General features: G+C 45.0%; 1 protein-coding gene across 2 annotated transcripts; it reads left to right on the forward strand.

Moving 5' to 3' along the window:
* Window positions 1-896: 896 nt before the first annotated feature.
* On the forward strand, window positions 897-100,311 carry FGF1 (fibroblast growth factor 1). 2 transcript variants are annotated; one of them, XM_080805039.1, is made up of 6 exons: window positions 897-1,311; window positions 11,071-11,222; window positions 79,748-79,950; window positions 92,745-92,848; window positions 97,012-97,191; window positions 100,104-100,311. In XM_080805039.1, the coding sequence occupies exons 3-6, from the start codon at window positions 79,782-79,784 to the stop codon at window positions 100,119-100,121; spliced, it is 471 nt and encodes a 156-aa protein (XP_080661165.1). In that variant the 5' UTR covers window positions 897-1,311; window positions 11,071-11,222; window positions 79,748-79,781; the 3' UTR covers window positions 100,122-100,311. The 2 variants fall into 2 exon arrangements, with proteins under 2 accessions (XP_080661165.1, XP_080661166.1); XM_080805040.1 differs by lacking the exons at window positions 897-1,311; window positions 11,071-11,222; window positions 100,104-100,311 and adding an exon at window positions 70,619-70,730 and having other exon boundaries at window positions 97,012-97,603.
* Window positions 100,312-144,179: the final 43,868 nt, after the last annotated feature.

The raw sequence follows: 144,179 nt of genomic DNA on the forward strand, positions 1-144,179 counted from the left end.
AATTTATAGCTCAGCAGACAGTAAGCAAAGTGGCCAGAAACTCCTGCTCTGGAATCAGACAGAGGAGGGCCTAGCTCTCTCCTGGGCAAGCCCACTCTCCTAGCCTCTGCTTCTCGGGCTGTCCCATCGGAACCACTGTCCCTTCCACAGAGGTTGGCCATGAGGAGAAATGAGCCAGCGCAGGGAGGGCTCAGCATATGAATGGCATGTAACAAGAGCTTAATAAGTAACATTTGACGATGGTGAAGAGGATGATACAGCATTTGTCAGGCATGAGTGTTCCAAAACTTTCCATTCATGTCCGAAGATGAAATATCAGAGGTGAAAAACCAAGCCACTAAAAGGCTTCAAGATTCATAAGCCTTGGGGTTAGAAGCAGAAACAGCTGGATTGGGGGAGCAGGGAATCAGGGCTTCAATGTTACAGGCCCGCTCTGTTCCTGCGCCTCGCCCCTGGCTGCCTCCCAGGCCTGAAGTATCCACCCCGGGACTGATCAGAGGGTCTCTATGTCTAACATACTGTGTGTGTGCCGGCCATTTCTTCGCTGACCGTGTGACAGGTCCACGAGCCTGAGACAGAAAAGTAATGGCATTGCTCATTCTTTGCATCCTCTGTGAAAACTCAAAGGGTGGGGGTAAACTAGTTGACCTAAAGTTAGTAAGTGGGACTAATTGCTGGGATGTACGAAAAGTCAGGTCCAGAGCAAGACCCCCAGAGTTCTGCCTTATACAGGGAAAGGTGACAGGGACTAGTTCAGAGGGAGGCATGGAGACAAGTTGGGTAAGATATCGGTCCTTTCACCTGGCAGCTGTCCAGCCCCCAAATAGCTTTTGTGTCCAGTCCAAAAATAAGATCACGTGAGACGGGAGAAATAAAGACGCAAGTGCTCGTCCTTGGGCTTTCTGCGGGTACACCAGCATCAGCCACACTGGTGGGGGCCTGGAAAGAGCAGCCCCCCAGCACACCAGGCTTCCTCCCTCTTCGAGCTCTCCCAGGCTGGGAAAACAACCTGTATCAGGGTGGGTGTGGTGTGTGCTTTGCACTCAGCCCTTCTCTTAGGACGCACTGGAGCTCCATTCACACCAGAGAGGGAGCAAGAAAGAGAGCAAGCGGAACCAACAGCCTCAACTTCAGCGGAATGAGGGCATGGCCTCCTTTTGGTGAAGGACACGCCCTTCTGATGGAGAATGGGAACTCCCTTCCTCCCGCAGCCGCCTGCCTGCAGCGCTCCTTCTAGCTCCATGTGGACACTGTAGGCTGCTGCAGCTGCGTCACCCCGGAAAGAAAGTGCCTCAGAGCCCAAGCAAAGAGGTGAGTGCATCCCCTTCTCCAAGGGGCTCCTTACTACGGATGTTCTGCTTGGCTTCCTGCTCCTGTCCCGCACGAATTCTCTCCCCTGCCGTGCTTTTGCCCCTTCTCCTCCCTGACCTGGGACCCCAGCAGGCTGGAGTCTCCATGATGGATGCTAGCTTCAAATACCTGTACTCTCTTCTCTCATTTAAGGCCAATTTGCTTCCAGAAAGAACTGGCTAGGTCTAGTTCTTAGTGGGGGAAGCAGGAAATGATTCCCACCAAGTGAATTATCTCTGCTGAGATCCAAGAAGATTTTTTTCCAAGAAATCATTAGACAAATCCCATTATGGTAGAGTTAATGCTTAGTTTTAAAAAGCCCTGCATGAAACAGGAAATAAAAGGACATCAGCCCATTCCTTATTATTGGGAAAAAGGGAAAAAACACATAGGGGATGTGCAGAGCTTCCTCCCTCCTCACCCCTTCACACCTCGTCCTGACGTCCTAAACCCTGCGAAACAGACTTAACAGATCTAAGAACTCATTTCTTTGGTTGAGAACAAGAGGAATAAAATGGAGGGTTTGGGGAGAATTGCTCTGTAGGCAGAGTCATAGAACGAAGAAGACAAATTTTGGAGAGTCTTGGTTTCCCTTCCCAAGCACATGACAGTTACCTGTGCCCGTTGGGGGACGTATACAGATGTCACTATCACTTGCACACGCCTAACACTAACCCTGTTACAGAACCCCCTCCTTGACTATAGACCACAGATATCTATGCTAATGTAGGTGGGAGCAAGATAACGACTCCAATGAATCAGGATGCTTTTAGTGACAGTAGACTGGAAGCCAGTTTGAAGAGACTTGGGCCAAAACAAGGAAATTCGCTTCCTCGTGTAAGTGAAAAGGCTTTGGTGTGGCGGGATCCAGGTGCCCAGATGATGGCATCCTGCCTCTGTCTCTCTCCATTTCGTGGCTCTGCAGCTCTGGGTCATTCCACCCCAGGAAGACTCACTGATGGCAGTGGTGACATGGCCACCAGCAGCTCCAGGCTGACACCCTCCTGGCATAGCCATCTTGGAACAACAGGCAGTGCCCATTCCCAAGAGTCTGGAGTCTGAACCAATGTGGGCACCGTGCCCATCCCTGCCAGGGGGTATAGTCATCCCCGCCCAAAACCACATGGACTGAAAGCAATGAAGGGCTGGGTCCCCAGAGATAACCTGGGTGCTAGTCTTAGGAGAGGGGGCTGGACACAGAACAGCCACAGTCAATGCTGGCCACTCTAGGTTGCTCTTTTTGTGACGGTCTGGATTAAGAGGTCAAGCTCCCCCAGGATAACTCCTCCTCTTCTCTCTTATAGTCCACAAAAATTAGTGACAGCAAGTCTCATAATAAGGGTAATTATTAGAAGTGCCTAAAAGACCCCATGGCATTTCATTCCTAGAGACCCCACACCACGGAAAAGCAACTAGAAGGCTTGTTTCTGGCTCAGTCCCTGGACAATTCACCACACCTAGACCCACTCAGGCCCCCAACCCACCTGTGCACACACGGGTCTCCCCTTCCCCCTCACCCACTCCTGCTCACTTGAGGCCCCCTCTGCTCTGCTGATGTGAACCCATCTTCCCTTTCAAGGCCCTCTGAGGCCTTCCTGGGCCCGTCCAGCCTTTCTGCCATCTCCTACCCTGAATCTGGACAGCAATGACAGTCACTAGTACAGTTTACTGTATCTCACTTTCTCTCCTGGCTTGACTTTTACATTCCTGGGGGGAATCAGATTTCATCTCTAGCTCTCTCTGTGGTAATCTGACACCTAGCCGGTGCCCAATTAAGTGACCAATAGAAATCCAGCCTCCCTGAATACCTGAGAGAGGCTGGATTGATTACTTGAAGTCCTACATTTTTATTTTAAAAGTAATATAATAACTATAGCAGACATAGATTGAGTGAACTATGTGCTGCCTCATGGGCAACATCTCAGGAAACTCTCCCCATGACCCTATGAGACAATTGCCATTATCCCCATTTGACATTTGGGGAAACCGAGTCTCAGAGAACTGAGCCACTTGTCCCATATCATCCAGCTAGTAAGCGGTGACATGGGAGTTGGAACCCAGGCATGCTTGCCATCTCATTTCCTACTAAACTTGTCCCTGACATGCTTATCAGAGGAGCTTCCGGCTGCCTGATTTTAAAGACTGAGGAACACTGGTGGCTGGCCAAAGGGCATGAGTCAGCTTAGATATTTTGGACCCATCGTCTGCCAACAGGGCTCCCAGTGTCTCCATGGCGGCGGTGGGGGGGGGGTCCTTATTAGACTGTACCCAGGGCTGAAGAGACACTCAACTGCACCAAAGCCAAAAAGAAAGTCAGGGGCAGATGGATTTCCAAAAGCGAGATATCTCTGGGGCTTTGTACAGAGAGTGAGAGGTACTTTTTCTATTAAACGAAGGTAGAGTAGTCTTCCAGGAAATGTTAGCTGGCAAGTGGGCTTTAGAATTTAAGCTTGCCCTTCTGGCTGCCCATCATTACGTAGATGATCCTGACATTTCTACCTTCAGAGGGTAGCTTGCAGGATTTGGAAAGCAACCACATTCTGATCTCGAAGAAAACCAAAATCTTGAGAAAATGTGAGTATTTTTTGTAATGTCTGTGCCTCGAGCATCTGGCCACTGGCCTCTTGTCTGATGCTGTCACCTGTGGGCCCTATGAGGCCCTTGCTTTGAGGGTATGTGGTTTCCTTGATGAACCCTGACCTATTCATATGGGTTAGCATCTTCTCAAGAGCAGAGCCGCCTTGACTCTTGTCATCAATCCTCACCAGGTCCCGTGGGAGGATCGGAGAGCGAGATCTCTCACAGCTGAGGCACGAGAAGACTGAGTCAGGCCCCAGATAACACAGAGGCCAAGACTAGGCCTAGCAGAGCTCTGGGGTCTCAGTGACCAAGTCTGCTCACTTCTCAAGTTTGTTGTAGAAAACAGTTAAGAATCACATAGGCTAAATAAAATTCTCTGGCTGAGTCTTTAAGAGAAAAACCACAGTTAGACCCAACAGAAATGAAACCATAGGTTCGCACAAAAACTACACAGATCTGTACATGAAGGCTGATAGCAGCATTATTTGTCAAAGCCCAAACAGGGAAACAAGGCACACGGCCGCGAGCTGGGGAACTGATCCTCACAATGTGGCCTCTCCCGACAATGAAATACTACTCAGCAAGAACTAGGCATGAACTTCCAAGGCACGCACACTGTAACACCAATGAACCTCAAAGACATTGTGCTTTTGAAGGGAAAAAAGCCCACACCCTATGACTCCATTTCTACGAAATGGCCAGAACAGGCAATTCTGTGGAGACAGAAAGCAGACAAGTGGTTGCCTATGCCTGGCAGGAAGGGGGAATGGGGAGTGATTGGTACTGGGCATGGGGTTGCTTTTACGGGATGACAAAAATGTTCTAAAATTAGTGGTGATGGTTGCACAAGCATGTGAATACACTGAAACCATTTGACTGTTTACTTTAAATGGATGAACTGTACAGCATTTGAATTCTATCTCAGACTTTGTTTCAAAACTGAAATCATGGCTAATGAAATAATGAACCCAGTGACAGGGCTTCACTGCAGGATGTGGGCTCACCCACGGGCTCTGATAAGCTCAGGTCATCTCCTGCAGAGCTCGGCCACAGGCCACCCCGACAATCTGAGGAGTAGGAACGTAGGTGGAAAAGATGGTATCCCTCAATTTCTCCACAGAGACTCCAGGAGGAGGAGTTCTGACCCCGCCCCCCCTTCCCGTGTAGATTATTTACAGTTTTATGCAATTGATCTCACTATTCTCTTTTCACTTCTGGGTTTCAAGTCAGGCTTCAAAAAGCGTTCTCTGTTCTAAGATTACAAATCGTACAGAACTTAACTAATGTTTTTCTCTAAGGTTTGTCTTCTTCCATTTAAATACTCACCTGAGGATCCAGGTTGTTTTTGTTTGTTTTGCCTAATAGATAGCCAGTTATTAAATCAGGAGTTTTAAATTGGGAGTTACAATGGACTTGGGGTACCTTGTAATTTCCAGGAATTAAATATAAAAAAAAGTGAGTGTGTATGTGTGTGTATGTATGTGTGTTCATTTTTGGGGGGGGAGAGTTACAGATCGTGTCACATTCTCAGGGATTTTGTGACTCACAGAAAAACAACTAAACTCTCTACATTTCGTAGCCTGGGTCCAGGTTGACAGTGCATGTACGTCCCAGTGCACGAGGCCAAATCCAAGGCAAGAGGACAATTACTAAACAGTTACAGGGGAAGCCTGAGCGATTACTTCTGCGGAAAGTTCTCCATCACATGTCTAGGGAGCGCTGCACCACCTTTTGGTTTGACAGCAAACTGAGGCAGAGAACAAGAGTTGACTCTCACTGGCTCTCCCCGGGCCTGGAAAACTTTACATTTTATTCATCTGCTGACACATCGGTGGAGCTAAATCATTTTAGCTGACAAAACTTGGGGCCCTCTTGTCACAAAGAATTTGAGGAGACTTATGGCCCTCAATATAAATAAATGATAAATAAAGGGGAAATGCAACTGCCATGAGAGAAGGTGGCAGACCCTGGTGTGTGCATGTATATATTCATGTACTAAATATGTATGCGATGCCCTCTGTGTGCCAGGCATGGTCTAGACTGGGGTTCTCAAATTGTGGTTCCCCAGACCAGCAGTTTTACCATCACCTGGGTACTTGTTAGACATGCAAATTTCCAGGCCCACCCAGACCTGCTGAATTAAAAGCTTTGTCTGGCTCAGCAGTCTGTGTCTGAGCAAACCCTCCCAGTGATTCTGATGCACATCTACATTTCAGAACCACTGGTCTACAGACATGTAGTTTGTAATGGTAAAAGGATAGATGAAACCTCTGCTTTCTTCATGGAGTTGACATTCCAGTGTGTGTGGTAGGGGAGAGAGGAAACAAACAAGTAAACAAATAACTGAATATGATAATGTTTCAATGGTAGTAAGGTCTATGAAGGTAAAGAAAGCAAGGGGATATGAAGGACAGTGATGGGAGCTGATTTAGAGCCAGTGGCCAGGGAAGAGGCAATCTGAAGTGAGATAAGAATAATAAGCAAGAGCTGGCCGTAAAAGAGGGGCAGAAAATAAATGTGTACACATTAAGTAGAGGGAATAGCAGATGCAAAGGTTCTGAGGTAGGACTACGTTTGGCCTAGATGAAGAGTATGACTGGAACACAGGGAGCAAGGAGTTCGTAGGGGGTGGACCTAGGGAAGCAAGTGGTGGTAGCAAGCTTAGCTTTTGTTCTTAGAACAAGTCAAAGGCAACGCACAGTTTGGAACAAACAGGGACATGATCTGATTTACCTTTCAGCAGGATCCCTCTGGAATGAAATATAGAGGGTTGGGATTCTAGAAGCAGGAAAATCAGCTAGGCGCATATTCCAATAACCCAGGAATACTGGTGCTTGGATGGACTAGACCAATGTGCAAAGTTCTATTATTAAGGGGAAAACAAACAACAGTGTAGGACACTGTGCCTAGTAAATTATTTTTGTGCACATACACATTCAGATGGATGAAGCCAGTTTCCCCCAAAGGTTCCAGAAAAAAAAAAAAAGTTGGGACGCCTGGGTGGCTCAGTTGGTTAAGCAGCTGCCTTCGGCTCGGGTCATGATCCCAGCGTCTTGGGATCGAGTCCCACATCGGGCTCCTTGCTTGGCGGGGAAGCCTGCTTCTCCCTCTGCCTCTGCCTGCCATTCCACCTGCCTGTGCTCACTCCTTCGCTCTCTCTCACAAATAAATAAATAAAATCTTTAAAAAAAAAAAAAAAAAAGTTAATGATGGTTATCTCTGGGGAGAGGAGATTAATGAGGGTCCTTTTACAGCCTTCCATGTGTCATGCATTTTGTCACATGTGTGAAGCATTACTTTTACTTAAAATATTTTATTTTATTTTTTTAAAGATTTTATTTATTTATTTGACAGAGATCACAAGTAGGCAGAGAGGTAGGCAGAGAGAGAGAGAGGAGGAAGCAGGCTTCCTGTTGAGCAGAGAACCTGATGTGGGGCTCGATCCCAGGACCCTGGGATCATGACCTGAGCCGAAGGCAGGGGCTTTAACCCACTGAGCCACCCAGGCACCCCAAAGATAAAATATTTTAAGATAAAAATTGAAAAACTGAGATAAAGAAAAACATAGAATAGGTGATGGGTGATCAATATCAGAGAGAGGAAGCCCACCCCACATGTATTAGAGTCCTTTCCAAGCACAGGCTCCAGAAGTCCCTGGAGAGGCAGGGCACCCATGGCCTGGGCTGTTCTTGGGTTACCATGGGATTGGCTACTGCTCGCCTGAAAACCACTAGGCCCTGTTTCTGTCCTGCGGCTCTGGTGATGTTTGTGGCTTTCAGATCTCCTCGGGCAACTAATACAATTTCCTGTGAATGTCTGCTGCGTTTCTCTTTGCCCTGTTTGTCAAATCGCTCCCCCAACATCCTGGCATTTGGTTCACCATGAGGCCAGCATGCCCTTCATTTAATTGCATGATTTGGCATAAACAGAAGGAAATACTTTGCTAGGGGAGAGAGTATAATGCAGCATCTGATTTCTCCTGTCAGCTGATTAGGATTTGTTGTGTCCCCACAAGGTCAGATGAAATTAGAAAGAAAATGCAGTGTGCCTGGTGTGTGTTTCAAATAACTGCATCATTTCTGTAAGCAGGATGAACGAAGGGGGAAGTTTTAAAGCAAATATTGACGACCAGCCTCAAGATTCAAGGCACAAGAAACCACTCCTTCTAGGTTATGCCTGGAGAGGGATAGTATTTACTGGGGGGCATTTTGAATTCTGCTGATTCTGTCATGCTCTGGTTCTGCTGTCATGTTAGTGAAATTGCCCAGGGATGTCTGATTACAGAGCACTGAGCACAGAATAAGTAAACGCACAGCAGTGCCACCTTCCGCTTTTATCACCCTGCTACGGCCCTTTGAAGAGGTTTAGAGCCACTTCCTCTACCGGCAGCCGCTCAAGGGCTCCACTGTGAGTCAATCTCTTAGGATGCAGAAGGAAAAAATCTCACCTCCACAATCAGCCAAAACATTTTAGGTGTGGATGAATCTGGCCATGGCCACACCTCTGTGGATAAACCTACCAGGCTTCTCCCAGGGTTTCTGTTGGTCCTGCAAATCTGCTGTGTTCTTCTTTTCCCAGACCCATCCTCTGCACTGCTAGGAGGCCCGCACACAGGTTGTAGCCATCACAGAAATGGCTTTAAAAGTGGTCTGGGAGCTTTGGGGGAAGAGATGGGTTCTATTACATGGTCTGTAGAGGAGCCGGCATCTTGTGGATGCTTAATAAGCAGCCCTACCAGCTATTATTTGCCTGGACTATTTCCTGGCCCAGAGCTCGAGGGCTATTCTGAGGCCAGACTTCCAGGCGAGGCAACCCCCAAGTCCCTTCCCATGCTAAATAACAGGCCAGAAAGCATTAACTTGATTGTGTCTCCTGAGTCAAAACATCCGAATGTATATTATTTTAAAAGATTAATCGAGATGCTTGATGTGCAAGTTGAAGTGAACGTGGAATTTGGGGGATATTAAGGTGACATTCTTGAAAATTCGATATTGAGGGGCATTCTATTATAGTAAATACTTTAAGGAACAGAGGATTCGTTATTTCCCCACAGTTGGACAGTATCATTGCCGAGTACCAGATATGCAGTAAAGAAATTAGTTTATATCAGTAGCAAGGGATTATATTTGCCTAAAAGCTATGTAGGTTTTTGTTTTGTTTCGTTTTTAACAGCATTTCACAACTAGATATCATGGAAAAACAAAACTAAAATAGTGACTTACACATTCGTTACCGGTTTTCAAGGTGCTTTCACGCACTTCGGCATACTGGATCTCACGATATGGCTGTGGGCTTGCCGGGAAGATGCGGGTAGCAGAGTCTCCTTAATCTCCTGTGTGAAGGAGGGACAGGGGAGCCCCAAGGAGTTGAGCTGCCCAGGAAGGGCCAACCATGCCATGTAGGCAGGACCCTGAGCTAGGGATACTTGTTTTTAGTCACAGTGAGGGTTTTAGTTAGGGGTACAGACTTTGAGCTGCCTCTCTGTCCTCAAAATTTTTGGTCTGCTACTTAATGGGCTTAATTTCTTAACTGAGTGTTCTTTAACCTTAAAATCCATCATCCCACATGCTGGAGAGTTATCATGCACACTGGGTGCAGCATACTACTTCTTCAGTATTGAGAAGATGATTGTCTGCAATACTGTTATCTCTCTGGGCTTCAGAAGGCCCTTCGGGAATGAGCAGATCCTCAGGAAGATTATTATTTTGTAAAGCAAATTATGAGTGCCTATGAGTACGAAGACATGGCAGTTCACGGAGGTTCCAGTGAGTAAGATTTGATGAAATCAACTTTTTCTGTACTTTTCAAGCCCCTTTCAGGAGAGCTGCAGCTCATCCATGGTTGGAGTTAAGTGATGTTTGTGCTTCTAGGGTCTCTGGCTCAGAGGATGAGCTTCTCTGGATTCATCCCCTCAGAAGGCACAAAAATGGCTCCCCAGATGCTACCGCAGAACGCATTAGATGCTACACGATGCGCCTGGAGAACAGGCTCCCGCCTCCACCTTCCAAGGGGAAGTGGAGAACAGAGAGCCTATTTCTAGTTCTCACAGGTCAATCCGTACCTGTCTGTCTGAATCATCAGGTGGGTAGGCTTAGACAAACACAGACAAACAGAGGCTCAAATGCCTACCCAAGGAGGAGGGACTCTTCATCAATTATAGGAAACCATTAATCATGTTTCCATTTAGTCTCTTCAAAGATACCTCCTGATCTGTATCCTCTCAATCCAATTTCCAGCTTCACTCGCTACCTTCTAGCCAAAGAGCTTTTTGTACAGGCAGCTTCCTCCCTTCCTCATCCTGTCCTGGCCAGGGGCATAAAGATGATGCCCGAGGTCCTTTAATGAAATCCCCACCTCGGGAGCTGGGCTTACCTGAGGCTTCACTTGCCTAGCTCAGCAGTGACAGGCTCGACCACGGGTAAGGAATGACAGAAATGCTCACTCTGCAGCCCCTTCCAGCCCTAACCTGGATGGCCATTGCCTTGAATGGCTTTGCAACATGCCCTCTTTAAGACTTGGCTCTAGGAATGGCACAGACACGCGCACACACACACACACACACACACACACACTCTGCCACACACACTTACACCCTGTGCAGGGATGCCAGATGACAGAACAGAAAAGGACTCTTTCATCCAGCAGCCTTCTGATTCCAGAGGAGCCTCTCTGAGCCACGACCTGCTGTTTCCCTGGCGACTGAGACTTCCAAATAAACAGGATTCTGCTCAGACAGGCCAGTAGTCCATTCAGCTCAGCCATTTGCCCCAAGACAAACCACGCTAGAATAACACCCAGGACAGTTGCTGCTGCCGTCTGCTGTCTCTGCCCCCCTTCTCTGCTGGCCAATAGCTCTGCATTCCTGGGCCCGCTGCTGGCTGTCCGTGTTGGGGGCACGTACAGCTTTGTGTGTGTCCTTGTGGGTGGGGTCCGTGTGGGCTGTTGTCTGAAGGCGGGTCCCCTCTGCTGATCAATGAGGCCAGAGAGAGACCCAGAGGCTGCCATTCTCGGCACCCCCAGCCGGCCCCCCTGCTTCCCACACAGGCCTGCGGGACTGGTAGCCGGCTCTGTGGCATGGTGTCTGGAGGCGGACCAGCACCCTGATGTGCATGCCACGGCCCGTCCCCTCTCCCCACACAGAGCTGCAGCAGCCGAGCAGTCCAGAGAGGCAGCGCGGGGCCGCTCGGGAAGCTGCGACGGCACAGCGACTGCGACACAGAGCAGGCGACACCCTGCGGATTCCCCTTCCTCTTGGACAGAGAGGCGCAGTCCTCAGCCTGCAAGTTTTTCAGGTAAGACTCTGAGCGTCTGTTCTAGGAAACAAAGAGCAGCTTATATGCAGAGCTGAGTGTGTGTGTGTGTGTGTGTGTGTGTGTGTGTGTGTGTATCTAAGTGCAAGGACAACAATGACACAGAAAGGGAAAAAAATCGGGGAAAGTGAAGGCAGTAGGATGTTTGAAGCCGATCCCACTGGAAGCCGCTGTCCTGCACGGAACACCCAGAAGCTCCCCTCTGGCTGGACTGAAGCCGGGCTGCAGACTGCTCTGGGGGAAGGGCTTGCTGGTGGCACAGGCAGGTAAAAATAGCACCTAGAGTTTAGACACCGTAAAAATAATCATGCCCCATGCTGCCCAGCACCTTCCTTCTTCCAGGCTGCCGGGCTGGTGAGGACTGGAGGGGACAGAATGTTCTCATTTACCAAAGTGCTGGATGTGGCCCTTTGGTTCGGCAGAAGCCAAAATCTGTGGCTTTAGTAAGTCTGGCTGGCACACTCACCCCCTTGGGGAGCCTGGACGTTCAGCTGCCTCAGGAAGTCTGTTCACTGGCTGGGCACCTCAGGTTTTATCAGCATTTTGGTGGGAAAGTCAGGCTGCAATGAGAGGACAGGCTGGTATTCTGATGGCCCTTCCAGCCACCTGGATTATTCCTTACCTTCTTCTTCTGATCTTCTTTGAAAATCATCTCCCCCTCTCTGTAGCCCTGCAGACAGACACCTGAAGAGAACTTACGTGAATGGCTAGCCACACCCACATCACAATTCCATGCCCAAAGTATGCAAGGCTTTTAGAGAGGAGCACTTGACTAACTCAGACCTCCAGGTCTGGGGCAGAATTCAGGCATCCAATCAAGCACCCATTTTTTCAGAGATCCCAGAGGAACCCACCTTATCTGGGCACCGGGTCCAAGCCCTCCCTCTGTGACTTGGCAGAATGTAAACACTCTGTGCTTTCTCCTGCTGTTTCAATCCACCCCCACTTCTCTGCATTCTTTTCTGCTTGGGCACTTTCCCTTTCGTTCCCCACAGGGATTGATTGTTTATGATTTAGCTCTGTGCACACCAGTGGGAAGGCAAGCATCCGGCAGAGGACAAACCGGGTGCTGCGTGGGGCTGAGCCAGCCTGATGGGGGCAAAGGGTTGAAAAGAAATGAGCCCGGCTTTGCAAAGTGGTGTCCAGTGAAGCGTCAGCCTGCAGGGTACTGGGGCTGTCTGGGTGAATGAGTGTGGATTTTGGTGGAGCCTGTGATTCACAGTCACAAATTCCCTTTTCCTTTGTTTTCTTTGTGTTGGTCATTGAGGGCTTCTGAGGAAAGTCCCCTTTTGAGATTGTATATCTGAAGGCAAGATCATCCAATTGCTGCCGAGGGCCATCGGTGAACACTGGAGACTCACTTCTGTTGACCCTGCCTTTTTTAGTATGAGTAAATGGATTTGCAAATGAGGTGCTTAATCAAGAGCGAAGTTAATGCGTAAACAATTAAGGGAGGAAACACAGAGTTTCTTGTAAACTGCCTCCCAAAACTGGTGTGCAGTCATACACAGATGGCTCGCCTGGTTGCAAAAAGGACTCAAGGAGGCACTATCTGCTTCGTTCGGTGGTGTCACATCACGGGCGGGGAGCATCAGTGGTGATGACTGTATTTGTTGTGGCGACGGTAGATGGACATCACACGCTCGTCCGCTCTTAGTACAGGGATACCTGATCCCAGGACAGAGGGGCTGCTCACTGACTCTGCTGACAGCCGTTCACTGGACCCTGAGTCAACCGTGAAGGGTCAGGGTACTACCAGGCCTGCTGTGCCAGCTTCTGGGAAGCAGAGATGGTGCACAGTGGAAGTCATGCCCCTTGCATTTCATCAAATAGGTGTGGCTTGGCTAATGCAATACTCCTTCATTTAAGCTACTAGAAAAATAATCTGTGGTCATTTGTTAGGTAAACCTAACACCCACACATGACACAAATTACAGGCGAGTGAGTTTTTTTTCCTTAAAAAAGGATCTGCTGATCAGCCAATGTTCATGGGGTTCTCCCAAGGTGTCCCATCTCAAGGTACCACTGGATCAAGCCCACTCAACCACAGAGAAGGGAGGGCACCTACCTGGGTGGGCAGCCAACGGAGGATGGGCCTGGGCTGACAGGATGTCCAACTCAGCTGGGAGGCAGAGTCCAAGGTATGAGGACAAGGGCAAGCATCTAGGTTAGTGGCCTAGAGGGAGAAAAGAGGGAGGAAGGGAACAGCAATGGTCTGATTCTTAAATATCACTACTTAAGAGAGGCAGCCTAACACAGTGGCCAAGTGCAGAGGTTTCTGCTGCTGAGCTTCCTGGGGTTCAAGTTCAGACGTGCCATGGCCTTGGGCCTCAGTTTCATCGTCTGTAAGATGGGGTAATAAGCTCCCATCCTTGTTGGTGAAAGGATCAAATGAATCACGCTCTTAGCACAGTGCCTGGCTTATAGCGAGTACTATGTGACTACCTGCTATTGTTACTACTGAATGGCAGGTCTGAAAAGGCTGTCCCAAGCCCATTTGTTCCCAAGTCCAAAGTGACACTCTGTGAGTGACCACCAGGGCCACCTTTGGGGCAGCATGGAGGTGCTCTGGCTCCGGCGTGGAGTTCTGCTTGCATCTCAGAGCATTCAGAAATTGAAGGGCTTCTGTGCTGGTTGCTAGTGTTTTCCTAAGCCCCTACTGTGTTTCAGGCACTCTGCCTGGCTTTATGCACAGTTGCTCCAGACCACCTCTCTGACTTTGTCTAGGAATGCTGGCGAGGACGGCAGGTGTGAGGGGTGTGCTTGCCTTGCGCCAGGGCTGTGTAGATGTGGGTGGTCCTTTGGACAAGACTCATCTCTGTCTCTTCAGGATCTGTGGTTTGCAAACTTTCACATGCATAAGAATCACAGGGGAGCTTGTTTAAAAGATCAGGTACCCGGGTCCTGCCCACAGAGGTCTTGATTTAGCCAGGCCGCTGAGGGCCCCAGGATTCTGCATTTCCTGGGTGGGGCCCAGGTGATTCTGACTTTGGTCCACAGGCCAAGCTGCAGTCTGATCATGGCTCTTACCGTGAACAAGAACACAAGAGTCATTTGGCCTCAGTGACCATCAGCCTCTTCCTTGTAATCACCTTCTTCCCAAATGACCATTTTCCTGGGACCTGCCCCCCACTGGCAGTAAGGTTGATGACGCCACACCCGCTGCACCCTGAGTTACTCTGTGCCCGGCACAGTGGCAAACCCTTCATGCTCATCCCTCCATCAGTCTTCAGAGCTGTCCCATCGGTTAACTGTGCTCACTACCCACCTGTTACAAAGGAGGGGCAAGTCGCCACTGCTAGTAAGCGACTGATCTGGGTGTGGACGTAGGATGAGCCCATAACAGAGCAGCAGCAGGAAACCTCTGGGCCAGGCGACAACTGGGGTTTTAGCTGCTTGTCAGTTCAGCCTTTCCCTTTTCACTCTTGGGGCTCTTTCTCTGGTTCACATTCCTCTCTTGTCCACTTCTGTTCCCAGGCTCCCACATAACTTCCTCAGAAGATGTGTCTCTGTGCTTCCTTACCTTTTTCTCCTTCGTAAATCAAAAAGGATTGGGGCAGTGGACAGGTGGAAGGCAGGTGTTATGAGCTTAACTGTGTCCTCTGTTTAAACGCATATGCTGAAATCCTAAGCCCCAGAATATCAGAATGTGACCTAATCTGGAGCCGCCTTTACAGAGGAAATCAATCCAAATGACTTCATGAGGGTGGGCCCTAATCCAGTGTGTCTGACGTCCTTATAAATGGGGAAATTGGGACACAGAGACAGATCTAGAGGGACGATGACATGAAGACACAGGGAAAAGAGGGCATCTCCAAGTCAGGGATAGAGGCCTGGGATGGATCCCTCCCTCCCAGACTCAGAAGGGGCCAGCTGCCATCTCCAAGATGGAGAGAGCCCTGCAACAGCTCTTTCCCTTGCCGCTCTCCCAAGGAACCAGCCCTGCCGATACCTTGGTTTTGGCCTTCCGGCCCCCGAACTGCAAGGCGATGTTCTTCTATTGCTTGAGCCATGGTCATGGTACTTGCTACGGGAGCCCTAGCAGACTAGTACAGTGGGAACCTACATTCTTCCCGCAGCCCCTGAGTTTGGGGTGATCTAGTTTGAGGCCAACACATTATAGCAAGCTACGACAACATTCTCTTTTCTTTAACTCACGACTATTCTTCTGTTGTTCACGACTGTTCTTCAACACTGTTCATGGGAGTCACAGGCAGGTCCAGGTCCCAGGAAGGAAGAAGGAATGAATAGCAAGGATGAGGAGGGAAGCGGGAAGGGAAAGTAAAGAAACAAAGAGGCAGGAAGAGGAAAAGGAGAGAGAATGGGGACTGGGATGGGGGACACTTGAGGGTCATTCATGCCCATGACAGGTCCATTCCACTCCCCTGTGGGAGGCCACCTGTGTGCCGGGGAGCCTGGAATGGATGGTCCCTGCCTTCAGGAAGCCGGAGGCCAGATAGGGATACAGACCTCAAGCATGCAGTACTTCTGAGTGTCTCAGGAAAGCAGATGCACTACTTGACCCAGTCAGGGGGTCTGGAAAAGCTTTGGTGAGTTCATGATGCCTGGCTTGAGAAGTGAGGGACTCGCAAGCGTCCACTGGGTAAGGGATGAGTGTTTCAGATGGAGGGAAGAGTACTGCCAAGGTCACCTGGGATGAGGAAGTGTGGCATTGCCAAGGAGTGGAGGAAAGGCCAGTGTGGCTGGAATGCAAGGAAGAAGAAAGAGGAGACAGCCAGAGTTCAAGGCCCAGGAGGGGTCTGGACAATGGCAGCCGTGCTGACAATTTAGGTTCTTCAAATGAGAACCACAGAAGGCCAGAGAAGGAAGTGATCCTATAGAGGGAAAACTCCTTTCAACAAAGGGAATGCTGGGATGGAGATGCCGGTGGTGTGGTTTGGCAGCGGGTCCACCCTGAAGCCAGACATCAGGTTTTCTGAGCTCCCAGACTTGGGGTTGGCTGCACTACCTCTAGGGACAAGTTCCAGGACCTCCAAAAAATTGTTGTAGCTGTGGTCTACCTGCAACATTCTAGGTGTTTGTCACCGTCCCGCTGGAAAGGGTCGAATAGGGACAGTTCTCTCCTGTCTGTGATAGCAAGCTGGGCACCTTGGATGGGTTGACTGGGCAGCCCCCTGTTCAGCATACCTTGGAGGACAAAGAGAGGCCTCGGAATACAAGCTCTCTGCTTGCATGCTTTGCCTAAAGCAACAGGAGCAGGCATGCATTCCAGAGGCAATGATTCCATGGGGCTGCTGAGAAGGGCAGAGATTCCGGTTGTGAAAGGGAAAGAAGTAAGGGCAGGAACCCCAGAAAAACCCCTGAGGCTATCAGGGGTGAGAGCTGGCCGAGAAGTGTCTGAAAGAAGCAGGGCAAAGCCAAATGCTGCCTTATTGCTGAGTTCCTGGGAGCAGCAGCAAGCCTGCTACCGCAACAACACACCATGCCCATCGCTGGGCCACTTCTCATCCATGCCCTTCCTTGTGGGCACCATCCCCACAAGAGTCCCCGGGTAAAACTAGAGCCATGCCTTTGACAGGCCCACCTGCCACAAAACGAACTCTCTTCCTTGTTCTTTCTGAAGAGGCACTGGATGTGGCTAAGCAAGGATAAGTTCTTGGAGCAAGCGGAGCACACTTCGGAGGAGAGAGGGGATTTTCAGGAAGGTGAGTAAGCAGCCCGAGGCCTCTCGGGGAGCAAGATCCCGACTCTGCTCCTCTCACATCTCCCCCCACTCTGGCCCCACCGACCTCTTTCCTGTTCCTCTGTGGTGCCACGTCCTTGCCTGCCTCTCGGACTTTACGACTGCTGTTCATCTGCCTGGAATGCTCCCCCGTCCTTCACATAGCAGATCTTTTCACCCTTGGGCCTCACCTCTCTTGGGAACTCCCCAAAGAGGCTTTCTTTCCTGTCTCTCCCTCTCACGGCACTTGTCCCAGTCTCTGCTTTTCAGTTTTTCCAAGACTTACTGTTGCCCCTCTTCCCCACTAGAACATGAGCCTCGTGAGGGCAGAAGCCCGTCCATCTTGTTTCTCGCTGTATCCCTAGGACAGAGCCTAGCCACAGAGCAGGTGCTCAACAAATACTGGCCCAATGAATGAGTGAGTGAATCATTCAGTCTTGGAGTGGGAAAGCCAAGGCCAAGGCCAGCTGTGAGATCTCCCAGTCTGTTGTTCCTCATAGCTCTAGAAAGGGGTGCATCACATCTGAAGGCAAAGTTGACAAGTTTGCACCAAGCACCTCCGACCCTGACTTAGGGGAACACACCCCTCATGGGTCCCCAAGCCATATGCCACCAAATCTGGCTTAGCCAACCTGGTCTCACCTCTTTAGAGAATTCACTCTGGTTGCCTGGAGAATTCAGCTTCATTGCATTATTCATGCTTAGAGATGAATAACGTCTTTTGGCTGATGGGCATCAAAGGCAGGTAAGTGATGTCAGGCACCTAGAAGGGAGACATTGATCCAGTGAGTTCCGGCCCTTGCACCTGTGGAGGCAGCTGGAACCATTAGTCAGGTAGGAACACAAGCAGTTTGCTTTGATTAATCAATGTGTGCAAAGGGCTGCACCAGTATCTCTGGGGCCATAAAGAATCTCTAGAAAATGAGAGTCTTCTTGTCCTTCCTCAGGATCTCTGTCAGAGTTGGAAATGGCAATAAGGGGAGAGCTGAGATGAAGGCTCCAGTCACTCCCTAGAGCCCACACAGAGCAAGTCTGCAGCCCAGAGAACATTCTCCCAGTTCAGAATCATGGGCTGGATTGGCCCAGGCTTCTCGGGCTTTGGTGATAAGGAATTTAAATTAGAGAAGCAAGCACAAAATCTTCGCCCAGGTGGCTACAGAAAACTTGCTCCATTCTCCCCAGCTGGTCCTGGATGACTTTGTTGAGGGCTCTGGAAGTAGAGTCCTAAGTTCCCTGGAGAGAGATTCAACAGAGAAGCCCAAGATTCATCTCATGGTTCCAATTCTGACCCACTGCTCTCATTACCCTTTCATTAGTTCAGACTGACAGTGTGTGCTGCCTAATGGTAGGGGAGCAAAATGGCCAAGGGCACGGACTCCGGGGAAGGGCTGGCTTTGAATTCTGGCTCTGAATCAACAGATGCATGGCCCTGGCCAAGGTACACAACTTCTCCATTTCTGTGAAATAGAACAGGGGCACCTGTTTCCTGGGGTTGTTGCCAAGAGTATGGGTGTCAATAGAGGCTAAGTCCGTTCTGCATGACATTGTCAATGTTGGGTGCTGCTCTCTCGTAGTGATGGGTTGAAACTTAAATGAGACAGTCCGTGTAAAGCACCAAAAAGGTTTTAGGATGTAACACACAACACAGTATTTGCCCAATAAAATATAATTATTGACAAGTCTGTAGTCTGGCTAAGGCTTTTTTTAGAGGGCTTTGTAAGAATTTCGTTGATCTAAAAAAATGTTCCTGGGACATGAAGGTCATCTGCTGACCTACTTTTTCTCCATCAGTTTTTTGTTGTTGTTTCAAGAGACAGTTATCACCCTGTGCTTTCTCAGCACTTTAAAATCCTTTTATCAGGGGCACCTGGGTGGCTCAGTTGTTAAGCGTCTGCCTTGGGCTCAGGTCATGATCCCAGGGTCCTGGGACTGAGTCCCCCATTGGGCTCCCTGATCAGTGGGAAGCTTGCTTCTTCTCCCTCTCCCACTCCCCCTGCTTGTGTCTCTCTTTGTCAAATAAATAAATAAAATATCTTTAAAAATAAAAATAAATAAAAGAAAATCCTTGTGTCAGGAACCTAGAACTAGCCAAGAAAGCAATAGAGCACTTAAAGAGCTGAACATGGAATACACACAGGCTACTTGTTCAGTACTTTGAGGCTGTGGGCGTTTCCAACAATTACAGGAGTCAACTTCAGCAGCCTCCTTCTGCTCAGTTCACATAATGGCTTTGGGATTCCCACCCATCCAGGGGCGTGAGGTTCCTCAGAGCACAGACTCCTCGCAAATACTGCTCTAGGGCCCTGGTCTGGGACTTTGAGCTTAAGTCATTTGAAAATCCAACTGCTGGGATGAAAGCGACAGGCTGGCATAGGCTGGACTGGCCTGGCTTTTGCACTGAGGCCGTCCGCTGCTCCATCCCTCCCCACTGCGTGACCTTGCGTAAGAAACCGGTCCTTTTTATGCTCTGGGCTCCTTCTCTACAAGAGCTGCCTCTAGAGAGTGGGTTGGAGGTTAAGCACGGCATGTAGAGCTCCAGCTGTCCCTCTCTATACTCTTTCCTTTGTGGCCTTCCTGACCATCACATAGCTGTGGATATGGAAAAAAAACCAGCGGCGATCAATGCGTTAAAGGCTTGCCAATATTTGCTTGCACCAGGTGACCATGAGCACATCACTTGGCTTCTGGAGCAGCGCAGAGAGATGGATTATGGGAAGGGGTCCAGGTCATGGTCTGAAGGAGGGGATGCTGGCAGCCCCTGCACTCAGCTCAGCCCATCCTTGCACTACCGGGGCCAGGACCAGATTATGGATTTTTAGCCCGCTGCTCCCCTGGGATGTCAGACTTCTCACGAAGGCCTGAAGATTCATGGTCTTTCTTAAAGGAGGGGGACCCCTTCCTGACCCACTCTGACCTTCCCCAGATGCCTCTCCACCTCCCACTGAGGCCCGAAGATTGAACACACAGCTGGTTCAGGGTGGATCCAAATGGAGGCAGCGCACATCGGGGGAGAGTGTTTCCAAGGCGATGTCCGAGTTGTCTCTAGTGATCCGCTGACCTGACCCTCTCTGACTTACGCTGCCCCAGAGCTGAGCCAAGCCTTTGGAGGGCGGATACACCTTAGGATGTCTGGCCCGGGCCCGACTGTGGTGGGAGGTTCGGATCCCACGCTGGGACAGGCCCTAGGGAAGGTCAGGGGGAGGGTCAGCCAAAGCAGGCTTAATTGCCTCTGTTACCTCCTGGCCCTTCTTTCTTCTGATGGAACGGCAGTCAGATGTGGGGTGTGGAGGCCCCTGTTTCAGCGAGGATAAAGAACATCTCTTCAAAAGAGCTCTCAACATGTCTTACTGTAGGATGGAAGCAGGGGCTGAATTGGCTACTTTAAAGTCTTCTTATACTGCAGATCAAGAGAAAGACCTCGGTGACTAATTAGGAGTCCTACATTCGTCAGACTATTACACCCCCAAAGTCAGTGTTTCCCCGGAGTCAAGGTCCCCTTCTCTTCCTGGCCAGTCCCACATCCTGCTGGGCCTGCGTTGGCTGCTCATGTTTCTCATTATCTCTCCCCCATCCTCTCTGAAGGCTTCTCACTCCACCCAGGGGTTTTATTTTTAAACTTGTACAGTAATGCTAGGGCTGAGCAAGACACACTGCCCACACTCCCGGGGAACTGGGCTGCCTGGAAAAGCATCCCCCTTTTCGGAGATTTCCTTCCTTCCTTCCTTTCTCCTTCCTTCTCTCACTTCCCTTCATATTTATTGGGCACCTTCTCTCAGAGGGCCTCTGCCAGAGGACACGGCAACAAAGGGAAAGATATAGTCCCTGCCCTCAGAGACCTTATATTCTCAAAGGGTAGGGAACACTGGGGACAGGCAGGCTGAGCACGTAGACACACACACCAAGTAAGCCAACAAATAAATATGTGAAATCGTAGAAATTTGTTCAGACCTAGTCTATAAAAGGGACAAACAAGGCACCAACAAGAAGAGCTGTGACAAATTAGGTAGCCAGGGAAAGCCTCTCTAAGGTCGTGGCACGGAAGAGAGGGCCGGAAGAACGAGGGGCGTCACACAAGCAAGGAGTAAGGCCAAGAATATTCTGTGTGGAAGGAAGAATAGGGGTAAGGTCCTGAGGTGAGCAAGTGCATGGTGTGTTCCAGAATTCCAACAGAAGGCCAGGGTACTTCAAGCACCGTGGAAAGGGGGAAGGTGTGCTCAAAATGGGGAAGCATGCAAAGAACAGATCACACAGAGATGTGGAGTCATGTCGAAAGTTGGGGCTTTTGTCTGAGGGCGGTGGAAAGTCACTGGGGATTAAAATTAGGAGGTGACATACAATGATGGACATTTTAAGATGCTTATCGGGTTCTGAGTGGAGAACAGACCCTAAGAGGGGTGGGAGGGAAGGCAGGGCATGAGTTCAGAGGCCTCAGAATTGTGCAGAAAGGAGATGATGGTGGCTAGGCTGCAGCCAGGCCATGCCACGGCTAGAAACAGGCAGGTTCTTCAAGAATGAGCCTGCCACTGGCCAATGTCCTTCCAAAGAGCCCTAAGTACCCCCATTCAGAAGACAGAATAGAACACCAAGGCTCAAAGGCAAGAAGTGGCCAGAATAAGCCATGAAAGTTTAGATGTCCTATTGCCTATAACTCGCCAGATTTATTAAGTTTCCAAATCCAGTTATGTAAGATTTTTGTCCAACACTGACTCCCACGATTTTCTGAAAGGCGCACACAAGCTGCTCTCCACCATGGCCCCTCTCTCTGTCCTTTACAGCTTTGGCTTGGGTATGAGGCCAAAAGGCTTTAACTGGGTGATCTCACCTGCACACAAAATTCAAAGGTGACTTTATATGCCCAAAGGACCCGAACAGTGGTCTCTGCTGTCCAAGAGAAACACAACTATTTACACTCTTGGGAAGAAAGGAGAAGGAAAACAAAGCAGAATCGTAGCGTATCTGTTCTACATGACAGCAATAATAATAACATGACTTGCTATGTACCTCAGGCACTTTACTTGTAACTCACTGCATCCTCTGAGAGACCAATGTGGTGGGTACCACTCTTAGTCCTGGTCACTGGGAACGGAGCTAAAGCTTAGGGGGCAGTGTCGTCTGCTGGTCCAAGTGGCAGAGTCGGGGCTCGGGGGCTGCATGGCCCCGACTGGCTGAACGGCCCCGACTGGCTGAACGAACTCCTACTGACCAGGGCTCAGGGCTGCCTGCTCTATGACTCCTCAGTTCCAAAAACTGCACTGAAAGAGTCTGGAAGGAGATTGTCCAGAATGTGAGTGGCGCAGGGATATCAGCAGATTTTCCTTTTTGCTTGTATTTTCTTTTCTAATGTTTGGAACATATAGCACCTGGTACATAGTGGATACTCAAAAATTATTTACTGAAATTGTTGGGTTAACGAGTATGTGTTACTTAAAATTATTATCTTTACATCATTAATACATTTTACCATGGGAAAGGTAGCCAATACCAGAAAAAAAATTTACCCATTGTCCGGAGATGATCGCTATTAAAATATCGGTGATATTGATATCTTTCTAGTCCTTTTCCTGTGTTTCTGTGTGTCCATCTCTATCTACCTCCCTGTCTATTGATGCATACAGACAGCATGTGTGTATTGAACAAAAATGGGATCATACAGTATTTTTTTTTTTAAGATTTTATTTTTTATTTATTTGACAGAGAGAGAGAGAGATCTCACAAGTAGGCAGAAAGGCAGGCAGAGAGAGAGAGGGAAGCAGGCTCCCCGCTGAGCAGAGAGCCCGATGCGGGGCTCGATCCCAGGACCCTGAGATCATGACCTGAGCCGAAGGCAGAGGCTTTAACCCACTGAGCCACCCAGGCACCCCATCATACAGTATTTATAGACTTTTAACTTACTTTTTCACTTTATCACGGGCATTCTCCATTCCATTTTATATTCTTTTAAAAAAGAATTCTTCACAGTGGCAGTGCATTTCCCTACAATTTACTTAATGGGCCCTCGATTACCAGATATTTAGTTTGTAGTACTAATATTAATAATGCTTTACTGAACTTCCTTCTAAAAAACATGTATGCATATCTATATTACTATTAAAGAGAAAATGACTATGTATTGAAATACAGAATGGAGAAGACACTTATCCAGGGGGCTCTGTTGGGTAGGCCAGCCAGTATATTTCTGGCATCTGTCCTTCAGAATGAAAGCAAAGGCAATGTCATTTACAATACTCTCCATTTTCCCAGTCTTGTCATTACTCACCTCTCAAGTATGTTTTGGTGCCACTGTGTCGCAATGCAGGTGGGTTAAGAAAAATCCCAGTTGTGGCTACAATGTGGGCCCTGAAGTCAGGCAGCTGGCTGTATGTTCCGGTCCTATCCCTCACTGACAGTCTGACTGCAGGCGAGTTCATTGTTCCGAGCCTTAGTTTCTTCATGCGTAAATGGCATACACCCCAGAGGATGCAATGAGGCAAGTCAGGCAAAGCTCTCTTACACATCTGCCCGGCCTGGAATGAATGCTCAGAAAAGAGTGGTTTCTATCATTATGAAAATAGAGGAAGACTTTTCTCACAGGTTCAGTGTTTTGGAAAACTCCTGTCCAACCTACAGTGTAGGATCCAAGTAAAATGAACTTAAAAAAAAAAAATCACTCACTATTACCCTTTGGCTATATTACCCTTCTACTCTTTGTGTATGCTTGTGTGTGTATGTGTAAGACTAAATTAAAAAACAATTAACTTTTTTTCCCCTTCCTTGCCAAGAACCAGGTTTGTTGGATTAGAGATGTATTTAAATTCTGTTGTTCACAGCTGCATTTAGCATTTAGCCAGCTGTGTTTTATAAATGTCTATCCTAAAATAAAAACAAAGCAGGAAAAAAAAAAGGCAGGACTGTCTACAGCAATCCTAAACTGTTCTCAGTTTTATATAACAAAACAGAAAACATCTAACCCGTAAAACACAGACCACAGAAAGAACTACCCTGACTCGGATATTGTACATTGTTAACCCAGACAGACTGTTGGCACATAGTAGGTGCTCCCTGAACCTTGCTGAATGTATTTCTTGAATATATGTTTTCCTTACAGACAGCAAGCTGTTGAGAAATAAATCAGGATATTCATTACATCTAAATACCATCAGAGCCCATGTGGAGGGGCAGAAGGAGAAGATAGATGATTGAATGAACAGATGCTTTTTGAGTTTGTAAATTGAGTGTTTGGGAAACTTTATCCTCCTAATTCATGGCTCTTGAAATACATTTATAATCCTGGTGGAACTGTCTAGGGCTTTCTCTAAACTGCCATCAGGGATAGCACATAATGACAAAGCACTTCTGATGGCCAGGCCAAGTTTTTCCACTTTTCTTTAACTCCAGGCAATGCTCAGCAAAATCTTCATGTAGGTATAAGAGTGTATCCTCACTATCAAAAGGGCTCTAGAGATCATGGGTAACACATGTGCTTGTAAGGCAACGCACTGCTGGGCCAAGATATTTGTTTACAGAGCGAACCCCTAAGGCCAAATAACTATGAGGCACCCCATAATTTCCAAACAAATAGTGGGAAATGGTAGAGCTCCCAGCAACTCCTGCTCTGGAGTACTTCTCCCTTCATACGCTTTGCTGGTATTGGTTGACTGCCTTCTGTGCATGAGAGCTCATGCTGTGGGCGATTCAAAGATAGAACATGTCCTCTGCTCTCATACATAAGCTAGCAGAGGGGAGAGACAAGCTACCAGCTCGATGGAATCCTAGAAAGAATGGAGTAATTGCTAGGCAAAGCACTCCATGGGTCCTGAAAGGGAGGAAGGACCCTACTTACTGGAGATATCACGGAAGGCTTTGCAGGAGAGGTAGCATTTGACAGAGGCCTTGAAGGATAAGAAGAGTTGTAATTAGCAGCCATGGGGGTGGGGGGAAGGAACTTCCAGGCTGAAGGAACAGCCTACACCAACCATGAAGGCGTGAGAGTTCCTGGCATGCAATAAGGAGAGGGAGAGCCACAGACTGATGGGATGGGGAAGGATATAGGAGAAGGGGATGCTTTTAAGACCAGATGTGGAGTCACTGAAATGCTTTGCCACAGACTCTGGGCCTGAATGTCTAGGAAGTGGAAAGCCATGGAAAGTTTCTGGTAATGGAGGCCATGGCGCATCCAGATCCTCCTCCAGAAGAAGGACTCAGTGACAGCGTAAGGCATAATTAGAACAACAGAGCTTAGAGGCATGAGGCTGATCCTTCAGCTCTGTCTTCCATTTTCTACCTGCTGAGCCTCTGAAGGTTTGCACAGCATGGACCAGTGACAGCTTCCCCCTTGAATGCTGTGATCCTGTGCCTTGGGCCTGTCTCCTGTGGCTTCCCTGAGAAAACTCTTAAATCATGGATCTGAGAATGCAGAGTGCCCCCCAGGGTAGCCGCCTCTGTCCACTTCTCTGTTCAGGTTCCAGGTTGTTCTCCCTTGCAGATTCCCCTCTTCCCTCTGCTCCGACTCCCCTGCACCTGCCCTCTCCGCAGAGCCCTACCCCCACTGCCTGCCCCACTCTCAGCTCCTTTCCGATGAGGCACTCGCCCCAGGGAGCTCACCTCTGCTCTGTAGAGTGGGATTCTCCTGCTTATGTCCACTCTGTCGGTGAACAGCCTCTCTATTCCTGCCTCCGTCCTGCGTACCCACACCCTGAGTTATCTGGCGATTCCTGTGTTAAGTTCCTGTCATTTGTCAAATCCTCCTCATTGTCCGCCCGCCGTGGTTTTGGACCCATATCTCCCTTCCTATTTCCATTCAATAACAGTTGATGGAGCCCCGGGGATGGTGCTGAGGGTACGACAGTGCAGAGGAAGCACGCAGCCCCTGCCCTTGACCAGAGTGCAGTCCAGGGAGGAAGATGAGCAGTAAGCAAGCACCTGAAGACTGATGAATTGTTCAGGGATGGAAACACAGAGCACTATGCCCCGTGGCCTCCGCTCTGCCTCTGCTCTGCCCTCTCCCACCACCACTATTTTCCTGTAAAATGTTACCAGGAGCATCTACCAAATTCCCTTCTCAAAAATCTTCACTGGCTCCCCAGAGCTTGTGGATAAGAGTCAAAAGTCTTCAGACTGGCACTGAGGTCCTCTACGACCTGACTCCAAATGAGTGTGAGGTGACCCTGTGTGTCCTGCCCATCACCCTGCCCAGCAGCACCCGGCCCCCTGTGGGGAGAAGACCACCTCTACGTCCCACACCTGGGCCCCCGGTGAAGCCATTCCCTCATCCCACATCCACACTTGTGAAGCCTGTCTGTCCTGGCTGAGCGGCCACAGCTTCCCCCACATCCTCCATCTTCCCCAGGCTCTCACACTCCCATCCTGCCGCCTACCATGGTCTGTCTCATGGACGATTTCACTTCTCACCCTCCATCAAGCACAGGAAGTTGGTTTTACTCATTCTGAATAATCGTAACAACAAAAATCATAGCTAAAACTACTGAGATGCTTTCTGTGTGCTGGGAAGCCATGTGCTTCACTCGCGTTACCTTGTTGCATCCTTAGAGCGAGCACATGGGGTAGGCACCATCCCTGGTCTCCTTGTGTAGGCAAACTGCCTTTCTGGATTTAAATCCAGGAATCCTGACTGCAGAGCCCATACCTTTGACCATGACCTCACCTTTATTCCTTTCCTGTGTTTTGTCAGGTCCCTTATACTTAACTAAGGGTAGCTCAAATAAGTGCATGGGAACAGTGACTAGCCACAGTGAAGCCCAAAGTCACTCTGTAAATCACAGTCTCGGAGAGAGGACAAATGCAGAATGGTTAGTGTCTTCTCTTATGCATATTAATTAGGAAATAGAGGAGATTTTCAGAGGACAGATTTTTGACTGATGGAGGAGCAAAGGATTGGGCAGCAGTTAGTTGTCTCCTGACTGGTTTAATCTGATTTGATTTGGGTGGTGTCACACACCTCTCACATACCATTGTCGCACCAGGTGCCCAAAACAGAGCACCTTCCTCTCACGCAGTCACTGTGCCTCTCTGCCTGAGCCTGTGAGATGTTTAACAAGGGCAAGAGCCTCTCCCCAACTCACTGGACTGGACCTGTCTGTTTCCTTAAGGGGAGAGGTGTGGAGGCCAGGCCCTCCCCTGAGGGCCTGCCCTTCTCTGCTCCAGACAGACATGCCTTTGTGCATGAGGGCGGGTGGGCAGAACCTTTGTGGCACCCTAGTCCACGGGAGCAGGGCCAAAGTGGAGAGCCGGGATGGGGAGACTGGGAAAAGGGACAAGCTGGGTGCCCAGAGGGCAGTACACAGGCTGCCATCAGTAGGCCAGCCAGCACGCTTCCTCCGTCCTTTGCGGGTGTGAACAGGGAGCGGAGCCCTGGAGAGTTTGGACTAGTGTGGCGCCAGGTTCCAAAACCTGCCTGTACAAGGTGCTTCAGTCTTCAAATCCCCCTAAGAGAAGACCTCTGTAGTGTGGCCATTTGGGAGTGGGAGAAAGCCCACTCGTTTCTCTCCACTGCCTCTCCCCATTAGCCAGGTAGGAACTGCATACAAGGTGGGCAGCCCTTCTTTGCTTTATTTCTACCCCTGGCTTGAGTTTGGCTCATCTTGTTGTAGTCTAGGCATCTTTATGATGCCACGTTGTCTTCCGCAGCCTGGCTTAAATGCCACAATTTTGGGGGGAACGCATCTGAGGGTATACAGATGGACAGAAAGGCAGATAGATATGTCTTGTCTAACACGCTGTGCTTGCCAGTCTCTGATTCAAGGATGCCACAGTGCTGTTGCATTGTGTGAAACCCTACGCCCCAACCCAGCCAGCACACGGCACTATGGCCTTAAGATTCTTAAGCGAGCAGAAACAAGTTCTGAGAAGCTAGGACTTTTTTGGCATACTCCTTAGACCACGAGAGTCATTCCACTGTGTCGCAAACCCAGTGAAAAGTCCTAATTCCACAGCTTTCCCAAGGGGCATCTAGAGGGCCCATGGTGCTGCTCCAGATCCAACCCCATGAAAACTAGACCTCGAGGGGAAACGAGTGATGTCAGAGAACTTTCATCAAATGCCATGCCGGAGTGGCTTGTGCAACAGTACAATTCTGTTGGCAAAGGTGTACTTAAAAATCTGGGTTTTCCTGACCCTGGGACTAATGCAACGAGGTGGAACAAGGTAGATTAGGGGGGTGGGTCTCACCTCAAAAGAGGAAGGTTTGCCGGAGGGCCAACCTGGGGAAAAGTCATTAGTTCCAGCTTGCGTCCTCATGAAGTGAGGAGAAATATCAGTGATAAAGAAAGGAGCTGGTAGAACCTATCCTATCTGCCTGGGAGCCCCTGCAGCCCCCCACTCCCCAGAGGAAAGTCTGTTTCTACCACTGGGAGAGGAAATCCATGCAATGCTCTCAAGACTGTGGAGAATTTTGGATGGGAAATGCCAGGGAGATCTCAAGATACGGAGAGGCTCTGGTGTGTGAGTTACTTGGTGATAAACATAGATCTTGACTGATTTTAATAAGCCAGACTCATTAGGTAGAGGTAAGAGGCTTTGAGAAAAACATGCATTTACATGTAGGCTACTGGGTACTGAGGGAATCCCAGCAAGGACAGAGGCAGACTGCTGGGCAAAGTGAGCAATGGTGCAAGAGGAGACATGGGGCTGATGGGACAGAGAGGAGCCTCGTTGGGGAAGTTCTTGGGTCAGCAGTTGCTTGAGAAACGCTGGGGTTTGTGGTGGTCTTTTCCAAGGGAGATGAGCCAGCCATCTTCCCAAGGCAAATAGTTCCTAAAGTAATGTGTCCAGAGGGGCCAAAGTCCAGAGGAAGGGCGTGCTGGGGAGATGGAAAGCTGGATCAGGAAGGAGGACAGCAGTGAGGGGACAGTGTGTGAGGGAGGCTGCAGTCCTAGACACACACCAGCACAGATAGGAGCGCTGGTTTGGGTTCTGAGATCCCTTCCTGCTAAGAGTCCAAGCTGGATGTTTTGTGGTGGGGCTCCCCAGGTATTTCAGAAATAATAACACTTCTTAGGAAATGTAATCTGGTTATATAAGGTAATGCTATTATTTAATTATTAGTCTCATCATCATCATTATTCAATGTGTATGCAATGCAGCACTGCGCTAAGCCCTTTATAGGACTCTACGCCATTTTGTCCTCACATGTTATCCCCCTTATAGAGGAGAGGGAACTGAGGTTCAGAGAGGTGATGGCACCTAGCCCTGGTCTCATGGTGAGTAGTAGCCAAGCCAAGACTTGCCCTCAGTGGAGGTGACTCCTTGGCTGACAGGGCCAGGCTCCTGTCCCCAGGGAAAAGGCTCAACCCACCTAAAGTCAAAAATGAAACCCAAAGACGCTGATGGAGCCGTGAATCTAGCACAGGTAGAATAACCACAAAACACCCCAACTGCCTCTTACTAGATGTCTACTTCCATGTTTTATTAAACGTAAGAAACCATAAATTGAAAGATACACCATCATTTTACATACCACTGTGAAAAAAATGCCATACTTCCTGATTCTAGAGATGTGAAAATAGCCAGAGAAAACTGTCCCCGAGGCCTGGGAAGTATTTTAAGTGCATACTGTGCTGGGAGTTTTGCTTCTACTACCCCATTTCATCCCAGCTATAGCCCTTGCTTTTCACCCCTGCTTCTACAGGCGAGGACACAGTCCTTAGAGGAGCAAGTCCTGTACGCATACTCAGTGACACAGACCCAGGGAGCCTCAGAGCCTCAGCGGCATCCTGGGCTACAATGCCTGCCCTTAACCAGTCGGCAAGACCACCTCTGAAGAAGACAAGCCATCTTTGTCATCTGTTCTTTCTGACAGGTAGATAGCTGGGCAAACCAAAAACACAGTGGAGGTACCTGGCCTCAAGAAAAAAGAAAACCTCGCCTTGTTCCCCTTCACAGGGTCATCTGTGAGGTGGGCTCACTCTAACTCTTAAGCTCCCCTGAGCTCTGGGAATGAGCTCAGGGGAGCTGTAGTTGCAAATTCAGCTGACCCCTTTGGGAAGATCCTCCAAGATCTACCCATTCATTTCCTAGCTTGTAAGCTTCCTCGGTCTTGGGTCTTTCTCTGACCCATCCTTCCCTTTTCCCCAAACTCTAGTGAGCAATTTGTGCTAGATTCTATGGCGTCATCCTTGACCCTGAACCTTATTCTGCTTGTCTCTTTCTTTCGTGTCTCCTCCCATTTCTCCAACTGTCTTAAGTCTCTGACCCTGATCTGCCTTGCGCAAGAGCCATGGTCATGTCTTAATCAGTTCCTAGCCCTGTTTCACATCTCCTTCCCATTACAGGTTTTCTAGAAACCCTGCATATTAAAATGAAAATGTGGGGTCAAAGAGAGATGGAATGAGGAGGTTGTAAGTGTGAGAAAAGTCATTTGGACTAGTTTTCTTGCTTTCATTTTTGACTCCAAGACCTCCATCACCCACCGTGGGCTGTGTATCTACAAGCCGGCCCCTTGGTTTCCCAACAGTGTCATCATCATATATATTGTTGCCCTCTCTCTTGACCTCTTGGCTGTCATTCCCATGAATTTTCCATTGCGAAGAAGGCCATTGCACTGTAATGAAATCTTCCCCATCTCTTTAAAACACCCTTGTTCCCTCTCCTCCCAGCCACTGAGTCACTCTTTCCCTTCCTATCTCTTCTCGAAGACTTCCCGACAGTGGACATGGAGGATGGTTCTTGGAGCTTTCCCCCTTCCCGATTTTACTCCCCACCTCAACAAGAACTTAAAATCATAACTTGGAATTGCCTCCTTGGAACCAGCAAAATCACTGGAAAGCACCCATTTTCTCTTTCTTTCTGGATTGACCTTCTACTCATTCATCCTCTATCCTTCACAATCTTTTTCTTAAAAGATTCACGACTGTCTTAACTCAGCCCGACTTCGCACAAAGCCCTAGTAAGAGGAACTTTAACAGAATTTCTGCTTTCAATATATGCAAATCTTTACTGAATGTTAGATATTACTTGTTTTCAGTGTTTTATCAAAGTGTTAAACCTTCTTGGTATAGGCTTCCTTTGCTGTAAGTTTCCCCCACCCCCAGCACAGAGACCCATCTGCTTTATTCATTTACTCCACACACCACGAGGCTGCAGTAAATACACACTGAGTAAATGATGACTAGCAGTCATCGCTGGCCTTCTGTGTCCATTTGGTGTGTGAGCTCCATGAAAGCATCTGCTCATTCAATGACAATTTGAGACCCTACCATGTGCCAGGCCTATGTTAAGCATGGTGGATATAACAATGAACAAAACAAAAGTCCCTGCTCTCTTGGAGCTTACCTTCTAATAGCACATAATTGCTTAAAAATCATTAAATAGGTATTTAAGTTACCTACTATCAAACTCTAATAAGTGTATTAGAGAAAGTACTGCAATGACTGGAAGTTGAACTCATATTTGTCCTAGGAGTCGTAAGGCACTGGGAAAGAGATTCGATGGGAGAATGAAATGAGCACATCTTTTCACAACTTTCTTGAGATATAATTTACATACCACACATTTCACTCATTCAAAGTGTCCAATGCAATAGCTCTCACTATTTTCACAGAGTTGTGCAACCCCCGCCACTATATCCCTTCAGGACATTTTCATCATACTAAAAATAACCCACACCTATTAAGCAGCCACTCCCCAGTCTACCCACCCCCAACCCCTGGCAGCCACCAAACTACTTTCTGCTTCTACGAGTTTGCCTACTCTGAACATTTCATACAAATGAATCATACAAAATAGAGTATATTGTGACCACCTCTTTTCACACTGCGTAATGATTTCAAGGTTCATCTGTGTCGTAGCATGTTATCAGTACTTCATTCCTTTTTATAGCTTAGTAATATTCCACTGTGCCGCTACATCATGTCTTATTTACCTAGTCATCATTTGATGGACATTTGGGTTGTTTCTGCTTTTTGGCTATTTTGAATAATGCCGCTATGAACATTAAGGTACATGTTTTTGTATGAACATGTTTTCATTTCTCTAGCAGTGGGATTGTAGGCTTGTATGGTAACTCTCTGGATAACCATCTGAGGAACCACCATATTGCTTTCCAAAGTGGCTATACTGATTTTACACTTCCATCAGCAATGTATGAGGGCTCCAACTCCCCCATATCCTTGCCAACACTTGTTAGTATCCATCTTTTTATGATAGCTGTCCTAGTGGGTGGGAAATAGTATCTCACTATGATTTTGATCTGCACTTCCCTCATGGCTAATGATCTTGAGCATCTTTTCACACGATGAGAATATAGTTGACACTTGAACGACATGGGGGTGAAGGGGACCGACCTCCTGTGCAGTCCAAAATCCATGTATAACTTCTGATTCCCCCCAGAATTAACTACTAATAGCATACTGTTGACCAGAGGCATGAATGATAAAATAAACAGTCAACCCATATTTTGTATATTCTATACTATATTCTTACAATTAACTAAGCTAGAGAAAAGAAAATGTTAAGAAAATCATAAGGAAGGGATATATATGTGGAAAAATCCACATATAAAAATCCACATATAAGTGGACTCATGCAGTTCAACCCCATGTTGTTCAAGGTGTTCTGCTGTATTCATATCACATCTGCAAGGCAGCTACTGACTTGGATCTCAGCATTGTGCCTGCACGTCAGAGGCTCAGTAACTGTCACTGAATGAACACAGGTGAGAATGAAGCAAAGAAAACTGTCTTGAAAGACACTGGCGCTTTTAGCTGTGGTAGGCCTAGAACAGGCATGGGTGCAAGAGGGAGAGTATCTGGCAAATATGAAGCAATGTATTTTGATCCCTCCTACCCCATCCTGTTGCCTTTAAACCATGCTCCATCTGGAGCCTCCTTCCCCAGAGGCTGGGTCAGGGAGCCTGTCACACAGAGCCAGAGAAGGAAAGGAGAACACAGAATAAAGAGGACAGTCAGCTCAACTGCCAAGATTTGTGGAAGGAAGACTTGCAGAATTGCTTGGCTTCCCATTTAATATAGCTAAGTCTAGGCCTATAGAGACACTGTGGCATTTCCACCTCTGTGCAGGGGGGATGCCTGTCTGCCCCCAGAGCATCCGGAGGTGGAGGCGAAAAAAAAGGGATGTGTGCGTGCGTGTGTGTGTGTGTGTGTGTGTGTGTGTAGGGGGTGGAGGTGGTTTGGCCGAGGAAGCATCCGGATGAGCTGGGGGCAGCATGGCTGGCCTAAAACACAGGGAGGCCCGGAGAGCTGAGAGTGTGGATGGGTGTCATCCAGGGCAAGTGGGTGTAACTTGTACTCTGGACCTCCTGCTCTCCCTGCATGATGCAGATGCTGAGATGAGAGCCAGAGGTCACTGCGGGGTGACCCCACTGTGGGGCTAGGGGGAGACCTCTTGGGCGGGGAGGCGAGGAGCCCATGGCCAGCAGGAGCCAGTCAGCCGAGGAGCCGCCCTGAACCCTGACCACACTGAGACAGACCAGAACCTTAACTTGAGCCATGAAGGCCCTGAGTGGGCAGTGTCAGGGCAGGCGAAGCGCTCCACGCTGAGACCTTGGGCCCCAGAGGCCTGTGAATGAGGGTCTCAGCTCTTCTGGTGAGAGACTCAGAGACCCTCACTCCCCTTACCACTAGATGATACTTCCAAAAGGAGCGGGAGGGTGGCCGAAGATGGGGGAATCTAAGGGGCAGAGTAGTCCTTAACATCTCTGTTTAAATTCTTATACTGGACAGGGGCACCTGGGTGGCTCAGTGGGTTAAGGCCTCTGCCTACAGCTCAGGTCATGATCTCAGGGTCCTGGGATCGAGCCCTACATCGGGCTCTCTGCTCAGCAGGGAGCCTGCTTCCTCCCTCTCTCTCTGCCTGCCTCTCTGCCTACTTGTGATCTCTGTCTGTCAAATAAATAAATACAATTTAAAAAAATACTTATACTGGACAATATTGAGCTGTTCTCAGCCACCTAACAGCCGAGGTCTTGTGAGGAAATCCAGATTAGACAAAGAGAAACTACAGTCTCACTGTGCGAGGTACCTTGTAACCCCGCCACCCGGCTCTGTTTGTAGCTGGTTAGTGCGGCCTTGAACTAGTGTAACATAGGGCAGTGGGAGCAGGGATATGGTCAGAAGCTGATGGAAGCTGGATGTGTGTGTGTGTTGTTGTGTCTGTGGCCATTCCCATGCCTACTCTGAATTCAGGAAGCACAGGAGCAAGAGAATTTCTCCTCTTCCACCAGAAAAATAGCTCCAAGTGCATGCCCTTTGTCGTCTTTGGCTAGCATTCTTCTAGAAGCTTTAGGAGGCATTTGGATGGGCCAGGCTGAAGAATCCGCAGTCCCATAAGAGCGGCACCTCCCAGTTGTTTGAGTCCTTACTTTGTTTCAGATGTTGTGTTCTTATACGTTATCACTGAATCGTCCAGCCACCCTCTGAAAGTACGTACTGTTGTCATATTTTACAGATAAAGAAACTGAGGGCTTGGTGAGGTTCCCTAGGACCTACTGACCTCCCACCGTGGGTAGTGGCTGGACCAGTATTTGAACACCGTGATCTAGCCCCAGAGGCTGGACACTTAAGCACTGTGCACAGTGCCTCATGTTTTTCTGCCTTCAAAAATTCCCGTAGAATTAAAGCAAGACCAAGTTAAGGGCTGTTTATTGAGAAAAATTTTTTTAAACATTACTGTTTTTTATTTGTAAGACAAAATGCCTGCCTGGAATATAGTCAATAATATTATAGTAACTTTATATGGTGACAGATGGTTATTACACATTATGGTGAGCATTTTGTAATGCATATAATTGTTGAATTACTATGTTGCATGCCTAAAACTATATAATATTGCATGTCAATTCCACCTTAATAAAAAAAATGCTTGCCCATTTCACAATAATAAGGATGACTAAAGAGAAAAACAATGCGTAGCTAAAGTAGCAGAGAACCTGAGTGAGAATTCTTTTCCATCACTTTTCTCGCAGCACAAGCCAACTTCAGCAAACTCCAAGCCTCAGCTTTGTTGGTTATAAAATTATCTCCAAAAGACAGTACACCCAGCTCAGTTTAAAGCATATATGCTTTTTCACCCACCCATCTATCTACCTACTCACCCACCCATCTATCTACCTACTCACCCACCCATCTACCCGTCTATCCACCCACCTATGTCTATCCATCACCCCGCCACCTACGTGTTCATCCACTCATCCTTATCCATCCTATCCATTCATCCATCCATGCATGCATCCATCCGCCCACCCACCTACCCATCCATCCATCCAACCATCCAGTTTTTCATGTCACACTTATTGAGCCTACCATGTGCCAGGCACCAGGGACCCAAATGAACAAGCCAGTTCCTCCCTATGGGAAGATCACAGCTAGGGCAGAAGCACCCCTGAGTATAGTGTATGCGAGTACTGACGGTGGTTCAGCCTGCATGGAGTGCAGAGTAGACAGGGAAAGGAAATGAATAAAGGCCAGCATGAGAAGGAGAGATTTTGTCTGGAATGAACTACCCACTGCATTTTCTCTTCCTTCAGGTCTCAGCCTAAATGTCATCACCTCAAGGAGTCTTGCCTGCTTGTCCTAAAGTTAGCTTTACTCTTTATTCTTATAGTCCCTTGATAACTAAATTTTAGTTTGTCCTTTAATGTGTGTGTGCATGTTGGGGGTATGGAGTCTGTAAGGTCCCAGGTACAACATGGTCCCACAAAGGCAGGGACCACGACTTGTTCTCTACGAAAGTGTCCTCAAGGCCTGACAAATAATGGGTGCTCAGTTTGTTGCCTGAATGAATAAAGGCTGAAAGCAGATCACTGGACTTGGGCCGGCAGAGAGTGAAGAATACGGAAGGTCATCTGAGCAAGAATGGGGCTTGATCAGCTTTGTGGTTTGGGAGGACAAGGCTGGAGATGTGGATGACATGAGAGTACCAAGCTATAGAAAGAAACAGTAGAAACAATTGCTTTGGATAGGGGTCAAGATTTTGCTGGCCTGACTCAAGACGGGGATGGTAGGGAAGGAAGGAAATGAAATGTAAGGAATATTTAGGTCAAATCCTTAGGAGAGGTCTGTGGATACTGAGGGAAAGGGAGTATGATTAAGGTCTGTGGTTTGGGTTACTTTGTAACCACTGTACTGTCACGAATGAAGGCAGAGGTTGCCTGGGATTTGGGAGACAAGAGCAGAATCCGAGGCAGGCAAGGACACTCAGGGAGACAAGGAGAGCACGTACACCAAGGGCAGACCCCCTATGGATGCTGGAATTCAAAGGATGGCTAAAGGAAAAGAAGCCAGGACAGGATGCTGAACAAGGGCAGTTAAAGAGAAAGGAGAAAACTTAGAATCTGGTGCTACTGTTGAAACTAAACAGAGAAGAAGGGCATAAAATGGGATCAAACGCTCCACTGACCAGGGGGCCAGGAGAGTCGGCAAGACAGTGGTAGAGATCCTGGGTCCAGGTGACGCTCAGTTCCAGCCATGTGGAAAGGTGGGTATACTGGGCCAGATCTTCCAGGGTTAAAGAGAAGAGAGAGAGCAGGAATTCTAGGGCAGATCTCCCTAGAGATCCATCAAGAATAAACACAACCAAACATGTGACCCTAGCTACCTACATAGCCTCGGGCCACATCTGGCTCAGGGGTCACAAGTACGCAATCCTGTTATTGGAGGAGGTTATGGGCACTTTATTTATTTATTTTTAAAAGATTTTATTTACTTATGTGACAAACAGAGATCACAAGTAGGCAGAGAGACAAGCAGAGAGAGAAGGGAAAGCAGGCTCCCCGCCGAGCAGAAAGCCTGATGCGGGGACGGATCCCAGGACCCTGGGATCATGACCTGAGCTGAAGGCAGAGGCCTTAACCCACTGAGCCACCCAGGTGCCCTGGTTATGGGCACTTTAAGTAAAAGAGTGGGGTGGAAGGAGGACTCCAGAGGACTGGGGATGATGGAGAGGTGTCAGGGCTCTGGCTTCCTCTGGGAAGCCAGGCCCTGTGGGACAGAAGAGGACCCAGGGCAGAGGTGGGTGCAGTGGGAAGGATTCCCCAGGAGGAGGGATTTAGCAAGTTTGGGGGCAGAAGGGAAAGACTGAGTGAATGGCATTCTTGCCCTCTTTTTAGAGGGCTTCAAAAGTGTTACTAGTTTTTCCTTTAAATCAGAAAAATATCTCCAAAAAAACAAAAGAAAACGGGAGTTCCTCCTCACCCACCCCATCCCATTCTCCAGAACTAATAATTGTTTTAGGTTTCTAGCAATGTAGCTACAGACACACATATAATTTAAAAAATAAGTTATGGAATAATTCCACATATATTATCCTAGGGCTTCCTTTTTTCCCCACTCATCCATGTACATATGTGTCCATGTCTCTTTTTTAAGGCTGCCTGGTATTTGCTTGGCTGTACAGGTTACCATTCTATGATTGGTACACGTGGTTTCCAAATTCCTGCTATTATTTAAGTGGGATTTTTAAAAGGATTTTATTTATTTATTTATTTGAGAGGGAGAGAGCATGCACAAGTTGGAGGGGTAGGAGCAAAGGGAGAGGGACAAGCCAGCTCCGCATGGAGGATGAACCCGACACGGGATTTGATCCCACGACCCTCAGATCAGGGCCTAACCAGAACTTTAGAGTCAGATGCTTAACCAACTGAGCTACCCAAGTGCTGCTCCTGCTATGATGAACAGTGCTGCTGTGAACCTCCTACAAGGACCTCTGCACACTGGTGTGAGTCCCATCATAGGACAAATTCTTAATATTAAATGTGCCAGCCACAGAGTCTGTACAGAGTATGCTATCTCTTCCACGTACTTGTTGAATCTGTCTGCCTGTCCCTCAGGGCCCAGGAATAAAAAATGTAGGGAAAAAAGATGTTTCCTAAGATGCTTGTAAATGGAAACAAGGCTTTGAAGTATCTTTTAAACTTTATAGTTGATGAATACACAGCTTTCTTTTTTTTTTTTTTAAAGATCTTATTTATTTATTTGACAGAGAGAGATCACAAGTAGGCAGAGAAGCAGGCAGAGAGAGAGGAGGAAGCAGGCTCCCTGCTGAGCAGAGAGCCCGATGCAGGGCTCGATCCCAGGACCCTGAGACCATGACCTGAGCTGAAGGCAGAGGCTTTAACCCACTGAGCCACCCAGGCGCCCACAGCTTCCTTTTTAATCAAGGTGTTGTGGGTAAGGACCGCAACGCGCATGGCTAGGTTCCTCTTCCTCACTAACTTGACAAATACAGAACACATCCACATAACTGTCAGAAAGATAAAGTCAGTCTCCCCTTCTTGATTTGATCATCCATTTTCTAGATGTAGGATTGATACTTGAAAATACTGATTCTAGAGGGCCCATTAAACATATATTTTTTAAAAGATTTTATTTATTTATTTGACAGACAGAGATCACAAGTAGGCAGAGAGGCAGGCAGAGAGAGAGGAGAAAGCAGGTTCTCCACGGAGCAGAGAGCCCGATGCGGGGCTCGATCCCAGGACCCTGGGATCATGACCCGAGCCGAAAGCAGAGGCTTTAACCCACTGAGCCACCCAGGTGCCCCGGCCCATTAAACATATTAAAAGAGTTCCTGGTGTGGGAAATTTGTCCACAGATTTCAGCAAGACCGGAGGTTGAAGGCCATTAAATTTTTTTTGTTTAAACGTGATTATACTTTTGGGTTTTGGTACTTAATCTGTGAAATCATCCCTTTAGTTATACTTTCAGAAGAAGCTTCTTTGGCACAGAGCGGGAAAACCCTCTCTTATTCCTACAGAGAATGTGAAAACATGGAAAAGAAACAAGACATAACAGCCTCTTCTAGAGACCTGCGAGTCTGGCCCAGTCCTTGGCACACTTAGCTCGGAGCGCCCTCTTCTGGACCCGGGCTCCGCGGCACCATCCAGGGCCCAGCCCACCAAGGGCAGGCAGACAAGTCTGATTTCAAGTTTGGATAGCTGCTCTAATCTTCCAATTCCAACTTCAGCACATCCTTCTTCTACCTCAGCCACTAATACCCTGAGATGTTCTTTTTCAATGTTTGTGCTATATTATCAGGTTACATAGGACTCTGCCTCCTTTTCAAAAACGACTCCTTGGTTGTTATTTAAAACAAAACAAAACAAAACAAAACAAAACACCCTCTGATCTGATTTAAGCCACTGGGATTCCACTTAACACTGTTCACTCTCAGAAATAAATTTATAGGGGTGCTTGGGTGGCTCAGTCAGTTAAGTGTCTACCTTCGGCTCAGGTCATGATCCCAGGGTCCTAGGCTAGAGCCCCACGTCAGGCTCTGTGCTCAGCAGGGACCCTGCTTCTCCCTCTCCCTCTGCCTGCCACTCTGCCTACTTGTGCTATCTGTCAAATAAATAAACAAAATCTTTAAAAAAAAAAAAGATAAAAAAGTACATTCATAAGTTTGGACAAACGGGAACTAGGTCTAGAAGCCAAAGAAGAATGGCAAACAGTTGTATGTGTCATTACCTAATACACTGGAGCAATGTATGCTTCGAATGAAGGCTTTCTGTCCCACTCTAGAACGCTGTCAGAACCTTCAGTTAGCCTCCTGTTTCCCGAATTAATTAAACAAATATTGGCAAAGCAAATTTTATGTACATGCCAGGGAGTGCGCTAGGAGCGGTTTCACAGTGGGGGACAAGGTGAGGGTATTGTCCCTTTAATCAAACATGTGTGATAACTAGGTAGTGTTTTTATTGCAAAATGCTTGGCAATCTATAAGCGTCATAATGGGTCACTGGAGCTTCAATGTCTTTCACATTACTGTTAATCTATCATGTGCTACTATTAAATTTAACTAGGTTAATCCTCTTACTCAGAAAATGGTTTCCCTCGAACTTCTTAAAAGGGACTATTCAAACCTCCAAGGAACATACTCATGATGTGTTATGATAGGAAGGAGGAGGCAGGATGAGAGCAAACAGCTTTTGCAAACAGCTGCATGTTTTCCTTGGAACCGGGGTGGGCAGAGCTGAGGCCGGGCCCTGCTTGGATGTGGGAGCCTGTGGCTTCTTGGCATCATCGTCTCAAAACTCTCCTGGGTGAGCCCCAGGCCCGTCGCCCACGACTTGCCCCTTGTCCTGCTCATCCCCCAGTCAGAGGAGAAGCCCCGTTCGTTCTCTCTCTCTCTCCCTCCACTCCATCTCCTTCTTTCTCTGAGGTGTGGAAGCCCTACGACTCATATGTCAAACAGAGGGGTGCCAGGTCCTGGACAGAGCCAGCCCCCAAGAGGAGGGGTTCTTCCACATAACCAGACCAAAGCATTTACAGAGTCAAAGTCAGCAACGACACCCGGGGGAATGAGCCAGGGAAGGTCATCCAAGAGAGATAAGGAAATGACCGAAGGCCACCAACTGTAAGGAGGCCAAATCCCCACATGATTCTCAGTGAGATTCCAGTAGTTATGTCTGCTCCACTTTTCCTCAACTTCAGCTGAACCTCTGAGCTGAAGATGTCCCTTCTTTCTCCCTTCACTTGGATTAGTAACTGTAATACGATGCTTCTTTGGGAAAGTCATGGGTCCCTCTATTCTGTGATCCAAATTATAAGGAACTTAGCTTTAAAAAGCTCACCTTGCCTCTAAAATCCCTCCAGATCTCCAAGGGTGAGGGGTGGGTTCAGAATAACTATACTCTGTGGGCTCACCCCATCCTAAGCTCTGAGTCTTCAGGGGCCCTTTCCTCAGTTACTCTATCCCACTAAAACCAGTACATTCAATTCAACTCACCAAATATTTACTGAGCTGAGTACCATGTTAGAAAAAGACCCGGATGCTGCCCTCAGGAAAATCACAGATCAAGAGATGAGAAAGATGAATAAACAAATCCTTCCAGTGCAGTGTGGTAAGTGCAATGACAGAATTACCTACAAGGCAGCACTTTCAAGCTACAGCTCTCACAGAGTTGGGGTCTGAAGAGAGAGCCAGACGTTAATCAGAAAACTGCGCACATAAAAGCAGTTCAGTTCTGACACTACCCTTGACAAGAGGCAGGCAGAGCCAACTGAGTTTTCATGGGGCACCCTGCCCTGGTGGGGGGGCGGGGGGGATCCAGCGGAGCCTCCTTGAAGAATCACAGAGAGATCTGAAAGACAGATCAGGGAAGGCTAAGTGTAGGGTACAGGAGTGAACAGTGGCCCAAGCATCAGGAAGAGCTTGTGCAAAGGAACTGTGGCAGGAGAGCACAGTGATCCAAGGCATCAAACCAACACTGGTATGGCTAGAGCCCAGGGTGGGAAGGGGCATGCAGGGGGCTGGGCCTGGGAAGTCGGCAGGATCCCACATACTGTGTGGTCAGCTGTGGACTTGGCTCAATTCCTCATCTGTATCAAGGGATCAGAGCAGCACCCGCCTTGTAGGAACCAGTAAATCCCATTTAGCACTTGGAGGCAGGGGGTATGCTCTAAGCGCCGGCTACTCTTACTGTTGCCGTTGCCATCCTCATCATCTCACCAGGACGAGCCCGCAGATGAGGACCCTGCTGGCCCAGGTCAGATATTTCTTTTTGACATGACACACTGGCTTTGTGGCCATAGTTCCTCAGAGGTCTCAGAGACCACAGAAATTAGCATAAATCCTATAAGAGTAACCACTGGCTTTCTGGAGACATTCTGAATGAATGACCGGCTGGGCTGCTGACCACAGGGCTTAAAAACAACCACCAAGAGTTTATCCTCAAATACCCAGAAAAAACCGAGACAGAGGAAGGAGGATGGTGCCTCCTGAGAGAAAGCCATCTATAAATGGAAAATTACACTGAAAGCAAACAAATCTTATTTGATGTGAACCCATTTTTGACTCTGTCTGGAAATCCAGGGCAGAAGGAAGTGGAAGGGACAGGGAGTGAGCAGGTGTGCCCAGGCTGAGGCTGCCTGCCGGGGACCAGTGGGTACTATGACCAGGATGATGAGGAAGGGTTAGAGTCGGCTGCCAAGGCACCCACACCTCGGGCCAGACACCGGACAGACCCAGACACTCCTGGGCTGCTTCTGAGCTGTGACGCATGCCTGGGCTGCAGATGTTGGCCCAGGCTGCGGTGGGGAGCAGGGAGATGGGGTGGGGGGGCAGAAACTTGGGAGAAACTTCGGGGGTGTATAACGAGCAGAGCTCCTGGGCACCTCTGTTTCCTAACATGGGCTGTTGTAGCATCAAGGGGGATAACATATCTGGAAAGTGCTGAGTAGATGCTACCCTCACCAACCAACCAGTACTCTCTTCAGAGCAGCTTAGAGCCACCATTAACCATGGTTCTTAGTTCCAGACCTACAAGCCGTTCACTGTGTGGCTCAAGCAGATTTCTGAACATCTCAGTGCCTCATATTTCTCCTTAGAAGAGAATTGTAACCCTCTGATTTAAATGGCTCCACTTCAGAAGCATCAACAATAACAAGAGGTTAACATTTGGTGATATGTTTTCTCTATGTTCCAAATACTGGTAAGAACGTTCCTGAAGGTTAGAGCCTCAGGACTAAAACCTGGAGTCAGACAGCTGGGTTTGAATTCCAGACGGTTTCTTTCCTGGATTTGTGGCCTTGACCCATTATTTAACCTCCCTGAGCTTTAGTTTCTGCATCTGTCAGGGAAGGGGCTTGGGGTTGTTCATAATACCGATGTCACAGGTCTCAGGAAGGACTAGATGAGGAAAAGCACAAGGAGGCAGTTACCAGGGTGGCTGGTCCTGAGCACTTCAGACTTCCATCCTTATCATTATTACACCCTCTCTCAGCCTCAGACCCAGAGCCCTGTATTACAGCCCAGGACACTGAGGCTAAGAAAAGGTAATATGTCCACGCGATGGAATACTATTCAGCCCTAACAAGAAATGAGCTATCCGCCAGGAAAACATGGGAAAGAAACTAACATCCATGTTATTGAATGGAAGAAGCCAATCTGAAAAGGCTGCACAGTGTGTGATTCCAACTGTATGACATTCTGGACAAGGGAAAACTGAGGAAGCTAAGGAAGCAGTAGAAAGATCTGTGGTTGCTGCCGGGAGGGCTGCTGGGAGGGCTGCTGGGAGGGAAATGAACAGGAACAGCACAGAGGCTTTTTAGGGGGTGAAACTACTCTGTATGATACTACAATTTGCAGATATGTTCTTATGTATTTGTCCAAACCCTTTGAATGCCCAGCACCGAGTGAGCCCGATATAAACGACGGACTTCGGAAGATTAATATATGTCAGTGTGGGCTTATCACTGTAACAAATGCACAGCTCTTGAGGGTCTGTTGCTAATGGGGGAGACAGTGCATGGTGGGGGGCAGATAGAAACCCTCTGAATTTTGCCGTGGACTTAAAAACTGCTTTTAAAACATAAAGTCTATTAATTAAAAAGAAAAAAAAGTTAAGAGAGGCAGAGCTGGGACTCTATGTGAACTGTAAGCGAGCGGTCTTGACCTCTGCCCACAGCTGTATGGGCTCCTGGTGGCTGATGCAAGTCACAGGAGAAAGGCAGGTCGAGATGCAGGGAGGCAAGCTGGTGGGACGCCTGGGTCAATTTTCCCTGTTCCTTGTCTGTGGATGGGGCCCCAACCCCACCCCTGCAGCCCTTTCCTCTCTGCCTCCTGCCCCCTTGCTTCTTACCACTGGCCCTGCCAGCAGGTGCTCATGGGGAAGGGGTATGGATACTGCTGTGTTACCAACACCCCAGCTCCTCCACAGGGATAATCCAGGCCATGTGCGTGCTATGAGGAAACGTGGGTGTGTTAAGCTATACATACACATTTACACGTAAAGTTTAAAATGTTCACCTTTTGGGATTTAGCCCCCCACCTCCAACAATTCAGGCACTCCCCATTATCCACTATAATGCTAGAACTATAATCTCTAGAACCTGCATCTTACAGCTGACTTTCTGTGTTAATCACACTTTCCCGTGAGAATAACGGAGTGGCTGAGGGTTACATACTGAAGATCTCCATCCATGTGATATGAAAGCAACATCTGGTTACTATAAACCTCAGTTGTAGTTTCAACAGTGGGCTATGACCCAAATTACATGTGTATCTATGGGTTACAAAGGGAGGATAAGGATTAACACTCAACCACCACTATCTGCATTAAGTGGCCATCTAAGAAGTTTCAAGTTCTGGGTTAAGCAGGTTATGTGCCTTAAGACATTTGATCTTCACAACGTTCTTTTCAGTTAGGTACTATTATATATTGTAGGTGATGCTCAGAGAGGTAGTGTGACTTTCCAAGGACACACAAACACTACGTGGTAGACTCCTCAAAGTTTTTTTTTTTTTTTAAATATTTATTTATTTATTTATTTACTTGACAGAGAGAGAGAGAGAGAGATCACAAGTAGGCAGAGAGGCAGGCAGAGAGGTGAGGGCAGAGGAAGCAGGCTTCTGGCTGATCAGAGAGCCTGATGTGGGGCTCGATCCCAGGACCCTGGGATCATGACCTGAGCTGAAGGCAGAGGCTTAACCCACTGAGCCACTCAGGTGCCCCCTCAGAGTTATTTTTAACTGCCATGGTCACCTGTCCTGGACTTTTGAACTTCCTGCATGTTTTCTTAACAAATCTCCATAGATTTTCCCCTCCCTTCTACTCCAAATCTCATGTCCTAGCACAGTGCCTGGCACAGGGGAGCTGTCAATCAGTGCTACTCTCCATCTCTCCCCTGAACACCCCCTCCATCCCCACTCCCTCTCAGAAGAACCATCTCTCTCGGGTACTTCCCAAACTGGAGGATGCCTAAGCATCACCTGGAGAGGGTTATTATAGTGTAGACTCAGAAGGTCTGAAGCAAGGCCCAGAATCTGCATTTATCAGATGTCCCATGTCATTCTAATGTTGGTGTTCCTTGGATCATATGTTGAGAAACACTAATTAGCAGGTTTCCAGGGAAAATTAATTTTTCTTATTTAAAACATCTGCTAAAATACAGCACCTGCACCCCAATGTTTATAGCAGCAATGTCCACAATAGCCAAACTATGGAAAGACTCCAGATGTCCATTGACAGATGAATGGATAAAGATGATGTGGTGTGTGTATATATATATACATATATATACACATATATATACACACACACATATATATATAAAGATGATGTGGTGTGTATATATATATATGTGTATATATGTGTATATGTATATATGTATATATACACATATATATACATATATATACACATATATATACACACACACACATATATATAAAGATGATGTGGTGTGTGTATATATATGTGTATATATGTGTATATGTATATATGTATATATACACATATATACACATGTATATGTATATACACACACACACATATACATATATATGTATATATGTATATATACATACATACATGTATATGTATATATATACATATACACACATATATGTATATATGTATATATGTGTATATATGTATATATATGTATATAAAGATGATGTGGTGTATATATATATGTGTGTATATATATATATACACCACATCATCTTTATATATATATGTGTATATATATGTGTATATATATATATGCACCACATCATCTTTATATATATATGTGTGTGTGTATATATGTATATATATGTGTATATATATGTGTATATATATACACACACACACATATATATACACACCACATCATCTTTATACACACACACACACACACACACACACACACACACACACACACAATGGAATAGTACTCAGCCATCAAAAAGAATGAAAGCTTGCCATTTACAATGACGTGGATAGAATTAGAGGGCATTATGCTAAGCAAAGTAAGTCAGAGAAAGACAAGTATCATTTGATTCCATTCATATGTGGAATTTAAGAAACAAAGCAGATGAACATAGGGGAAGGGAAGAAAAAATAAAATAAGACAAAAACAGACAGAGATGAACCGCAGAGACTCTTAATTATAGGAAACAAACTGAGAGTTGCTGGAGGGGAGGGGGGTAGGGGGATGGTGTCATTGGGTGATGGGCATTAAGGAGGGCACTTGATGGGTGTTCTATGCAACTGATAAATCACTAAATTCTACTTCTGAAACTAATAATACACTGTACGTTAATTAAATTGAATTTAAATAAAATTTTTTAAAAAAACACCTGTTAAAAATATAAATGGTAAAAAAATTCAGAAAGTTCAAAAGAGGGGCACCTGGGCGGCTCAGTCAGTTAGGCATTTGCCTTCAGCTAAGCTCATGATCCCAGGGTCCTGGGATCAAGATCCATGTCAGGCTCCCTGCTCAGTGGAGAGTCTGCTTGTCCCTCTGCCCCTCCCCCCAACTCATGCTCGTGCGCTCTTTCTCTCTCTCTCTAATAAATAAAATCTGGAGGAAAAAAAAAGAAAGTTCAAAAGAGTAGACAGTAAAAAATACATCTCTCCATGTATAAGGTTGTTCAGAGCAATGGTTTCAATGAGAGGGAAAAACTCACACACATGTCTGTCCCTACAGAATATATGCAAATACGGTATTGGTTATTTTTAAGATCAGAGCTTACTTACAGAGTTTACTTAAATAATATTTGCTGACGTATCTGTATGGGTGTATACACGTGGAGATGTCAGATATAAGGTGAGTGAATAAAAGCCATCTGCAGACCTCGAGAGTTTATGCGCATTACACAGCCCCCCTAAATTCCTAATAGTAGTTGCATCAGAGGAAGAGAGAAATACTATGTAAAAGAAAAATAGGGAACCTCAACTCTCCGATGTTTTATTTTACATATTAAAAAGATCTGAAGTAAATTTGAGAAAATGTTAACATTTGTTAAATCTGGGCAGAGTGTACACAGGTGTTTCTTCTTATTATTTTTTGTTTTTCTTAAATAAAAAAGAAAGCTGTCCTGGTTCCCTGCTCACTGTTTCCTTCCCCAGAGGCAGCCTGTTATTTTTCCTTTGTCCCTGTCTAGGTCAGTCTCAGCATTAACAAACGCCTGAGTCTACTCTCCACTCTTCATCTGATTCTCTCCTACCCACTTCAGGACCCGGTCTTATCAATTTAATTCTCTTTGGATCTTCAATCTGTTCAGTCCCTTTTCCTGGTTTCTTCTTCTTGACAAACATTCTCAGATCTCTCATTTGAGAAAAGAGAGACCTTACTCTCTTCTTACTCCCTCAAGACAAGAATTTTCTTTTGGGGGCACCTGGATGGCTCAGTGGGTTAAAGCCTCTGCCTTCGGCTCAGGTCATGATCCCAGGGTCCTAGGATCGAGCCCACATCTGGCTCTCTGCTCAGCAGGGAGCCTGCTTCCTCCTCTCTCTCTCTCTCTGCCTGCCTCTCTGCCTACTTGTGATCTCTCTGTCAAATAAATAAATAAAAGCTTTAAAAAATTTTTTTTTTTTCTTTTGGTGGGATCCCAGGCGTTTCTGGGAGGGTGATGTGGGCTCACCACTCCCAGCTACTTACGGCCATGCAAACCTCTTGTCACCTTTCCTGGCTCCCTTAACCACCCATCTCTGGAGACAGAACTCAAAAGACTTTTCTGCAAATCAGATACATTTGGTGGTCCCTTTCTTGACCTTGTTCCCTGCCCGGACTTTTGGAAACATTCCTAATCCGTCTCTTTTCTCACTTTTGCACCTCAGCTCCCCTCCTCTCACACCATCCTGGGGCTCTCCTATGGCCCACCAACTCTGTCTTCTTCTCTTCTCTCTTGTTTTTCTCTCCACTGACGACCTTACCAAGCCCCTAGATGGCAACCCTCAATGCACGTTTTGGGGAAGAGGCCTACTTCCTCTTGAATTCTCTTTCTGTGGCTTCAGAACCACCTTTCCAACTGTCTGAGGGTCATGCCCACCTCAAAGTCCTACAGGTAGAGCAAACTCATCCTGCCAAGTTCAAAGTACTTATAGTAAGTAATTCTGCCATTTCTGCTAGGTCAGTTCTTCCTAAATTTAATATGCACACAAGAGACCTTGGGGATCTTGTTGAACTGCAGCTTCTGGTTCGTTAAGTCTCGGGTGGGGCCTCAGAGTGTGTATTTCTAACAAGTACCTGGGTGATGCCTGTGCCCCCCGCCCCCGACACACACAAATAGATGCTAGAGAGATTTCCATTCTCCAGATCAGGGCTCTCAACTCTGTCTTAAATTTAGAACTACCAGGGCTCATGCTAGGTATAATATGGTTGAAAAATATGCACACAGCTAGAAGATTCAAATTAATTAACTCTTCTTTTGCTTGGCCCCAACCCAGACAATTAGAACTAGAATTAGAATTAGAATTAGAACTTCTGGGTGAGTGGCCCAGGCCACCTGCATTTCATGAATAACTACAAAGTATCTGTGTGGGCTAGGACTGTGTGAAGCACTGAAGGGACAGTGGTAAGACAAAGTCCCTGCGGAGCTTACCTGTTAGTGGAAGTAGTGGTGATGAACAGAAAAATAGACATCGATATTGAAGAACATTTCAGATCAGTGCTATGAAGGAAAGAGTGAGCGAGTAGAGAAAATCTGAGAAGGGGCTGTCTTAGTTAGGGTGGTCAGGGAAGGCCCTTGTGCAGAGAGGACATCTGAGCTGAGAAATAGACATGTAAAAGTCTGAAGACGGAGAAGCATTTCAGGCTGAGGGACCAGTGTTTCAGGGAGACAGAACCGCAAATGCAAACATACCGCAGCAGGTCCATGCTTGGTGAGGAAGGGAAGTAAAGCCAGTGGCGTAGGTGGAGCGCAATGAACAAGGGAGGAGAGGTGAGCAGTGAGGCTGTGGGAGGCTGGAGGCTGATCATGGGCCTGCGGAGCACCATCTTTTTTTTTTTTTTTTTTTAAGATTTTATTTATTTATTTGACAGAGAGAGATCACAAGTAGGCAGAGAAGCAGGCAGAGAGAAAGGCTCCCTTCTGAGCAGAGAGCCCGATGTGGGGCTCGATCCCAGGACCCTGGAATCACGACCTGAGCCGAAGACAGAGGCTTAACCCACTGAGGCACCCAGGTGCCCCTTCGGAGCACCATCTTCCCAAGAAAAGAGCAACAGTAAGCCTCTAGAGGGTTTTCCCCAAGTGAGGCCATGTCATCTGACTTAAGCAAGCTGCTGGAGGAGACCAAGGGTTAAAACAGGAGGCAGGTGTGACTGGTGGCTTGGAACACAGTGGGAGTGATGGAGAACCCAGACGAGGGCAGACAGAGGATAGAGCCTGGAGCAAGAAATAATAGAACTTGCTGATGAATGGAATGGGCTTAGGGGAAGTAAAGACAGAAAAGGATGTCTCTGTTTTTCAGCTGAAACATCGCGGACATTTACCAAGATCTGAAATACTTGAGAAAGGGAGGCTGGCGGACTGGGTGGGGGAAATCAACAGTTATGTCTGGGTCATCTTAGGATAATTACTGGACATCCAAGTGGAGATGCTGAACAGGAAGTGGGACTTAAGCTCTGTCTAGGTTATCTTTCCAGCCTTACTCCTGACCCCCGAGAACCCATTCTATATGAGCCAGTCCTAATTCAGAGTATCCTGATCCCGGTTCTCACCATGCATTTTCCTAATTCTGTCCCTTCCCATGCTGTATCCTCTATCCAATCTTGGCCTTTTGAGACCCTAGTCCTGTATTATAAGCCATTTCAAGTAACCACGGCTCCCTCATATCTGTCATCAGTGAGCTGTGCCTCCTGGGGATTCCCATTAAACCCTGAGGCCTTGTTTGTGACATCTGTCACATCCCCCCCAACCCCCATGAGTTGTTTGTGTACATTTACCTCCCCTGCTGGGCTGTAAGTTCCTAGAGGGCAAGGCTTGCCTCCTAGTCCTCTACCGCATGTTCCATGATATCTACACATCTACACGTGATATCCGGAAATACACCCAGCACATAGAAGGCTACTCATTGAAAGTGTTGAATAAATGAGGATTAGGACATGTTCTGAGATGATCACCTGAGGTTAATCTAGTCATCAGTGATCAAAGGTGACAGGTTTTCTTACTGCTGGAGGAACTTAGGACTGCTGAGTCTCTGGGTCATTGGTATAGAACCACCTAGTATGATGCTAAAAGTCTTGACACACTTACGCCATTGTTTGCCTCTAAATAGTACTGCGTGCTTTAGGCCAAGAGTATATCCTTTTTAAAAACTCTGAATCTCAGGGAGCCTGGCTGGCTCAGTGGGTTAAGCATCAGCCTTCAGCTCAGGTCATCAGGGATCCTGGGATCGAGCCCTGCATCAGGCTCCCTGCTTGGTGGGGAGCCTGCTTCTCCCTCTCCCTCTGCCTGCTGCTCTGCCTGCTTGTGCCCTCTCTCCATCTTTCTAATAAATAAAATCTTTAAAAAAAAAAACCAAAACTAAACTCTGTATCTCATGTGTGAACTCACTGAAGAGGCCTATTATTGGAAAACCTGGTGGTATGTCCTTTCCCAAGACAAAAACTCCCTTTGTAATTATCACCACTGCTGCCCAAGGTCCAAGTTCCTAAGACTGGACTGTGGTCCGCTTTGTTTTCTGTGGGTGCATGTCTCTTACAGTGGGGCACGAGAAACTGGTGTTGAGTCCAGTTCAGTTTATAGCCTCATGCCCATTTTGTCCAGGAGGTTTCATTATAATCAGGTTGATTTATTACACTGCATTTTTGCCTTGTGGTGTGCAAGGCATGGATTCTGTGCTGGGGAAGACACAATGACAGGTCAGACACTGAGCAGTGGGCTCTTGGTACACAAACTGTCAGACAGCGAGAAAGTAAGAGAACAAGACAGAAATGGAGAATAGTGGCCACGAGGGGAGGCTGGGGTGTAGCCAGAGCTCACAGGGCACCAGAGGTAAGGGATCACTCCTGCAAGAAGGGCATGGGGGCTAAGTGAGCCTAACAGAGAAACAAAACCAGAAAGGATGGCGAAGTAATGGAGGCTCTGGGAGGCAAATGGTCAAAGTACAACATCAGTTCCAGCAGCCACCATCTACTGAGCATTGAGTATGTGCCAGGCGTTGTGATAAAAGCTTTATACAGATCATCTGATTTACTTTTCCCATGACCTGTAGTAGATACCATTTAACCCATTTTACAGATGAGGAACTTGAGGACCAGAGAAGTTAAATAACTTACTCAGGGTCGCAGAGCTAGAATAGATGAGCTGGGATTCAGACCCAGGTCTGTTGGATGCCAAAGCCTATGCTCATAATGACTGCTTTATACTACCCACTGATATGGATTGAGGGGCATTTCCTCCCAGCAAGCCTGCTGTAGGCTGAGAAACACAGTGTCTTCCAATACCCCAAAGAGCAAGGTACTGAGTGATGAGCTAAGTTAGAGGTGTTGTTCAAAAGCCCTGCTGTGACTGAGCTGTCTGCTGGGGCTGAGGGTGCTCAGGGCGAGATGCTCTCATCCATCATCAGGGAATACTCACTCCATTGTGTCGGGCCCCACCTAAATGTTTTTTTATTGTCTGCTCTTCACCATGAGTAATGCCACTTTCCATTTTAAGCTGGGAGCTTCAGGAGATGACCGCGTTCTAAGCCAGAGTTGAAAGCTAAGTGCTGCCTGGGGGATTACTCACCCACTTCAAGACTCGGCCAACATCGCACCCTCCCACTCAAGATGCTGCTGGAATAGCTCTTCCTTGCCAAAGCCTAAAGGAAATCTGGCTTCCCCTAGAATCAGACTGGGAATGGTGCCAGGTTATCAGAAAGCTGGCAAGTTAACTGATTCTCTAAGTGAAACTACTGTAGTTGTTCTGGTCCCTGCCTGTGTGGTAAGGTTTGCTTGCTTGTTCATTCCTGTGGCATAGGCTGAGGGCCTACTACGCACCAGGAACTCTGTTCCATGCGAGAGATACTGCGGTCATCTAGATGGCTTTAGTCCTTGTCCTCAGGGAGCTACTGGTCTGGGGCAGATGAGCAGACACTTACTGCAAGACATCATAACTGGTAGAGTATAAGAAATGATAGGACATGAGAAGCTCAGGGAGTCTGAAGCACTCACAGCTGAAGGATTTATGCCAGAGTAGGAGCTGGCTAGGTTTCTAAATTGTAAGCAACCAAAACTGACTTCCACTGCTAATTGACAGAAAGAGAATTTAGAGAACCTGGGTTGCCCCAGGAATCACCAGGAAGGGGTGGTGGTCCAATATCACAGGAAGGGTGTAACCAGACCAAGACCCTGGGGGGTAGGTAATCCCTCAAATAGGGGATGTGGCTTCAGATACTGGGCAGTCAAAAGGATGACAAATGTCCAAGACAGCAGGTAGAAGTAGAGAAGGTGGGGAGGAGAAGCCTGTCTCAGAATGACCTAAGATAGTCTGAGTCACAGAAACCAAAAGGAACAGCTTAAAGAGAGCACTGGCTTATTGAGGGAAGCAGGCAATGGGGCCAGGCAGCCCAGCTCCCAGGGGTTTCCACAGGGAGTGAAGTTTGCTGTTCAACCAGACTTTGAAGCTTTTGTGGGGAAACAAGCCCTGTGCTGCAGGTAAGGAAGAATGACATTCTAAGCCTTTCCCTTTTGTTTTAGGGCTCCTTGGGCCTTTCTGGAAGGCCCCATCCTCAAAGGATGCCTTGAACTTATAAAAACCAGTTAAATCAGAAAAATGTTCTCCATATCATCGTTGGGAAAGGTGACAGGGACAAGCCAAGGAGATAATAATGATAATAGCTGACGCTGACTGCTTGTGCTAACATGCGCTTACATGCATTACTTCATTTACTCCTCATAATAAGCCTATTAGTTTACAGACAAACAGACGGAGGCACAAAGATTATCCGTGACTTGGCCACAGTCCCACAGTTAGCAGATGGTGGAGCGGGAGGCAAATGCAGATCTGCTTTACTTTAACTAGAGTCTGCTGACAGGAACCACAAGAACAGAAAGGTCAGAGGAAGAAAAACGGTTATGGCAGGAGAAATCTTTTTTTTTTCTGTGCATGTCATGAGGGATTGGAAGCCTAGGCCCTACCTCTTACCTCTCCCATGGGTACCATATTGAATCTTAAGGATAGGCATTGCTCCAAAGAGAGAAATTTTCAAATTTTATCTGAAGGGGAAAAGGCCTCTTTTCCTAGAGGGAGCCTTGAGGGAGGAACTTGTAGCGGCAAGTCAAGATACTAACCCTTAGACTACAGTGAGACGTATATACAGCATTTTTAATGGATTTTTTAAAATAGCAATTTCTCTAACTATAGAAACAATACATGGTATTTGTGGGAAAAAATGAGGGAAATATGGAAAAATAGAAAGAAAACAAAAGTCACCTGTAACCTTACCATTCAATGACGGCCATTGTCACATTTCTGAGTATTTGTGTGTGTGTGTGTGTGTGTGTGTGTGTGTAATTTGTACTCTCACTTTCCAACGTGCATATATGTATGTCATACTGTCTTGTAAAATCAGTTCTTCATATCTGAAATAATTGTTATTGCCTTGATTTCACCTTTTTCCTCAAGGAAGAATCATATCAGAGTCTTCCATTTGCAAATCTACTAAGCGACTCTTAATTCGCACAGTAGTAGAGTGTGGTATGTAATGTAAGCCTGTTTGTTCAAAGTGTGTAGATGGGATGGACTGCATAGAGCATATGTGAAAATGCCTGGTTCTTTAAGGAGGATGTGATTGTTCATCACTCACTTAATATTTCTAACTGGTAAGCATTACCTGAAAAATGCCTACTGTAATAAGTAACTCATCATAATGAGTAACTCATCAACTAACCTCATCATTTAATAGATAACCATTCATTTATCAGGAGAGATTTATTTCATCATCTACCATCTGCGTAACATTAAAAAAACGTTACGTAGACAGAAACTAAAAAAGTGGTTTCTAGCCCTGAGCTCCGAGTAGAATCCTGGTTCTGATCCCATTTCCCTTCTCCAGCCTGGAGGACCTCATCTCCTTCGACATCCCCACCAAAGGCAGTTCGAAACCCCCGAGTTCAACATACACAGAAACTGCTCTCTCGGGCAGGAGTGCAGCTGGGCCTCTCGAGTCCTCTCTGAGTATCTTGTCCGGGTACCCATGTGGCCCAAGCCAGCCCACAGCCAGGTCTGGCACACCCTGTTATTGTCAGCTCTTGGCACACCCAGTGCCCTCCACCTTTTGTCCTTTCCCCCCACTCCTCAAGACAAAGTCCTACCGGTTCAGGAGCCCTGTGTCTTCCCTCTGTGCAGCCCAGACATCTGGTTTGAGTTGAGAGTCAGTGGCCGGTCAAGAGTTTGCACCATGCAGTTGGATTTGCTGATGTAAACAAAGGAGATTGCATGTGAGTTTTCTGACCCCGAAAAGGCCCCACAGGACGATTCCCTTGGGCCTCTGTCAGGATTTTTTAACCTTGTCCAAGGGGACAAGGAAAATGAATCTGAGTTTAATTAATGAGCTACAGCCAAGAGAGAAGCAAAGCACTTGGGCCCTCTCTTTCCTTCTCTGTCTCCATGTAACCCTGTTCTCAGGGAGCCATTCCTCAGCCTGAACTGAGGCCACACTGCAGCCAGGTGAGCCATGTGGGGTCCCAGGGAGCCAAGGGTTAGCCTCTGCTCACAGTGGGCGCATCCCTTCGCTCCCCCCAGTGCAGGGCTCCCCTCTCCCCTTGCCTTTTCGATTTGTGTTTCCATGCTTCATCGGATTTTATCTTTACTTACAAAAGCAAATGGTGTGTACCTAAATTTATGTTTTAACAGGGAATCATCTCAGGCCCCACCCATCTAGTCTCCTTGAAATTCCTGGGGTCTCCAACACATAGCCATTTGCAAACAAAAAACCTAAAATGATAATTCAGATGGAAAGACCTCCTAACTCTGGGAGTGGCTGAACTTTTCTGCCTTGCTCAAGAGCTCAGTTTTTTCATCCATGAAAACGAGAATAACAGTATGCTCCAGTCCTGCCACATGAAATCATGACATAACATCTAGGAAACCCTTCATAAGACAGCACAAATTAATTAGACTTTATAGTTATAAACTTCTTATTTTTTAAATTTCTGAACATGCTATATTTTGCTCATTATAATGACCTTTTGTGGCAGCTGGTGCTGGTTATATATTTCTAGTAGTGATACCAAATTTCCATGTGATATAAATTCCAGTTTGAACACTAATTCAACTTTAAACATACTAATTAAATGATAATTAAAGATACATTCAAGCTGCATATATCTAGATTAATCAGGAAAAGTCATTCTGGATATGGAAAATGAACCCACTGGAAGAAAGAAATGACCAAGGAAACAAGAAACCCTAACCAACCCCTAAATCAACCGACTAACCAGCCGGCAGCAGAAATCTCAGAGCAAACAAACATGGACATCTGTGGTGCCATGCTGGAGGGACCATACAAGATGATTTTCAGTAACTTTTTACCACCACCACCGAGACCAGAACAGCCACATTAGGCATTTAGTTCTCCCAGCCCTGCTTCTTCCTGGGCCCCCCACAACCTGTTTTTTCTTATCCCGCCATCCTCACTGGAAAACCTCAGGCATCTGATGTTCTTGACTAGAACCATCTGGGTGCAGAACTCCCTCAAGAGTTCTCTGCTCTGAATTACCATTCCCGTTGCCCAAATCAAGGCTCTTTTTTTTTTTTTTAAAAGATTTTATTTATTTATTAGACAGAGAGAGAGAGCATGCACAAGCAGGGAGAGCAGCAGAAGGAGAGGGAAAAGTAGGTCTCTTCACCAAGCGGGAGCCCGATGCAGGGCTCCATCCCAGGACCCTGGGATCATGACCTGAGCGGAAGGGAGACACTCAACCGACTGAGCCATCCAGGTGCCCAAAAACTCTTCTTAATATAGGTATATTTTAAAAATATTAGCCAGAAATCATAGTTATTTGATTTAATAAATGTCAGGAAATATCTACTAAGCATCTACTAAGTGCGAGATAAGAGTGTGTCCTCGGGGGAAGGGAGGGCGTAAAATCCAATCGCTGTCCTCAAGGAGGTGAGAAGTCACCAGGGAGGCCAACCAGAGGATACAAGTAACTCTCCTTGCTGGGTAGAACGTAGTGACTACCACAAACAGCACCAGCCAACACGCTGCAGGAGGAAACAATGAATTTGAACTTGGCGAGGATCAGAACAGGTTCAGAAAGGAGGCAGCACTGGCCCTCAGAGAAGCATCTCTCCTTTGAAAAGATTAGATGAACTCTGGTGGCCCCCTAATTGGAGAATTATTTCAAGTCCTGTGCCTATTCTGGGCCAAAAACTGGAAGAAAGTTTAGCATCCTGACTTTTCTTCCCTGAAATGGGCCAGCTCCTTCTTCCTGAGGATCATGCCGTGTCCCCCAGCTGGTGCAACACCCTGGGACAAATGGGGGTGCTGCACACGTCCCTGACCCCACCCACTGAACTCCGGCTCATCCTCAAAGGTCGCAGCTCAGTGTGACCTCCTCTGAGACTCCCCACCCCTCTCCCCCTGCTGGTGCGGTCATCCTCTCCCGCCACAATGTCTGATTTCAGTGGACAGAGAGAGGAATTGGCACTGTTTCAGACCGTCTTAGTCAGCTGTTTGCTTTTCAAAAATGCAGTATCTCCCCCTGCAGGAATAAAACTAGACAAGAAAAGCAGGGATTTGGCTTTTCTGTTGCCTCTGTGTCCTCAGTGCCTGATAAATCATAGTATTTACTAACTATTTGTTGAATGAATTAATGAATAGTAATAGATCAACTCATCCTTCCCCTGGCTATTTCATCTCTCTGATCTGTTAGTTTTTATAGGGAGAGATCAATGGTTTTAGAAAATAAGTAGGATTAATGTTACATGGATGTAATCAGTCAAAAATATTCATACTTGGGACCACCTACTTGGCTCTGGCAGTAGAGTGTGTGACTCTTGATCTCAGGGTTGTGAGTTCGAGCCCCATGTTGGGTGCAGAGATTACTTAAAAATAAAATCTTTAGAAAAATATATTCATCCTGGAGTTCAGTATGGCAACTGGCAATTAGCAATTTCTCAGGCTTTGGTTCACAAAGTTTTCAGGAAAATCCACACACTGCACAGCACAGTACAGCTCGTTGTTCCCCCTCCTGCCCTCGTTCCTTTCAGTAACCATTTAGTAAGCATATATTATGCACCAAGACTGTGCGAGGCACTGCAGTTACAAAGCTGAGTGCCATAGACAAGGGCTCTGCCCTAACGGCACGAAGTCAAGGGGGAGAAAGAGTCCAGGAAACAGCACCAATGAAGAACAGAGGGATAAGGGTCACCCCGTCTCCAGAAGAGCTAGGCCTGATCCTGGGGCTGGTGGCAAAAGAAGGCGTATTTGAGTACCATTTGAGGTGAAGTCTGAAGAAGTAGGGATGTGCTGGGGGTGGGAAGCAATGTTGGCAAAGAGAGCCTCAGGCCAAGGGAAAAGCAAGTTCAAAGGCCCAGAGGTGAGAGCAAGCTTGGCACATTTGTAAAATGGAATCTCACTCTTGTTGGAGGCGACTGAAGGGTCCAATGCCAGGGAATATGGGCCTTTTTATTCAACACCAAGACCAAGAGAGCGGGGAGGCAGTGTGGGTCACTGGTTGTGCCTTAGGAAATGACTGGAATGTAAGCTCCATGGGGTAAGGACACTGCCAGCTTATTCACCATCTGAAAGTGGGGCCAGGAACACAGCAGATTCTTAACAACCATTTGCTGAGTGAATGAATGAAGCACCCTGAGATGACCTCAGCTGTCTCTTCGAAGTGTCACCAGGCCCCAAGGCCTCATAAGACTAGGAGGTGTCTCAAGAGCTGGCTGGTCTGCTCCCTCCCCTCCAGGCTGTCTGACCTGCCCTTAAAACTCTCAGAGGTGACACTCTCTTGTATAAAGTATAGCAGCATGACTCGGAAATGCAGTTCTTGAGGTCACACGCAAGCAGCTAAGGGGCAGAGGATCTGTCCCATTATTTGGTGAGTCACAGCAGGACAGACAGGAGCAGGGACAAGAGTCCTTAATGCTCAGACTGGCAGGCCAGGCAGCAAGGGCATGCTGGCTCTCCAGTGTTATTCATCGTCTGTGAAGATGCCCTGGCACCCCATTTCTCAATCTGCTCATGAAGATCAATGAGACCTGCATTCTCAAAGCAGCACCATCAAATGCGGAAATCGTATTTTCTGGTATAGTTGGCAGTGAGGAATTTAAAATCCAAGTTTCTCTCCCACCTCTCAGTACCACACCCTAGCTGAATGTAGCCGGCTCTCTCAGAGAAGGCTACTGCGCCTGGATCCAGGAGATCCTGGCTAGGAAGCCGGGAAGAGTGGACACCACATTTGGCCTAGGCCCACCTCTCTCACCCTATCTGAGGTCCCACTGCCTCTCACTTGGGCTGCTGTCCAGTTCCCTCTTCTGCCTCACCTCCCCTACTTCTCCACTGAGCAGCCAGAGTGACATTTTTAAAAAGCTAATCTGATCACATCACATCCCAGACTGCACTGCCTTCTCCTTCAGAGAAAACTCTCCAGTGCTCAGCATGGTCTTACCCTGTCATCTCCAGCCACAGTCATTTCTCCTCAGCCACAGCAGACTATTTTCTCCCCAAGTGAAACATGCTCTTCCTGGACTCAGGACCTTTGCACATGCTCTTCCTGATACCTTCTTTTCCCTACTCACTAGGAATATAAATTCCACTTCTTCTAGCAAGTCTTCCCATCTCTCAGGCTCTGTAGGTCACCTATTATCTAACTCCCATGGTACCCTGGACTTCACTGCAACACTCAGTTCACTGGGAATCCCTTTTATGGTGGGATATCCCCAATAGAATGTGAACTTTAGAAGGTCCTTGTTGCATCTGCCTTGCTCCCCACTACATGCCTCATGTCCGGCACAGTGGAAGCTCGTCAAGTGAATAAATGAGGACTCCAGTCTTTGAACTGGCAGGAACAACGTGATTAACTAAAACAACAGGCAGAGAGAAACAGAAACATAACAGAACCTCATTACATTCCCTTTTTTAAAAAAGATTTTTTAAAATTTATTTGACACAGAGAGAGAGAGAGATCACAAGTAGGCAGAGAGGCAGGCAGAGAGAGAGAGAGAAGTGGGCTCCCCGCTGAGCAGAGAGCCGGATGCAGGGCTTGATCCCAGGACCCTGAGATCATGACCTGAACCAAAGGCAAAGGCTCAACCCACTGAGCCACCCAGGCGCCCCAGAATCTCATTACATTCCTAAGCTAAATGACCACCCCCACCCCAGGCCTGATTTCCTCTTATCATGGGCATGTGTATTATGACGAGGCCTCAGTTAATTCTTCAGAACTGGTTTCTGGTTGGGTTTGGAGAAATATGAGCCTTGCCACCACAAGCCACCATGGTCAGTAAGCTAGAGCTCTGAAACAATCAGAATCAAGTCGAGAGGCATTGGTGTGTCTACCAGCGGCCTATTGCCCCTGCCACAGAGACAAGGAGCCCTCCTGCCCCAGCCTCACACAGCAGAACAAGGCCAGAAGGACCTGGAGCCTTCACTCATTTTGTCTTACCTTCTGTCTTATTTTCTTCCCCCCAGCAAGAACAAACAATAATTCAGTAAAGGAAATATGAGTAATGGAAAGAAAGAGAAAAAAAATAAACATATCAAAATGGGCAGTGTCCCTTGGGCCCCTGCTTTTAAAGAAAACAAGGAGAGTAGATTTGGAGACATTTCAGTGACTCTGCTAAAAAAGAGAAAAAATAATCAAGCTGGCCTCTCCCTTTACAGGCTGGATTCCTTATCTCTCTCTTGCTGTAGAAAGAAAGGATTTCCCAGGCCAGGGGTTGTCCGCTCTGGCCTGCATCAGAATCCTGTGGGGAGATGAGCTGAGCTGTCGAGCGCCAGCCCCGGACTCAGGTCCAGTGAATGAAAACCCCTGAGGGAGGGGCCCTCACACGATCCCCCCCACCCCCACCTCCACCCTCCCCTGCAGGGAGGACCCTTTCTGAGGAACAAAGCTCAGGAGTCAAAGGCAGAGTTTCTGCCCTGTGTCCACTGACGTAAGGTCCAGTTCAGGTAAGAAACTTAGATGTGCTCCTGCGGTCCCCAGAGTCAGGTACTGAAAAACGTTGGTTTAAAGTAAATGGAAAAGGCCTAAGAAAATCAAAAGAATTACTGCAACACAGATAGCTTTATAAAACAACGAGCAATCAACCTGTGGATCTCTGGTGAGGCTTACCCTGTTTTGGTTAAAAACTCGAAGAGGCTTTGTTACCTGGATCTCAGGAGTTGCAAGAGGAAGAAAGCGAAGTCCTCTGAACAGAGCAAGCACCTCTCTCCTCTATGGAAGGGTGGAGTGGGGTGTGCTTTAGAGAAAGCCAAGCAGCCTTTAAGGCGCATCCCCCTATCCCTGCCCACGGCATGAAAGGAAGAGGGGAGCAGGAGACTCTACAGGCCAAACCCAGGAGGGAGGCTGGCCTTTTGTAAATTCCCAAAATATGAAAGACAGTCATGCACACGCTCTGACCAAACGCCATCCTTACAGCCACCCTGTGAGCAGGTACCGTTCACGTGAGGACAGATTCAGATGGCAGGAGCGGCTTGCCGGCAGCCACGCATCTAGCTAGAAAGGGGTGAGTCAGAGGTAATACCCGTCGGTCTGAATCACAGTGATTTCTTACCTGTATCTTGGCTGTCTCTTATTTTAAATACAAGGACAGACCCCATTTGGAAGGCGACATGAGCGAGAGTTCTCAGTCGTCTGCCGTTTTTATTTTTGGCTGTGTCAAGCCTCACCTCCGCCTGGGAGATGAAGCAGGTTCTTAGTTCAGTACGTGTTACTGACAGCCTTCACTACATTGTGCTCTGCGGCAGGCACAAGAGCCCCAGATTAAGTAAGTGGGAGGTGAGGTCCCCCTTGTAAGAATTTATGGCAAATTTACCAATTCACAGTGGATTAAAGAGACAGACATAAAGCACTGGCAGGTAGTTTTACCAGAGGTCTGGGAATTGCTGGGTCATCGAGTCATCAGTGTCGGCAGATTTAGAGAGGAGCTGAGCTTTGACCAGAGGTCAGGAAGGGTTTGTCAGAGCGGAGAGGCAAGAGTGGTGCAGCGAAGCAGTAAAGAGGCCAAGCATCAGTCAAAAGACAACTCCAAGGCTGCCCACGGCCAACGCTGCCTCCCGGCGTTCTGCTCCCCCTGAGTCTCCGCCTAGCGGACTCTGGCAAGTGCCCGAGTTCATGCTGGAAAAGCAACCCTCAGCTTGGGTCACGCATCCAGAAATGCCTACGGTGAAATCCCAAGAAGGGTGCTGTGCACCCTCAGAGCACTTTGAGACAAGGGGGGCAAGGCTCCCATTTTATGTGGTGATTCTGAAACCAAAGTCAGCAGGTCTGAAACTTTCAAATTAATTTCTCCTCTACCTTGAAGGGCAGACATATAAATCAGAAGGGAAGCACATGTATGGCAAGGAGTAAAATGGAACTTAAACCCATAATGGGCAGAAACCTTCTGAATATTTTGAGTGAAAACCTTAACAAAATGCACATGCTTCCCCCAGCAATTCCACATCCATAAATCCTCCCCAGAGGAGGGGAGGGTGCAAGGCACAGGGTGCAAGGACGACTATAGCTGTTGTGTTTATAATAGTGACAAACAGTACACAACCAAGTGTCCAACAGAAGATCAGCTCACAGAATTTTGCATGTCCACAATACGGAGTCCTATAATCCTCTGTAGCCATTACAAATGGAGACAAAGATTTATGTTTATTATTTATTTATTTTTAAAGATTTTATTTATTTATTTGACAGACAGAGATCACAAGTAGGCAGAGAGGCAGGCAGAGAGAGAGGAGGAAGCAGGCTCCCCGCTGAGCAGAAAGCCCGATGCGGGGCTCGATCCCAGGACCCAGGGATCATGACCTGACCCGAAAGCAGAGGCTTTAACCCACTGAGTCACCCAGGCGCCCCAAGATTCATGTTTATGAACGAGGAAAACAATCCTAATGTATTTAGTCAAGTCTGCTTATAAGTAAGCAGATTATAAAACAATTGATACATATGTATAATTTTACGAAGTGGAATCATGTGATTCTACTTTCTTCAGCCTGAATCCATTGAATAGAATTGAAATCATATGGAATAAACTCTCTGATCACAGCGTAATTAACTGAGATATCAAAAACCTAACTAGGAAAACTCCAAATATTTTCAATTAAACAACGCACTTTGAAATAATCCTTCAAAAGAACATTTATAGTGTAAAGAGAATTTTTAGAGTAATTTAAGCTGAACAATATACAAAATATAGCATATGAAAATTTGGAGAGGCAACTAAAGCAACTATTAAAGGGAAATTTTATCTTTAGATGCTCATATTAAAAAAAAATTAAGGTCTAATATTGATGACCCAATATTCTGCATGAAAATAGGTAAGGGCACCTGGGCAGCTGTTGGTTAAGGGTCTGCCTTCGGCTCAGGTCATGGTCCCAGGAGTCCTGGGATCAAGCCCCTCATCAGGCTCCCTGCTCAGTGGGGAGTCCGCTTCTCCCTCTGCCTGCCCCTCCTGCTGCTTGTGCATGCTCTCTCTGACAAATAAATAGAATATTTAAAAAAATATTAAAATAAGAAAATAAGTAAGAAAATAAATAAATAAAAGGGCAAAGTAAAGTAAAAGTAAGCCAAAACAAGAAAAATGAAAAATAAAGATAGCAACAAAACAGAAATCAGGCAAACAATGCAGAAATCTAAGAAAGCAGAAAGCTGTCTTTCTGTTTCAGAAAATCTGCGATATTCCTATATATAAGGCCCTTTGTAAAAGGCTTCTATCCCTATGAATAGACATGTTAACAGAAGTTATCTTTGGCTGATAGGATCAGGGACAATCTTTAAAGACTTCACATTCATCTGTACTTTCTTGTTTTTCTATCCCTCTTTTATATTTGAGGGCTCCTAAGGGGACTGACATCCTCTGCTTATTTGCTGAAAAGCAACAGACCCTAACTATTAACCCTTTGTTTCACAAAGGAAGGGCAGGGACCCCTGATGATACAGAAGTTCTGAGTAGTAGGAAGGTATCTCTCGATCAAACTGTAGAGAGAAAAGGAGCCCCCTTTGAAGTTTCCTTCAGTTACTATGACTTTATTCACAGAGACAGCTTTGGGCTGGTGCAATTATGTTTTCAATTGCTTCCCCCTTTCTGCAAGCAAAAGGGCTGCCAGGGCAGGAAGCAGAGCCTAAGTAGAAGCCTACCACGGCTGCCCTTCACTGTACTTACATCGAGACTGCCTTCGGTTCATGGGATGCTTTTGCATTAATACTTGAGAGAGAAAGCTTCCTTTAAGCAAGGAAATGAAACTGAAGTAAAGCCACACATCAGTAGTTTAAATACAATTCACAAATAAGGAATTTGATAAGGAGATAGCAATCAAAATGAGGAGCACACCTGTACTGGGGTCCCAAGGAAAGTGGCGTGAAGCTCTGGGGATGAAGAGACTGCCCCTGCGGGTGTACCAGTGCGCACTGGACTGTCCCCACATGTCTGTCAGGCCTTGATTGCTATCTATTTTGTCACTGCAGTATAAAAACAACAGCACAGAAATAGTAAATGTGCAATTTGCTCAGGTGATGGCCCAGGCAGTAGGAAGACCATTTCAGAACAGGATTCCAAGTCCAGATAAATCCTGCTGGGAGGATGATTGATGTGGGAGGTTTCTAAGAGCAGATAACATTTCTTTGCAATGTTTGTGCAGAGGAAAGAGGCCCTTTCACAGGAAGAAGGTCAAGGCCGGTCTATTTTTATAAAAGCATTTCAAGTGGTTTAGTGGCCTTATTTCCTGTGGTTCCCAGGAATCCTGCAGCAGGCTTCCAGGAGGATGTTGGTGATAGAGAGCAGAGACTTGCTGAGTGACAATCAATAATTATCTCTATATTTGCTTCACTTTTTCCAATAAAAATAATCTGGGGGAAAAACACTTGCTCTAGAAGAGCAAAGGTCAAGACAACAAAGAGTAGAATGGGACATGAAAGTCCCTTAGTACGCGGTAGAGTCCCCAGGTCAAGATTTTGCAAGCTGAAGACTGATTTATTCACTCATTCCCTTTTATTCAACAAATAATCAAGCATCCCCTCTGTGCCAGGCACTGTTTAAGGGCTGGGGAGAAGATGGTAAATAAGCATGGCTTCTGCCCTCCAGGAGCTTACAGTCCACTGGGTGAGGAAGACATCGGACAGGTCAACACATGGATGGATATATACTTAATTACAAATGGTGAACAGGAGGTACAGAAGAGACTGATGGAAGTGGAGGTGGGGACAGAACTTAGATTGGGAGGTCAGGGAAGACCTTTGAGTCTTTGAGGAGGTGGCTTCAGCTGCCATCTGAAGAGTAAAGAGGAGCCAGCCAGGGGAAAGTGCTAGAAAGTGAACAACAATGTGTATGAAGGCAGCCATGTGGAAGAGACCACACTAGCCTCAAGAATCCAAGAGAAGACAGGAGTGGAGGAGTGGAGGAGTGACTAGAAAGGAGTGGGCAAAGGGAGGGAATGGAGCTTGCAGGCCATGGTAAGGATTCAGACCTTATGGGAATGAAAAGCTATAGAAGGCTACAAACAAGAAGTTGAAGTAGGTTTTCAAAGAGATAAATGTGATGGGAGGGGCCGTGGACTAGAGAGAAGGCTATTTCAGAAGTTAAGACAGCAGACTGGACTGGGTGTTGACAGCAGGTACTAAGTACATAAATTTGATAGCTCCTGACTTGACCTGTAAGAGCTTAGGAATTCGACCAGCATACAGGGCTGGGACTAAGGTGAGGCAAGGGAGGCACTTGCTTTGGGCACAAAATTTACTCAGAAACCAAGATAAGTAATATTTTAGTGCAATATTTATTTATTTTTATTTATTTATTTTTAGAAATTTTCTTTTTCTTTTTTTTTTAAAAGATTTTATTTATTTATTTGTCAGAGAGAGAGAAAGAACAATTGAGCACAAGCAGGGAGAGCAGAAGGCAGAGGGAGAGGCAGGCTCCCCGCTGAGCCAGGAGCCCGATGTGGGACTTGATCCCAGGACACTGAGATCATGACCTGAGCCGAAGGCAGCCGCTTAACCAACGGAGCCACCCAGGTGTCCCAAGTGCAATATTTTTTGAAGTTTATGTGTTTCTTAAGTAATCTCTACACCCAGTGTGGGGCTCAAAGCCATGGCCCTGAGATCAAGAGTCATGTGCTCTTCTGACTGAGCCTGTGTGCGCCCCCTTTTGTGCAATATTTTTTTGAAAAATCAAATTTAGGGCAAAACAATACTTGATGAGCAAAACAAATTTCTTTTAAAAAGACAGGATCAGCAACAGTGCTGTGCCAAGCCACATAAGGAACCTGAGGCAAAAGGAAAACGTGTGTAATACTGATAGTGTTTATACTTAAAATTTTTATATTTTATTCATTTCCTCACTCTTGTTCTGGCTAAGCTGACCTTCCCCACCTGTAAACCAAGAGGCCACCACATCACCTTCTGCTCTTCAAGTAGACAGTATGCAAAGAAAACTAACAACAAAAATCATCACAAGCCCCCTGGTGGTACAGATGCTACTCTTTTTCCTGATTCTGAGAGAAGAAGTACACCACAGTTGCTCCATAAATACTTGTGTTTTTTTTTTTAATTTTTATTTTTTTAATTTCTTTTCAGTGTTCCAGAATTCATTGTTTGTGCACCACACCCAGTGCTCCATGCAACCTCCAGGCTCCCCCAACCTCCCACACCCCTCCCCTCAGTCGCTCCATAAATGTTTCTGATAGTGTTAATGGCTGATATCTATCAGGCTCTTCATATGTTAGGAACTTTGCCAGAAACTGGTAAATACAATGATCTCATTTTACCCTCACACCAATCAAGTGAGGAAGGTATAGCATTATCCCTGTTTTACCATGATTGGCGTTTACCATGATAGGTTAGCATTTAGTGGATACAGGAAGAAAGAAATAAAGGATGTACAGATTGAAGGTTAAATGAGAGAAAAGAAAGTGAAGGGCCTCAAACTATTCCTTAGAAGTCCTATCTGGATAACCAGTGATTCCAGCTCTCTAGGCAAACACTCTTCTCCGACAAACACTAATTACCACACTTAAATGGACCTGTACAGAAAGGAAACTAAACTTAAATACCATCTTTTTCCATAGGGATTATTTTTTAAGTTAGATGTTTTAAATCAAACAGCTTTTCTAAGAACATATTTCTTGAATTCATTCATTCCCAGATATTTACTGAGGAATCACTGTACATCAGGCACACATCTGGGTGCTCTCACGTGGAAGCAAATCAAGCCTGAATGTTGGTCCTCATGAGGCTTATAATCCACTGTGTGTGGGCATGTGCATGTGCGTGTTGGGAGATATGTTGGCAAGAGACAGTCAATAACTAGGAAGCAAACACAAACATAAGATCATAAATTATCATAAGTGTTACAGAAGTATAGACAGGGAAGTGAGGGGAGCTGCCTAGATAGGGTGGGCCCGACACAGTTAGACTCCGGCAGGCATCTATTCTGCTTCCCATAATACTTACGTTGCTGAAAATGCTGTGAAGAATTTTTGCAAACCAAATCAACCAAACTCCCACCACAGAATACGAAACTTTATAACCTAATGACTTATTCCTATGGAGAACAGTTTTGAAAAGGAACACTATTAACTTATTTTCAACCCAAACACATCTATGGGAAAGGTCTTCCCACCACTGAAGGATCAAGAATATAATACTGGAAAACACTGGAAAATGTTCTGCCTTCTGTCCGTCCTATCCCTGTGGGCCCATCTAAACATCTAGATTTATGGAATTCCCGAGGAGCCCCTTGAACTCGCCAACACCAAGGAGGAACCAAGGAATGTACGACCTTTAAAAGCCGGCAGAAATTATGTACAAAAAGATGGCAGCCTAGTGAAGTAAGAAATCCCTCTGACATTTCTTCTTGCCTCCTGTTGCCTAATCTACTTTCAGAGGCCAATAATGTAGAAATTGTCCATTTTTCAAACAACCCCACCCAACAGAGTAGCACTTTGATCTCAAAACACAAGCGAGGAGCAATGGATGGTGCAAGATAGAAATGGCTTTGAAAGGTCAGTCAGAAAAAAAGAAATAAACAAGGAGAAGAACCATGAGGAGTTTAAGGAATGAAAGCAAACCCTGCTTTGAACTACCTGCCAACTTGAATGCAAACTCCCCTGAGAGGCCACGGTTGGCAGATGAGCATACTATCAAGGTTACTGGTACCTACCAATGCTTGAGATGTGCAATGAGTACCTTCCCGGAGATGCTAGACACTGGGGGCAGAAATTTATCTCTTAGTTTACCCTCTTGGATACAAGATTTTAACACACTTCCAAGCTCTTTCATCCCTTATCAAACCCCAGTCCTTGCCCAGGGCCGTCAGTGATATTCTCTTACTTCATCTCCTTCCCATAAAACCCACCTGGTTCCTGCCAACAGCTAGGCTGTGGATAGGGCTGTGTGTGGAACACCAATGACATGGCCAAAGGACCGTGGGAGCCATTGGGCCTGCTGAAACGGGGCAAAATGTGCAGATGGGGGAATGGTTCCTTTTAGACTTTTTTGTGGGATCAAAGGGAGCTGGCAAGTGAAAGGAGCCTCTAAAAATAGCCAAAGTCCTTAAAAAGAAATCATGCAAAAGGAAACAAGGTTTATACTGTCCTGATGTAGGCTCTGCAAAAACTAAGCCCCAGCAGGCAGGCGCTGGGACAGCTTATTATTTTCTTCCTGTCCTTTGGCAGAGACACCCACTAGGTCCCTTTGCAAATCCTGGGCCCTGCTCCCCCGCCTGCTTCCCGCATAGTGCTAGAAGCCTCTGCAGGAATGTAGCTCTCCTGGGGCACAGCCTGGACCTCCATGGCCCACTTTCAAGATCCAGAATAGACTCTGACATGTGAAACGAGCTCCATGGGGTTTACAATCCTCCTTCGTATCCAAGCACCTTAAACACAAAACCTCACACCAGGATTGCTAACCATTCTTCCAGAGACGCCTGGAGATCATCTGTCTGGCAGAAATGTGAGTTTTGTCCTTTTTACTCTTCAGTGTTTTGAACACGCATGGGGCCCTTGGAAATGAGGCTGACCAACAAAGGGCTGACATAATAAATTATGTCTTGGGACTCAGGGTTTTGCTCTTGGCTAAACCACAGATTTGCTTTGATAAGCTGTTCAGCCTCTCTGTGTCACACTTCTCTTGGCTAGAGAAAAAGAGAAAGGGCTCATCTATCCCACATCATAGGAGGAATAGGAAATCAACAATAATTACCAAGTATGTCTTGTAGCGTCTACACACAACAGGCATCCAGAGATGCCTGCTTACTCATATGAAATGTTTGGTGAGACTCCAAGTGCCATAAAAATGTAAATAACCAATGCCTGAAACCATAGGCTCACATTAACAACCATAACAATGCCTTCTATTTCCCAGGCGCTAACTACAGGTGTGGCCCTTCCCAGGCCTTCCGGGCTCTAGTCCTCCCTCACAGCACTGCCACCAGATCAGCATGCTCAATGGCTCCATTTTACAGAGGAGGCAGGCGAAGATCAGATAGGTTAATGACTTGCTCAGTCAGACAAATGGTTAATGAGACACAGCAGAAACCAAAGCCCAGGTCCACAAGAACTTCCCTTTTTCCTGGCCTTTCCAGCCCAGTCAGAAGTAGGACTATCCACTCGGTTCCCCCAGTGGGCTCTGGCCTTACCCCAGCCCTTTGAAAGCAATGGCAAGTGATTCTACTGTGACAAAGGCCAGGAGGGACTTGACTGCCACTGGGTCATCTCAGGGAAGCATCACAGTGATGATCAGAAAAGTGCTGGTGGGGTATTTATAGCACCAAGAGAGGGGCCGTTCTGGGTCAAGGGAGGAACCTGCAAGGACTCCATTCAATAGATACAAGCATCTGTTGATGGGGCTACGGGAATTATAGGGACTAGGAGGGCAGGGGGGAGTAAACACAATAGAGAAGCTAAGGGTCAGTTATCCAAAGGGCCTTTTGTCTCTTTCCCATATATCTTTGGCAGTTAAAATCATGAACTCTGTGGTTAGAAAACACTACGTTCAGATCTTGACTCTGACACTGATTTATCTGCGTGACCTTAGACAAACTGTTTAAACTCTCCCAGCCTTGGTGTCCTTAGCTGCAAACTGGGGATAAAAAAGCCATGCCTTGAGTTCAGTTCAGGGCAGCCTCCCTGTTCAGTTAATTAATCTTTGGGACATGAGCAGGGTAGGATAGATGATTACATAGAAAATACCACTCTATTCATTTATCTCTCAGCCGACAGAAAGAGAGAAAGAGAGAGAGAGAGAGAGAGGAAGGAAGGAAGGAAGCAAAAAAGGAAGGAAGGAAGAAGGGAGGGATGGAGGGAGGGAGGAAGGAAGGAAAGGGAAAAGCAATGCCTATGTCACAGAACTGCACCAAGGATTAATTAAAATAATGTATGTAAAGCACTTGGGACAGTACCTGGTACATAGTAAATGTTGGAGAAAAGGTCACTACTTTCTGATTTATGAACTTATTTGATTATTTATGGGTATGTCCAGAACAGGCTATCGGGAAACACACGGTAGGGCAAGCCCTCAGCCTTTCCAAAGAGATAACAAACACATATTTCAAAAGACTGAGTTTGGAGAAGCCAAATTTTATAGGTCAGGAGGGAAGAACAAAAAACACCTAGCAAACAGACCGTCTCCCCACGAGCTGGAAGGTCTGCTGTCTTTGGGAAAGGAATGTCCTTGGGGGCTGGTCCTGGAGATTGTAACTTGCACAACATTTTCAAAAGAGTTTCGGAGGCACATCAGTGAGAACAGCCTCGAGGACAGCCCCGGAGCCCCTGCAGAACCACTTTGCATCTGGCTGGAAGCCCAGGGCTCTACAGCATCCTCCTGCAGGCAGGATACTTCCACGTAAGAAGTGTGGAGGTCTTCAGGCTGGCCCAGAGCCTGCAGGACGCTCCAGACCCAGGGGCACCGGCACGGCTCAGACAGGCCTGTGGCCTGCCGGGCATGTTGCTGCGCCGGGGAGTGCGCCATTTCTCCTCTTGGAGGGTGTTCTCTCCAAGCATTAAACTAATGCCTGACCTCCAACTGAATGATGCTCTAAGAGGGTGTGTGTTTGGGGGGAAAAAGAGCCAGAACCCAGGGAACAAATAACAGATACTGGAAGAGCTCCCTCGGAATGTGTGTGTCTCTGCTGATGTTTCCTATTCCTCACAAAGGAGTGCAGGGGCTAAGAGTGGGACTGAGCTGTTGGGTGAAGCAGCTAAACTGGATTTCCAGGCTACATGTGGTCCATGCATCTCTGCCCCTCCAACCGGAAGCTCGGCTGGATCCATCTGGTATGGCCAGATTATAACCTTCTTAAAGACAGACAGTGATTTCTACCGCAGGCCCAGAATCCCTTCTCTGGAAAGCCTTAGGGCTAGGTATGTTTCTGAATGGAGACACTGGGGGATTTTAGACAGGTGGTTTGGTACGTATATTGTATATTATGGAAGAACTTCAGTGGGGCCCGGGGCCATCCCCTGTCATCAAACACACTGGTGATTCTGCACCAGATCACACAAATATTAACATAAAGGGTGATAAATAAAGACTTTACATGGTCTCAGGACAGTTTGGGTCAGGTTTTGCCCCAATTTGAGTTATGAAAGAATGTCTAGTTTTCAGATCTTTTTTGCATCTCAGAATGTAGATTAGGGATTTCAGGTCTTTCTTTTCGTTTCCGTTTCTTTCTCCTTATTTTCTTTTTTAAATTTCCAGAACAGTCTGCCTGTGGCAGGTGCTGAGTAGAAGTGGTTGGCATCTAGAGCATGACATCTTGATCTCCCTCAAATAATATTTGATCCTGGAAGCCAGGGGATGGTTTATTCTCAGTGACTTGGGGATTCTTGAGGATTAGAAGGATTAGAAGGATTCTAAATTAGGACAGGAGAGAAAGACATTGAACCCACAGGCTCTCTGTCATCCCGGACAGTAACACACAAACCCATGAATACACTGAGAATGGTGACTAGTATACAGTATATTCAGTCCCTGAGTAAATGAGAGGAGGGCATCACGGCACATCAGCGAATGGTAAGCTTTAACTGGTTGCTTAGAAAATGATATTTTAAAAAATATTGCTAAAATACTACTAAATGTTAAACTCAAGTTTGTTCAATGCTAAGTCAGTAGCACGGGGGATTGGCAGAACAAAACAACAAGCTACACGGAGAATGATAATCAAGCTAATGTCTGCGACTCCTTACAAATTTTCAAATGGTGGGCTTAGCACTTTATACATGTGATCATTGAACACAGCAGTTCTGCGTGGTAGCTAACGGGGCCCATTCTGTAGACGGGGAAACTGAGGCTCTGTGAGACTGAGTGAGTACTTCACTAGTGAGTGTCCAGCCAGGGCTGAAACCTGAGTCTAGTAGTATGCTGGTGAACCAGCTATCAGAGAAAAGGAGGGAAGAAAGGAAGGCGGGGAGGGGGGGTGGGAGGGAGGAAGGAAGGAAAAAACTGAAGGAACAAAGGGAGGTAGAGGGGAAAAAAGAGAGAGAAAAAAAGCCCTGATTATAGTATTTTCCAATTTCTGTGGTGTAAATAGTCTCACAAGGATTAATTTCAAGCCCGCTAATGATTTACTAACCTGAATATTTAAAAATTAGCTTTCACAAACCTGGAGGTACCTCCTCCTGTACATGTGGTCGAGTCCACCCCAGGGCCACGTCCACAGTTTGCCACCAACTCTGGAAGATGAGCTTGCCACTCATGGAACACAGCTTGCCCGGGAGCAGCAGACCACGATGCTAAACCCCGCCAGTGAGCCACGGCCACATTCCTACCCAGGACCCAATACAGACCCCTAAGGCAGGGAGGAAGGGGGAAAAGACAGAAGGAAACCCTGTCTCCCTCTCTTCAGGCAAACTTTCCTTCACCAGAGGGTGTGAGGTAGGCTCCCGCCAACCTGGCCCTCCCTGACAGAAATAACAAAACCTAGAGCTCTTTTTAGGCCTCACAGGCTGTTCCGCAGTGAGATAAAGAAGTCAGACTCGAGACTAAAAGATCTGATCCTTTTTTGAGATCCTTCAATTCCCAAATACCACCTTTGAAAAAGTAAGGAAGTATCTCCTACAGGATGGGGTATATTTGGGTTTGCTTTTAACCAAGGGCAGGGTATTCCAGCCTAATTTGAACCCACTTAAAATACATTTGGGGTCTTGGTTTAGCCTCTCTGTTAATACCTGTAAGGACCCCACCTTCTAAGTAGGTCTTCTGATAACGTGTTTCCACTAGAGCCTCCTATGAAAAGACAGGCCTGGTATTCAATCCACAAATATGCCAAGGGCAATGATTACGTGTAGGCATTTGCTAATAAATGCAGGGCCTAGAAAAAGAGGCAGAGCTTCTTTCTGGAGCTTCAGAGACCAGTAAAGGAGATAGTCAGGTAACCTTAGTTAAATGATACTCAGTCACTCATTAAACGAATATTTATCAAGGGCCCATTAGATGCCAGGCATTTTGCCAGGCGCTGGGCTCCCATGGTGAGCAAGATAGATTGGTTTGTACTGTTGTGGAGCTGACAGTCCAGTCATAAAGGGAGAGATTAATTAAATAATCACAAGAATGAATGTGTAATTAAAAAATGTAGTAAGAGAGCTCGGAGGAAATGTTAGATGGTCCTATGAGAATGGGAGGAACCTGACCCAGTTCCAGAAAGTCAGCAAAGCCTTCCTTGAGGAATTGGCAATTGAACTAGGACTTGAACAAAATGTAGGTGTTCACCAGGCGAGTGGGGTGGAAGGAAAGAGAGGAATTGTGTCTAGAGAGAAGGAACCATGTAGGCCAAGATCCCAGGTGAACTGGGGCGCAGGGGTTTCAGGGAAATGGACGGCCAGTGTGGGGAAGGAGCGTGGTGGGTGATGCAGCATGCGGGGATGCCAGGGCTGGTCCTCAGAACCCTACAGGCCCATTAAGGCTTTAGAACTTTTCTTAAAAAGCAAAAGGCAACTTGTAAGTATGTTTTGTAATTGAAGCATAGTTGACATACAATATTACGTTAGTTGTAGGTGTACAACACAGTGACTCGACACTCATATACATTATGAGACAATAGAGATAAGGCCTTAGTCTTTATCCTAAGCAATGGGAAACCACTGGATGGTTTCAGTGGGAGATATACGTGGCAATTATAGCCAGGGCTTCCGTAGGGTAAATGATGTGCTACTAGAGGAGCACAGAGGGAATCAACTAAAATCTAAACTGGTGTGTGTGGTGTAGAGGGACAGGGGGGAAGTTAGGGCTGGGGATGTGTCCGCATTGGCTTTCTGGAGGAAGACGTATCTAAGATGAATTTTTGAAGGGAAAGGATGTACTTAGCCCAGCCACTGTGGAAGGGAGAGGGAGGGAGAAAGAATGCATCTGGGTGAGTGTGAGGGTGTGGGGGGACTACAAGAAGAACAGGCCAGTAAAAGAAAAGGCAAGAGAGTTAGGCAGGGACCTGATGATGAATACCTCCCAGGTCATGGCGGGGTCTGGGTTTTATCCTGATGGCTGCAGACAAGCCATGGACACAGCCAGAGGTCCTCAGCAGAAGGATGATCTGACTCCTGCCTTAGAAAGGACACTAGCAGCAGAGTTGACAGTGGGTTGGAAGGCTGCAGTGCTAGAGAAGATAGACCTCGTCTGCCTGCCTTTGCAGCCCAGGTGAGACAAGGCGCAGCATCGGCAGGGAGGAGCCAGTGTGAGGACGGAGAAGAGAGGATGATTTTAAGAGACATTAAAAAGGTGCAGTTGAATGGGCTTTGTCACCAGTGGGATGAGTGGGAGTTATTTTTGCTCTACCCACAGAATAGTCAGAACAGAATGGATTCTTCTACTTGTGTTGACTCTTGCCTTATGACCTGGAACATGGTCAGTTTTTCCAAGTGTTCTATGCATCCTTGAAAAGAAGAGTGTTCACTAATTGTTGGGTGCAGGGTTCTGTTGTTAATTCATTCAGTTAAGTTTGGTGCACTTTAGTCTACAACCTTATTACTATGTTTTGTCTGTTTGCTTTAACATTTGTGACAGAAAGGTACTAAAGTCCTCCACTATCATGGTGGACTTGCCAAGTTCTTCATATTTTTCTTCATTTTTGTTTCATATGTTTGGAGGTTAAGTCACTAAGTATACCTAAGCTTAAAGTTTTTATATCTTTCTGCTGAATTATTCCACTTACTATGCAGTGATCCCTTTTATCATTCATCATTCTTTTTGCCTTAGATCTAACTTTTATGATATTAACATAACCACACCAACTTTTAACTTTTGTTAACTTTGGTCTGGTATCTATTTTTCAGCCTTTTGCTTTTAACCTTCCTGTGTCCTTATGTTTTATTTTATTTTTTATTTTTTTAAAGATTTTATTTATTTGACAGATCACAAGTAGGCAGAGAGGCAGGCAGAGAGAGAAGGGAGGAAGCAGGCTCCCCGCTGAGCAGAGAGCCCGATGCGGGGCTCGATCCCAGGACCCTGGGATCATGACCTGAGCCGAAGGCAGAGGCTTTAACCCACTGAGCCACCCAGGCGCCCCATGTCCTTATGTTTTAAACATGTCTCTTGTAATCGGAACGTAGGTGGAATTCTTAAAAATCCAGTAGTTAATAGATTTGGCCCATTTACATTGTATTGTGGCTATAAATATATTTGAAATTTTTTTCTGCCACCTCACTTTGAGCACTGTTTTTGATTTTCTATTATTTTTCTGGATGCCTTTGGATAAGTACAGTTTTATTTTTTTCACCTCATTTCCCTTATCCCTACCAGTTGCTGGTTGGAATCACTGCATTCTATTTCATTTCTTTAAGCAGTTGCTCTTAACATTTAATAGGCATTTAATATTTGACTCAACAAAACCAAGGTTAATTAATATCTCTAACAAAGAGTTAATGCTTTTGGGTGATGCCATTGATAGAGACTTAGAGCATATTTGGAACCAAAGGGGAGACCTATTTTACATATCCTTGGTTGGAGGACACATGTCCAATTACCAGATTGTCAGATGCCTATACATATGCCTTTGGCGGCATTATACACTTCGTAGAATATTCTCTTCATGGGTATTTTGCATTACCTGCGCAGCGACAGGGGTTAAAAACAAATACATCAGTGTTTGCCTCTCCTTGATTCTTGGAACTCTTTAAGTTTTTCCAGCTAGCTTAGTTACCAGGGCCAAACTGAGCATTTGTGCTCAGTTTGTGGATTTCATAATGTCATTTCAACAACTGTTGATAAGCCGAGAACCGAGTGTGAAATGGGGATCCAGATTCTCTCTTACATAACCACGGCTTACTTTCACCTCCTTCATCCTCTCTGCTATGCTTATGGCTTAAATGATGGGGAAGGAACTTAGCTAATTTCTCCCAAATATGACAGAGAATGAAAAACTCTATTTGCATACCAACTGAAAAATTATTTTAAATTAAGCATTCGATGGCCATTGATTGACCTAAACCACACCGGGCTTCAACTAGTTCAAGAGAACCAGTTATTCGTATCTTCTACAGGTCAGGTCACATTTTCGTACTTTTCAAGTGTTGTGTATACTGTGCCCATTAACCCTTCAGACAACTCCATGAGGTAGACAGGATGGGGATTATTAGAGGAAACATCTCAGAAGGAGTCAATGACTCCCCGAGGTTCCCAGAGTCAACCTGTGCATAGCTGGGGCCATATGGTGTTGCTCATTACCCCAGATTGAAAAGTGACTGCTGTGTTGCTGGGCAAGCCCATGTATTTACCATCCTGTTCACATGTCAGAGCTCAGGTTCTTTTTGAGTAGCTACAGATGACAAAATATGCCAGCCTTAGCACAGATATTCCAACAAGCATCACACTGCCCTCACTTTGTTGTCACTGGTAAGTCAAGAAATCTGGCTTTCCCTAGAATGTCACCAGCGCCCCAAATCTCAAAGGGCTGGGCTCAGCACACAGGAATGACATGGAGTCCACGGGGCTTGATTTTTTTCCATCCTCCAAAGGATATACACAGATAAGCCCCACCCCTGACAGCCAACAAAAAAAGAATAGTAACAAGAAGCAGAACTTATAAATTTCCATTATGGTTAATGCCTGATTTCATGTAGTCATGGATTAATGGATTCATTTATTAGAACAATTTGTGAAAATCCCCAAGGGCCCGTGAAGGCTGTTGCTTAATGGTTTTTATCATGTCATAGGCTTCCTTTACTTCTCTCTTTTAAGGAATCCTGAGTAGGCAAGGAACTTAGGACTAACTACTGCTTAAAATATAGGTAAATTGTAAATAAAGCCAAAAAAATAAAGGCTTTTTGTGCCTCTGGGGTTTTCTTCAGCAACAAAAGTATTTTTGGATTTCATTTTTTGTATGTTTCAGCTGATTCATAAATCCCACTGCCACAGTCTATCAGCTTCATGTTGACTCAAGGCTCAGTTTCAGGAGTCAATGTGTTCTCCTCAGGTTTCCAGCTAAGGATGTGAAGTGCAGGGGGTGGTGAGAGCAATTGGAAGTCAGGACAGCTGTCCCCATGACTGTCCCTCTTACTGGGGGGAGCAGGCAGAGAGCAGAGTTGTGGCTTTATAACTGCAGGGTGCACTGTGGTCGGGAGGAGAGGGATTCCTGAGGACCTGCTGGCCTCTGGACAAGGTTGTTTACCTGGGAAGATCTCCATAGTGACGAAGCCCAGGCTGTCAGGCTTAGACATACATGAGAATGTGAGCATTATGACAACCCTTGGCCAGAGATGGAGCATCCAACCTCAGGAGCCTTCTGGTCTATCTGGTCCCCCTTCATACCAAGGGGATAGAAGCAAGAAGGCAAATGGATAGAGCCAAATCCATACCAGCACTTAGAAAACAACTCAATGGAGACTCCCCACCAGTGCTAGATCTAGAAGGGAACCATCCTTGATACCCACACAGTCAGGGGCACACAGGGACCTCCACTTGAGGAAACTCAGGGACAATGACAAACAAAATCCTGTCCACCAAAGACCGGCAATACGAATAGCTATTTGTACAGTTAAATGGCAACCACCAGTATATAATTATTGTCTCCTGTAACAGATTAAGTATACAACTTAGCAAGTGCTTGGGAGGGAAAAAAAAAAACAACTTATTATCTCTTGGCTGTACTTTAAGGCACCGGGATCTGATCACTGTTGCAAGTTAATGGAGAGGTGATGGGTAAAGATGTCCAAGTTTCGAAGAACTAAACTGCTTTATATCAGAAGGGGATCCAGAAGCAAGGGGAGTGAGGTAGTGGAATGAGAGAGAAATTGAGAGGTTGAGTGAAAAAGGGCTGAGCAGACAGAAAAAGAAACCATGAGAGGGAGACGTGGGCCCATAAATGTAGAGGCTTTTGGATGAATGAGAAGGTTTGGAAGAGAGAGTGTGAATTTGGGGAGGAAATGCAATATGCCCCACAAGGTAAAGTCTGCAGATATAAAGAACATCTTCGATCTGGTACTATATTATCTGAAAAGAGCTAGACAGAGTTTGACTATATGTGAAGGGGATATTTGGGATGGCTTGACTTTAAATATAGTTTATGTAGCATATGCAGAATTCCCTTTTGGGGCTGTTAGAGGAACTACAAAGCACAGCTGAACCCGGGGTCCATGACTGGCCCCTGTGACTGCAGACTGGAAGACATGGACCACAGACATTAAAATGCCTGGAGCAAAAGAAACAAGAGAGTTTTCCAGCACGAACCTTAATTCCAAAGTCACCAGAAAAATTACTCAAATTTGTTGTCTTGACTTATATGGAATTGCTTTCTATGTGAGCAGTTCTGTGAGGCCGCCCTGGGAATGGATGGATGGATGGAAGGAAGGAAGAAAGCAAAGATGGAAGGATGGATGGATGTAAGGATGGATGAGTGGAAGGATGGATGGATGGATGGATGGATGGATGGATGGAAGGAAGGAAAGATGGATAGATGGGTGGAAGGGTGGAAGGATGGAAGGATGGATGGATGGATGGAAGGATGGATGGATGGATGGATGGAAGGATGCATGGAAGGATGGGTGGATGGAAGGATGGATGCATGGATGGATGGAAGGATGGAAGGATGGAAGGAAGGAAGTAAAGATGGATAGATGGATGGAAGGATGGATGGATGGAAGGATGGATGGATGGATGGATGGATGGAAGGATGGGTGGATGGAAGGACGGATGCATGGATGGATGGAAGGATGGATGGATGGATGGATGGATGGAGGGGTGGATGGATGCATGGATGCATGGATAGAAGGATGGATGGATAGATAGATAGATGGGTGGGTGGATGGATGGACGGATGGATGGAAGGAAGGACAGATGGATGGATGGGTGGATGGATGGATGGAAGGAAGGATGCATGGAAGGATGGGTGGATGGATGGATGGGTGGATGGATGGATGGAAGGAAGAATGCATGGAAGGATGGGTGGATGGATGGATGGGTGGATGGATGGATGGAAGGATGGATGCATGGAAGGATGGATGGATGGTTAGTAATGCAGGGCATGCAGGACACTGGCAGGCTCCCTAATGCCTGGTGTTGTCGGGTCTCCAGAGAATGATGATATACCTGTAATCTCGCTTCAGGGTTGACATGGGGACAAAAGTTGGTGAAAGCCAACATCTGGGTCACAAATTAATAACTTAATGCATAACAAGCTCATGGGAGTAGATGTCTGTGCCACACAAGAGGTAAAAATCCCACTTCCAGCAATGATACAGTATCAGTGAAGTCCCTTCACCTTTTCCTGGTGTTAAGGGCAAGTGATGGTTTTGTTTCAACACACTCCTTTTGAGGCTCAGCGCCACCACCTAGAAGGTATTGACCTTAGAGAGGCCATCGAACATCTGAAAGCTTCGGCATCATTTTAGAAAAAATGGGAATAATATGAGTGTCTGTCTCAAAAAGTAGTAAGGAATGTCACGCAAGCTAACTTGCTTGCGTGAATGGAGGAGGCGTGAATGATGATGGTCATGATTATTACAAGGCCTGATAATCACTGTGCACAACCATCACCTGCTCACTCTTATTAGGAAGCTCCCAAAGTCATCTTCCAGCTCTTCGCCTCTTCCCTGAGTAGCCCTGTAGTGGCCAATGCATTGTTCTCCTAAATGGTGGGGCAAGAAGAGGTTTTAAAATTCTAATGTTTATTACTTTTAATTCTTAAAACTTAGCTTTGTGGCACTGATACATCTTTACACTGATGGTATAAATCTCTATAGAGTGGGTGTCTACACTATGAGAGGATTATACTGTGTAATATGGTGGCTTCCTCATCAGAGTAAGTAGGTCTCATTTGAAAATAACGAGGAGGAAGATAGCCTTGTACAAGGGACAGACCTGCCTTCTCTGTGTGATATTAGAACGTACGGAAAGCTGGGGAAGGATAACTGGCAGACCCTTCATCATGATCTGTCTCATCAGGTTTCCTTTGGTGTGGCGTCTGCCCTTTAGAACCCCCACGGAACACCCACCATAGGCTTGTTCCCCGTTCCGGTGCTGTTCCCACTAGTAAACCCTTTATGCATGAACCCTTCACTGTCCCTATCGTGGGTGGTCTGCAAGGCCTCCATCCCTTTTTCTACGGGTCCCCAACAGTCAGGCTGTCAGAGCTGTGTCCACGGGGCCGGCAGTCCCCAGCCAAAACAGTGGGAGGATGGACAGCAAAACCTCAGTGCCGGCCTCTCGGCTTTTGTGGGTTTCAGCCAGGGCCCAGGTGTTATTTTAGTGCCACTCCAGTATTTAATTTGAGGGTATGTGTGGATCAGAAGGAGGGACCAAAACATTATTTTTTTCCCCCTTGGCCAAGTGATTAAATTTGAAATTCTAAAAAATGCACAGCCTGGTCCAAAGCTGTGTCCAAGTGGGAAGTAAGAAATGTCCTGAAAATCCCTCCCAGGCCAGAGACCTTTCTTCCTTCACTGCTGCCCACCGCACAGGCCTGTCTCCCGTGGTCATCACCTGGACTGTCTGTGGCTACTGACCCACCAGGAGCCCCGTGCCCTGAGGCTCTCCTTCCCTGCTGGAAAGGGTATGCAGCCCCTTCACCGGCAGGACATTCTACAGGGTTGTCTGATTTCTTACAGCCTTGAAAGCACCATAACCAGTAGCTGCTGAGCCATGGCTGAAGGGGAAATCACAACCTTCACCGCCCTGATGGAGAAGTTTAATCTGCCTGCGGGGAATTACAAGAAGCCCAAACTCCTCTATTGTAGCAACGGGGGCCACTTCCTGAGGATCCTTCCAGATGGCACAGTGGACGGCACAAGGGACAGGAGCGACCAGCACAGTAAGCACCCATCTCTTTTGCAGCCTCCTGCCTTCCTGGTGTCTTTCTCAGTCAAGGAGGTGAGCGGGGAGGCTGTCTACATATGGGTACCCTTTCTCTGTCTGACACACTCAGAAGCATGTGTCCAAGGTCTAGGTGTAGAAAATAACACATTGTGAGAGCTCCTAAAGGGGTCCTACCAAGTTTTAAAAGGGCTCTCTGTTGACCTAACGCAACTGCTTTGAGAGCAGATATGGCTTCCACTGTCCAACTGCTGTGGGTTTCTGTCACTAGTGAAGAAAGGCCTGGCTCCCAAGGCTGGTGAGGGCCCTGCCTGCTCTCTGACAGGACGAGCCACATGGGGCGGGGGAGCAGTGAACCCTTCACAAAGACCTGGGCTCAGTTTCATGGTCACGGACTCTCCAGCTTATGCTCCCACCGGGCTTGATTTGTGAAATCCTAGTTCATAATCATAGTCTTACACATCATAAATTATGCAGCGCTTGCTCTACGTATCACGCAGATGGGGCTGTGGTAACTGGGAGGGGTAAAGTCATTCTCCAGACCCTATAGAAACTGGAGAGCGGGAGCAGTGGGAGCCAAAGGCTCTCTCTTTCAGCCTCTCCTGCCAGCCTAACCCTCAGGTGGTGTTGATAGATGGAGGTATGACTTGAGGGAAAAGAATCTCCGTGACTCTCTAAGAATAAAAACCTCTTCTTTCTGCTTTAGTACTTCTCACGGCGGTGTGTCTGTTTGACATTAGGTGTCTGGGCCCTTTTGGGATGTTATCAGGGAGTCCCTGAGCACCACTGAGGCATTAGCTGTTGTGGAGAAGCCAAAAGTCCTAAGTTCCTGCTTAGAGAGTCAGCGATCTGATGGGTGAAGCACACTGCGAATCACGAAAAGAAAAGTGTAGAGGAAACCAAGAGATGCACAGTAACAGCAGAGGTGGAAAGTGAGGTTCTACAGAACAGGCTGTAAAATGGAATGCAAAATACTGACCTTGATGTGATTTACCAAATAGTCTTAATTAGTCATGTAATATGCATCAAAGGTTGCAGGCTGTAAGCAGAAATGACCACCTCAGTGGTGCTCACTCTACTCTTAAACGCAAAGGTCATGGGGTCGGAAGCTGCCATCTATGAAGCAGAAGGCAGTCTCTTCCTTCCCACTCACCAGGCAGACCCTTGAGAAAAAGAGCAGGAAGGCTGGTGTTGGGCCTTCCAGCTGCAGGGTCAGATTTTTTGGGGGGTTTGTTTTGATAGCTTGTCTTCAAGTGGGCCTAGCGAACGCCTTGTATTTGATGAAAACTAGGTACCAGAGTGGGGCAAAAAGGACTCTGTTTAGTACATTAAACATATACATGTATATAAGTAACATCTCCTGCGAACAAATGGACTTAGATTGTAGTCCACTGTGTGAGGCAAGCTACACAATTTGTGTGATATGCCCCATATAACACAAGGGAAAGAAGCTTTGATTCCTCCAGGATTTTAAATGTTTCTGATAAGTCTTACCCATCTTCTGAACCAATGCGAATGCTCTCTGGTGCTCAGAATCCCTGGGGAAAGACAAGCATGATGCTGTGTTCCTCAGGGTTAGGCTGGCTTTTCTGGGACATCTTGAATTCTGGGAAACAAGACACTACAGTTAGGACTTCCAAGTACTGGAATTTCTATACAAATGGCATTTGATTTCATTGTTGTCACTCCATCATTAATACTATTGACTGCATTCCGGGTACATAACTTTCGGACAACTTCTGAAAGTGCTATGGATTCAGCCGCCTGACCTAAGATGTCAGGATCCCCTGGAATGCAGCACAACAAAGCTGTAGGAGTGGGTGTGAGGAGGTCTACATCCCAGTAATGCTGGAACGACTGTTTGCCAAGTGAACCTGGGCTATAATTACGTAATCTTTCTGGCCTCACTTTCCTCACTTGTAAGATAAGAATAAAACTATTTGCCTCACTGGTTTCTCAGGAGGATTAAATGAGATGATGGAGTTAAAGTCCCCGGCACAGTGCCTGACTCAGGGGAACAGCTCAGTACAATACTGCTGTCATCATCACCATCATCACCTCAAAGCTTCCAACTATTCAACTCAGCACGTGGAAATACAGTATAATATTTGAGGACCTTCCCTTCATCTTTTCTGTAATACTGTCTCCCAGGAAGGTCAAGGGTCTAGATTCATGTTTTGATTCAGGGCCCCTCTGGCAACATTCAGAGTTGTGTTCGCCTGTTTATTTACTCTAGAACTAAGAACAAGGGCCAAGGGGGACAGGAATCAGAGTTAAATGGGGTGAGTGAGCAGAAATCCATCTCTGTACTTGTCAGTGCCAAGAGGACAGGATAATGCAGATACTCGCCGCAGACTCAAGGGGCCCTAGATTTGGAGTCAGAAAGCTTGAGTTCATATTCTTGCACTGTCCCTTTCTAACTGGAACAGCACTGAACAATGACCATTTTCCCCATTTTGCATAAAATGCTCTGCAAAATAAACGTTAAGCTCCCCAGCCCAAAGACCCTTCCAATCATCCCTCCTGTCTAGAAATGTAGATGTCTCCAGTGTTCCCAGCTGTCTAACCTTGGGAATAATATTGAGACTCAGCTTCCTCACCTTGGGGAATGGGAATAATAACACTGCTCTGTGTGCCTGAAAAGGCTGAAAGTCTTAAAAGTTCCGGCAGGCAACAGGACTCCCTAGAAGTACACGCTGAGTGTACTTCTGTCGCCCTCTACTGCCCAGTGGTGGTACTGTTATACTCCCTCTTCATTTCACAGATTATTCTGAATCAGAATCAATCTGGACAGGGCAGGGTCAGAGAGAGTAGATGACCTTGGCTTACTGATTAGCATGGTCCGGCAAGGGGATGGTTTCTATTCCTAGATCATTAGTTTGAGCATGACTAGAGATTGTGGTCACAGGCACAGAGCCATACTTTAAGAGTTCTGTCAGGAAGAATATATCTGAAACCCAATCAAATATTGAAATAAATCTACATAAATCATACCAAATAGAACTGCATGTCTTCCAGCTCTACAAAGCAAAAAATAACTCTTCTCATGGCTTCTCTTTGTCTGCAACCAGCAGATCTGCCCTGGGCAAAACTGGGGTGTTTTCAAAACTTATCTTCTTCCTACTTCCAGGAGAGTAAGTTTCCAAGTACCTAACACAAGGCCTCTCTTGGAGTAGTATAAACCTATGACAGATGTTTGTGCACCGGCCACTGTAATGTAGGCCTGAGTAAAATGTTCCCAAAGCTCCTTGAATCACGGCTGTAGGCAATGATCCATACAGGCTTTGACGATGTGTTACAATGCCATTCTAGGAAAGCCAGGCAACATCAGAGTCAAGAGCTGCAGACCACGAGACAAGGCAATGGATGTTAAGTTGCAAGAAGATTCATGGGGACCCCTATGGCTTTCCTTTGGGACATGGGTACATGGTGGCCTCACCTTGAGAGGGAGGATCCTGGAAGAGGAACAGGCCCAGGGAAAGATGACCAGTTCCATTTCAGACACAGAACATTTGAGGAGTGCCTCTTGTACCATGCATATTTCCCTGTAGTTATAATCTAACTCACTTGTGTCAGTATTTAATGCTTTTTGCCCCCACTAGGCTCCCTGAGGATGGGGACTTTGTCTGTTAGAGCTCAACAATCCAATTCTGTGTCTAGTCCATTGACTGGCACTTGGCATAGTACCCAATAAATATGAATTTGATGAGTAAATGAATTGTATTGGTGGCTGATAAATTCAAGTTCAACAACAGATTCAGTAAATACCTATTGAGCACCTGATAAATGCCAGGCATTGTGTTAGATTCCTGCATTTCCACTTAACCATAATCTCACAAAGTTATGAATAATCATCACTCTGCAGACACTGAGCTGATAGGGCCTGTGATCAGTTAGTAAGTGGGAAAGTTGAAAGGGGTCCATAGCTGCTGCTTCTAAGGAAGCTTCCTCTTCTAAGACTCTTTTCATATACCACTACCACCCCTGACATCAATACCATGATGGTGGTCTCCCCCCAAGAACTGATTAAATAAACATACTGGAGGGGCGCCTGGGTGGTGGAGTCAGTTAAGCGTCTGACTCTTTGTTTCAGTTCAGACTCCTGGTTTCAGCTCAGGTCGTGATCTCAGGGTTGTGAGATCAAGCCCCGTGTCAGGCTCCACACTCAGCACGGGGTCTGCTTGAGATTCTCTCTCCCTTTTCCTCTGCCCCTGCCACTTGTGCTCTCTCTCTCTCGATCTCTAAAATAAATAAATAAATCTTTAAAAAAAAAAAAAAAAGGTACTGGATTCATACGGCCTGTCATGCGGATCAGAGAGGTATAGGTGCAGCTCCCTGTTCATTAGCTCCTTGTCCCCCTGGGGAAGTTACTTCCCCACAGGCCTCTGTTTCTTCATTTTAAAAACAGTTCCCATGTCACAGTAAAGGAGGAACCTTAAAAGCGTCATATAGCAGGTGCTCAAAAAATGTTATTCACCATCATCATCACTTCTAGGCTAACTTGACCTTCTTCCTGTAACCATCTGATCTCTGTAGGCTGTTAAGTTAAATGAATGTTAGCCTTGCTCATGGAACTTAGTCTTACTCTTCAACTCGGTGTCGCCGGGACCATCTAGGCTTGGAGCTCTCATGGCCTGGAATGTAGGAAAAATGGGCCCAGGCCCAGCAAGCCCTGTCCTGTCTAACTTCTCTGGCAGAGAGAGCGAGCTGTTGTGGGCAGAGCAAGAAGGGGCTCCATGTTCGATTCTGCCCTTCCTGCTGCACCTTCCTCTCGGGCCAAAGGGGACATGATTTGTTCCTCAATGGGATGAACACGTGAATGGTAACTGGAGAACAAGTTCGCGAGCATCCCAGATCTGCAGCCTCCGCTGTGACCCACACCCCCTTGCCTTCCCAAGCACACAAGAGCCTGTGTGGGGAGCAGGATTACTGGCACTGCTCACCACACAAATGGAAAGGTTCCTGAGCGAAGTGTGTGCCAATCAAATATTTATAAATCAAACCACATCCTAAAGGCACTAAGGGAGTTCACTGGTCAGAGAAATGGTACTTTGCAGTCCTTTATAAAGGGCAGACTCCTCTTCAGTGAAATCCCTCCCGCCTCCTTGTTTTGGGGCCGTGCAGTCTGCAGTTTCTCGTCCGCTATGATTCGGCACCTCATGGTAATGACACTTGACTCCCCACCGGCTTGTGCTGCAAGTCAAGACAGCTTTTCAGATCACCAAGGTGGGCACAAATGGGCCTTGTGGGCAGAAGCCAGTGAGCAGGGCTGGTCTTTAGGCAGAAATGCTCCCTCACCCCCTGTAGGCTGTTCCCACCTTGGTGAGATAGGATGCCAGAGGTCTCCTTGCCCTTCATCCCACTCACCTCTTATCTGTTATGCAGAAAAATCTAGACAAATCTCTAGATAGACTTTTTTTTTTTTAATATCACATAGTCCGTGGACTATATCGAAATTTTCCAGGGATATTTTTTTCAGACCCTAAAGGAGAAGCAGACACCTTTACACATTCTAAGAAAAGTCTTTTTCATACATATATGTATTCCAAACCACTGGAATTTTCTTTCCACAAATTTTTTTTTTTTTTAAACTTCTCCATCTTCCTCTAATGTTTTACGGAGCTCAGCTTGTGGCTACACTTTAATTATAAATGCCACTGACATAAAACAACCTCACCGAGTTCTGAATGAGGCTGACCTCACTTTGGGTAAACACGGCAAAGGACGGGAAGTCTCCGACCCAGAATAAACTAGGCACGTAATCTCTTTTGGCCTCTCTTTGGAGAGCAGAGGTGGAAAGTAGGCTTAAAGGCCACAGGCATGCTACCAGAGCACAATCTCCCTCTGCACTCATTTGTGCCCTGAACACACCAGCTGATATCTTTAAAAACTTCTAGGGGCAGAAGAGGAAGACGTGAGGATGGCTTGGGGTGTGGAACCATGTGCAGGGCCCCAAAGCTCACTTTGTCTTGGCAGCTGCAGGCTCTTGGCATCTTTTTCCTTCTTTCTACCCTTGGAAATAAGAATCATGTATCTTCCTGTGAATAAAAGTACTGCTAAGAGCTAATGGAAGGCACCGCAGAGAAGAGAACACCAGAGATACAGGCAGAGCTCTGGCAGAAAAACAGGTTAGACTGCTTAGTTTGGGGCTGGCATGTCCACCCAAAAGCTCCGGGTTCACCTTTATATACATTCCTTCAAGCAAAAAGCCCCGTGAAGGGGTTCAAAGTGTAAGCGCGGGGCAGGGAGGAGCACGATCCACAAAGGTGGAGATTACCTTGATCTTTAGTTTTGATAAAGAACACATTCCTAGACCAGCACAGCCTTCTGTGCTTCCCAGTTTCTACTGGGCACGTGTTGGTCACAAATCCACCAAGCAAACATAGCCTGTGTATAAAAAATGTTATACTGCTTTGTAAATTTGAATTTCTCTAGGAAACTGATGTCTAGCTAGAGTACCTCTAAAAAATTTGCTGGTGAGAGGCAGAGAAGAGGCCCGGCTGGGGGCAGAGAAAGCAGGAGTCCCAGGCAGGGGCAGAGCTGGGCAAACTGGGGAATCACAACAAAGAAATAAAAAATAAATAAGTAAAATAAGGCAACAAATTTAAAAAAAAGTTCTTTAATTAAAAAATGCTTCCATTTCTCCTGATAAGTCGAAAGTAGAACAATAAGTACTCTATGAACTAAATGACTTGTCTCATTTTTTTTTTTTAGATTTTATTTATTTATTTGACAGACAGTGCTCACTTCGGCAGCACATATACTAAAAATATTTATTTGACAGACAGAGATCATAAGTAGGCAGAGAGGCAGGCAGAGAGGGGGAAGCAGGCTCCCCGCCGAGCAGGGAGCCCAATGCGGGGCTCGATCCCAGGACCCTGAGATCATGACCTGAGCTGAAGGCAGAGGCTTAACTCACTGAGCCACCCAGGCGCCCCGACTTGTCTCATTTTTGAAAAAGTACTTGCCTTTTCATCCTGGGAATGGGTTAGAGCCAAGGACCCTCCTATCTCAGACAGAAAGTCCTAAATTCCTGCTCAGGATAAAGAAAAGCTGCTTCTTCCTATTCGTGCAGGTGTTGGTTAACCTGGTGGAAGGTGATAGAAAAGGAAACTGAGCAGAGAACAGGGGAGCCCTAGTGCCCCCTCATCCCTGTCCTGCTTCATTAACTTTCCTGGCTCCATCACCCCCTAAGAAGACTCACCTTCATGGACACCTGTGCTTGGGTCTACATGGGGCCTGGGTCAAGCCCAAGTGGTCAGGAACAAGCAACAGGAACTTTGGCCAGCTCTGACTGTTTGCCCATTGACTAAGAGCTGAGCTTTATACAACCACGATGGCCCCAAAAAGGAGAAGTCCACAGTCACCAGAAGCCCCATCACCCAGACTGAACCAGGGTCACCCAGTGGCTGGATTTGCCTCAGAATTGTGTCTTTAACAAAATGAAGAGCTAGGACAAAAGAGAGGTTCCTCCCACTGCCCTCTGCAGACTCAGCCCTTCTCTTCATCCTCCCCAGGGCAGCAACTGGTAGTAATTTGTTCTGAATCTAAGGCACATTTTCTCATTTTACTCCCTATATATTCATGAGCTATGCACACTGTTTTGTGTTTTATAAAGGATTTCATCAAGGATTTACTATATTCTTTTGCAATTTGCTTTTTTCACTCTGCATTAGTTTCTGCTTTTCTTTGAAAGACTATATATATATATATAGATAGATAGATAGATAGATATTTTTTACCTAATACATATGTGTATGTATCATAATACTATTTAATACATATAAGAGAGAAAGAGAGTTTCTGCTGTAGGTGTTGCACTTGTGTTTGCTTCTAGCTGAAAAATGAGCGGGGTTTCTCAAGTGGGCATCTTTACCATCACAGGTCTGAGCCACCTCGGCTCCCAGCGTGGGGTCCCTGTGTGGCATGGGGTGCGGTTCTCAACACGCGAGGGATGGATGGGCAGGGAATGTGTGTGGACTGAGCAGCTTCCAAACCCTGGTGCTGTTCTGAGAGGGAGGAGCTGGCACTGGACCAGGCTGTGTGGTTTCCCTTCCCCTTTCGGAGCCCCCTTTCTCACACGCACTCCTTTCCGCTCCTCCTGGGCAATAGCTGCCAGAGGCTGGAGGTTGAGAAGAGTGGATGCAGTCACTGGAGGGAGCCGGACACCTCGTGGGTTCCACGAGCAGCCCCGGCTGGGTGTTACTCCTTCCTGCCAGGCCCGCTTGCAAAGGATATATGTTTAGGAAACTTAGCCAGAAAGAAATCCAGTGAAAATGAGCTATGAAACTTGGACATCCTGGAGAAATAATATTTACAGAGGAAACTCTTGAGACGAACTCTCACCAGTGCAACAACCCTGGCGTTGGGGCTCATGGCCGAGGACCGAGTCCTGCGCCAAGCAGCTCTGGCTCATGGTTACCTCCGTGAGGCCTTCGCGTGGCCAACATGGGAATCCACAGACAACGAAGTTGACTCTACCTGCCCCCCACCCCAGAAAGACGAACAGAGACTAAGGAAGGCAGAGAACAGAAATGAGCTAGGAAATGAAAATCTTTTTAAAAACACTCCTTGCTGATAATGATGTGTCAGTGTAGGTCCATCACTTGTAACAAATGGACCACTGTGATGGGGGTGCTGATAATAGGGGCTGCAAACGTGTGACAGCAGGGGACATAGGGGAAATCACTGCCTTCCCTTCATTTTTTCTGTGAACCTAAAACTGCTTGGAAATATAAAGTTTATTTTTTTTTAAATCTTCCTTGATTACACAAAAGGACCTGTCCTTTGGGATTTCTGTAGCACCTATAATGTGTTTGAATAAATATCTATATAGTGGGTGGGCAGGTGGAAAAAGTCCCAGCAGCTAACCAGGAGCTGCAAATGGGATACTGCATGACCATTTGCCATCTTGTACATCTTGTCTGACCTTGAACACAAAAGGGTGCAAGAAAAGAGAATTTAGCTGGATTTGAAGTCATCTTTCCCATCACTGGAGCCCAAGGTGTTATCTTAAAGAGAAGAAAACACAGGATACTTGCAATACTCAGAGCTGGGCCCTGGTCACAACGTTAAATGTTGGGTAAAACACGTCATCAGCGAGCTTCAATCTTCTCACCTACAGGACAAAGTCACTGCCACCTTCCTCCAGACAACGCTGGGAAAAGCAATGGAGTCACCGTAGCTCGGTGGAAATGACAGTGATGGTCCTGGGCCCTCCCTGTGCATTACATCATTGAATCCTCAAAACAATTCCATGAAGCAGGTGCTATCATCATGCATAAGGCAACAAGAGCTAAATAACTTGCCCAGTGATCACACAGCTAATACACAGCCAAGCCAGAATTTGAATACGTGTGGTTTGATTCTGGAACCCATACTCTAATTTTATACTGTTTATACCAGAACAGAAACTAGCACGACGCCCGGCACGCTTAGGTGATGCCTACACAGTCAGTCCCTTCCCTCAGTCTCTCTTAAACATCAGGATTATGCTGAGAAAATGGCAGAGAAATATATGTAAAACTTCTCTGAAGACCATAAGAGCCAATGAAAGCACAAAACACTAAAAACCCCAATTTTATCAACGTATTATTCATATACCATAGAATTAACCCACTTATAGTGTACAACTTGATGGGTTTTTTACATATATATATTCACAGAGTTGTGACTATCTCCACAATCAATTTTAGAACATTTTCATCACCTCCAAAAGAAATCCTGGACCTCTCAACCAGAATTCCCCCTTTGCTCTCCCCACCTTCCTCCTCAGCCCTGGCTACCACTCATCTATGTCTCGTCTCTATGGGTCCATCAACTCTGGACACTTCACTTAAATAGAACCATTCAGTATATGGTCCTTTGGGACTGGCTTTTGCACTGAGCATGTTTTCCAGGCTCATCCACGCCGTAGCACATAATAGTGTTCTGTTCATTTTTAGGGCCGAACAATATTCTGTTGCATGCAGCATTGTTATGAAAGGTATTTACTGCCTCATAGACTCTTAGAGCTGGGGAAAACTTTAGAGGCTAGCCACAAAGGCTTGCCATGTTACTGATAAAGAGATTGTGGCCTCTAGGTTAAGGAGCCTCGCAAAGGTCACCCAGCGGCTGGTGGGAGAGCCTGGAATGCTCAGCTCGGTCCCTCTTACTTCATTCCACAAAGCATCACTGGAGACACAATTCAAAGTGCACAGCTTACTGCTGATGGACAGCAGGTTCATCTCTGCAAATATTGGCCTAACATTGTCCATTAGACAAATCTATCTTGGCTGAACCAGTGGGCAAGGCCCAGCGTGAGGGGCTGCAGACCTACAGGCAATCAGACAGAGAAGATCCCTGCTCTTTCCCCAGGTACACATTCTCCTGGGGAGGCAGAAACAAAGGAGCAAACCCCTAAATGACAAAAATAGGTGTTTGCCGCATAAAGTACCAGAGAGGAAACAAAAGGCTGAGAAAGAGGACGATGGGGAAACTCAGGTGGCACTGGCAGGGACAACGCTGTGTATAGACAGTTGTGGGGGCCTTGGTGGGAAAGACCTCTCTGAGGAGGGGGCATTTAGGCTGGGGCCCGGAGGAGGAGAAGAACCAATTCTGTCAACATCAGGGGGAAGAAGGTGCCAGACAAATCGTCAAGCGTGGGCAGGAATCCTGAGGTGGGAGAGAGCCTGACGTGTCGGGGGAGTTAAATGGGTGGGGCGGGCTGAGTGAGCGAGCAAGTGGTGTGGTGTGAGGCTAGAGGGGAGGCCCAGATCATGACGGAGGCCTTCTGGCCCGTTCTCTCATGACTACCCTCTTGGACTAACCCAAGTCAGGAGGACCCGTGGGAAAGGAGATCAGTGGCTTCCAGTTTCCTTCCTGTGAATTAGATAAACTCCACTGACCACAGGAAGCTAGAGGAGACCCGAGTCTCTGTAGCAAACACATCCAAGGACAAGAGAACCGCATCTTCAGTAAGGGTGAGTAACTATGTATCACTCTCGGGATGAATCAGAAGATAAGGAAAACAGAAGGAAATGGGAAAATATAAACATATTAATAAGGAAGCGGTTAAATGATTATGGTATAGCCACGCAGTAGAACACGGAGCAGCTGGCTGATAGAACTAGGTTAACTCTTTCAGTGCTTAACTGGCAAGATCTCTAGTTGGTTGTTAAGCAAACAAACAAAACAACAAGGTACACAGTTGTGTGTGTATCATACCACTGGTGTTAAAAAATTAAAAAAGCAGGAAGGATAACATGTATTTCCCAGATGTGCATAAAAGCTCTCTAGAAGGGTACACATAAAATAGATCTAGGAGGGGTTTACTCATTTATCTCTGCCTCTCCCCAGCACCAGAGAATGTGTTCTGGGAGGAAAGACAAGGGTCTCATCTGTCCTGTTTATCACTGTATCCCCAACAGTTGCACCTGGGAGGCTGGGGGACAGAGACAACAGAAGGGACACTCTGTCTCCTCTTACACGGTTTCCAAGTTCGAAACAGGTGAACGTATTTCCTATTCAAAGAAATCAACTAAAGCAGGAAAAGCAATGAGGGGTCTCCAGCTGCCAACCAGAGCCCCGTGTTCATTCCAGCCCACCCTGCCCCCCAGCCTCTGACGAAGCCGACCCTTAGGGAGGCCAGCTTGTCCTCCCGGAGAACGGGGTGCTCACTGGTCCTCAGCTAGATTTTTTACCCCTAGTCATCATGATGGTTGTGACAGTCTAGTCACCAAAGACATCATCTAGAGAGCCCAGAATTAATTTTGCTTCTCAAATGTGAGCCATCAAAGGATCTTCCCCCTCGAGAGCCACTGGGAGAGAATGAACAAATGAAGAATTACTGAATGGCTGCCATACTCCAGGTAGTGGTCCAGCAGTGGGCAAGGCTCCTTAGGTTATTAACCAGTGTAAATGGGGAGTCTAACTCAGAGGAACTCAGGTCCTTGGCCTTGGCCTCATAGTTTCCCAATAATTTCTTGTTGTGGGGGCCGCTCTGAGCATTGCAGAACGTGTCACAGCATCCCTGGCCTCGATGTACCATTTGCACTGTAGCCAACACAGCCCAAAATGTTCCCAGACATGGTCAGATGTCACCCGGCGAACATCACCCCAGGACGAGAACCACCATTCCCATCCCTGCGTTTCCAGACACCCACTTTGTCTTCCCGATGAGAAGCCAGGGTTCCCTTCAGCCTCTGTCCCAGCTGGGCTGCCACAGAGGCTGGCCGTTGACTGAACTTCACAGTGGGAGTGTTCCCTGAGTTTCAGACGCACTAACCGATCCAACTTCCTGGGAACCTCTCTGTCTGGGAAAAAAACGCTATGGGATTTTTTAAAAATAACAATCTGTCCACAAGAAGCTCCCACGCCGAACAGGTTGGGGCCCTAAAAAGCCCTCCCAAAGCAGGTTGCTAATTAAAGCAGAACACAGTCGGGCTGGCCAGCTGCCCACTCTACAGCACCCAGGGAAGCGAACGTTGCTTCCTCCCATGGTGATTCCCCGCCAGGAGGGGACAGAGACAGAGGAAGGGCGTGAGGGGTTATTCTGTAACCAACAGGAGGATGGCAGGCACGCCCATCATCATCTCTCCTTCTCTCAAGAACATCATTCCCAAAGGGCAGCTTTCTTTGGAGGGCAAAGAAAAAGGAACTGTATGTCTATGTTTTGATTACTGTGAGGCTCATCCTTGAGGGCACTGAGAAATGAATGAGCAGAATTTTCCATGGCTAACTGTCCTGGCCGCCAGGCCCTATCGGCAAAGGTTTAGTGTTTATTTACTTTTGCTCATGTTATTTTTGTTTCAGTTCAGCTGCAGCTCAGTGCGGAAAGCGTGGGGGAGGTGTACATAAAGAGTACCGAGACTGGCCAGTACTTGGCCATGGACACCGATGGGCTTTTGTACGGCTCAGTAAGTATGAGGCTGACATGCTTCCAGACACGGCCAAGGTTTGAGGTTTCCAGAAATCGTGTTACGTTGAGTGATGCAAACTAGAAAGCAACAATTAGTCTGCTTGTTGTTTTTTCCAGCAGGATTCCCACCCTCTACCCTGCCTTATTTTAGGTGCAGGCATGAAAGAGTTTCTTGTGGTGCTCTCTCAAAATACTCAAACATACTATCGCCTGGACACAGAGGAGACATTGATTGAAATTTCAGTAACTCCTCAGTCAGTCATTTCAGAATACCTATTCCCACTGCATTCATTCATTCCCACAATGTTTCTAGAGCAACACCACAGGCTGTAAGTGTGTTCTCTACGCTTCTCACAAAAACTGTAGAGCCTAGACTCTAGTGTGCTACTCGTCATCCAACAAATATTTAGCAAGTGGCTCCCATGTCTAAGGCCTGAAGGGATGTGATGATGAATGGGCCACATGCCTGTCCTTGAGAAGCACGGTCTCAAGAGTTTATTCGGGAGCTAAAAATCCTCCATATCTTCTGCTCCGTCCCTCTCCTTGGTAATGCTTTACCCAGGTTTGACTCAGTGTATGTATTGGTCTTAGGGAGAAAAGAAAAGAAACAGTGTAATTTTGCCCCTGTTGGTATCTCTGGTAGAAGATTTAAATGGAAAGAGAACTAAAGCCAGTGGGCCCAAGGTTTGAAATTATTTCCGCATTTCAACGATCCTTTCTCTATATCTTAACAATTGATCATTGAGGCTTGGCCAAACCCCTTTCTTCCCTTTTATGAAGAAGATGTCTACAAAAAGGCAGCTAGTAGGGGGTTTTGGTCTGAACCTCTCTTTAACTTACATCAAACTGCCAAGGGGCAGTGGGCACAGAAGACTGCCTCTTGAAGCTGACTTCAAGCAGGGTTTGGAATGTGAACATAGTTTGGTCTCTCATGCCACCTGCTAGGGGTCAGGAGACGACACTGTCAGAGCAATGAGCAGCCTCCTGTAGGCTGTTCACTGAAATATGGATCAAATGGGGCCATTTTAAAGGGTTTGGAGCTAGGCAGTAACTGCTACATAGAAAGTAGATTTTTTTTAAGGTGGTTTTTCTTCTTGGTGATAAAATCAATCGACTGATCAATCACTGAATCTCAGACTCAAAACTGAAAATTCTCTGCAACTTTGGCAAGTTACTTGCCTCCTCTGAGCCTTGTCTAAAATGAGGCTAGTAATGGGTGGTGACTGTCACACAGAGGCGTTAAGAGGGATCCGAGAGACAGTGCACAGAACCCACCCACCGATGTTGCCGACACGTGGGAGGTGCCCCATCAGTGAGAGCCAGAAGACGAATAATAAGTTTATAAATCCCTTATCTCGTTATTTTCCAGGTTATACTTATAGTTTATGGCTTTTCCTCTTTTAAATCCGTTTTGTCATTTAATATAACCTTCTTTTACTTGTATAAAAATACTGAGGGAGAATCCCCAAATCCAATTTCCTCTAGGCTCCCACTATAGTCCTGGCCATCCCCATACTTCACCTGAAATATTCAGAGGGTAATCTTAATATATTATATCTGATAATTTATATATTTCTCCACTAATAATGATAAGTTCTAAAATATCTCCGAGCTCTGCCTCACATGTCTGACCAGTTTTAGGTGTTAATCTACCCTGGTACAAATTTTTATGTCCGGGGAAAGGACATGTTATTTTAGAAAATAAGTTTGAAAGACTATATATCAAAACATTAATATAGTTATCTCTAGGGGAGATAACCATCCAATGTTATAATATGTGAATGCCTGTCTTATCCAGATTTTCTACAGTAGGCCTATGTCACCCATATAGTGGGGAAAAAAGAGAGCTAAATATTTAAAAAATCATTTTAAAAATAGTTATGAATCAACTGTTAATCTCCAAGCCCTTGGCATTGCACCAAATGCATAACAACCACTGACAAATCCTGGTGGAGGGACAGACGAAGTTCCCTGCTGCAGCCTGCTGACTCAGCCTGTGACTCAGCTGCTCTGTGTGTGTCAACTGCTCTAGTGTAACACAGACGTCAGGTGAGGGACGTGGCTGTCCTCAGCTTCGTCACAGAACACAGGCCTGACGCCCACTGAGGAGTGTCATGGGGGACCCTCCCTACACGGGAGTGAGCAACCCACGCAGGTCCACCACTGCCCACCTCCTCCCACACCTGACAATATGGATCGAACACTAACGTGTGGATAAGTTCTTGCAGAGATAGCAAGAGTCACCCAATCAGATATTACCCTTATCTCCCATCTTGTCCTAAAAGGATCCAAAGTGTCTCACCCAGATGTCACTCCACTAGACTACAAATGAATAAGGAGCAGGAGACTTCCTGTTCCAGAGTTCCTTACAAACCAAAGGGAACTGTATGGACTGCTTTCCACACTCTCAAGAAGCAAATGAAAGTCACCACCTAGCTGGAAAGCACCGATCCTTTGTAAGACTCTGCATCGGCTGGGTAGATGCAAGGCTGACAAGTTTCCACCTCTTCCCTCAGTGAGGCTTACAGCTACATACACAAACATGCCCATGAATAAAGAATGATGAACAACAAGACTGGAAACCACCAGGAAGGGCATCACCCACCACTGTGAGTGAAGAGATTAATACTGAGATCACGTGACTAGGAACTGGCACAAAGTTGATATATAGCCTAAGTATTTTATCTCCAAGTATAACAAATGTATTAGAAAATCCTGATGAAATAGGAAGCCGAATGCCTGGGGTCCTTCTTCCCACTTTCTAGCAGATGAATTTCAAGTAAAACAGTAATTGTTGGTAGCTATTTTTTAAGTAACTGGACTATTTAATATGTCCTAGTGATCTTTCCATATTAATAAATAGGCAACTGCACTGGATTCCACTGCATGCGTGCGCCCCTAGCCACTTCACCAGTCACCTTTCCATGAAGGTGTAGGTTGCTTCGAGTGTGTTCCCATTATAACCAGTACTGCAAAGACCATCCTTGAAAATACTGTTTTATACTTGCTCAACTATCTCCTAGGGCTCAATTCCTACAAATGAAATTGCTGGGTCAAAGGTAATACATATTGCCAAACTACCATGAGAAAATTGTCACCAATTTATCTCACCAACAGTGCACAGAAGTGCGTATGTCCTATGCTCTCACATTACCAAGCATTGCAAATTTTTTTGTTCTTTGCAGATATTATAGCCAACCTGTTATATTGTTTTTAATCTGCATTTTCTTGTGAGATTGAATGTTTTCATAGGTTTCTTTCCCACTTCTTTTTAAAAGCAGGGATAGCACTCCATTTTGCTAACATCATCAGTCTCTATCCACATGGCCTTATCTGTGTCCCTCCGTGTGTACATACGTAAAGATGTGTGAAAGTATGTTCCATCAACTGTTAACAGTCCTTATACTTGGGTGGGTGGCTTTGGGGTGTTTGTTTTTTTTTTTTAATTTTTTCTTTCTTTTTTTAAAGTAAAGTTGTGATTTTTAAAAGTACAATTCTTTTAAAAAAAAAGGACAATTCTTTGTATAAGAAGATCTTTTTTATACATAGGAAAAAATAAAGCTATGTTCAGTTTTTAAAACCTTTAAGTTACAGAATAATGTTTTATGCTTAAGACACGTTTTGTGCAAATGTTTATATCCCAAAACAATGTTAACATAAAAATCCTGATACTGTTAGTGAAAGTTGCCAGGATATAAAATAATATTAGTAGGTTGTCATTTATTTTTCAAGTCCAAACTTAAAAACCCCCACCACATCACAGTTTGGTTTTACCAATTTTGGCCGTTTTTCAGGGTCATGTCCATGTGCCAGCCTTTAGAGACGAAAGGCTCAGCCCTGCTTTTGATGTGCTACGGCTGGTCATTTGGGACCTCCCCAGCAGGGAACTCCAGGGTCCTGAGGACAGCAGAAGGAAGGGGAACTTGCAAAAACAGTAAATGAATTTAAAGGCTCACTAGGTGCTGGGTTCTGTTCTAAGTCATTACCATTACCACTTCCCTCAGAAACAGGTCCCATTATAATCTCGCTTTTCCTGAAAAAGAAACCAAAGCACAAAGAGACTCCGTAGACTGGCCCCAGGTCACAGTGGCTAGTAGACAGAGAAACCACACTGAAAACCAGTCACTAATAATTCTCCTCTCTCCCGTCTTATCTTTTTAGCAGACACCAAATGAAGAATGTCTGTTCCTGGAAAGGCTGGAAGAAAACCATTACAACACCTACACATCCAAGAAGCATGCCGAAAAGAATTGGTTTGTAGGTCTCAAGAAGAACGGAAGCTGCAAACGCGGTCCTCGGACTCACTATGGCCAGAAAGCAATTCTGTTTCTCCCCCTTCCAGTATCCTCTGATTAAAGAGATCTCTTCTGGGTGCCGACCACTCCAGAGGAGGTTGAGGGGATCCTCACCCAACTGACCCCAGATTGCTCCCTTGACCATTGGCTGCACTAACCCCTGGCCCACAGAGCCTGAATCTGTAAGCAATGCGCTTCTAAATGCCCCGTTCACTTTTTTTGGCAGAGCCTCTTAGCCCAGCACAGTTTGGAGCAGAGGGAACAAATTGCTTCTAGGGGCCAACTGGCTGGTCAGTCTGGGTGTGTGGATGTCCAGTTGCCTCTGGGCACCTGCTGTAGGCTGAGCCTCTCAAAGCAAAGGTGTGGCCAAATGAAGTGTGTTCAGGGGCCTGCCATGTGGGTCATTAGTAACTGCATACAATTCCCTCTACTGAGTAAACTCTGTTGGTGATTCCCCCAAATATCTCGTATGATGCCCTTTCGTCCTTTCAGTACCCCACATATATTAACAGAGAAGTTTATGACTAGGTTAGGGGAAGGCAGTGTTCCATGAGTGGAAACTGGGACAAGGAAATCAACCCCCCGCCCCAAAGAGAAGGGACTAAAATGGCAAAGGAAGATTGGGTTCTGGTGGACAGCTTAGGAGGATGGGCTCTCAATGCAGAATTAACAAAGAATGGGAGGCTTAGTCGCAAGAAAGCAGAATACATCCATAGCTTTGGAAGTCCTTATGATGCCTTGACTTTCCCAAGATTATTTGGGAGCAGGAAGCCCCAGGATGATGTCAGACGGGCAGCATGAGAAGTGGGCTCTTGATAAAAGCAAAAACATCCAATGTTGGTAAATTCATTTGGGTCTGGCGTGTGGGAGTGCTGAGACAGAAAGGAAATGTGGGCTGAGGGGATGCTTTCCTAGAAAGAGGTGATTCCAGAAGTGAGGAGGAAAGAGAGGTGGATACCATGGCTTGTGCCCAGTCCCCAGAAAACAGAGGAACTGGGGTCCCAGGCAAGACTTACAAATCACAAGCAGACTGGGATCGAGTGTAGATTTTGGGGCAGTGGGTCTGGGGTGCAGTCTGTGTATTTCTAACATGCCCTGGGGACTGCAGGGGCTGCTGCCCTCTCCCCCACCCCCACTTTATGTAGCAAAGTGCTGAAGCAAAGGAATGTGGCTCAAGCCCCCTCACCCTCTCTTGCCTCCCCCTTAGAAACATACACACCCCGAGACTTTCTGAGCATTTAGGCAGCGTCAGCAGCAGTGACGTGGTGTGACGGATCATGGATTTAAGGCGCTTTGGCCCGGTGGCTATAAAATACCCATTTAGAAGAGATCCAAAAGCATACTTCAAAAATGCTAAACCCTCACCAACAGCTTTTCTCAAGAGACCATTTGTGTTACGATTACTTGTATAAATATGCTTCCTGCTTAAAGTAAACTTGACCCAAGTGGCTAGCAAATTAGAAACACCATTCATCTCTGACATATGATACTGTTGCCATGTAAAGGCCCTTAATAAGCCATTTACATTTACTGTGAGACTGTATGTTTTAGTCACATTTAAAAATATAGAGCTCAAAGGCAGTTAACTGATTAGCATTCAGCCACCGAAAATAAAATAATAGGCTATGATGTATAAGTTCTTCAATTATCTACTACTTATACTATATTTACCTATAAAAAGAGATTGTATTTCATTTTCCATTGTGCTATTACCAATTTTCCTTTGAAAGTGGGGACTCTGAAGCAAAGATATAACTGTGGATAAAAACTGTTGAGAATATTAGCTCATGGTGTAAGAAACTGACATGACTAATGGAAAAATAATTCCTTACTAACTGAATTGTCATGTTTATGATGGGGGGGAAGACAATTTGTGAAAGTTCAAAGCAACAGTGCAACTGAGGAACTGAACTAAGTTCACACTATGGTTCATAATATCATTCTGTATTCAGAACTTTTTGTTTTTGTAACTTGGATAAGACAATTCTATGTTATTTTAGTAAATCCTTACGGGCAAGATGGGGATCGTGCAGTGTGGTTTAACACCTCCTTACTCTGATGATCTGGCAGAAAAGGGTACCTAGAGAGGAAATCTAAGATATTTATAATGGTCCATAATTTTTAGTGTATGAATCAAATTCAAATATAACACTGGCCAAGAAAAATTAAATGTTGCTAACAGATGAGACGGAAGTCTGTAGTTTCAGAGATCCAAAGCAGTTAGAAGAAACACTACGGTGGCCTCCACAACCTCCGCCCAGTCATTATTCATGCATTCATTCAGTGAATATGTATTTTATGCCTCCTGTGTGCCAGGCACTGTCCTGGGTACTGGGGCCCCTGGAAACCTTGTCTGTCTGGTTCACTGCTGTACTCTCTCCCAGGGCATTATATTTATGATGAAAGATGCTGTGGATTCATTTACTTCAGTCAAGTGAAAACGCAGACTGTATAGGTTCCTGCTGAACAAACAGCAAGTCCCAGAAACCCAGGTTCTGGAAGAATTTGCAACATCCAGTGTAAGATAAACCCCTATCAAGGTGTCAGAGGACATGGTGAGGTAAACCTACTATTTTCAACCATAGAACCATGTCTGCTTCTGGGGCACCACTTTCAAATTGGGAAAAGAGCCTGTCAGGTCTTGTTGGGGGGCAGGGGGGTTGGCAGATGCCCCGCCACAAGGAACATGCTCTAGTTCCTTAAATGTGGAGCATTGCTGTTGTGCTCTCTCTCTTCCTTGAGTAAGTCATGTAGCCATCTGCTTGTCACATGCCTCTCGTTTGGATTCATTCTCAGGCCAACTGTTAAGAATTGCCTGACATTCTGTATGAAGCATCAGGAGCATTTATGCTTTTGATTGTTCCCAACGTGGAGGTGGTTAGTGATCTGTTTCCTTGGGAGGGATGATAATTAGAGCCTCCTCCAGCCAACAGTGTGGACTTATCAAAAACTGACTAGAGCATCAAGTGGTCCTGAAGATCAAGGTCCTTGCTTTGTGTCAGAAGTGACGGAGCCCGACTCCTCAGCCTTGGGGAACGTACTGCCTAAACCAACCGAGCCCATGAGCTACAAAGCAGACCTCTGATGAGGAAGACATCTATCATTTTACATCACTGTTGTTCTTTTTTTTTTTTGGCACCTTACAAGTATTAATAAATGTTCCACTAAAAGATGATAATGTCTCTCTGAGTTTTAAAACAACACAGGTCTCATCTTCCTGTGGAAGGTCTCCCCCATCTTTCCCCCACGCACCTGACAGGTGTGGCTGCTGTGTTTTCTAGACACAGCTTGTCACCAGAGGATACCTTAAAAACTGACAGGAAAGCTAAGGTAGAAACCTTTTTCATTTTGTTTGGAAACCTAAGGCAATATTAGTGTTCTTCTAGGGATCCATCAGGGAAGTACGTTCAAGGGATTTGCCCCCTGAATAACCAAGTATCATAACTAAGTCAACTGATATTTTTTCTTCATAGTAAAAATTATGAAAATTTATGCTACTATCATACAGTTGACCAGCTTGTGCTGAGGCAAACATTCTATGACCCGAAAAAAAAAAAGTAAGTAAGGACTTACAACTTGCAGTCAATGGCAAAGGGTGCATCTCTTTCATCTCAAGGGCCTAACAAAGGATGATAAGTTTGCCCATCAGATTTTCTGAAATTATTATCATACTAAGCAGCATCTCTTTAAATAAACTTCTCAATCTTAGGACTTCTTTTTATTGTATTTATTTATTTATTTTTCATTATTTATTTGTTTATTATTTATTTAATTTATTTATTTGCAGAGAGACAGAGCATGAACAGGGAAAGAACAGAGTGAGAGGGAGAAAAACAAGCAGATTCCCTGCTGAGCAAGAAGCCCTAACAAGGGGGCTTGATCCCAGGACCCTGAGATCATGACTTGAGTTCAAGTCAGACATTAACCAACTGAGCCACCTAGGCACCCCTAAATCTTAGGACTTCTTATTCTTAGGAGAAAGTATACTGTTTCGTAGACAGAATCAGATCACACACACACACACACACACACACACACACAAGCAGATGTACCTATTAATAATGGCTGGGCAGTGTTTGTCCACTCTACCAATTACACACCACCATCAATCACTCCTTTTCCTTTTAAAGTCACCTAAACCCAATATTTTCCTACTCTTTGGAGCTTGATCCACAGTAAGAACTACATTTTCTATCACAACCCAGCACATACATATGTATACACACACAACTAAAACAAAAACATCAGGAAGCTATACACAGACAATGCATTTTTTCCCATTACATTCCATTAAAAAATGCTGGTCAAAGATCCATTAAATTGGGTCACAACATTAATGGGTTACAACCACAATTTTTTGAAAAACACTGGCTCAAAGCAACTGGTCTTCTTCCCAAAGATGAAGAAACCCAATGAGGGATCCTGTATTATGACTTTAGTGTTTTCAAAGACACAGTTTGTTCAAAGACAAGGGGACATCCTGTTACCCAGGAACCATCTGTTCTGAGGGCTTGGTGAATTCTTTTAGTTGGTTTGCTACTAATCATGCATAATGAATGTAATGATGCAGATCCCACAGGCAACCACCGCTGTTTGCAAAGCCTCCAATGTTTTTAGCAGATTTCTGATGGAAGGCCCCTGAAGGCATTGGTCCCCTCCCATCCTTTGAAACTCTCATCACTGTGGAGCCTGAGGGCATTGCCTCCCTAACTCCCACTGTCTTCACTTCATTCCCCCCTCTCGCTCCCCCATCCCCAAACTCTTAATTCATAACTATTTCTAAACAAGACTTGAAAAGTAGACAGCCAGGAAAAGGTGAGACACCCAGGGTCTCTGAGCATCCTCCCCTGCCTCCATCACTTTCTGACAATGACCCTTTTATCTTCCTACCAAAATTCAGTGATAAGATAAACACCACTGCTACTGGAATGCATCTTATACAGGGATTCGAAAATTTTCATCTTGGCTGAACCAACTAAAAAAAAGTAACTCTACGCCCTAAATGTTTGGGAGGGTTAGGCTGGCTGAGAATTGGCTTCTTATGGGTGAACTTGACAGCAAAAGGGAAAAGCGTAACTGAAGTCACTGCCTTCCACGTTTATCTGAGTGATGTCCTAGCTGCCAAGGGATGGGGAGGGGAGGAGAATCCTAACCCTAAATACCCTTGCGTCGCCATTATATTGAGGAGTACGGTGATAGTGATACCTCAAAGACGTGCCTTCACGTGCACTTGTACAAATTAACAAAAATGATCTGTAAGGAGCTGTAGTGCAATACAGGAATACTGAAGCCCAACCTAGCCATGGGACTTGTAACTTCTCTTTTTCAAAATCATTAGGCATTTGTTTGACAACCGTTAAAATTGCAATGATGGCTTGTGAAAAGCTGCACACTCCCACCTTCCCACTCCACTCCTCAGACCTGTCCTCCAGCCCCAGAAAGAAACTCCCTTGCTACTGTACATAAAATTTACTCTAAAACCCAGTCAGAGAACTCCAAGCCTGAGATGTGGGGATCTGACACAGGACACTCAGGACCCCAGTGATCCATCGAACATTCTCTCAAGTTATGGGGAAATGCACTAAAATGACTACCAGGATCTTTCTGTAACACTGTACCCACTCTGCAGTTGACATATTGACCATGACATACTACACTGTTAGCTTTCCACCCCAGTTAGAAAATTAAAAAGAGAAACCAGGTCACACACAGCCTGAAGCTGGAGGGTGGGTTTGCTTTATAAAACGCATGTATTGTAGGGCCTAGTTTTGGGGTCTTCTGATGGCTCTGAGAATGTGTGTGATGTGGGAAGGAGGTATTTCCTAAATTGCTTCCTTCCCTCTGAGCTACCCACTGTCACACAGGCTACATTTACACATTCAGCAGCTAAACACTGGTGTCTATTTTATTATGTAAACAAGCAAAACCTCACCATGTCCTTGATGTGTTCCTCTATCAGCCTTAATGAAGGGCTGGGCCCTCCTTGTTTGGAAGTGTGTTCAATTTCAGGATTTGGCTCACTTGGTTGCTGTGTCTAGGGATGTAGGTGTAGACACAGAAACACACATCACTGGGACTTTGGCATTCCCTATCTTCCTGCCTTAAGAGAAATTCTTTTGTTAATCTTACCCAGAGGTAATATAAGAGCAAGAAGTTAGACTGTTTTACTGATATGCCTTGACCCAGAACTTTCTCCTCCAAATGAGTTACAGGGATGTCTTCGTACACTAACATGTTCTGTTTGGATTGTAAAAACAGGACTGTTTGTAGTCTGCAATAACAACTGTGTTGAGAGTTCAGCTGTTCCCTACAGAAGTAAACAGTAAGATCTATGGCTTTCTCAAAATACAACACCTGTGGGGGTGCCTGGGTGGTTCAGTCGGCTAAGCATCTGCCTTTGGCTCAGGTCATGTTCCCGGGGTCCTGGGATTGAGTCCCAAGTTAGGATCCCTGCTCAGCAGTGATTCTGCTTCTTCCTCTCCCTCTGCCTTTCTTCCTCTGGTCTCACTCCATGCTTACTCTCCCTCTCTCAAATAAATAAAATCTTTGAAAACGAACAAACAAAAACACACCTCCATTAGGAGCCCTGAGTGTGACCTGGGAAATGGTGAGGTGTTAGAACTGGCTGGATTATTTCTGATATTACAGGACCAATTGTAAATCCCAGGCGGGTGTGCAGAGGGGACATATGAGAGAGGAACTTGTTTCCCTATCCGTGGTGCCACTGGAATCTGTGCCACTGAACCTGAAGAGAAGATAGGTAGGTTTTATAGACTGCTTGAAATTTCATTAACTCTCAAGCAACCTGAACATTTGGAAGAGTTTGGCAGGGCAGAGGGCTACCCCATACCATCGAGTCCTCAAGAATAAGCAGCAGGAATATGTTGAAAATGAAGCACATTTCCTCAATTCCCTCCCTCATTCATTCATTCACTGGTCATTTGTTGAATATCTAGCATTGAGTTCGTGAGGGTCAGGTCTGCAAACTGAGACCACACCAGTCATCTGAACAGGCAAATTTTAATGGGAAGAATTGTTAACTAATAAAGAGGGATTAACTACTGAGGGGGTAAAGAGATCTTGAAGCAATACTGGCATAGAAGATGGAGGGAGCAGCTTCTGTCCCAAGGCTAAGGCAAGTACTCAAGGGAGGAAGAATCTTGAGAGAGGGCCTTCTCTCAGGGATGAGATTCAGACTCCACAGGCAAAGGGGTGCCTGTGGCCCAAGGATGGAGGTGGATCTCACTGAAGTGCTTCAAGGAGTTTCCCAAGTGGCGGTGGCAAGCATCCCCGGAAGCAGCCTGTGGCCCGGCCCAGCCAGGGCGACTCACTGGAGGCTCGAGCTGGAAGCTGCCCGCTGGCCACTGTGCCTCAGGAGCAAGAAGAAAAGCACAAGAACCCCAAAGAAAAGCCCCTTCCCCTTCAAGTGTCCCTCCGGTTCCCTCTGCTGACAAAGCCAAAGCTGCATCAGCTGGCAAAGGAGAAACATCATCGTCACGGTTCAGCTGCAGCACGACAAAAGGAGGCAAAGAGGGATGGATCGCGAGCAGACAGGCAGTCAACTGACAACCTGCACAACCATGATTTAGATACTCCACCAGACACAGCATTAGAGATGAACAAATGTGGGCCTTGCCCTTAAAAAGCTTATTGTCAGCATGGATGCAGACAGTCCCTAGATGAAGGCATCATTTTTTCTGGTTTATGCTCTTGAAAAAAATCACTGCTCTCTGAGCCTCTCTGAAGACCATCTTGTATGTTCAAGGTCCTTCCTTGAGATATTAAGTAATTTGCTATTTTATTTTATTTTATTTTATTAGGGAAATAATAAGGTCACTTGTTATTTTAAAGCAACTGTAACCAACGCAATATAGACACAAGAGAAGAAGCTAGTTCCCGGAATCACACCAGCAGAGCTGGAATCCTGGCTCCTTTGCTTACTGACCTGGTCACGTTGCGCAAGTGGCATAATCTAGTTGTCCTCTATGTCCTCCTCCAAAGAGTGAGGATCCAAACAGTAGTGGCCTCACAGGTCTGGTGAGAGGATCAACTGAGATGGAGGCATGCAAGTACTTTTAACACAGTATCTGGCATACAAAAAGGATTGAATAAACGTTTGCAATTGTTTTATAATAAATATAAATTGTACATAGTATAAGATAGGGCTAAAAGTGATCTTTTAGAATCTTTATTCAGGTTCCCAGAGATTGTTTTCATGAACCCACATCTAGAAAGATCTTGCTTTTAAGCAGTTCATTTAAAAAAGATATAAATTGGGGTGTGTGGGTAGCTCAATAGGTTATGGGTCTAACTTCAGCTCAGGTCATGATCCCAGCATCCTGGGATCAAGCCCCACATTGGGCTCCCTGCTCAGTGGGGAGTTTGCTTCTCCCTCTCCTGCCTTTCTCCCTGCCTGTGCTCTCTCTCTCGTTCTCTCTCCCTCTCAAATAGATAAAATATTTTTTAAAAAAAACAATTTTTTTTTAATTTTTAAATTTTTTAAAAAAATTTAAGAAAATTTTTAAAAATTTAACAAAAATTTTAAAAAATATATTTTAAAAAACCCAGACTCAGTCAGTTGAGCATCCAACTCTTGCTTTCAGCTCAGGTCATGATCTCAGGGTGTTGGGATAGAGCCCCATGATGGGCTCTGCATGCAGAGTGGAGTCTACTTGTCTTTCTCCCTCTGCTCCTCCCTCTGTACTCTCTCCCTACCTCTGTCTCTCTCTCAAATAAATAAAATCTGTGAAAAAAAAAAAAGGATAAAATTCTAGATCATCTCCAAGCTTACTTTTATATGGCACATCTTAAATGAAATCTTACAAATTAAAAAAAAAAAAAAAAGTATGTGGAAGATAACACAGGAGTAGTAAGGGGCCAGAAAGACATGTGCAAAAACAGAGCCGAAGAAACTATGTGTGTTTGGTTAAAAGATGTATTTTTTTTTTAAAGATTTTCTTTATTTAGAGAGAGAGAGAGAGAGAGAGAGAGAGAATGTGAGCACGCATGCAAGCAGGCAGAGCGGCAGGCAGAGGTGGAGAGAGAAGCAGGCTCCCTGCCGAGCAGAGATCCCAAGGTGGGACTCTATCCCAGGACCCTGGCATCATGACCTGAGCTGAAGGCAGCAGCTTAACTGACTGAGCCACCCAGGCATCCCTGGTTAAAGGATTTAAAATGAGTTGTCTTTATTCTCTTCAGCTAGTTCAAGGGTGATTTTGGTTTTCTTTCTCTGCTGGTCAAAATGAGAATAGGTACAGGGAACTTAACAAAGAAGGGGTTTTGGTTCAGCATAAAGGAAAAAAAAAACTTGTTCCAACTATAGCCATTCCAACTGTGTTTGAAGGACACCCATGGTTAGCGGCTGGTATCTGCCACTCCCAGAGACTTTCGTGCAGACACTGGATGGACCCCTGTGGTAGAGTCTGACACATCACCCACGTCTCCCTCCTAAGATGAAGCCATCAGCAACCTTTAGGGATGGCCTAGGTGAAGAAACCCACCTTACTCAAGGACACACCTCCCCGAGGCAGTCTGCATAGGGTATACCTGCCGCCTCCTTTGCTTCAACACCAGACAGCTCTCAAGGATCGTTTCAGCTTCAGAGCTTCTCAAAACGTCAGCTGAGGCGCCTACCAAGACTGCCTCACTTCTCCTTCTGCCCTATCCTGCTTCCTTCCCTCCCATAGAAGTGGATCCCCAAATGCCTAATAAACTGCCGGCAGGTGAATCTTCACCTCACTGTCTGCCTCTCAGAAAGCCTAGCCTGTGATGATACCTGCCTAGGATGCTAGGGGCAGGGCTCTGAGCAGGATAACTGCAAGGGGCCCCACAGCCCCATGACTCGACAAAGCCACTGGGCATCTGAAGCTGAATGCTCTAAGTCTACAAAGTTCTGATCTGTGTCCACTGCACATGATCCGTACAGATGATTCTCAAGAGAAATCTCAGCCTTCTTTCGTATTGTCTGATCTACGGCTGGCCTCAACTCACTAACGAGGGGCACCTGTTGAGTCATTACATTGTTGATTGAAGCACTTGTCAAGTCTTTCAACAACAATTTATCAGGGCCCAGAAATACACCAAGCCTGGTGAAGACACAGTGCACAAAAGAGCTCTTTTCTGGAGCTTACATTCTAGTGAGGAGAAACATATCAACCTATTTTCCAAACTTCAGTCATCTGCATACCACTTCCAAAATGTTTGCCTGTGTCTCCATTGCCTGATCACAATACTTCTACTTCCTCCAGCTTACAGATGGTGGATTCACAGTTTTACTGACCTTAGGCCCAATGTAGGCTAAAATGTTCACAAAAGGATAAGCTATGAGTATATTCATATTTTTTCTAATACACATTAAACTAAACATGTAACTTTAAAATTAAAAAAAAATGAACACCTGCAAATCATTTGTGCCATATGTGTACCGTATTTTAGGAAGCAATTTATACAAAGGATCACACAGAGACATGTAAAACTGCAAGTGTGACAAATGCTTATAAGGAGAAGTATCCAGGGTCCTCAGAATATATAACAGGGGGATTTAACTTACTTAAGGGCTTCCCCTAAGGAAGTGAGCTAATAAATGAAAGAAGAGTTAGAACTTGCAAGGTAAAGAGGTAGAGTGTGTGTTGTGAAGAACATTCCAGATAGAGGCAGCAGCATATGTTAAGGCCCTGTGGCAGGAGGGAACACAATGCCAATGAGGCTCAAGTGTGGTGACCAAAGGGCAGGGAGCATGTGGCGAACTGAGGCTAGCTGGCAAAGTAGAGGCCAGTGATGGAAAAGGGAAGTTAGGTGGATTCCATTCTCCAACATCTGTAGATAACCAAGTTGAAACTATATATACATAATCATTCTCTTTCCCTCTTTCTCTTCCCCACACAACTGAATTTTAACACTTCTCTAGACCCTCTGCCAAAGGACACAAATAAGCAGCATCGACATGCAAGTTTCTGGCCTGGGACTGTGAAATATATTCCAGACTTGAAACTTTGGGGGCTGAGGTTACATTTGCTAAATATTTAGACCTTTCCCCCAGGCTTGTATTCATTCCATCCAGCAGGTGGAGTACAGGGAAATGCTTTTGGCTCCCAACAAATCCCCTCATATCGAAAAAGGAAGAGCAAGGTTTGCCAGCACAGTCAAGGGTAAGAGATAGAACAAGGAAGCAGTGATTGTGAATTTGAGTCTCATTCATATGGAAAACATGAGCTAATTAGCTTCTTACTGCTATGCTTCCAGGGATTCTGAATTTGACGGTTCTGTCCAAGTTTGGGGAGCTATGCTATTAATCAGTCCAAAAACAAATGAAGCGGCTTAAAAAGAATCACATAACCAAAACCCACATCCTTCATAAGATTAAAAAAAAAAAAAACCACACAGAGAGGCAACTTGGAAACTCTTCAGACATGATGCCAGTTTCAGGGTTTGAGGGGGATTTGGCTGGTTGACGGAGATGTCTTAATCTGGGGATGAAAATAGAGAACACAAACATATTTACACAGCTCTAATGAGGAAAACTCAACAGACCACATTGCCCTGTAGAAAAAGGGCTCTTAAAGTCCTACAGCCAAACAGTGACCTTGTGGGAAAAACAAAGAACTCAAAGGACAGAAAGTGAACAGAGACAGAATAGGTTATTTTGGGCACTCCAGATTCTTTAAGAAACATGGCCGACTCTTTATAATAACCATTCTGAATTGATCTCATTCCTTTTTCTGGAAGACAAGGAGACCTGCCTTCTTGACAACCAAACAAAGAAGACAGTTCGTGAGTCTCTGCCCTGGAGGGGGTTATTGAAACAGACGTGGGGGAAGAGGAGAGAAAAAGGGTCTATTGAGGACTCCGACACTCAGCTGGGGGATGTCGTTTATAAACTAAACTGTCAAAACGCAACCTAAGAGAGCACGGAACGAAATGCATGCGGGGTGCTCCAGGAGCACGGGTGGAAGGAAAAATTCTTCTCCGGGGGAGTTAGGGAAAAGCTTTCCAGAGGAGGTGATGTCTGACCTGTGTCAGAAGAGATGAGCAGGTGTCTCCCAGGCAGGGAAGGAAGCAGGAAAAGGGGGGGACCATGGGGCAATGGTGCGGGGGGGCAGAGGGATGATGGAGTCCCACCTCACTCACGGATTAGGAGCGAGAAAGTCCACTTACAAAGAGGAGTCAGTCCCCCATGGTCAAGCTCAGTCCTGAAAAGCCCCCGTATGGATGTACCATATCTCAGTGAAGAACCGGCATGCATTTGGGGGACCTATACTGTATGAACCCTGTGAAAAATTAAGCCCTGTAATCACCTTCAGCCAGCCAGGTGCTCCCAGTACAAGAGGCCTGGAAAACCAGGACAGCAGCAGACTCTTGCTCCCCTTGGGAGCACACAGATGCAGAAGCAGAATGTCAGGCAGATCACCCACAGTATTTACTGTTATCTTTCTCCTTCCTCCCTCCCCCACTCTCTCTCTCTCCTGAGCTGGTAAAGTGGATTTCTTTTACGTTAACTCTCTGTGTGTGTGATGTCACTTTCCTTCCAGGCACAGGGCACAAGCTGAGAGTGACCCAGCACCACTATTCAGTATGTGATTTCTGCATCTCTAATACAGGGAAAATATTAAAACCTCCCTCACAAGGTTATGGGGAAGATGAAATGAACTACACAGTGTAGACTGCACAGGACACTGCTTGGTACAAGGTAAGTGTTCGACTCTTACTGCTACAATCATCACTCCAATCAGAGGAGACAGCACACGTGAGGACACAGAGTGACAGAGGAGAATGGTGTGTTCAGAGGATGGAGAGCAGCATAGCCAGCCAGAGGTAAAGCTGATAAGGGAGGCTTTGGGGGATCTGTGAACATTCTTTCTTACAGGACTAAGCTTAAATTCTATCTTTGGACAAGAAGAAACCAATGGAGACATTCTGTAGGTAGGTCATACCTCCACATTTATGTTAAAACTAAGACAGCTCTTGCTGTTGTGTGAAAAAGAAGATGGGGAAAACTCATCAGAAAGCTACTGTAAGAGTGTGGTCTTGGGGGGCACCTGGGTGGCTTAGTCAGTTAAGCATCCCACTCTGGGTTTCACTTCAGGTTATGATCTCAGGGTTATGGGATCAAGCCCCATGTTGGGTTCCATACTCTGTGGGCAGTCTGCCTGAGATTCTCTGTCTCCCTTTCCCTCTGCCCCTCCTCACCATGTACCCACTTGCTTTAATAAATAAATCAATCTTAAAAAATAAAAGAGTGGGGCGCCTGGGTGGCTCAGTGGGTTAAAGCCTCTGCCTTCGGCTCAGGTCATAATCCCAGGGTCCTGGGATCGAGCCCCGCATCGGGCTCTCTGCTCAGCAGGGAGCCTGCTTCCTCCTCTCTCTCTCTGCCTGCCTCTCTGCCTACTTGTAATCTCTGCCTGTCAAATAAATAAGTAAAATCTTTTAAAAATAAATAAATAAATAAAAGAGTATGTATGTTCTTGGGATGAGGAGAACCTGAGCTGATGACAGTGGCGATGGTGATGATTTTCTTAATGCTGGTTCCCCCAAAACAGATCCTGAGACCATGACTTGGGCACAGGGTGGGAGGAGATCCCCAAAAGCACAAGTGCAGGAGGGGAGAACAGGACAGGGATAGACAGGAGAAGGGCTAACCATGCCTCACGGAACAGGTCCCTTCTGTGGACAAGTGAGGCTCAATTCCACTGGGGTCTCTGCAAGGCTGTGGAGAAGACACCTCAGAATTGCCCCAGTCATGGAAGTGGGATACTTGTCCATTGATGCCACCCTTCTCCAGCTGAGGGATTCCCTTGGAGGTATAGATCCCCCCACTTTTGAGCTGCTATGCCTCCAGACTGAGCAGATTTCTTTAACACCCAAGGAAGCCCTTGGGGAGAGAGAAAAAGAGAGGCAGGCTCTTGAGGGAAAGCTGCCAGTTTGTGTGTGGACTGTCCAACAAGGCTGCATGCAAGCTCAGAAGTGGCTGAAGAGATATGGAGCAAGGGATTATGATGACGACGATGACATTGTATGATGAGAGGACATCAGCTGCAGCAGGTAACCTTTTCTCCTTTTCTGAGTGCTTACCATGGGCCAGACATGATGCTAAGCATCATGCTAAGCATGTAAATTCATGACCACAATCTGTCCTTACAACCCTCAGGAGGTATCAGTGCTACTACTATGCTCATTTTACAGATGGGGAAACCAAGGCACTGAGAGGTTATGAGATGTGCCCAAAGGTATATAGCTAGGAGGTGATGAAACTCATGCTGGATCTCATGCATTGTAGCTCCAGAGCCCATACCTTCAATTGCTATTGCACATTGCCTCAAAATGCCATACTGCGTACTGGTGATGAGCTGGGAAGAAGAGAAGAATCTGAGAGTGATTTAGGACAGTGTTGTCCAGTACAACAGCCACTAGCCACATGTGGTTACTGTTGTGTGAAAAAGAAGATGGGGAAAACTCATCAGAAAGCTACTGTAAGAGTGTGGTCTTGGGGGGCACCTGGGTGGCTTAGTCAGTTAAGCATTCCACTCTGGGTTTCACCTCAGGTTATGATCTCAGGGTTATGGGATCAAGCCCCGTGGAAATGCGACTAGTACAACTACAATAGTGAAGTCTGAATTTTATTTAATATTAAATAAAATAGTTATGCATGCCTAGGGGCTACAGCATTGGACAGTGCAAATTAGGAGGTGGAACACTCTGCCCTTGAAGAAGGTAAGGAATACTTAGATCTTTACCTATATGGTGAGGTTATAACACATCTTTATGTGTGTCACAGTTAATTAATTACAAAGAGCATTGAAAATCCTGAAATTGATGAATTTTTTACATTTAATTTAAAAATTTAAAATCAAATTAATGCAGGCACACAGTTTTAATAATACAGTATTACAAAATTTATAGCAGTAGTACCCTTCCCTGTTGTGCTCTTGGTTCCTGCTCTCCAGATGCAACTACTTTTATTTCTTCTAGATAGTTCTGATATTTCACTTTGTATTTCTAAACAGTATCTATGAAACAGTATGCATTAGTTTCATTCTATGGAAGATACAGTTATCTGCATAACCTCTGTTATGTAGATAGCTATCTATAGATCTGTCAGCCAGTTATCTACATGAACTTTACCCCCATCCAGGGCCCTTCCCATCATCCCTAAAGAGTCACATCACTGGTTAGTTCAAGATTCAATGTTCAGATTAGTAAAATGTTGTAACTGTTAATTACACAGGGGATGATAAGGGAGGGGATGATTTCATGTCATTTTTCATACAAGTGTCTTTCATTTCCCTGTTTTCAGCTTACTCATCACGAATTTAGCCTCAAACTTTCAGACAGATTCTAAAAAGCCTCTCAATACATTCAACCACATTTTTTACCATTTCAGTTTTCATTGAGACATCCCTCTTGGAGTCCTCAGATCTGTGAGGGCCTTTGGCAGCGTCATGACTCTGTGGCTTCCCACCACTATTTTCCTGGGATTCCTCATGCCTCTCTCCTGTTTTAGCTTTGCTATTCCAGGATTCCCATGCAATCTTCTTTCTTGATTTAGTCCCTGGCTATTTAATATTACATCTAGTAGCTTTTTTCACAAATGGTAAATGGAAAGTTATTTTTTAGAAGGTGTTTCTGTCTTCATTTGATAGTCTAGATGGGTATGGAAGTCTCAGTTGTAAATTACCCTCCCTTGGAAACATGAAGTCATTACTCTGTGTCCCTTAAGCTTACAGTGCTGACGTGAGAAAGTATAATGCTATTCTGATTCCTGATTATTGAATGTTACTCTTTTCCTCTCTGGAAGTTTTCATTATCTTCTCTGGCTCCAGTATCTGAAGTATTAGAATAATGAGCCTTGCTGAGGACCTTTTCATACATTGAGGTAGGTTAGTGGTCGGCCCTTTCAGTCTAGAAATACATGATTTTTGGTTCTAGAGAATTTTCTGGCAAAATTTCTTAGATAATTCTTTTGTTCTCCTACCCCTTCTACATACATATACATTCTCTCCCTCTCTCTCTCTATATATATATATATATTCACACACACACACACACACACACACACACACACACACAATTTCTCTGAAGAAGCCTGATTAATACAATTTGTTAGGTATGAAATAGTATTACAGTCCTGTAAAGAAAATCCTCATTTTTGGAGATGCATTATAACATATTTAGGGGTAAAATATAATGATATATAATTTACAATGGTTTAGCAAACACACACAGACACACAAAAGCAAATGGGCAAAATATTAACAATGAATAAATATAGAAGTGGGTACATGGAAGTTTATTGCATTCTTTTTTTTTTTTTTAACAGAGAAAGAGAGAGAGAGAGAGAGATCACAAGTAGGCAGAGAGATAGGCAGAGAGAGAGGGCGAAGCAGGTTCCCTGCTGAGCAGAGAGCCTGATGTGGGTCTCGATTCCAGGACCACTGGGATCATGACCTGAGCTGAAGGCAGAGGCTTAACCCACTGAGCCACCCAGGTGCCCCAGTTTATTGCATTCTTTTAAAACTTTTTCTGTTCAAAACTTTCCAGAGTAGTAAGTCAAATCAATTAGAAAATTAAAAAATCAGAGTAGTAAGTGGGAACTGGCAGTATTAGAAGTTCATCTCATATCTCATAATAATCAAGTAGATGAAGTTTTAAAATCTTCTGGTGGGGTGGGGTGACAAAGGAGAGGTCTTGAGCTGGAGGTAAGCAGAAACTATAACAGACTAATACTAACCAGGAGTTTCAAAGAGCTATTCTGTCAGTGGTGGGATGGATCACAGGGAAAAAATCTATCCCCTGGCTTGGGGATATGGCTGTCCTCAGTCTGTATGATGAGAAAGGAAAGTCTCCCTCTAAGAAGCTATAATCATGAGCCTACCCTCAAGTAGAATTGGGCTACAAACTTATATTACTTGCCTCATCCAGGAACCCATACCCTTAGAAATTAACATAAGACAATGGTCCCTGATATTCTTTACGTACCAAGTACAAGAAAACAACACAAAAATTACTGTGTGACTCAGTTGGTTAAGTGTCTGATTCTTAGTTTCAGCTCAGGTCGTGATCTCAGGGTCATGAGATGGAGCCCTGCCTCAGGCCCTGAGCTAAGCATGGAGCCTGCCTCCGATTCTCTCTCTCTGTCTGTCCCTCCCCTGCCCACACATGTGCATTTTCTCTCTCTCTCTTTCTCTCTAAAACAAAACAAAAATTACTTATTAAATGTTGAACAAGAGGGAGTCCGTGGACAAAAGTGGTGCTGTGGGACACTCAAGCACTTCAGACTTTTGAGTACTAACTTTTGAGTACTAACTGGATACAGATCATCAAGAAGTACTTTTAAAGTGGTCCAATACACTTTTTCAGAAGGGACTTACAGTGTGAAAAATAAAAAGACTATCTTGAACACCAGGTGGGATTAACTCACATAGGAGTGAAATAAAATTTCAAAAAAACAATAGAGATACTGAAATTAAAAACCTAATGGGTAGACTGCTTCCAGAAATGTCAGGGGAGTGAAGCAGACATGAAGCCCTCCCATAGATAACAACAGTAGAAATAAGATTAAAGAAATATTTTTTAGAGGACAATTATGTACAGGTATTTTGGACCCTGAAGAGAGCCCAAAAGCAGACAGAAGCAAGAGAGTTTAATCTCAAAAAACTGCCACAGGAAGGAGTCAGAATTAAGAGTTTATGTCTTCCCGGACTGAGGGTGATGCCCAACCCTTACAGCTCTAGTTGTAATAAAATAAATAAATAAATAAATAAAATAAAATAAATAAACCAGCAGTGGAAAACCACAGCCTTACCAGCTAAGGTGCCAAAGATCAGAGTTCAAGGCTGAAAACGTAGCTAGAAATCTACAGGAAAAGTACTGGCAGCAGAAAAACCACAGAAGGAGTATAAAACTCTGAGTATAAACTCTGCCCAGATCCTGGGCCAAGAGCTAAACTGCGCATGTGTGGGAAGAGGCACTAAGGGGCCTAGAGAAAAAATGGGCAGAAACCAGAAAGCAATGTGCTCTTCAGTAAGAAAGCTGTGTACGGCTCTATCTATGAGTTTGCTGTTTTTTTTCTTCAAAACTGACTTAACTTCCCAAACATGCACAAGTCAAGAACCAGAAAGTTGAATTTTACAGGCTTGAAAGTTCAGAGAAAGAGCCCCAAACCAGCCACATAGCTAGGAATTAAAGAGAGGGGAATCCCTAAAAGCAAGACCTCTACCTCTGTTGAAATCCTGACTAACCACTATATTACAAGAAGTGGAGAACTCCCAAAGGACCAGGTGAAAAAAGTAGCAATGAGAAGCTGTAAGAATAGAGATATTCGATGCTGCATACCCAAGGGTGACAAAAATTACATTGGAGTCCAGACAAGTTAATTGCCTACTAAGAAAAAAAAAAAAAAAGCACCTTGGAAGAATAAAAGAGAATCTAGAGTTGCCATAACATATTATCTATAAGGCTCAATTTTCAACCAGAAATTACTAGACATACAAAGAAATGTTAAAGTGTGCTCTGTATTCAGGGGAAAAGGCAGCCAATAGAAACTGATTCTGAATGCCTCCAGATGTTGAATTTAGCAGACTTTAAAGCAATTATTATAAATATGTTTGAACAAGTAAAAGAAAATATGGTACCATACTGAAAGGACAGCTAGGAATTTTCAAAAGAAAAATGGAAAAAAAAAAAGGAAATTCTAGATCTGAAAAACTCAGAAACTGAAATTTCAAATGTTCATTACATGGGCTCAATTATCTATTGAGGAGGGCAGGAGAAAGAATTAGTGAACCTGAAGATAGAGCAACAGAAGTACCAAGAAACAGAAAGAATAAAGATTAAGGAAAATTGAGGAGAACCTCAGAGACCTGAGGAAATAATATCCAAATGTTCAAAACACATTTAATCAGAATTCCAATGGAAGATGAGGAGGAAAGAAAGGGTAGAAAAAAATATTTGAAGAAGGAATCGCTGAAAACTTAATAGAGGGGCATAAGGAAACTCTTAGGAGTGATGGGAATGTTCTGTATTTTGATTGTAGTGGAGGTTTCATAGGCACATACATTCATCAGAACCTCTCCAATATATAATTTAAGTGGGTGTGCTTTGTTGTACATAAATGATATCTCAATAAATGTATTTAAAAATGTAAATGATGAACTATCTCTCTTCCACTAAAAAAACCCCTAACAAGGGGAGTCCAGGTGGCTCAATCGGTGAAGCATCTAACTCCTGATTCCAGCTCAGGTCATGATCTGAAGATCATGAGATCAAACCTCCACATCGGGCTCTGTGCTGGGGCATGGAACCCGCTTAAGATTCTCTCTCTCCCTCTTCCTCTGCCCCCACTGCCCCAGCTTACACAACTCTCTTGCTCTCTCTCAAAGGAAAAAAAAAAGTCCTAAGAAATGGGTTAAATATTATACTGAACATATGGGAGAGAATATGGGTAAAGAGAAAAATAAATCTGAAGAAATTAACCAGAATGTAACATGGCGAAATCAACAAAAGTTCAGGGAGAAGAGAAAGACAGGAGGAGCTGTTGAATGAGAGATGAGTAGAAATGTGGACAGACAGTATTTGAAGGGATTTTTACTGAGAATTTTCCAAAGTTGATGAAAGACATGAATCCTAAGTTTCAAGAAGCACATGGAGTCCTACACAGTAGAAACAAAACTACAGCTACAACTAGACAAAAAGCTGTGAAGGGGGAGAGTATCTTCAAAACAGGTGGAGGAAAGAGGGATTGCCTACGAAGTGGCATTTATACTGGCAGCAGACTTGTCAACACAACGGCAGTGGCCAAGAGAGAACAGAATCTGGTCTTCAAAGTGCTGAGAGAAAATAGATCTCGACCTCTTCCTCTCCCCTCGGTACCTTGCAACCAGCTGCAGAGCTATTTCTGAACACTCCTTCTGTTTTTAGCCTTCTCATTACCTCTTCACTCCCGATCCATCAAATACGTCCAGTCTCTTGGGCTATTAAGGGATTTTATTTCAAGTAAACAGTGTTAATGTGCTGAGGGTGTTAATGACTCAATGCTGTGGGTTGCCAGTGTTGACCTAAGCCATTTTTATTATAATATTACTTAAATACATACAAATATATAAAAGTAGGTATAAACCCTTATGCTTATCGTTCTTACACACCTATTAAACCAAAACAAATTTATAAAGAAATAGGATTTACTGATAAAGAAATTATAAGGAAAATTATGACAATAAAATGTAAAATATAGCTATGTGTGGCAGATGATGCTATTTTGCTGAGACGAATGGCTACAATTGTGTTTATTTTATTTTTTTAAAAAATTTATATATTTGAGAGAGAGAGAGAGATAGCAAGAAAGAGCCCATGTAAGGAGGAGAGGGAGAAGCAGACTCCCCACTGAGCAGGGAGCTCTAAAATTGTCTTTTCCTTCACTGAAGCAGGCACAGAGTAGAATCAGGCTGCCTGGGTTGAAAGGTCACTGTGTGATTTGGACGAGTGACTTAATCTCTTTAAGCCCCCATCTCTCTCCTCTAAAATGAAGAGAGTTGAGACCCAAATTAGTGATGCTATGAGGACTAAATGCAACAAGAGGAGAGGAGTACTTAGCCCAGTGCCCAGCACATAAAATGGGCTTCACAAGTTATTATTACTAGTTATAATTTGTCCTCTTTGATAATAAACCCATTTTAACTTCTGTTCCATCACTCTGACATTTAATGAGTCACCTTAAAATACAATACCAAAAAAATTTCTATTCAAGAAAAAAGTCCTAATGAACTTGGAATCTACAAGCTGGCTCTTGGCCGAGTCTTTGCCTGTAATGAAAAAGGTGGCCATCACATCAGGTTTTTCAGTTTGGAACGCCTCTGCTGGCATGAGCCTCCTGAAGACTCAATTTCCACGTCACGTTTTCCCTTAAGTCTACCCTATGATGGAAAGTCAACAGTCTTCCCTTGCTCCCAGTGTGAGCATGAATTCCCATGCAAACCTGGGAGCTGTAACAATGCGTCCAGACTGAGCGACGAGGTAAACATCCAAGCAATCCAAAATAGGTTTACATTCCCTTTTAGAGATCCTCTCTGAAACAGAAATACACATACGCCACCACTACCAAGAAGAACACCACCCTTAGATTTAACAGCTTCCTGGAAATGAAGGGTTTTAAGCCAATGGAGTTGCTCCAGGGTGAGAACCTTAGTCTTAGTGGCAGGCTGTGGCAGCACAGTAATAAAGGAGAGGGTTTGTCATCCTTTAGGGGCAAAAGAATGCTTATAACATTAAGAAAACAAAAAACAACAAAACAAAAAACCACACTATATATTTAGTCCACCAAGAAGGCAGGCTCACTATTTAAAACAAAATCTTACAGTTTTAATCTTTATGGGATGGTAATTTATGGTTAAGAAACGCTTGGATGAAACTGAACTATCTTTATGTTTGTCAAGAGAAATTTAAGGGGCACCAGAGTGGCTCAGTCAGTTAAGTATCCAACTCTTGATTTCAGCTCAGATGGTGATCTTATGGTCCTGAGATCAAGCCCTACGCTGGGCTCCTCACTGGGTGTGGAGCTTGCTTGGGCTTCTCTCTCTCCCTCTGCCCCTAACCCCCCACCAAAAAGAATAAAAATATTTTTTTTTAGAAAGAGAAATTTAACAAGCAAACTAGTAACACTAGAGGATAAACTTTTCACTGCTTGAAAAAAAACAACCATTTTTTAAAGTGACTTTAGCCCCTACTGTATACAAATGAAGCTACTTAAAAATAAGTTATAGCTATCTCTTAATTAAGGCAAGTCTATTAGGCTCTTGGCCCTAAAGGTCCATGCTTGAAGGTCATAATCTGTTTCCCGTACTTCTTACAGTTCAGACTGGCCCTACTGCCAATTACTCTAAATGCATGAGGAATTTAGCTGAGCTATCTGACACTAGGTAGGTTCAGACATTTCTTACAAATAAAAGCAGATCCTTCAAGGGGCATCTGGGTGGCTCAGTTGGTTAAGTGTTCCGCCTTCAGCTCAGGTCATGATCCTGGGGTCCTGGGACTGAGCTACTGCTCAGCTGCTCAGGGCAGATCCTGTTTCTCCCTCTGCCTCTGCTCCTCCCCTGACTTATGCTCTCTCTCTCTCTCTCTCTCAAATAAATAAATAAAATGTTAAAAAAAAAAAAAAAAAAAGCGCAGACCCTTCGGAGTTACTTCTCACTAGGTACTTTTGTCCCTAACCTTAAGTCCTCTCCTAATGGCTCAGCCAACTCTGTGATGGAATGTAGCAAAGGCTAGATAATGTACATCATGTAAAACATTTATCAAAGACCACTTCAGAGGTGCCTGGGTGGCATAGCTTGTCTTCAGCTCAGGTCATGATCTCAGGGTCCTGGGATCAAGCCCCATATTGGGGTCTGGCTCAGCAGGGAGCCTGCTTCTCCCACTCCCTCTGCTCCTCTCCCCTGCTTGTACTCTCTCTTGTCTCTCTCTCAAATAAATAAATAAAATCTTAAAAAAAAAAAAGAATGCTAAATACAAAGAACAATGACAGCTAGGTTCAGAGAAAAAAACACTAGATTCATAGAAATAATTGCAACATACTTGCCCACCCCACCAATTTAAATTAAGAAGTAGGGTTGGCCAAAGTACAAAAAGCAAGGACTCAGATACGAGAGCCCCCATGTTCACAGCAGTGTTATTCACAACGGCCGAGGTAGAAGCAACCCAGTGTCCATCAATAGATGAATGCGTCAACAAAATGCAGGACCTAAATACAAGGGAGTACTGTGCAGCCATAAAAAGGAAGGAAATACCGATACGCTATAACACAGATGAACCTTGAAAACTTACACTAAGTGAAACAGGCCAGACACAAAAGGACAAATGCTTTATGATTCTATTTATATGAGGTATCTAGAAGAGACAAACAGAGAGCAGCAGGGGCTGGAGAGAACAGAGAGGTATAGCCTCTCCTGGGCCCCCCATAATTCCCTCTCTCAAAATGTCCAAAGATCACAGTCTGGAAAACGTGTTTTGTAAAATTATAACAAAGCGTCCATATTTCTATTCCTAGAAGGGATTCTTCTCCTTGCACTTCATCCATCCCCATAAAATCACACTGTCTTTCTAGCCTGGATACCTTTCCTGAACAAAACTCTATTCACTTGGGTAAAAGAAAGGTGGCTGTGTCCCAGTGATAGTGTCCACAGGGTCCTGGAAATGATAAGAACACACATCTATCACAACACAATGAGGAAAACATTTAGAGTACTTTCTCTGAGGTAAAACTTGGCGAAATTTGGGTTCTCTCATGAGTCTCCTAGGTTGTTCAATAATGACAGCTCCAGAAAACCTTCTGGTTTCATGACTCTGAGTACCTGGAAGTAGACAATCCCACAAAAGCCCAAATCTTAAGGCTCCATCTAGAAAGCACACCAAAAAAAGCTGTGGGAAACTCTGGATGTAAACCAAGGGCCCGCAGGAAGAACATGGTAACAGACAGCTCCCAGCTATCTCATGTTTCCATGGTAATTCATGCTACGCTGGCAGCTCTGGCCTCTGGAAGCCTCTGGAAACCCCTGGGACATGATTTATGGCAGCCACGGGCAGCTACGGGCCCTGGATGTGAGCCAGACACACACGGGATAAAGCAGACAGAGACAGACTGCCCTGCTTTATCTCATCGTGTACTTCCTCACCTTTCCTGACTGGGCTGGGGGGTTGGTGGGGGGGGGGAGGTGTCGCCCAGTGAAAGAACATTTTACAAGCAAGCCATTCATCAGGACTCCTAATTAAAAAGTTGGAGAGCGTAACAATGGAGCGGATTTTGCCGTCTTCTGACACTTCATTAACCTCATCATTGTTCTTCTGTCCAGGATTACTACACAGGTTCTGTCCTTAACACTCAGGCGGAAAAGAAGCAGTAACACTTTGCCTGAAAAATAACTCCCCTATATGACCACAAGAGTTGTGCCAGATTGTGAACGGAACAGGAACAATATGACAAGGAAAAGAAGATCTACTTGGACTTTACTAAGTTTAGGAATATTCCCCTTCATTCAGAGGAAAATAGAGTAGGAAAAATAAGTAACCTATTTTTCCATAGACCTTTCTAGCAAAGGGTACGATGTTATCCACTTCTCTCTGAAGGAGACAGCTAAGAATAAAGAGCTAGGGAATTGACCCATACTATCTATTTACCAATAGCTGCACATTTTGTGAATTTTGAATTGAGCTCACTTATCCTCTTTACCCGCCTCCCTTTATTTTAATTCAGTGGCAAGACTAACTTTATATTTTAAATATATAAATAAACCCCAGGGCATGTAGTTCAAACTGAAGCCATATCCATTCATTTTCTGTGACTGGTGAACTGAAACATAAAAATATTCACCCAACCAAAGCTGTGTGTTTGAGTTTGTCTCTGGGATCACGGAAATGGGAGCAAGATGCCAGACTCAGCTGAAGGCATTCAACTTCACCTCACTCCAGGTGAGAAACTGGTTCAGACTTAAAGAGGGAGAGGTCCTGAGCAGTCTCATGAAGCCCAAAGGCAGGATTCAAAACTCTAGATTCTACCTGACTCTGACATTCTTGGTTGTCCACCGGAACCATCCCTTCCTTTGTTGGTCCCCTAGAAGAGGAAAGTTATAGATCCCATTCTTTTTCAATTGAAATAAGAAATCAAGAGGCCACAACCGGGATTCAAACACCTACTCATTTTCTCTGGCCTAGAACAAGTTACCAGGGTCGTGGTGTTGCTGTCTAGTCACTCCGATCCCATCCATACGATCTAATGGGTACTTCGGTCAATCTCTGCAGGATGTAAGCGGCATGTGAAATGTGGCAGACAAAGGAAGGGTAGATATTTTACCTCACCTAGTTACGAATTCTCCCACATGTGGACAGACTGCTGGGCAAAGCCAGAACACTAATGTGTCCTAGAAATGCTGACACCTTGGACACAACATAATGAGAACTGCTGATGTGTAGAACAGATAGTGGGCACGTGCATGAGCCAGAGACTGTCTCCTCAGAAAGCAGAGGATAGTGATACAGGCCTGGCCCACGGCCCTCAGCATCTTACACAATCTCTTTTGCTTTGTGTTCCCTCCTCTTCTTTTGCCTATGGGTCTATTCTTGGCCTCCCCCAGTCTCCTTAGGCTACTACAGCTGCTCCAATTTTTGTGGACAGCCTGCTCCCTGACGATTTCCAACCTATGTCCAGACTTCTTTTGGGAGCTGCAGGTCAGTGTGTTCAACTACCTGCTGGACATTGCCAAGTGGACGATCAGCAAACACCTTGAAAGTAATTAGCTCTCCAGTCCTCAGTTCCAAATCTCCTCCTACTCCTCCTGATGCACTCAGGAAAATCCTGAGCTCTGAAGCAGACATTATTCCCAAATGATTCCCATGATGTTTTTTCTCAGTCTCAAAATGAACAGATTTCCAGCAAGGAGAAGGTGGCCTAAGGGTGACCACATTGTGGAGAGATGCCTGCTCACCCTGAGACAATGTGGGTGAGTGTGAAGAGGTGTGTGTAGGGTAGGGAGGGTAGGGAGCTGTTCCCAGGAGGCAGAAATGGTTCCTTGCAAGTCAGAGAGGTTGGTCAAACAATCCACTGCAAACTCCAAGAGCTTTCAATATTTATGCTCATGTAAGTGTTTATAGGACCTACCTTATTGCTTATAAAATAAAGAAAACTGCAAGACTTATGTGGAGTTTGCTTATGTCTTGGGATATCAGGACTTTTATTGCTTCCTTTAGCCAAGTCACCATGTGATTAAATAAAAATACGAAATCTTCTAAAGAATGACAGAAAAATCTTCTAGAAGGAAGGAATGTTGAGTGGTTTCTGACTCTTGCCTATAGCTGAAATTTAAGGTCTCAGACAAGCTAACAGTTTTATAAAGATTATAAAACAAATAAGTTAACAAAAACACAGAATGCTTAAGTCTTCACAGTGTTAAAACTTGAAATCTAGGTATAATCTAACAATCAACCTCTTTAACTTTCTTTTTATAAATGAGGAAACTAAGTCCCAGAGAGAGTAAATGAAGGGCCCAAAGTCACGAAACTATAGAGTAGCAGAGGTAGAACCCAAACTTGGTGAGTTACCTCCCTATCCGATGTTCTTTTCATTCTTTCAAGCTACCACTCTTAAAAACAAGGTCTTGATCCCTTCCCTCCCTCCTAAGGTTGACTCCTCCTTGGCTTTCTACCACGTGGCCTCCCAGCACCATCTTGGTTCCTTGGCCCCTGAAAACTGGTTGATCCAAACATCTTGCTATATTCAAGGTCAAACTCCAACTCCTCCAACAAACCAATTCTTTTTTCCTCATAAACATTCCTCCCAGTTTTGGTTTTCCATCTAAGCAACGTGCCTGATTTTACAATGGAGTTACCTGGTAACGGGGACTAAAATCCCTAAGCCTTCATGAGTGGTCATGGTTCAGGTAGCTTGTTCCAGCCCCTTTAGGAGTCTACAGTGTGTCTCCCAAACATCACAGGAAAACAGACTCTAAATTGTGAATATTATCCTCTCAATAGACTAATACCTTAATCACGTAACTATTATAACTGCACACACATATGTGCTTATACACACAAACTCACACAGTAAGAACAAGAACATATATACTGAGGAATATTATTCTTGCTGTAATATCAACGAAAAGGCACTTGAAGATCATGGGATTTTACAGAGCATGATGTACTAAACTCAGTCTTGGGCTGGAAGTCATCACAATGTGTTTCTTCTCCTGATTTTGCTAGCCAGAACTCTTAAGAGAACCTGATCTGCATGCCAACTCAGGAAACCTGTGGAATCAGCAGGAATTTCATTTGCCTGGGGCCTTAAAACCTCATAAAATCGTGCTTTTCAAATATCTGTGGTTCTCTCTGAGGGATGGAGATGAAAGATAACTCTCTACATTAGTAAAAGACATGGCTGAGGAGAGACATTATATGATGTGTAACATTCCTTCTCTAGAAGTTTATGTATGGATCTCAATTTCCCTTGTTTGGCCTTACAGGGAGTGTTTAAGGGGAACACTAACTTTTTTCTAGAATTTTTGCTTCTGGCACTTAGAAGGGACTTAAAGTGTCTTCCTTCCCCATTCCACTCTCAGGAAAAGCCTGAAATTGTTTGTTAAAGGTCTGAGCATCCTGAGGGTGACTGGGTGACTCAGTCAGTTAAGTGTCTGCCTATGGCTCAGGTCATGGTCCCAGGGATCTGGGATAGAGCCCCTTGTAGTCTCAGGCTCCCTGCCCAGCAGGGACGCTGCCCCTCCCTCTTCCTCTCTTTCTGCCCCTCCCTCCAGCTCATGCTTGCTCTCTCTCTCTCTCTCAAATAAATCTTTAAAAAAATAAATAAATAAAAATAAATAAATAAAGGTCTGAGCATTCCATCCCTTTTCCTCTTCCCTCTTCCCTCTTCCCTCTTCCTTATGCCTAAGGGAATAAGAGTAAGCATTTTTTGATTTAGGGAATTACACTAGATCATCCCAGAGGGAAGGATATGGTATTCTGCTTCACACCAAAGAAGCAAAAGCAGCCAGACTCAAAAGAATGGCTGGAATTTTGTGGAATGTCATGGCTTTGGAGTTTCTGCATATACTGCCTGAACATCTGTGCCCTGTTGACATGCCATAACCTGAACAGAAATGGGGGATTGCTGCCTAGCCACAAAACCCTGATGGCCATGCCATGGGCTTCTCTGTCCTCCTTAATCCTGGAAAAAGAAGCTCTTTGAAGGACATATCTGGGCATCTTGGGGGAAACAGCACCCAAAAGAGGGCCAAGAAGAGCCACCCAGAAATAGCAATAAACATCCCAAATACTTCCCAATTCAATTTTTGAGACCAGTGTTACTCTAATACTGAAACAAAAGACATTATAAGAAAACTGCAGACCAACATCCCTCATAACATAGATTTAAAAACACTTAACAAGGGACGCCTGCGTGGCTCAGTAGGTTAGGTGTCTGATTCTTGATTTAGCCTCCGGTTCTAGTCTCAGGGTTAGGAGATCGAGTCCCGAGTCAGGCTCCATGCTCAGTGGTTCAGATTCTCTCTCTCTCTCTCTCTCTCTCTCGGTCCCACCCCCACCCCTCGGCTCATGCTCCTCCACTCTCTCTCTTAAAAATAAATAAATAAATAAAAATAAAAACACTTAACAAAATATTAGCAAATTTAATCTAGTGATACAGAAAAGGATAATTGTGGTATATTCATACAACAGAACAATGACTCAGAATAAAGATGAGCAAACTACTGATAGGCATGACAACAGAGATAAATCTCAAAAATATCACACTAAGGACAAGAAGCCAAACAGAAGTGTATATGTGTGTGAGTAGAGATATAGATATACAAACTTTTTTATATATGAAACTCCCAGAAAAGACAAATCAGTGGCAGGGTGACAGAAGGCAGATCAGCGGGAGACTGGGCTGGGGTGGGAAAGATGAGAGGTGAGGACTGACTGGGATGGGATCCAAGAAAACTTTTGGGGGTGATAGAAATGTTATGTATCTTGACTGTGGTGGTGATTACATTGATTTATAACTCTCCCCAAACTTATCAACATATATACTTAACTATGGGTACTTATAATTAACTTGCAAACAATAGGTCAATAAATTAAATTTTTTAAAAATCTGAGAAAAGCAAGCTTGTCTAACAGAGGTCCTAATCTTTAAAAGGCCCCAACATTTGGTGGAGTTGGCCAAAAACACTGTAAATATCAGGATGCAAACTCACTTATACCACCAAGGATTGAAGTGGGGGCAGGGTAGTCTTGGGAAAGGCAGCAGCAGTGGGGACAACATAAAATAATCAACCCAAACCCCAAGGACCCACTAAAAGAGACATTATGTCTAAAACCGATGGGGTTGATGTCCCTCAACATTCCCTGGGAGCTCAGGCTTCAAGGTTTACAAGGGTTGAGGCCTCTTCTTCAAGTCTTAGAAGACTTTTTTTTTTTAAGGAAATGGTTATTAATTTATTTTAAAATAGTGGTAATAAACCACTGCATGTTAATACAAAAAACATTTTTTAAAATGTTTTATTTAAATTCAGGTTAGTTAACATATAGTGTATTATTAGTTTCAGGGGCAGAATTTAGTGATTCCTCTGTTGCATATAACACTCAGCGTTCATTACATCATGTTCCCTCTTTAATGCCCATCACCTACCCCATCCCTCCATTCCCCTCCCCTCCAGTAACCCTCAGTTGGTTTCCTATAGTTAAGAGTCTCTTATGGTTTGCCTCCCTCTCTATTTTCATCTTACTTTATTTTTCCTTCCCTTCCCTTGTGTTCATCTGGTTTGTTTCTTAAATTCCACATACAAATGAAAACACAAGGTATTTGTCCTTCTCTGACTGACTTATTTCACTTAGCATAATACCCTCTAGTTCCATCCACGTTGTTGCAAATGGCAAGATTTCATTCTTTCTGATTGCTGACTACTATTCTATTGTATAGATACACACCACATCTTTATCCATTCATCTGTCAATGGACATCTGGGCTCTTTCCATAGTCTGGCTATTGTGGGCACTGCTGCTATAAACATTGGGCTGCACGTGCCCCTTCAGATCACTCTGCTTATATCCTTTGGATAAGTACCTAGTAGTGCAACTGTTGGGTTGTAGGGCAGTTCTATTTTTAACTTTTTGAGGAACCTCCACAAAGTTTTCCAGAATGGCTGTACCAGCTTGCACTCCCACCAACAATGTAAGAGGGCGCCCCTTTCTCTGCATCCTTGCCAACATCTGTCATTACCTGAGTTGTTAATTTTAGAAGTCCTAGAAGCCTTTCTGTTTTTCTCATGAGAGGTCTCTTGGAGCTCAGGGCAGCACCCAGACCATAGCCAGTAAGGACATGAGTACCTCAATACTGCAATCACACACACAACATTACCCTGCCCGTAATCTGAACAAGCCTACAAGCAGATTCTTCCCTCAGGCCTCCAGAAAGGAACTCATCGTACCCCCACTTTGATTTCAGTCTGCGAGACCAAGAACAGAGGACTATGCCCATCAGATTTCTGACAGGCACAACTGTGAGAAAATAAGCCTCTAAGATGGAGGTAATTGGTGATAGCACCAACAGAAACCAAACAGGTTATAACAATGATAGCCACATAATGGAACTCTATAGACTTTACTAAACTAAAAAATATCAAAGAGAAGAGAGAATCAATCTCACTGTTCTAATAAAACTTCCCTTTCCTTCACATTTCAAGAGGAATATAATTAAACATGTGTGTATCTAGTGGTCCATACCCCTAACACAAAACTGTTAATTTCCCCTTTGGTTTGACCTGAGTAATTCCAAGAACTGAAATTTCACATGGAAGAGACAACATCTTTATAGTAGAACTTTTGTTTGAGACAAAAGAATTGAGATTTTCTTTGTAATAGTATGGAACTGAACTTTGATAAGAGACTTTCTTTGATTTCTGAAGGAAAGAATATTTAACATTTTACTTCATACACAGAATTAACTTTGATTTCAAAACTGCTCTTCACTTAAAACCCAGACATGGGATGTTTAGTACATCAGCCTTACTAATAAACAACAAAGACGTATGTTAGTTAAGCAAGGTTTTCATTTGTAAAGATGGGATTTTCCAGGTATAATCAAAATGGCTTCTTAGCTATAATCTGTAAAATATTCTTCCATGTTTCTTCACTATGTGATAGCAACTTATTAAATACCTTTTCTCCCCCTTAAAAAGTTTTAAAGAGTGCCTCGGTGGCTCAGTCAGTGGAACACGTGATTCTTGATCTCGGGGTTGTAAGTTTGAGCCCCATGTTGGGTGTAGAGATTTACTTAAAAATAAAATCTTTAAAAAAAAAAGTCTGAAATAATTTTTTTGCTTAGAAAGCTGATGTCAAAGGAGCATAATACCTAGGCAATAGTGAGAGAGATTCACAGATTCTTGGAAATCAGTGGAGTTTATACCAATCCAAAAGCTACCCTGAGGACTATTTGAGTAAAAAACCAAAATCTAATGAGTTATGCAGATTTTACAATACATTAATCCAAAAAGGGTTTTTTTGGTTTTTGACATCCAACTTTGAGAAATAATGGATGTGAGTGCCAGGATGTCCTAATGATCACTGTGTCAGGGGCTTGTTTCACCCTAGGTTGTATTTTTAGTCATCACTAGGAGAAATAATCATTTTCAAAAGCTGAGTGGCTGAGACGATCCTATGCTTCCCCAATTCCATATGATAATTCTACAATATGAAAATAGAGTACTTTTCTGTATTCCCTAGATCTTCATCCACTCCTCTGCATCTAGGATTATTTCCAAAGCTCCCAGATACTTAGAGCTTTTTTTTTTTTTTTAAGGGATTCCTGCACTGGGATTACTCATATGCTAATTTATCTGTAGAACTTCCGGGTCCCTAGCTTTGCTTTCTCCCTCTTTCTAGTTGCCATGTCTAACTGCAATTGTCAAACACAGTTTATTAAAAAGACAAGCTGCCTCTTGAAAAGCTGCCCTTAAGCCACTATTAACGAAGCCAGTCTCAGGTACTAGAATAGGAGGTGCCTCCTGGAGGACAAAGGTGATGACCAAGCCCACAGCCCTCACAAGGGGCAAGATGAGGCCACCTTGGATCTCCTAGCTTAGAAGGAATTAGCCAAGCAGCACACGAGTCAGCCTACACAAAAACAGCAGAGGAACCACCCAACCAGTCCACAGATTGGTGAGAAATAATATACAACTGTTATTTTAACCCATTGTGTTTTGGGGTGGCTTATCCTAGCAAAGGCTCACTGAATTGTTGGTAAAATATTGAAAAATTTCTGCCTGGGATGTGGAATAACAGTGTATAACTTACAACCTTCTACTGGAGGTCTTAGAACAGTAAGGTGGGAGGATATAAATAAAAAGGCTAAGGATTGGAAAGCAAAAACAAAATGGTAAGTATTTGGAGATAACATAAATATGCAAATAATATAGAAGAACTTATTAGGCTTAATAAACAAATTTAGCAAGGTCACTGGTTGGAGAATGAGATGGAGATTTTCTTTCATATATAAGGCAAAACAGTAGGAAAATGAAAATGATGCCATTTACAATTGTATTAAAAGATATGAAATACCTGGGAATAAGTTAAATGAATGATATATAATACCTCTGTACAGTAAACTACAGAACATAACTAAACAAAACAGAACAAGACCTAAATAAAAAAAGAGATACAATATGGACAGGAAAGTTCAGTATGCAAACATATCAAATCACCCCATGTTGATCTATAGACACAAAGCTTGTACAAACAAAATCTTGGCATGGTTGTTTCTTCTTTTTCCTGGAAATTGACCTGTTGACTCTATAATTCATATGGAAATACAAAGAGCTAGAATAAAACAGATAATCTTGAATTAAGAACTTTCAGAAGGACTGAAAGTACAAATATCAAGGCCACCATTACCCTGATACCAAAGTCAGACAAGAACACTATAGGCCTGTATCCCTAATGAACACAGACAGATGGAAAACTCCTCATGAAAATACTAGAACACTGAATTCAACAGTACATTAAAAGGATTATACACCATGACTGAGTGGGGTTTATTCCTGGAACACAAGGATGGTCCAACATCTGCCAATCAATAAATGTGAAACATAACATTAACAAAATGAAGGATAAAAATTATAGGCAGACAAGAGAAACAGATTCACAGATGATTCCAATATTAGAGGTAGCTGGTAAGGACTTTAACTAACTAGGTTTTAGGGGCTCCTGGGTGGCTCAGTCCAACTCCTGATTTTGGGTCAGGTTATGATCTCAGGGTCATGAGATCAAGCCCCATGTCAGGCTCTGTGCTCAGTGGGGAGTCTGCTTGAGAATCTCTCTCTCCCTCTGCCCCTCCCCCTGCTCGTTCCCTCTCTCTCTCTTTCTAAAAAGAAATAAATAAATCTTCAGAAAAGAAAACCAAACCCTAGGCTTAAAATACTGAAGAAAATAGAAAAGAATTAGAGCAAATAGGTTAAAAAGATGGAAACATTTAAAGAACTCTAATCTATTTATACTTATTTTTATTTTTCAGCTTTACTGAGGTATAAGCATCAAATAAAATTGTAATATAGTTAACATGCACAATGTAATGATTTGATTGTCCAGATTCCCTTTCCCTGGAGGGTCTGTAACTCTAATCTTGATCTCAAGATACTGCAAAAGGCTTCCTTTTTGCTCTTTAGAGGTTTTCCACTTGGGTTTTTAGTCCTGCACAGTCCCTCAAAGCAACAAATGACCTGAGGAGGAAAACTGATCATGCACTTAAGGCCCTCTGACTCTCTGCCAACAAGTTCTCCTTCTTCTAATTTTTCAAAACATTTTTGACTATTCCTAATGAGGACACTTCCCAGATACACTTTTAGCCCAGCATGTCCATGTGACTGAATTCTGACAAAGAGATTAACAAATGTGTCCTGCAACAGCCTGTAAGAGCCCTTCTGAAAATAAAGCTGATCCAAGAAGCCCTTTACCCCTTCCTTTTTGTCTCTTTCTGTTGGGTTAGAATGTGGTTATAATGGCAGGAGCTAGAGCAGCCATCTTAGGCCATAAGGTGAGCCCGTGTAGAGAAGTCATGTGGGGAAGCAGTGACAGGAGCTAAATACTCTGCAGAGCAGAGCTACTATACCCAGTTCTGGATTTCATACCATAAGACTTTTCCATGAGAGAGAAACAAACTTCTCTCATGTTTAACAACAACAAGATCAAGCTGCTGGGAACATCAGACATGAGAAGGACAAAGAGGGTATTTCTCACTTATTATGGACCATATAGTAAGCATAACTAAAACCCAGATAATGTAGGTAGTAAAGGAGACAGTGAAGATGTTAGGTTATCTCTAGGAGAGTTTTGTCTGCCATAATGGCATAGGTTGGAGGCAGACCAATAAAGTTACCATGGTATGGGACAAGTGCTCTGCCTCATCAGGGCCTTAGAGTGGATCAGACCTGCAGAAGCCAACGTGGGCCAATCAAATGCCTAAGAGACTTATGTACATAAACCAAATCGACAAATTACGCTGTTTCAATTCCACTGTGTAGGCAGGATGATTTGAAAACATTTTCAGTGGGTCATCTCTGCCTTGGTTCATATCCTCCAAGCGTGGTCCTCTAGCTTTTCCTCTGAGCTACTCCTTATCTTTCTGATACTTTCCTCTAGTACATGTCTTTCAGTTCTCATGACATAGATGCTATTACTGTCACCAATTTTTAGATGGGAGAACGAAGGCTTAGCAAGGTTAGGTGACTTGTCGTCCATGGTCATACAGTTGGGATATGGACTCAGGCCTGGCTTACTCTAAAGTCCCTGCTCTTAATCACCCTGCCACACTGTCCCCTTGAAAGGTTTCAGGGGTTTCATATGGGTAATCTTGTTTAATTCCCTAAGCTGCATGTTTTACAGTTGGTGAAGTGCAGGCTCAGAGAGGTTAGACAACTTACCCAAGGCCACATAGCTTCTGAGCAGCAGAACTGGGGCTTGAACTCAAGCTTGTCTGAGACAAAGCCTAGAGTCTTTACCTTACTATGTAGTCTCTCTCTCTCTTTTTAATTTTAGAGAGAAAAAGAGAGAGACACAGCACAAATAAGCAGGGCGAGGAGCAAAAGGGGAAGGAGAAAGAATCCCAAGCAGATAGTGAGCTGAGTATGAAGCCCATTGCAGGGCTTGATCCCAGAACCCTGGGATCATGACCTGAGCCAAAATCAAGAGCTGGAGGCTCAACCAACTGAGCCAAGCTGGTGCCCCTACTATGTGGTCTCTCTTGGCTAGTTAGCTAAAGATAAGCAGGCTCCTCATCTGCAAAGTAGGGATAATAACAAGCAGCAAAATTTGGAGCTTGACGAGGTACATGAGGGCTTTCAAGATTACAGCTTTGGAGTCATCAGTCTCTACCAAGAGAATCCCACTTTTTCTAAAATAGAGAAAATGATGACATTTGTCATTTGCTGGGAGTTATCTTCATTCCTTCTAACTCATTTGACAAAGACTTAAAATTTAAGGAGATATGAGTCCCAGCAGCGCATTGGGCTCCCTGCTCAGAGGGAAGCCTGCTTCCTCCTCTCCCACTCCCCCTGCTTGTGTTCCTGCTCTTGCTGTGTCTCTCTGTCAAATAAATAAATAAAATCTTAAAAAAATAAAGAGATATAAGGGCATTTTATGACACCTGCTCAGTAGATTACATTTTAAAATTAAAATAATAATTGTTGTTACTGCTTTGTTGTTGTAATTACGTTCTGTGTTTAGATGTGTAAGCCAATGGTTTGGAAGAGTTAAAGTTAACGTGTCTCCTTCAACCTTTAGTGCCTTGCCAGGGTGCCTCAGGCAGTGAGGAGAGGGGAGTGTCAAGTACTATAAATTCTGAGTCGTGAATTATCACCACATGAAAACATTCCCAGGACTTTCAGTGTCCGTTTGTTCTAATATGCTACAACCTGAGAAGAAACAGCACAGGCACCGTGATTTAAAAAAAAAGAGGCTGCCCATCAAAACAGTGCAAAGTAGACAAGCTTTCATTTATTTTCTTTGGAGGATTTCTGTTGGCAGCTCTACTCATTTGGTTAATGGAATATTTTTGATTCATTAAACAGGCTCATTTACGAAAAGGAGCCACCAGGGCTAGGGTGGGACAGGGAGCCACCCTTGCTCTCCCTGGCACATTCTCCAAAAAGTGGTGCCTTTTCAATGGTTCCCAAAGATAGTATGTGGACAGGATGGGCGTTAGAGCCATGCTGAAAGACCTTAAAGAAAGCAGCATGAAGACAAGACTGTGAGTCTCAGGGGAAGGAAGTCAAGGGTGGAGCCTCTTCGGCGGGCTCGCCTGGCACCACTGGGTGAGGGGTGTGGACCAGGACAACAGTGGTCAGCATCAGGCCCCACCCCCCACCCCCCCCACCCCCCCCCCCGCCCAGGCTGGCTGGCTGCCTTTACACTAGGATGGGCCTTACCCCCAACACGCCTCACCTGCCTGGAGACTATTCCAAGAGCAATCATGGCTCATCCCCCAGGACCCTCAGGTCTTCAGTCCCCCTCTAAGTGCTATTTTTGAAGGGCAGCAGGCTCCAGAGTAGAAAAGAGGCTCCAAGCACTGATTCCCAGAGTCCATGAAAAGGACTGTGGCCAGAAACTGTGCGTGTCAACAATTTGCAATATGGTTTCGTGCCAAACATCTCAATCTGTGTCCCTCACCTCTGAAACTGGAACCAGACAATTCTTTATATTATCCCCAAAACTAACTCGAAGCGGCAGTTAAAACCTTTGATGGATGTTCGAATCTTAACAAAGCTGTGCTGGCAGGAACTTTCAGTGTCAGGGAAGACCAAATCCCATTACAGTGAGTACAAGTGCAACACAAAATCATCCCAAACTCTTGCCAGGACTCACTTATTTCTAGCACTATTTAATACCAGGTAGCTCCAGCTCCACCCAAGAGGCTGCTCATCTCTTGTTTTTCTCATGTTAAATCTGACCTATTCATCATACACTTAGGACAGAAACTCTTCAGTTGAATATTAACTCCCTTTTACTACAGATTATTCCCATCAGTGACAGACAACTGTATAGCACTTTGAGACGTTTAATGTTAAGACCTACTTCTCTTTTAAATACCATATGGGACACCTGGATGGCTCAGTCATTAAGCATCAGCCTTCTGCTTGGGTCATGATCCCAGAGTCCTAGGATCGAGCCACGCATCTTCTCCCTCTCCCACTCCCCCTGCTTGTGTTCCCTCTCTTGCTGTGTCTCTGTCAAATAAATAAAATATTTTAAATACATACATACATACATACATACATACATACCATTATGACCATTTGTTATTTACTTGTCATCTCTCTGCTCCTCTGACTCTAATCTCTCTAGTCCTCCCTGCCTCAGCCTTCTATCCTAATAGCTGTGCCACCACTAAGTGGCATCTCTTGGCTGAAAGACTATTTAAAAGACCTCTGGGTGATGCATGTTAACTAGATCCATTGTGCCGGTTATTTTGCAATACATACCAATATGTGGAATCATTATGTTGTACACCTGAAACTAATATAATGTTATATGTCAATTACACCTCAATAAAAAAAGGAAAATTATGGTATGTAAATTATACCTCAAGGAAGCTGTTTAAAAAAAAAAATCTCTGAAATGCACTTTGGGAAGGATTGTGTGACTCCAGGGATATTTCTTTACTCTGGGTTCTGAGTTTGGTTACTTAAAAGCTCTGCAGGGACCAATCAGCCCTGCAGGGTATGACAGAACCCTAAGGAGAAGGACAATTCAGGCATGTGTGTGCACATAGAGAGAAATAGGTTTAAATAATTTGGTTCCACCAAGACCAAGTCCAAGATTCCTCCAGAGACTACAGACACACACATGTGTGTGCACACACGTGTGGGCATGGACAATGTAATTCATTTCCCAACTTGAGGTAGAAAGAATAGTTAACTGAAAAATGATAAGGAAGGAATTAGGTTTTACAAAACTAATCAGCCACCATAAATACAAACACAAACAACTCTGCTCAAGAGAAAACAATCTTTTTTTCTTCCTACGCAGAAGTTTCACCCCACAGTATTATAAACAAAAAAGACTAGCCATCCACGAGGAAGGAGGAAAAACCCTATAGATTTTGCCATTTCCCTGTTTTGTTTATTCTACCCCAGAAAGAGGGGCATGAAGTCACATAAACTCCTGTACTCTAGGGGCTAAAACTTTTTAAAATTGTACTTTATGTTAAATAAACAAACGTTCTGAAGCACTGCCATTTGCTGGAGAAGAATGTAAATCTGGACTTAATGGGGCTCAGATGTCCTTCAGGGCTGTCTACACATGACCATGAATGGAAAAGTACTAAGCCCCAGACAGTAATAGCATGCACAGCTATGGATCTGCTCAACTAGAGGCTTTCTCCATCTTTTAGAGATGAATTCTGTCCCCTGGACACTGAGAAGAGGTAGTAGCCACAGGACCATCCAAGAGAAGCCAAGGGAAAGGGCTCAGGATGAGGGCTGACAGAGAGCTTCAGACGTAGCCGAGTATTCAAGAGAAATGAGAAGCAAGCCTTACCAGTTACTGAGCTTATCACAAATATATCAAAGTTTCACCCTGAGACACCCCATTCGGTCCACATACAGCCACTCACCCCTCCATGAATATAAAGAACCCACTGCAGGTAGAATCTTCTTAAGCCTTCTCCCCAGGGATGCCTGGGTGGCACATGGATGGTGCAGTTGGCTAGGCATCCGACTCTTGGTTTCAGTTCAGGTTATGATCTCAGAGTTGTGAGATCAAGCCCCACAATAGGCTCCATGCTCAGCGGATCTACTTAGGATTCTCTCTCTCTCTCCCTCTACCCCAGTCCCCAACCCCTGACCTAAAAATAAATAAATCATTTTTAAAAAGTATCTCCCCCAAAGCCAGATCCACACCCCCCCAGGGGAGGGATACAGTTTGCCATCTTTGGTCAACACCCTCTCCTCTTATCTGTGGGCTCAGAAGACTCAAAGACTCTCTCCTTAAGACTATTAAGGTCATCAAAAATAAGACAAGACTCGGGGCACCTGGGTGGCTCAGTGGGTTAAGCCTCTGCCTTCGGCTCAGGTCATGATCTCAGGGTCCTGGGATCGAGCCCCGCATCGGGCTCTCTGCTCAGCAGGGAGCTTGCTTCCCTTCCTTTCTCTCTGCCTGCCTCTCTGCCTACTTGTGATCTCTGTCAAATAAATAAAAAAAAATCTTAAAAAAAAAAAAAAGACAAGACTGAGCAACTCTCAGACCAGAAGTGCCTGGGGAAACTTGACTGAATGCAACTTGGATTGGAGTCTGGAGTTTAGCTAACAAGTAATATACCACAGTAATATAAGACATCAAAAATGCATGGAAACTGGGTGAGGGGTATATGGAAACTCTGTACCTCTTCACAACTTCTCTTTAAACCTAAAATTATACCAAAATAAGAGGTTAAAAAATGCAAATCTGAAAAACTAAATCCATGACGGGGGCCCAGCACGAAGATCGAAGAACAGCAGCACCAGCAGACACTTAGCAAGTGTTAAGGATGTGTCAGCCACCGAGCCAAGCCAATACCAGCAGATACGGAAACCTCTTGACAACACCTGACACCAACCATAATTTCATGCCCATTTCTTAGAAGAGGGAACTGAAGCTGAGAGGTTAGGTGGCTAACACACAGTCACGCAACTGGAAGGGAGTAGAGGTAGAATTCAGACCTAAACAGAGTAACTCTTAAGACTGTTTCCTACTTGCCATGTCACAGCACCTACCATTCTATCATTTCTTTCCTTCACAAGATGTGAAACGTTTTCTTGAATCATAACCAAACAAAATAAAATGACATCTAATTAAGGAGTAGAAACATTGGAACTCTCATTTAGAAAAAGGAAAATTAAGAGATGGGCTCTGTCCTGCCCCCTCACAAGTTACCACAATTTTTACTCATGTTGTAAACTATAATTGAACACAGTAAAACTACAAAGAAGGATCTTTTTCACAGAGCTCCAACACACAATCCTAAAGTTTGTATGGAACCACAAAAGATCCCAAATGTCCAAAGAAATCCTGAAAAAGAAAAGCAAAGGTGGAGGCATCATGATTCTGGACTTAAAGCTCTATTACAAAGCTGTAGTCATCAAGACAGTATGGTACTGACACAAAACCAGACACATAGATCAATGGAACAGAAGAGAAAACCGAGAAATGGTCCCAAAACTCCATGGTCAACTAATCTTCAACAAAGCAGGAAATAATATCCAAGAGAAAAAAGACAGTCTCTTCAACAAATGGTGTTGGGAAAACTGGACAGCAACATGTAGAAGAATGAAACTGGATAACTTTCTTACACCATACACAAAAATATATTCAAAATGGATGACAGACCTAAATGTGAGATAGGAAACCATCAAAATCCTAGAGAAGAACACAGGCAGCAACCTCTTTGACCTTGGCTGCAGCAATTTCTTACTAGACACATTGCCAGAGGCAAGGGAAATGAAAGCAAAAATGAACTATTGGGACTTCATCAAGATAAAAAGTTTCTGCACCGTGAAGGAAACAATCAACAAAACTAAAAGGCAATCCAGGGAATGGGAGAAGATATTAGCAAATGACCTATCTGATAAAGGGTTAGTATACAAAATCTATAAACAACTTATCAAACTCAACACCCAGAAAACAATCCAGTTAAGAAATGGGAAGAAGGGGGCACCTGGGTGGCTCAGTGGGTTGAGCCTCTGCCTTCGGCTCAGGTCATGGTCCCAGGGTCCTGGGATCGAGCCCCGCATCGGGCTCTCTGCTCAGTGGGGAGCCTGCTTCCTCCTCTCTCTGCCTGCCTCTCCACCTACTTGTGATCTCTCTCTCTCTCTGTCAAATAAATAAATAAAATCTTAAAAAAAAAAAATGGGAAGAAGACATGAATAGACACTTTACCAAAGAAGACATCCAAATGGCTAACAGACACATGAAAAGATGTTCACCATCACTCACCATCATGGAAATACAAATCAAAACCATGATGAGATGCCACCTTACACCTGTCAGAATGGCTAAAATTAACAAATCAGGAAACAACAGATACTGGCAAGGATATGGAGAAAGGAGAACGCTCTTGTACTGTTTGTTGGAATGCAAGCTGGTGCAGCCACTCTGGAAAACAGTGTGGAGGTTCCTCAAAAAGTTAAAATAGACCTGTACACCTGGGGCTAATAATACATTATATGTTAATTAAAAATAAAAATAAATAAAAAATAAATTATAAAAAAATAAATAAAAAATAGAGCTACTCAACAACCGAGCAATTACACTACTAGGTATTTACCCAAACAATACAAAAATATAGATTCAAAGGAGGTACATTCACTCTGACATTTATAGCAGCATTATCTATAGTAGCCAAACTATGAAGAGAGTCCAAGTGCCCACTGACCGTTGAATGGATAAAGAAGATGTGGTGTGTATATACATAATGGAATATTACTCAGCCCTCAAAAAGAATGAAAACATGCCATTTGCAACAATGTGGATGGAACTAGAGTATATATTTTTTAAATATTTTATTTATTTATTTGACAGACAGAGATCACAAGTAGGCAGAGAGGCAGGCAGAGAGAGAGGAGGAAGCAGGCTCCCCAACGCAGGGCTCAATCCCAGGACCCTGGGATCATGACCTGAGCTGAAGACAGAGGCTTTAACCCACTGAGCCACCCAGGCACCCCAGAACTAGATTGTATTAAGCTAAGTGAAATAAGTCAGTCAGAGAAAGACAAATACCATATGATTTCACTCAGGTGTGTAATTTAAGAAACAAAACAGGTGAACATGGAGGGGGCAGGGAGAGAGAGGCAAACCATAGAATAAACTCTTAATTATAGAGAACAAACTGAGGGGTGCTGGAGGGTAGGTGGGTGGGGATGGGCTAAAAGGGTGATGGGCATTAAGGAGGGCACTTGTTGTGATGAGCACCAGGTATTATATGTAAATGATGAATCACTAAATTCTACTCCTAAAACCAATATCACACTATATGTTAACTAGAATTTAAATAAAAATTTGGAGATAAAATAAAATGAATATTGAAATCCTTCCTGAATACCCAACCTCTAGTGCTAATGATCAGAATAAGAAGGGCTATGTTTCAGGTCCATAAAAGCCAGAGTTCACACACAAAGAGAACAGAGATTTGTTCACCGAATCCTTGAGTAAGAGAACCTGATAGCCCTTAGAATGTTATAGAATAATATTACACATAAACAAAAGTCATTCTCTATTCAGCACAACGTCAACTCCTTAAACTTTCTGTCTCTGGGAAGTCAGCATGAACAGAAAAGGTAAAAGCCCTCTGTAAGTTTTAAGACAAATTCGTGGCTGATGAGCGCTAGCCGGCAATTGGAGAAAGCTGAAGGGGTTTAAGCAGCATCCTAGTGTTTAAAAATTAAGATGAGACAGGTCAGTCATGCTTTCCCTGGGAGTCAGTATAGCTCAGTGAAGAGATAATTAAGTTCCATGTTAGTTAGGAATATTTTCAGCTGCAAATAACAGAAAACCTAACAAACAATGGCAAAATCACTATAAAGACATTTACTCTTTGCTTAACAAGAAGTCTGAAAATGGCCGCTGGGATTCATCTAGCAACTTAACAATTTGGTGAAGGTTGCCACTTTTACCATCCTTCTGCTTAACTGCACCTGGCACAGAGGCTTTTGGTACTTATATTTTTCAATTCATGATGACGATATAGTTGCCATAGCTCCAGGCATCAGCATCCCAAGCTAGAAAGGCAGGCAGGCTGGCAGGCAGCAAGATAAAAACTTTCTCTTCACAAGGATCTATTGATCTGGGAAGAGAATCTATCCTAATAGAATCCAGGAGATTTCCCCTTAGGTCTCAAAGGCCAAACAGGGTTTAATTCCCCCGAAAGGGCTTTGTTTCTAAGACAAATGAAAACACACAGGAACACACATAGAGTATATATTCCTAAAACGCAGGTATCTGATAATATTTTCTGATGTTCTAACTTCTAATTACTCAGTAGCTTGTTCCTAAAAGAATCAACTGGACAAATTTAAATCTTTTCTTACATTTTTAAGACCCAGGAACCCAAGGCACATCACCAAGTTGTAAACACAGCATAGACACACACACATAACTCCACAAAATGGAAGACCTGACGCTTCCTGTCCAATTACAAACTTGCTGAGAGCAAATACCGTTTATATTCATTTCTGTGATCCCACAGGCCACTGTACATTGTGACAACGAGGGCTTTGGACTGAAGAAATGGAAAACACCAGCTCTGGAAATCCATCCACCATCCATTCATTTCACAAAGACTTTCAAACACTAACAATTAGTGGGGCGCCTGGGTGGCTCAGTCAGTTAAGTGTCTGTCTTCGGCTCAGGTCATAATCTTGGACGGAGCCCCACCTCGGGCTCCCTGCTTAGCACACGTACACTCTGTCTTTGATAAATAAGTAAAATCTTTTAAAAAAATACTAATAATCAGTTTGTGCTGTTTTCTAGAAGATGGATCTTTAAAGTCAGTCAATGATCAAATTATTTTCATCTCTAAAGAGCCTGACATATTGGGGAAGCCATCATTGTGAAATGAGAAGTGTTCTCCTGATATTAAGAAGTTTTGTATTTTAAAAATGCCAAGAAAAGATGTATTCTTTAATGGACAGTATGAAACAACTGTTTTTGACAAGTGAGATAAAGTCAATCTCTATGGGATGATTTGGTCTTCCCCCCAAATTTTACGTGGATTATAGATTTATATGTAAAAAAAATAGAAAGATGGGTGATTAAAAACACCACCACTACCACCACCAACACATTAGTTTCTGGGACAGTTTCTAAGCATGTCCAGAAGCAAAAAAGCAATAATAATAAAAAGGAAGAAAGAATTGATAATTTTGATAAATTTGTCATTTAAATAATTTTCAGATGTTACATGGGAAAAATATCATAAACAAAACCAAATGGCAACAGATACAATGGGGACCTACTAATAAAACCTAAGACCAGAAAAGGGTTATTTTCCTTCAGATATAAGGAGATCTTCAAGTCAATAAGAAGCAGATAAGTTAATAGGAAAATAGTCAAATTTACACAAGCAGAAGGTTTATACAAAAAGATGGTCATTATTTGGGAATAAGATTGGAAGCCCACTCCTAACGAACTATTACTTTAAAAAAACCATAATATTCTTCTATTTCCACATTGGCAAAGTTAAGAAGTATAATTATCCATGTACTGGTGACAGCGTGCATAATCAGGCATTCCCATACATTCACTCTGGAGTTAAAACCGCCATAATCTTTTTGAAGGACAATTTAACAATATCTATCACGATTTTATCTCTCCAAGCCCTTTAATCTATTAAAAAAACAAAAACAAAAAAACACACACCTCTATATGGAAGTTATTCTAAAAATATAGGATATGATAAAGATTTAGGATACTTACTGTACTATTGTTTGTAATAAAGCAAAAACCACCGAAATATTCATTAGAAGGGAACCGGTTAAATACATTAGTATATCTTCACAAGAGAACACCACTTGGCAATTTTTTTTAGTAAATCTAGATTTACTGAAATAGGAAACATCCAAAATGTGCTAAGTGAAAATAACAAGTTGTAGAACAAGATGTCCAATATGCTCCCATTTGTGTTAAAAATATATATATACATTTGTATGCTTGTATGTTCTTAGAACATTTCTGGAAGGATATACAAAATTCTGTTAAACTGTGGTTACGTCTGGAAACGATTCTGTTTGAAATTTTTACCATGACTGTGTATTGCTTTAGTAATAAAAAAAAAATGTAGTTAAAATACAGAAAGAACCATGTTGCTTCCTCTGAAATTTCTCAAATGGGGAAAATGTTAGGACTTAACATTTCTTCTTAAGAATGAGCGCCTGGAGGCAGAGGGAAAAATGCCCATAAGGCGAGGAATCTCTTGGATGAATCCTTCAGAACACAGCTCTAAACGGAATATTCTGAAACTCCCCAAGTTTGGATGTGGATGGGGCTGAAGGGCTCTGTCACTTCCAGCCTGCCTGGCCCTTGCCCACTTGGGCCTTTACCACCACAATGGATAGAAAAAGCAACAGAACTCAGTTCCTTAATCTCTTCCTGACCTCGGAATTAAAGCCAGCTCAGGAGGAAAGGAGAAGAGGTGGGTGAGGGAAGGCCTCCCGGGAAAGACATCAAACAGAATGGAAGCATCTCTGACCTCCGGGTCACGGGCCACTTAGGACAAATGCTCCCTGTCCTCTAGCCCACCCTGGGTGCCTGCGCCAGCCCTGGAAGCCAATCTGAATGATTTAGGAAATCGCCCCAGCCCCAGGGCTGGGGTGGGCAGGAAAGGAGCGATTAAGGGCGAGAGGGAGAGGTGATGCTTCCTTGGGAATGAGCACATTTGGAAGCGAGGCAGGAAGGGGGCAGGAAGCAGCTCTCATAAAACAATCTGACAATTATGTGTCAGTCTAGGAGAAGGGCTCTGGAAATTACGGGGCTGCCGCACCGCACTCCCCGGCCCTCCCCTGGCGATTTCCTCATGGCTGCAATGAGCTGCAGGAGGAAATTATATTTGGGGCCAAGTGTTTGCTGCTCTATGTTTGAGTTCAACTTGGGACTGAGAATTTTACGCTCACATGTTGAAGGAGAAAGTTTCCTGTTGCCGCTGGAAAGCACAAGGGCCGCCCTGATTCCCGCAGGCCTGTCACAGGCACTGGGGTTGGGATTCCTGCACCTGGCTCTTTCCAGCCAGATGCAGCACCTGCATGAACTCCCAACAACCCTGCGATGGATACTGAGACCGCGAGACGGTCAGCGACTTCTCACAGGTAATGAGCTAAGAGCAACAGGACAAGAATTAGAAAGTAAGCATTCTGTCCACAGCCCCACACTCAAAATCCAGTTGAAAATGGATTTTATGGAGATTTTTTGTAAGTGCAAGCACAACCATTATTTTATAGATGTTTCTGGAGGAAAGGGATTTCTAAGTAGACTCCTACCCTTGAACGCTCAGAATCAGCAACCTTTCCCAGCCCCTGTCTTGCCCACTGGAGCCCTCCATGCAAAGAGGATCCTCTGGGAGGTAGTGGGACATCTGTGCAGGGGCCCCGGGGACAATGTGACCTTTCCTACATGGGCTGAGGGATTGAGGCTCTTAGCAGCTTCCACGTGGCACCTGAAGAGCCCAGGAGAGCAGTGGTTAAGGGTGGACTCCGTCCACTGTGCCACTAGCCATGTGAACCTGGGCCAGGTGCTTCACCTTTCTGAGCCTCTTCTGTGGGTGGGGTTGAGGATTCAATGAAATAGCATTCTGGGTTTTGAGCAAGTATGCTTTCTGGAACCTAGTAAGCATTCATCAGGTCCTGGTGAGGACCCAAAGTTTTGTGCCGTGTGCTCTGTGAGATGAGAGGGAGCCAATCCTGCTTTCACAGCCTCTTCTAGGGACAGAAGGTTTCAAGACCTCAGAAACGCTCTACTTCCTCCCTAGCTCAATCCCGTGACGCTAAATCACATTAATCTTTTAGGAAATGAACTGTACCTGAGAACATGATTATTTCTTTAGTCTCTTAGCGGCACATTCATTAATTACTTGCAAATGCTCAGGCAGATAATGTGCACCGTGGAGAAGAACAAGGTCTCTAGAGCTAGACTCCCCACTCACATCCCATCCGTGCCACTTAGGCAAGTTACTGAATGCCTCTGATCCTTAATTTCCGCATCTGTAAAAGCAGGGAAAATAAAGATGGTTCTTAGCCCCTCAGGTAATTGTGAGCATCAGATGAAAGAAGATGAAATTATTCTGTGCCTGGCTTCATGTAAGGACTCACTAAGTGACACTTACTCTCATTATTATTTTTGATCATTATTGAAGTGAAAACCGAACAAGCAAAACAGACATAATCCTTGATTTATGAGATCAACTGGACAATGCCCATGGTCTTCAGCATATAGACAGAGTTAAATAAAGCAGAACTTGCATGCCAATTAGAACAAACGTCTGGATGAAACAGAAACTAGAACGCTGAGTGGGATCAAGAAGACAGCATTAACATCTCTTATTTTTCCGCAAATGTCAATGAGGAATCTAATGACTAGTGAAGAAAAACAAGGAACGTGGACAGTGGTGGTAGGTGGTAAGGGGTAGATGTGCAGTTTTATGTTAACTTGTTCAATAAAAGAGCCTCCCAGTACATCTGTGTCCACACCACTTCTACAGGTGAGGAATGACCATCCTATCAGCAAGTCCTCTCCTAGCATGTCACCGAGGGACTGTCAGGTCACACCTTACCTCGCGGCTCTGGGATTTCTCCCATACCCAGAGTGCCTTCAGCACACTCGGTGCTTTATGATGGTTTAAAATAGTCTTTTCTGTGCATTTAGGTATTCATTCTTCATATTCCTTGTCTAGTTACTGACTACAAGCTTTTCCTTCCCTTCATTCACACACTTGCCCTGGTGTCCTGCACATGCTAAGTCTCAAGTAAGTTCTTGTTTCCTAACACACCTGAGTTGCCA

The sequence above is a fragment of the Martes martes genome (genome assembly GCF_963455335.1).
Source record: "Martes martes genome assembly, chromosome: 5".
NCBI classification, from domain to species: domain Eukaryota; kingdom Metazoa; phylum Chordata; class Mammalia; order Carnivora; family Mustelidae; genus Martes; species Martes martes.

Bases quoted from the DNA above. Each gene is read 5' to 3' on its own strand.
- FGF1 (XM_080805039.1), top strand. From the start codon at position 79,782: ATGGCTGAAGGGGAAATCACAACCTTCACCGCCCTGATGGAGAAGTTT. The intron at 79,951-92,744 runs GTAAGCACCCAT...TTTTTGTTTCAG, and splicing joins GGACAGGAGCGACCAGCACA to TTCAGCTGCAGCTCAGTGCG. The intron at 92,849-97,011 runs GTAAGTATGAGG...TTATCTTTTTAG, and splicing joins ATGGGCTTTTGTACGGCTCA to CAGACACCAAATGAAGAATG.